Source organism: Erinaceus europaeus, chromosome 12 (assembly GCF_950295315.1).
Source record: "Erinaceus europaeus chromosome 12, mEriEur2.1, whole genome shotgun sequence".
NCBI classification, from domain to species: Eukaryota; Metazoa; Chordata; class Mammalia; order Eulipotyphla; family Erinaceidae; genus Erinaceus; species Erinaceus europaeus.
The window spans coordinates 15995342-16139520 of NC_080173.1; the positions used below are offsets into that span (position 1 = coordinate 15995342).

Sequence of the window (144179 nt, forward strand, 5' to 3'; positions counted from 1 at the left end):
TTGGAGTTTTTTTTAATGTATCTCTTACCAGTATCATCAGTGTTTTTTTTTTATGTTAAGATTTTGGTCTTCTATTTTTTTTTTTTTTTTGCCTCCTGTGTTATCACGGGGGCTTGATGCCTGCACAGCAAATCCACTTCTCTATTTTGTTGTTGTTGTTGTTATTGCTGTTGTTATTGTTGGATAGGACAGAGAGAAATCGAGAGAAGAGAGGAAGACAGAGAGGGGGAGAGAAAGACAGACACCTGTAGACACCTACAGCATCACTGCCTTTGAAGTGACCCCCCCCACGTGCGCAACTGGGGAGCTGGGGACTCGAACCAGGGTCCTTATGCTTCGTGCCATGTGCAATTAACCCAGCACACTATCACCGGGCCCCCTCTTCTTCTACTTTTAAGCATATCTATATTTTCCCTAAATGATGCTCTAATTGGGAATGAACAAACAGTCTAAGCAACCATCACCTTAAAGGTAGAGACAACCCAAGCGTTAACCATCTCATGCCTCTTCTAGAGAGTTTGAAATTTATGCCTTAGCACCCCTGCTTGAAAATTAAGGTTGGTTCATGTTATGAGATATGGCACATTGGTTAAAGCTTTTGATTTTCTAGCATGAGGTCCTGAGTTTAGTCCCTAGCAGCACAGGTACCAAAGTGATATCTGGTTCTCTTTCTCTCCTCCTCTCCCTCATTAATTAGTAAAATCTTTGAAAAAAAATAAATAATTAAAAAAGAAAATTAATGTTGGTTCAATTTACAGAATCAAAACTTCCTGGAGGGTTGGGAAGGCAGCATAATGGTTATGTAAGTGACTTCCATGTCTGAGGCTCTGAGGTCTCAGGTTTATGCCATAGCCAGTACTGCCATAAAGCAGAACTGAGCAATGCTCTAGAAAAAAAAAAATCTGGAAAATATGATAAGTAAATAGAAATAGAATCAATTAGTAAAAGAAACTGATTTTTAGAAAGTTTCATTTTGTTTACTTTTTGAGCGAGTTTCATATAAAGAGAGAAACCAGAGCATCACTCTGGTAGAAGCAACACAGGGCAGGGTGGGGCGGGGCAGGCGGTGATGCACACAGTTAAGCACACATGATACTGAGCACACATAGTACTAAGTGCAAGGATCCAGGTTTGAGCCCCTGGCTCCCCACCTGCAGGAGGGGGATGCTTCACAAGTGGTGGAGCAGGTCTACAAGTGTCTCTCTCTCTCTCTCTCTCTTTCTCTTTATCTCCCCCTCCCGTCTCAATGGCTCTGTCATCACCAATAAAATGCGAAAAATGGCCTCCAGGAGCGGTGGATTCATAGTGCCAGTTCCCAGCCCCAGCAATAACCTGGAGAAAAGAAAGAAAGAAAGAAAGAAAGAAAGAAAGAAAGAAAGAAAGAAAGAAAGAAAGAAAGAAAGAAAGAGAGAGAAAAGGGACAGCACCAGGGATTGAACTGGGAGCCTCAGGCATGCAAGTCCTCTACCAGTTGAACTGTTGCCCCAGCCACTAAAACTGATGTTTTTTTAGTGCAGAGTCTCTGTTTTTTATTATTATTATTTTTAATCCAGGTTAAAAAGGAGCAGAGGTAAAGAAATAAAAAATAAAAAAAAAAAGAAAGGAGGAAAAAAATAACAACAACAAAAAAAAGGAGCAGAGGTATCTCTGACACCCAGGGAACCGGTGTGACACTCAAAGCCAGGCCATATAACTTTCCTGTTAGTCAGACACAATTTCACAGAACAGCAACATCAGACAAAGGTCAGTCTGTGCCAGGACAAAGATGAAGTGGACAAAAACACAAGGTCATGGTGCAACTTACGAAATACAAACATCCACCTCTCTTGGCCAACACAAGTGACAGCTGCTTTATTGATTATCCTTTTAGTCTGCCTTCCATATTGAGGTTGATTTGAGATAGCAGAGATTTCTTATTAATTAATTTGCCAGGGCACTGCTCGGCTCTGGTTCATGGTGGTACTGGGGACTGAAGTGAGGGCCTCAGTATGAAAGTCTGTTAACTGCTCTGCTGTCTCCCAGGCCTCCTGGCTCTACCTTCTGACAGCACCTGAACTAGCCTGTGTCTACTTCTTGACACCTTCCATAGACTTCCCATTGGCAACCCAAATCCTAAGACTAGATTCTTTCATTTTATTTATTTATTTATTTATTTATTTATTTATTTATTTATTTATTTTTATTTTTGCCTCCAGTGTTACCTCAGGAGCTCACTGCCGGCACTATGAATACACTGCTCCTGGCAACCATCACCCCCCCCATTTTATTGCCTAGGACAGAGAGAATTTGAGGAGGGGGAAATAAGGAAGGAGAGAGAGACCTGCAGACCTGCAGACCTGCTTCACCACTTGGGTGGAGAGCCGGGGGCTCAAACCTGCATCCTTGTGTGGGTCCTTTCCCTTAATACTATGTGCACTTAAGCGGATATTCCACCACCCAGCGCCCCAGACTAGATTCTTTCTAAACACTCACAGTAGGTTTACTTCTCCTTGGCAATAAGTGATAAAGCCAATTTGTTCAATGGTCCTGATATTTGGAAAGATTTTTTTTTTGGTTCTGATATTCCTTTTATTTATTTGTTTTCTTTAATAGCAAAGTCATCTCCTTGTAGACAAAAACCAAAAAGCAGACAAGTACAAAAGAGACATTAGATCACATCTGATTTGATCTGATTTTCCCAGAGACAACTACTGTAAGGTTCCATATTTCTTTGGGCTGATGTGTGATTACTTTCATCTTGAAAATAGAAAATAGTACTAGTCTATTTAGGAAAACCACTGGTTTTGAATTACTATCATGGCAGCAGTGGCTACATTTTGTGTGTTAACTTGGCTAGGCTATGGTGCTCAGGCATTTGGTCAAAGTCTAGTCTAAATGCTACTGTGAAGGTGTTTTGTAGCTGTGATTCATATCTTCAATGAGTTGACTTTAAATAAAGGGGTCACTTGATAATTTGAGTGGATTTATTTAATCAGTTGAAAGATTTTTTTAATAAGAACTCAAGTTTCCCAGGGGTGGGGGAGGAATTCTCCTTCAAGATTGTCATGTAGAAATCTTGCCTCAGTTTCCAGTCTCCCCTACACAGTTCAGGCTTTGAACCTCTCTTCCTCCAACCCTTGCTTCTCCAGAATATTTTAGCCATCTTTTGATATATACAGATGCCAGGGATTATTAGCACCGATCTTATGCTGGTAGCTGCTTTAACCAGCTCCCTACTGAGAGACATTTGATTCCTAATACTAGCAGACTAAAAACATGCTTTGATGGAAAAAGAATTAGAATTTTTTAAATTGGGGGGGGGGAGAAAAATCTCCTGTAATGCTAAAAAATATTTAAATATATTGTGTCCAAAGATACAAAAATGTCAAAGCTACCCCACCGTGGATTAAAATGACCCATACTCATGACTAGTAGTTGTCTTTTCAACTAAATTGTCATTGAGAACAGATCACTATTACAACCAATGTGTTTTCAGCACATCACATAAAGTCAAGTAAACAAGGCTATGAGAGGACATTCTTATAATTAAATTTTTGCACACATCCTGAAAATCCTTTCTCAAATTAAACTCTCAGAAGTGAAGTTGCTGAGTCAAGTAGTATATGCACTTTAAAGCTTGAGATCTATAATTCTCCCTCATTGGAAAATTCTTCTAAATCGTGTGTTTATAAGGTAAAGTTCTTGCAAAGAGACTTCTTTTTTTAAAAAATATTTATTTATTTATTTATTCCCTTTTGTTGCCCTTGTTGTTTTATTGTTGTAATTGATGTCATTGTTGTTGGATAGAACAGAGAGAAATGGAGAGAGGAAGGGAAGACCAAGGGGAGAGAAAGATAGACACCTGCAGACCTGCTTCACTGCCTGTGAAGCGACACCCCTGCAGGTGGGGAGCCAGGGTCTGGAACCAGGATCCTTACACCAATGCTTGCGCTTTGTGCCACGTGCGCTTAACCCGCTGCACTAGCGTCCAACTCCCAGCAAAGAGACTTCTTACAGAATGGGAGAAGATCTTTACATGCCATACATCAGACAAGAGGCTAATAACCAAAATATATGAAGAGCCCACCAAACTCAGCCAAAAAAAAAAAAGATCCCATCCAAAAATGGGGAGAGGATGTGAACAGAATATTTACCAAAGAAGAGATCCAAAAGGCCAAGAGAAACACGTGAAAAGATGCTCCAAGTCATTGATTGTCAGAGAAATGCAAATAAAGACAACAGTGAAATGCCACTTCACTCCTGTGGGAATGTCATACATTAGAAAAGGTAGTAGCAACCAATTCTAGAGAGGTTGTGGGGACAAAGGAACCCTCCCGTACTGCTGGTAATGTAAATTGGTCCAATCTCTGGAGAGTAGTCAGGAGAACTATTAGAAGGCTAGAAGTAGGTCTACCTATCCTATGACTCTGAGTATATCTTTATTTTATTTTATTTATTTAAAAAAGGAGACATTAACAAAACCGTAGGATAAGAGGGGTACAACTCCACCCAGTTCCCACCACCAGATATCCATATCCCATCCCCTCCCCTGATAGCTTTCCCATTCTTTATCCCTCTGGGAGTATGGACCCAAGGTCATTGTGGGATGCAGAAGGTGGAAGGTCTGGCTTCTGGAATTGCTTCCCTGATGAACATGGGCGTTTACTGGTTGATCCATACTCCCAGCCTGTCTCTCTCTTTCCCTAGTAGGTTGGGGATCTGGGGAATCAGAGCTCCAGACACATTGGTGGGGTCATCTGTCTAGGGAAGTCTGGTCGGCATCCTGCTAGCATCTGGAACCTGGTGGCTGAAAAGAGAGTTAACATACAAAGCCAAACAAATTGTTGAGCAATCATGGACCTAAAGGCTGGAATAGTGCAGAGGAAATGTTGGGGGGTACTCACTGCAGACTATTGTGTACTTTTGCTTTCAGGTATATAGTTTGCCCTTATTTATGGATGCATGTGAACATATGCTCTATCTCATGGGACCTGATCTATATCTAGGTTTTGGGACTTTGTTAGGAAGTAAACCGCCTGGAATGGAATTAGAGAATACTATGAAAGGAAAGGTCTCACAACTCTGGGTTTATCTTAAGGAATCAAACACACCCATCCAGAAAGATCTGTATATACCTATATTCATAACAGCACAGTTTGTAATAGCCAAAGCCTAGAAGCAACCTAGGTGTCCAACAGCAGATGAGTGGCTGAGTAAGTTGTGGTCTACATACACAATGGAATACTACTCAGCTATTAAGAATGATGAATTCACCTTCCTTATCTCACCTTGGATAGAGCTTGAAGGAATCATGCTAAGTGAGATAAACCAGAAAGAGAAGGCTGAAAATGGGATCATCTCACTCATGGACAGAAGCTGAAAAATGAGAACAGAACAGGGAAACACAAAGCAGAACTTGAACTGGGTTTTGCTGTATTGCACCAGAGTAAAGGACTCTGGAGTGGGTTGGGGGGGGTTTAGGTCTTGGCACACAATGGTGGAGGAGGATCTAGGTTGGGGGTGGAGTGTGTTGCAGAAAACTGATAAAACTTTACACATGTACCAACAACTCTATTTACAGTAAACCACTGATAGCTCCAACAAAAAATATATTTTTAAAAAGATAAAGTGTTTGAGTACCTGGGACTTGCTAGACTGTGTTAGTCTTGGCTATGAAGACAAATCAGTTACATCTTTGGCTTCAAGGCTCATGGTCAAGGTTTACCCATTTTTAATGCCTAGCACAGAAACCTAACAGGAAGTAACAGTGAATGTTTATGATGTGACCAAATGGGTGAATGAATGAGCAGATGTGTGTTAGTTGGCATTAGCTATGTTGAGAACCCACAGTTGTGATTTTGCGTGCTTATTCTTTTTAAGAGATATTTTATTTATTACATATGAAGGAGAGAATTTCACATTAGGCAGAGGGAGAAGAGGGTGAGAAAGAGAAGAAGAGGGAGAGGAAGAAGAGGGGGAGCAAGAAGAGAGAGAGAGGAAGGAGAGGAAGAGGGAGTACACTACTCTGGTACCTGTGGGGCTGCCAACTGAGCCAGAGACCTCAGGCATGACAGTCTGATGCTCTCCCAGCCGAGACATTTCACCCAGCCACTTGTGTGCTTATCTTGTCTGAACTGACATTACTGTTGTCCATGTTCAGCTGGGGATTCAGCAGGGCTGATGATGGAGCTGGGCCTCCCCCAGGTATCTGACATCACGTCACCTAGTCAGTTGGTCTCTAAAGACATCAGCTGGAGGCTCCTCTCTGCTCCAGGAAGCTGAGGCTGCCAGTCCTCCAGGAGGGTCACCTGGGCTCAGTGGTGCAGAGAGAGCAAAAGTGTTCAAGTGTCACAGGAGGTGCACACGTCCCAGATCTCCATGTAGGTCAAACTGGGTCAAATCAAGTCAGGCTATAAGGAGTGGAGATATGGTGGCCTTGCCTTGGAGAAAAGGAGCAGTCTTGATTCTAAACTCCAAGTCCGTGCCCTATATGCTGGAATCAGAACCTGGGTCGGCAGTTTCTCATATTACATTTTGGGCCCTGAACTTTTCCACGAACATGTGTTGCTCTCTGCCTTTAAAGAAAACTCAGTGTGTGTCTGATTCCATCGGTCAGGAAACCCGTTTCGGGAGGTGGGGAGAGGTCTGAATGCCTGATCAGCACCTGTGCTCTGACCTTTTTCTTAACAAGCGCGGGGAATGCTAACTCCGTGGTGTGGTTGATTTGATTTCTACTCACGAACACAGATAAAGTTCAGTCGCTGTCTCGCTCCCTCACCACATAGCCTTCTCAGCTCCCTGGACATACTTTTCCCCCCCTCCACTTGCTCAGCACCTGGAAGGTGATTTAATGTGAAATCATTAAACATTCACCTCTGGGGAGCAGCAGGCGAGGCCACTCAGGGAGCAAGGGGTACCTCACACTCGAAAACCAAAACTTGAGAGCAGACTTTCACAGAATAACTGCCGCGAACGATCCCCCCACGACTGCGTCTAGCATGGGAAATCACTGCCTCCTTTTCAAACATACGTGGTGTGTTCAGAGCCAAGGACAACGGTCGGCGGAACTCTCTCTTGCATTCTTTCCTGGAGAGGGCACAGAGGTTAATTTGGGAAATAGTTCTCTAATGGGAGCCAGATTTGGGGGAAAGTGAGGGAACAAATGTAGAAGCCATGGTTCCAGTGTGGGTGAGAGGGACACACTTTGATGACACAGGGCTGTCTGGGTCAGTGCGGATAACAGGGTGATGGTCACAGGCACCACTCACTCTCCCTGTGGGGTTCCGGGCTCAGAAGTCTCTGCCAGAGCCTGCCGGTCTGGTCTGGTCTGGTCCGTCGCTTGATTCAGAGTTTTCTGACAGCCTCCTGTGGAAAAGCATTCCCTGCAGATGAGATTCAGCCAGGCTTAGCTTCTAATCCTTCCGTTTCCTGTTGCCCTCCACACACCACACACATTCCACAACCACCCTCCACATCTCCCCACCACACACTCATATATCCTTGGAGCCTGTATTTCTCACCAGGAGCCTTGGAAGCAGCCCCAGGGAAGGAAGGGCTCAGTGGTGTAGGGCTGGACTTGGAGCAAAAGCCCTTGCTGGTGAGCAGGGGTTTGGGGCTGAGGAGGGTGAGGGGGGTGGGCAAGAAGAGGAGGCCAGGGAGGGCCAGCTGGAGGTGGCAGCATTGAAGCCCCAGCCCCAGCTAGAAGGAGGAGGGAAGTGGTCTGGGAGGTGGCGCAGTGATAAAGCTTTGGACTCTCAAGCATGAGGTTCCAAGTTCCATCCCTGGCAGCACATGCCCCAGAGTGATGTCTGTTTTCTTGTCTCTCCTCCTGTATTTCTCATAAATAAATAAAATCTTTAAAAAAAAAAAAAAGAAGAAGAAGAATAAAAAGAAGAAAGAGGAGGGAACACTGGGCCAGTAAAAAAAATAAATAAATAAGCCACCTTGAGAAGTGAGAGGAGCTAGGCAGGAGAAATCCTCTCCAGGAAGAAGCCTGACTGTGTAGGGACAGTCAGGTCTGTGCCTCAGGGGTGAACATACAAGGTGCCTGCTGGAAGCTGGAGCTCCAGGCTGAGCTGAGGAGTAAAGGTCTCCTCCTGGAGGGTTCTGAGGGCCCTGGAGGCCTGGGGTAGAGGAGCCTCCAGGAGCAGCTGTGCATTTAGATCCCTGCATGAGGAGGTGAGAAGGAGGCAAGATCACCCAAAGGGGAAGAGGCCAGAGAAAGCCACCTGGGCCAGGATGGAGCTGGCAGGAGAAAGACTGGGGCAGAGGTGCAGACCATGCAAGGTGGGAAGGAGATGGAGAGCAGAAAGTGAGAGGGTTGTGAGAAGGGTTTTGGGTCCAAAGTGTGTCGGGTGTGGGCGGCCTAGAGCTGTCCAGCAGAGAGGGTGAGGTGGAGTCTCCATCCTGCACCAGCCTGGCACCAGCCAGGAACCACCACAGCCCAGGCAGGTGGCTTTCCTCAGGGCTCATGGGCTCCCTACTCTGTCCCCGCCCACCCCATTCAGGAAAGCCCATAAATACTGGACTGAAAGGAAAGGTCTCACGCTACACCAGGTTGGGAGGAAAAATGACAAAGAGCCAACTCAGAACAATAGGTTTACAAATCTAGATCTCAAGGGGGTACCTCCTGCCTCTGTCTCCTCTCCCCCCCCTTTTCTTTTCTGAAGACCGACAGCAACAGCAACTGCCCAGAGCCCAGGGTTTGATGTCTGCGGGAGCCAGGCACTGATCTCTGCCTTTGTTTCCTGACAGATGCTGGGACTGAAGGGTGAAGCGTTTGATGCTAAAATCACACATCCTGCCTGCGCCACTGACATGATGACACTTGTACAAACAATTCACTTGGTGTTTCAGAGGGAAGGGTTCCAGATTTTATTGAGGCCTCTGTTTTCTTTTTTCTAGTATTCTGTTTATTGATGGGCTAAAGATGGAGAGAACTTGAGAAGGGAGAGGAAGACAGAGAGGGAGATAGACCTGCAGCACTGCTCATGAAGCTCTCCCCCCCCCCCCCCCCGCAGGCAGGGACCAAGGACTTGACACCTAGATCTTTCTGCACAGTGACATGTGTGTCCGACCCCGGTTGGGCATGCCACCACCTGGCCCCAATGCCTCTGCTATCACATGTCGTCTGAAGCAAGGAGGGCTTTGATGAGAGTCTTTAAAGAAAAATCAACTTAAGGGCAAGAGACTCCATCACTTAACAATGGCCACCCCAACACCTGGGGCCCTACTCAGGGAATACTTGGATTCCCCCTCTAGATATGGTGGGCTTAGACCTCTAATAGATCCCTCTCTCCATCATCACTGGCCATTTCTTTTATTAAATTTTTATTTATAAAAAAGGAAAACTGAGGGGAGTCGGGCGGTAGTGCAGCAGGTTAAGCGCAGGTGGCACAAAGCACAAGGACCGGCATAAGGATCCCTGTTCGAGCCCCCGGCTCCCCACCTGCAGGGGAATTGCTTCTCAAGTGGTGAAGCAGGTCTGCAGGTGTCTATCTTTCTCTCCCCTTCTCTGTCTTCCCTGCCTCTCTCCATTTCTCTCTGTCCTATCCAATAACGAATGACATGATCAACAACAATAATAACCACAACAAGGCTATAATAACAAGGGCAACAAAAGGGAATAAATAATAAATAAATATTAGAAAAGAAAAAAAAAAGAAAAACTGACAAAACCATAGGATAAGAGGGGTACAATTCCATACAATTCCTGCCACTGTAACTCCATATCCCATTCCTTCCCCTGATAGCTTTTCCTATTCTTTAACCCTCTGGGAACATGGACGCAGGGTCGTTATGGGGTGCAGAAGGTGGAAGGTCAGGCTTCTGTAATTGCTTTCCTGTTGAATATGGGCATTGGCAGGTCGATCCATACTCCCAGCCTCTCTCTCTCTTTCCCTAGTGGGACAGGGCTCTAGGGAAGTGGAGCTCCAGGACACATTGGTGAGGTTGTCTGCCCAGGTAAGTTCAGTTGGTATCATGGTAGCATCTGGAACCTGGTGGCTGAAAAAAAGAATTAACATATAAAGCCAAACAAATTGTTGACTAATCATGAACCTAAAGGCTGGAATAGTACAGATGAAGATTTGGGGGTCTCTGTTCTGTAGATAGCTAGTAGGCCTATTTTAGTTATCTTCCAAAGGGCCCATGACTATACTAGTTTTTGCCTGAGCCTGACATCTGATATGCAGGTGGACCCAAGTTATTGTCTGGGGAGATGATGTCATGACTGTAAAAAGGACCAGAAAGCTTGATCAGGGAAGAGAGTAGCTCCCAAATATGGGAAAGGTATATAAATATTGTTGACAGTAGACCCCCCCTCGATTTTATCTGGGGCCCATATTCAGCTTAGGAGCCTATGTAGCCTCTGCATCCCTGTAGGTCTGAGCTCACATTCTGTAGTCATGAGTAGGAATGTTCGAAGCTGCCGGAATTTCAGGACCCATCTTCCTCAGGTGGTAGATAGACTATGTTATCCATCTTCCCTTCAGAGAATGGATAACATTCTCTACCATTGTTGATCCACATTGAGGGCAAGGTTCTATGGGGGCCCACAAAGGGGTCTGTTGTGTTGTTCACTGTTTACGTCTATCAGGAGCATCATCATAAATCCTCGTGTGGTTCTCTCCAGGACCTTGCCCTCACTATAAAGTAGCAATGGTAGAGACTGCCCCAGTTTCCTACCCTACCACTCGAAGAAAACTGACCCAGAATGAGTGCAGCCCTAGAATGTTCCCAACTGTGACCATGAGCTCAAACTGACAGGGGCTCAGAGGTTATGTAGGCTCCTGTGCTGAATAGGAATAGATATGGGCCCTGGGTCAGATTGATGAGGTAAACAGTTCATTGCATTTATATATTTTCTTCAAGTTTGAGAACTACTCTCTGCCTTAATTCAGCTTTCTAACCCTGTTCTCAACTCTGACACCATCTCCCCAGACAGTTCACTCTCATGTTAGTTATCAAGCTCTAGAAGAAATTACTAAAGTCATAGGCCCCATGGAACATAAACATAAAATAGACCTCCTTTCTTTTTTCCACTCTAATTCCTATTTTCATCTGTTCTATTTTTACTTTTTGGTACCTCTTTATTAATCATTTTGGTTTGCTTTGCATTTTATCGTCTTTCAACCACCAAGTTGCAGATGCTACTGTGATTCCATACTATGACTTCCCTGGGCAGACAGTCTCACCAATATGTCCCAGTATCTCACCCCTCCAGAGCCCTACCCTACTATGGAAAGACAGAAACAGTCTGGGGGTATGGGTCGACCTGCCATGTCCATGTTCAGTGGAGAAGCAATCACAGAAGCCAGACCTTCCACCTTATGTACCCCATAAGAATTTTGATCCATACTCCCAGAGAGGGAGAAATATTAGGGGAAGATGACCAGAGGTCTCTTAACTCCAACTCCATCAGGTTATCAGAGAGAGAAGAGGAAAAAAGAAATTTGGAAGTAGTAGTAGGTATAGGTGTGACCTAGAAAAGAAGAGAAGGCAGCCATAGGGGAAGAAAAAGGCATATAGATAGATACAGAAATAATATTCAGACTATAGCTCCAGCCTTGGGAGACCCAATACAGTTTCCAATGGAGGGTGTGGGGACACAGAGTTCTGGTGGTGGGAATGGTTTGGAATTATACCCCTGTTATTTCATGGTTTTTAAAATCAATATTAAATCACTATAAAATTGTAAAAACTAATTTTTAAAATCCACTAGTTGCTTTAGGACCTTTTGCTTCATTCACATATCCCTGTGTCTCGGCTGTGACCAAGAGCTGCAAGGATGGGTGCACTGAAGTTGCAACCGCTGTTGTAAATTCTCCTGTGCCTGGCTTTTGTTTGTTCGATTCCTGGGCTTGCTCTCATTCCCCTGTGGGAGCAGGGATTGTAGAGAGAACTGTGTGAGCATTATTTCCCAGCACCTGGCATGGACCTGGCCCCAGGTGACTGAAATTGGCTGCGTGACAGAACGGATGGCTGATGTCAGAGCAGATGCTGGGCCTTGTGGTGGCGGCCAACCGCAGGGCCCCTCTGGCTGCTGTGGTCCCTGTACTCACATCTCGGGAGCAGCCTCCATCTGTGAATGTGCCGCTGTAGAAATCCCCTAGGTCTGAGAAGTCCCACTGGACTCGAGTTCCCCAGTGGGGCGAAGCTCTCATTACTCCCAACCGTAGCTGGCTGGGAGTGTACTCTCGATAAGCCACTTCTCCTCTCACTTCCCCTCTGGTGTTTCCAGGGTCATCCCCTACATCAACAAATCACTTGTGCTTGAGTCTTATTCTCAAGATCTGCTTCAGGCATTGCCCACAGGGAGACACCTGGGTGATGGATGATGACAGTCCCACCGGGAGAAGGGGTGGGCTTCCCCTCCTAGTGCTTAATTTAGAAAGTATTTCAAAGCAAAGGGAGACAGAAAGAACACATACAACTTTTAAAAGATGCATTGTTTTTTAAAAAAAATTATCTTAAGCAATTTATTTATTTTCCTGAAAGAGAGAGAGGCCAGAGTTCTGCTCAGCTCTGGCATATGGTGGTGCCAGGGATTGAACCTGGGGCCTCTGAAGCCTCAGGCATGAGAGTCTGCTGTTCTATCACTGGCACTATCCCCCTGCATGAATATATACACTTTCAGCTAGTTTCATTATTGGATACAGTTTTCCCACAATTGCTTTGTCGCTTTGCTCTCTCTCTCAATATATGTTTTATAAATACTGTAGCATATAATTATTATGTTTTAACTTTATAATATTTATATTTTACTACCTATTTCATTCAGGAAAAATATATACTATATATATATATATATATATACACAAATATAGCAAGACTCTTTGCTGGGAAATATTTATAAGACAAACACATCTTCCTTCGGCAAAACTGATACATTTTATATAAATAAATATGCAAACTTATAAATATATTTACATGTTTTTCCTGAAAACAAGCTGCAGCCTTTGCAAAGTTTCCCTTATAAATCCTTTAGCATGTCTGCTGGAACCAGAGATAGCTCTGAAGTAACCAGAGCCCCATGATCACACCCCAAAAAACAGCCACACTGATACAATAATCTCATCTAGTCAGCAGTACACAGGTTCCCCCAACTGTCCCAATAATCTCCTTTACAGCTGTGGGACAATCTACAATCCACCATTACACTAGACAACTGCCTTCCCTCTCACCATCACCACCACCACCACCACTCACCTCCCCAACACACAGACACACACACACACACACACACACACACACCTGAACATAGTGCTCCTTGTTCACAAAAAAAGGACTTCTGAAATCAGCAAATGAAGTTGTTTTTTTAAAATGCCTTCATTAAATATATGTATATATATATATATATATATATATATATTTACTTTAGACAGACAGAAACAGAGAGAAGGAGGATATAGAGAGGTGGAGAGGGAGGGAGGGAGGGAGGGAGGGAGGGAGGGAGAGAAAGAGAGAGAGACTGACCAGCAGCATTACTTCACTGCTTATGGAGTTTCTGAGCTGCAGGTAGGGACCAGGGACTTGAACCATGGTCCTTGTGCACTGTATTGTGTGTGCTCAACCAGGTGCCCTACCCCCTGGGTCCCAAGCAGATAAAAGTATTTAGTCATGTACTTCTGACAGAGGGATGGATATCACTATCAGAATAGGGATCACTGTGAGTGAGGATACTTGACTCCTGGGAAAAACTGAGCCCCACCTGATGATGGTCCAGGCCCTTTCCCGAGGAGTCCAGCAACATGGAGGGGCAATCCACCCCCCCCACCCCGGGCAGCTGTGGCTTTGCCCCAAAGGTCCTGCCTTTGCTGGCCTCTTGCTTTGATTGGAAGGAAAACTATAACCAAAAAGCACTGTCTGGCAAGGCCAGTAGTAATGCCTGATCTTCAAGACTGGCTTCAGTACTGAAGAGGCCCAGTACATAATGAACATGGAGGATCTTTGTTCAGAAGTCATTAGAAATTTCAGGCAGTCAGGAACATAGCCACTGAGCTTGGCCCTGTGTGACTGTGCAGGACATACACACATTTGCAGGTATTTGTGGCTAGCCTGGGTCCAGTGAAGACCTTCTCAGCCTTGAAGGTTCATGTAGAAAGTGGTAAATATTGACCCAAGGCTTAAAGGTCTTGTGACACCCTTGAAAGAAGTGAAACTGGAAGACTTTACCTCAGTCCCAACTTATTAGCTGTGATTCCACCGCATGGTTTCCTCTGGATAAACAATAACATCTACAGTTCTTAGAAAAACATCTGCAGTTGACAGATATTCACTGTCACCTTGTCAGTACATGTTAGGCTTCAGCACTGTTTCCTGCTGCAGCTTTTCTTGGTGTTACACTCACCAGATCCATGCCCTCCTCTGAGCTGTGTCTTGCCCTCTTATTAGGACTGGTAACTTTACATCAGGCTCAACCTGACGCTGTTGACTGGCTACGGAAGAAGGGCAAACGCTAGAAGAAGACTTAAGACTGGTTGGATACGAGGTTGTTCTCTTCTTAGTCCTCAGAGCAAGCTGTAATCACCCCAGGGTGTCCCACTCCTCAGCTCCCCATTGTGTTAACTACAGCAGAAACCACATCGGCAGTATCAGGGGAGATGGGATTTTTATTCCCCTGTTGTTTCTAGTCTACTCTAATGCCAGACAGGGAGATTCCACAGTCGATGTCAATAATGACACACCACAGTTTAGTAAAAGAGAGACCCCTTGCTCCTCTCCAGCTGACACCCTCTCAGGGCTCTACAGGATGGATTTGCTACCATACGGAGCCAGGACCCTAGGATGGGGAGCAGAGAGTGTGACTGAGTTAGGATCCTTGGCAGAACTGGAAGTGGAGGTGAGTGGGTGGGGGATCCAAAATAAAGAGCAGCAGGGTCCCCAATGCCCATTTTTATGTGCCAAGAGATGAGTTGTTGGGGGGAAATAATGTCTTATTCTTTGCCTAGGCTTCCCATGTACACATCTACTGGTAAGACTTCCTCTCTGGTACAAGGCTACCTGGAAACTTTCTCCCAAATAACACAAAGACCTTTGGTGGCAGGCAAAATAAATGGCACACAGTGATGGGAGCCTGACAGCATGTCTGTGAAGGGTTGGGGGCCTAACACCTTGAAGCTGTGTGGTTAAAAAGCAACTTTGAGGAAGTTGGGCGGTAGCGCAGCGGGTTAAGTGCACGTGGCACGAAGCTCAAGGACCGACGTAAGGATCCCGGTTTGAGCCCCCAGCTCCCCAACTGCAAGGCAGTCACTTCACAGGTGATGAAGCAGGTCTGCAGGTGTCTGTCTTTCTCTCTCCCTCTCTGTCTTCCCCTCTTCTCTCCATTTCTCTCTGTCCTAGCCAACAATGATGACATCAGTAATAACTACAACAACAATGAAAACAAAGAACAAAAAGGGAATATATATAAAGCAACTTGGAGGGCTGGGGAGATAGTACTACAAGTCGCACAACAGACTGTCATACCTGGGGTGCCAGAAGTCCCAGACTCAAATCCTAGCACCACCAAATGAGCAGTGCTGGGGGAGAGGGGAGAGGAAGGAGAGGGAGAGATCGGGCACTTGTGAGCTCTTCCGATTACCCCCGTCCTCAGCAGGGAGAGATACAGAGCAGAGCTGTCATTGAAGTCTGGAAAACATAAACACTACCAGTGGGAGAAACTTCTGCTTAACCAGAAGCATTTTCTGCTCACTGAGTCTGACCCAAAAGCAGTCAGAAACAGTGTATGGAAGTGTGCTCCCCCTCCCCCCGGGGAATAATAACAATAGTCATCCTTTTGGCCATTATCTGAAAGATAAGGAACTAATGTTGGGAGGATAGGGAGAGAAAGGGGGACTCACTCTGGGTGGGAATGTAAGTTGGTGCAGCCATTATGGGAAACAATATGGAGACTCCTCAAAACATTAAAATCCATATGGGTTAGCTAACCCACGTTTGGTTGTTTACCTGAGGAATATACACTAATGCAAAGAGATATGCAATCCTATGTTTATTGCAGCATTATTTACAATAGCCAAAAAAAAAAAAAGATAAGAGATGGAAACAACTTAAGTAACCACTGACAGATAATACAGGAGACAACACACACACACACACACACTAAAATCTTGCCATTTGTAACAATATGGATGAACCTAGATAGTAGTTTGATCAGTGAAATTTGACAAAGACAAAACACCATATAATATCACTCATATTTGGTAGACAGAGAAACGGACAAAGCAAATGACACCAAAATAAAGTTGACTATAAAAACCACAGAGTGGTTATAACAGAAGAGGGAAAGGGTGGATTCCTCAAAGGGGTCAATTATATGGTGAATATTAGATCTGGATTTCTAGTGGGAGCTTCATGAAGTATATACAATGTTGATTTATGACCACGGACTCCTGAAACCTATACAGTATTATAAACCAATATTATTTAAAAATTGTGTAGTGGCTGTTCTTCAAGTTCTAGTCAGTTTGTTCTTCCTGTGTTATCATCACCCTTTAGAGCAATAATCAGGACTGACTGGTGCTATGAGCTGTGGTTTTTTGCAGAAATCTGTCACCGTTTCCTATTACAAGGAGAAGACTATGCCCTAAACCAACACTTCTCAGACTTTATCCTGTGGCTAACTCACTCAGGGATCTTATGAAAATGTAGGGCCAGGGAGATAGTGCCACTGAGAGGACATATCAGACTTTCATGCCTGAAGAAACCGATTTCCCAGGTTCAATCCCTGGCACCCTCATAAACCAAAGCTGAGCAGGCACTAGTCCCTCTCCAATAAATAAATGAATTCAATTACATGTAGACTCTGAGTCAGAGAGTGTGAAAGGCCAACCATACTGCATTTCAAGAGAGCTCACTTTCCCCTAGGAGATCCTTGGGAAGATCCTTCCTACCACCCTGGGCAATAAAACCAGAACCCTGGCAGTGCCCCCCCCCCCCCCCAGCCAGCTGAGGAGCCTTTTTATGAGAACAGATAGGGTTTTCCTGGAATTCAGGACTGTCTTCTTTTTTCTGACTGTATGTGTCCATTCAGAACTATCATAACATCAGGTGTATATGGCTGTATATTGAGGCTCAAGGTTATGTAACAGAATTGACAGCCACCATCTTGATTCTAGTTAGATTCTTCTAGTTCATCTTCACCACTTGGACCTTATGACGTTCAGTGAGTTCTCCTGCTTCTGCAATGATATGGCAGTGGAGAAGCACGATCCCTCTTGACTAGTCTAACCTGTGCCCCTCCCTAATCTCCCTCATGCTCCCTACCCCTCTCCATCCCCACCAGCAGAGATTGTAGACCTAAAGATAGCAGAGTGGAAGCATAGTTCAGAATTATCCACCCAGAAACTCTCTACCATAAAGAAAACAGTAGCTTCTGTGCCTTGGCACCACCTTCTTGGAGCCAGATTAGGATTTACCAAAGGAGGCAGCTCACTTCATCTGCTCAACCATCTTCCATTTCAAAGATGGGGAAAGATGTTCTCTCAGTCAACTCAGAGCTCAGGGCAACAGATGGGGGCATGGGGGGTGGGGGCTGGACCAAGGAGAAGAGTCTGTGCTCACTGACTGATGTTCTACTCAGAACCTCATACTTGAGAGTCTAATGCTTTATCCACTGTGTCATCTCTTGGGCCACTGACTGTTGTTCTTTCCAGGGCCCTTCCCCATCCACTCTGAGCCCCAGGGAAGCAAAGACTTGAAATCCCAGATCTTCAGGCAAGACTCTAGCTGTGGATTATCTGAGAGTGTTCTATTGCTTTTTGAGAAATGTTCTATTTCTTGGCCTGGGTGGTAGATAAAGGGGTGTTTGTTGTACTGTTACATTTTAAACTGTGGACATTTGTTTTTCATACTCACACATGTGTTATGTACAGCAAGTTTTGTATAACAGAACTTCAAAACAAGTCAAAAACAGAGGTGTTGGAATAGAGCCCTGGAGGGATCTCAGGGCTGGAAGAAAGGAACTTGTGCTTGACATAACAGCCACAAAAGAAGAAAAAAAAAACAGCTCCCAGGGTTTGGACATGAATAGTTAGTGCCAGACTCAGTACCAGAAAAATGAGTGTCAGATGGGGCCTGAGGAGCAGGTAGGGCCTGACATCTAGAAGAGTTTCTACAGCTGAGTCATGACCCCATGATCATCTGTGTTTCGCTGTTCATGTCCTGTGCTAGGGTAGATGAGTTAACTTACTGTCTTTCACTGGCTCCCCCGGACATCAGGGGAAACCACTAGTGATTTCTAAATTTTTACAATTTTTTTTAAAAAGCAGCTTCTACTACAATGTGTGCAGTATAATTTGAGTTTTATATACAAGACCCAGTAGTGGGGAACTGGTGACAAATTATTTCACATGTGAGCCCAACTGATAGGCAGCTCCACACCTCTTGCAAATGATGTTGGAGATTTCCAGTAGTTGATGTGGAGTTTGTGGTATAGTTAGCCTGGAAAAAAAAAATGAAAATAAGGGGTCAGAGTGGTGGTGCATCTGATTAAGCACACCCATTACCATATGCAAGGACCTGGGTTCAAGACCCCCCCCCAGTCCCCACCTGTAGGGGGACACTTCATGATCAGTGAAGCAGTTCTACAGGTGTCTCTTTCTCCCCCTCTATCTTCCCCTTTCCTTTCAATTTCTCTCTGTCCTATGAAATAAAATAGAGAAAAAAAAAAAAAAAAGAAAAGGAAAGGAAAAGGAAAAAAATGGCAACCAGGACTGGTGGATTCATACAGCTGGCACCATGTCCCAGTGATAACCCTGGTGACGATTTTTTTAAATTTTTTTTTAATATTTATTTATTCCCTTTTGTTGCCCTTGTTGTTTTATTGTTGTAGCTATTATTGTTGTTGTCGTTGTTGGATAGGACAGAGAGAAATGGAGAGAGGAGGGGAAGACAGAGAGGAGGAGAGAAAGATAGACACCTGGAGACCTGCTTCACCGCCTGTGAAGCGACTCCCCTGCAGGTGGGGAGCCGGGGTTCGAACTGGGATCCTTATGCCGGTCCTTGTGCTTTGCGCCACTTGCGCTTAACCCGCTGCGCTACAGCCCGACTCCCAATGATTTTTAAAAAGCAAAAAGAAAACAATATTTTTAGTCTTATTCCAGTTGACGATGTCTGGAGACAAGTTTGGTTATCACAAATATAAAGACCAGCAATGCTGCTACATATCCTACAATGCCCAGGGCAACTCCACAACAAAGAATTATCTCACCCGAAATGTCAGCAGCTACAGATCTATCTATATAGATGCTGAGACAGACACACACACACACACACACACACACACACACACACACACGAGAGAGAGAGAGAGAGAGAGGAAAAATATTTCAGAATGTCACACTATCTTTGGGTGTCTGGTAAATCTCTTTTCATATCTATTTTTTAACTTAAAAAAAGGAGCATGATAAAGTGTGGGGAAAGATAAAAGCAAATGATATAATTAGAATTGCCAAAGAAAGGATTCAGTTGAAGACAAACAACACAGAGGAGGAGGTTTGGGAGGAAGAGGGATTTTCCAGGGGTCCAAGCCGATGCTAGGCCAAGGATATTCTTTTGACTCTGAAGTTTGGGTAATAGCTCAGCTCACAAAAACCTGTGGGGAATGTGTCTAAAGCCCAGAGTCTCTGCCCCATGCTTTGTTGCAGTTATTAATGGTGGGGCTCTAACCCTCTCACCTGCTCCTCTCACTGCTCTGTTTGCTCTTTGCCCTTTTACGGGCCAATAACACTGAAGACTTGGAGGCAATGATCCAGCCACCTGGGTCATGGCTCCTTAAGGGAGATAAAGCAGGAGACAATAGCAGCCCAGCTTACAAGAGAAAGGCGCTAGCAGCTGCCTAGCAACTCTTGTGTAGGTCCCCTCTCAGGGTTGAGGAGCAGACATAAACCATCCCATAAAAAGAGGGCAAGAGGGGCTCAGACAATGGCTGCAACTCTGAGGGACTCCTGGCAAGTGTCCTGAATGCATGGGTGAAGAACCAGACAGCCTGACACAAAGGGCCACCTCCTGGGTCACCTCATAAACCCTGTGTGCGCCTATCAGGCCCAGACCATGGGTTCCCAGGGCTAAGTGCTGACCAAGTGCCCTCCCACCCGCCACAGTCCCATCCCTGCCCCCCCCCATCATTCCTATTCAGTGGTGGAACTTATAATAGATAATGGTTAGCTTCTTCACCCAGTGGGCCAGAGAAATCTCTCTCTCTCCAAGGTTTTCCAAACCAGGAGTAGTGAGACAGTGTTACAGATCTGTCTCTCTCTTTCTCTCTCTTGCTGCCTGGACCATCTCACCCTTTTCCCTAGCCCTAGCTCCTAGCACTGGCCTCTCTGCACACCTGGAGTGCTCCCCAGTCCTCATAGTAACCTCCCCCCCCCAAAAAAAAGAGATACATGACTGGGGGCTGGGCGGTGGCACATCAGGTTAAGCGCACATGGCGTTAAGCGCACAGACTGGCGCTTCAAGCCCCCAGTTCAAGCCCCCAGCTCCCCACTTGCAGGGGGTTCGCTTCACAAGCAGTGAAGTAGGTCTGCAGGTGTCTGTCTTTCTCTCCCCCTCTCTGTCTTCCCCTCCTTTCTCAATTTCTTTCTGTCCTATTCAACAATGACCGCAATAACAATGACAGTAATAACAACAATAAAAAACAAGGGCAACAAAAGGGAGAAAAAAATAGCCTCCAGGAGCAGTGGATTCATAGTGCAGGCACTGAGTCCCAGCAATAACCCTGGATTAAAAAAAAAAAAAAATCCATGACCACACACCTCTTGCCCTTGGAATCCTCAGGTCCTACACAGTGATTAGCTTAGTCTGTTTCCTACAGGCTCAGGGACTGTTCCGATGGGCTTGTTCTGTGTGACAGAGTGCCCCAAAGCTTAACTCAAAACAACCACAGCATATTCAGTTCTCAGTTTTGTGAAGTGCTCCCTTTAGTTCCCCTGATGTGGGCTGATTCTCATGGGCTCCTCCAGGGTCTGCTGGAGCTGCTAGCATGAATGGGGCCTCTCTCTCTAGAATTTTCTTTTTCACTCGACAGGTGAGCCCAGGCTTATTGGTTTGTTAGTGGAAACAGCAACAAGAGTAGAAGCAGTAAGACCTCTGGAAGCCAAGGCTCAGAACTGACACACTGTCACATCTGTCACTTCTATCGATCACAGGCTCTGACCCACTGGTAAGGAAATAAACTTGACTTCTTGGTGGGAGAAAGTGGTAAGGGACTGTGACCATTTCTACAGTCTGTCATGATGAAAATTGTAGGGGGAGACAAAGGCATTGTGGAGGCTGTGTCCCTGTGGAAAAGTCAGCAGAGGAGAATTTCCCCTCGGAAAGTTCCCCAGGAAGAGACCGCAGAGCCATACAACCTGTTCATAAGTGGCCTTGGGGTGGCTAATTACTCTCAGGCATAGTACATTAGCATATTTCTTTCTCTCTGAGCCAAAATGCCAGGCCCAGAGATCTCTATTTTAAATGGCACGACTGAGTCCTTGGCAAGAGAAAGTCAAGGATGCCAGCGGCTTGCTCTTCTCTTTCTTGGAAAGCTGGTGAGAACTGGCAGAGTGGCTGCTCTCAAGGGTGTGTAAGTGATAAAAGACATACATGCGGGCAGGGAGATAGCATAATGGTTATGGAGGTTTTCATGTCTGAGGCTCTGTGGTTCCATGTTCAAACCCCAGCACCACCGCAAGCCAGAGTTAAACAGTGCTCTGGTTAAAAACAATGACAACAATCAAATAAAGTAAAAATATTTTAAAATTGGGGGGAGGATGACAAGAAGGATGACAGAGGACCTAGTAGGGGTTGTATTGTTATATGGAAAACTGAAGACTGTTATGCATGTACAAACTATTGTATTTACTGTCAAATGTAAAACATTAATTCCCCAATAAAGAAATTAAAATATATATATATAAATAAAAGACAGACATAGTTTTAAGAAAGCTGGAGAAGCCTGAAATTTCCTTTACAATAAAACATTTTATTTGTTACCTGCAAATATGAGTGATAAAATCCTCACTTAAAAAAAATACTTTTATTTATTTTTATTGAGGGAGATACAGAGAAAAAGACACATAGAGAAAAAGAGAGACCAGAGCACTGCTCAGTTTTGACTTAAGGTGGTGCTGGGGATTGAACCTGGGACCATAGGAACCTCAGGCATAAAAGTCATTTGCATAATCATTATGCTATCTTCCCAACCAGCCTTACTCTAACTTAAAAAATAAAGGCTTATAGGTAGGCCTACAAAAACCAGCGGGGGGACATTTACATAGGGCAATATTAATAGCAGTTATTAACCTGTGTTGGGATTAAAGGTCATTTTGTTTCTATTAAAAAAAAAACCTGAATTATGTTATGTGTGTGTGTGAGATTTTAGATATCCATAATTTAGATATCCATTTGATTTAGATATCCATAATGAATTTTAATTACTTCTACATAAAAAGAAAAAAAAGGCACAAAGTTATTGAATTATGCTTGATGATACTTGCTGGAATTGGGAATTCCGTTAATTTTTTTTTCCTTGAAAAGTATCCTGGGGCACCACTTTGCACACTGAGGTCATGAATTCCTATTTTCCAAGTTTATAAAATAAAGTGTATTCATTAGTACAAGTTCCCTCTGTTCCTACCCAGTTCATCCTGTCACAGTTTAGATAGTAGGAGCTCGGAACTCTATAACGAGTGAGTTACCCAGAGACCATGTCACTGACTTCCTACACAAATGAGCCCCGAAAGCTGTGATGTAGAGTCTTGCTGTCAGCTCCTATTGAGCCTTCAGAGATAACAAGCCTGTAAGAACATCTCTGCCTCGTTTATATAGCCGTGAACATCATGGCTGTGCTGGGCTCATGGCCCTTTGCATGGTGATACCCCTCAGGAGATGCCCCTTGGACATGTGAGGGAGGCTGGGTGTCTGGGATACTCAGATTTACTTTCTGTGAAGAGAGGTCAGGCGAGGTCATTTATTCTGGTTTCTCTTTGCCTTTGTTGCCAGGATGCTTGGAATTGAATTATGCATTCTACTAAGGTCACTTCCTTTAACCAAGCTTTTTAAAAATGATCTTGTTTAGTAATACTACTCCCTATCTATCTGACTGCTGAGACAAAGCCCAAACAATAGTCTAGAAATTTGTTTCCTTGTGGAAATTAACCATCCTAGATTTATTTGTTTATATGGTGCCTAGGGAATGAACCAAAGGCCTCAAGCTATACTCAAGTAAGTGGTCTCCCTGGCCCAGTTTTTAAATTTTACATACTGGGGAAGGGGAACAGAGAAGGAGAGAGAGAAGAGAGAGAGGGAAAGACATTAAATCACTGTCCCATCATTTATGGAGTTCCCCTTTGCTACTGTGCATGGCTCACTGTCAGGAATTGAGCTCAGGGCCTCACACACTAAATGTTTGCCTAGCTGAGCTATCTCTTGGTCCCCATCCTTGGATTTTTGCCTTTCTAAATCTTTCTCATCTGTCCAACTCCTACCTCATGCTTGGATTGTTCAAATAGCTTAACTGGAATTATTTAATCTCACTTCACTCTATCATTCTATTCCCATCACACAACCAAAAAGAAAAAGAAAAGAAAAGAAAGCAAACCCCAACCCAATTAATTTTCTTTGTATTATCTTTGTTTATTTATTGGTCAGAGACAGCCAGAAATTGAGAGGGAAGGGGGTGATGGAGTGGGAGAGAAATTGAGAGACACCTCCTCTGCTTCACCACTCATAAAGCTTTACCTTGCAGGTGGGGACTGGGGGCTTGAACCCAGGTCCTTGCACATTGTAACATGTGCACTCAGTCAGGTGCACCACCACCTGGTCCCACAGGTGATCTTTCCAACAGACCGTTCTGGTCTTTTTCTTTCTTCTTTTTCTTTCTCTTCTCTTCTTCTTCTTCTTCTTCTTTTTTTTAATGTGGGGATTCGGGGGCTCTAACCAGGTTCCTTAAGCCAGTCTTTGTGCTTTGCGTGCGCCATGTGCACTTAACCCGCTGCACTACTGCCCGACCCCCTGGTGCTACTATTTTTTTTTTTTTTGCCTCCAGGGTTATCGCTGGGGCTCGGTGCCTGCACCAAGAACCCACTGCTCCTGGAGGCAATTTTTTTCCATTTTGTTGCCATTGTTGTTGCCCTTGTTGTCGTTACTGCTATTGTTGCCATTGATGATATTGTTGTTGGATAGGACAGCGAAAATTGAAAGAGGAGGGGAGACAGAGGGGGGAGAGAAAGATAGACACCTGCAGACCTGCCTCACTGTTTGTGAAGCGACCTGCCCCCCACAGGTGGGGAGCCCAGGGCTCGAACCGGGATCTTTACAGTGGTCCTTGCTCTTTGCACCATGTGCGTTTAACCTGTTGTGCTAAACCTGTTGAGCTACCCCCGTACCCCCCACCCCAGTCTGGTCTTTTTACAGATTTTTTCAGAAACTTTCAGGAAAGTTTCATGTCCTTCTTTCTCTTGCACATCTCTCCACTCACTCCAGCCACACACACAGAATCAATACATCACACCCTCTTATCCGGGGCGTCTGCACTTGCCAGTTTCCTGCCTTCGATGCTCTTCTTGCTTCTCCCAAAGCTCTTTGGCAAGGTGAGTGCTAGGAATCTTACTTCAGAGCTTCTTTCCTGAAGCTTATCCTAGTTCCTTCTTCCACCCCTGACTGCTTAGGCTTCCCTGTCCCACCCACCCCCACAGTTTCACTACCACAAGCACAACCGTGGACAGCTGACAAGCTGACAGGTGGTGGCCTCCTCTGTCCCCTGTCCTGGATCAGGAGTCCCCAGTGTTGTATGCTTTACATTGGGTTCTAGTTCTCCCCCGCCAAGAGAATTAGATCAGGCCTGCTAATTTCGTGGACCCGCTTGGCCCCGCCCCAAGGAAACCCGCCAGAGTTTGAGAGTTGCAGAGGAAGAGTTCCAGAGTTTCAGAGTTACAGAGTAAGAGAGAGTTCCACAGTTGAAGAGTTGCAGAGTTCCAGGGTTCCTGAGTTGCAGAGTAAGAGAGAGTGCTTGCGCCGCCGCAAGGAGACAGCAGGGTTCTGTTTGGTGATTAGTTTGTCTTAGTTTATGAATCGTTGTTCCTGAATAAAGAAATACAGCTTCCCTGCCCAGCCGTTGTCTCCGCGTCTCTGTTACCCGCCGTGAAGCTACCCGCCCGGCAAGAGCCGCCGAAATTTTAACAACACCCCGGTCCATCTTCCCTTGCATCCCATCGGCAGCAGTGCCTGGCCTACAGTAGATGCCCACTCTGCTGTTTGTTCAAAGGCTGAATAAACTCATTTCTGGCATAGAAGTTACTTCCTGCCACTGCTTCTCCCTCATCCTCACTATTTATCTAGTGCTTGACCCCGATTGCTGGACATTCTGTGTTTCTGTTATCATAAGCCAGTCTGTAATAGTCTCGAAGATGGCCACAGTGTTCCTTTCCTTGCAACAAATGCTGCTACCACTTCTCACAAGGGGCAGAGTGTATTCTCCCACCCTGGAATTTGTGCGTTCACCCACCCACTCAACAATAGGAAGCTGATTGCATGTGGCTGGCTTGGCATGAATCCCACAGCCTTGCAAGCCTGCAGCCCCTCTCCTGGAGTTGTGCTGCTGCTGCCCAGAGAACAAACTCAAGTTATCTGCTAGATGCCCAACCCCCTCCAGCCTTTCCTCCAGCAGGCTGCCCTCTGCCAGATCCACAAGGGAGGCCCTCACAGAACAATCAGCCCCAGGCGAGCCACCAGTGCTGCAGTCACCAGAGGTTGCCCTACTGAGCTCTGGCTACTTCAGCAGACACGCCTTCTCTATCAAATACAAGAATAAAGGCTCATTGTTTCAAACCGCACACTGGGTTTGGTGCAGTGGTTTCTTGCAGTACATCCAGATCATTCTTCTAGCAACTGGCCTTAGGTGGTAGCATCCCCACTCAGCCCAGAGGTTTAGTCCACAGGTGCACCTAGTCTTTTCTCCAGCAGTGTTGGCTATAGACACCTGCCCCCTCCCACCTGGTTTTTGTTTCCAACTTACTTTCTTGGGGGTGTGTGTGGGGGAGATAATGATTTATAAGACAGCTGTCGCCACCTGAGTACAATTCCTCATCTCCTCTTTGCAGCTGTCTGCATACCATTCCTACCATCAACAGAAGACTTCCTCCGCCACCATCATGCCCTGGTTCTCCAGCTCAGCTCCCCCTTTTGCCTTTAGAGTCCTTAGCTCTGCTGTAATAGATTACAGTGAGTCTAAATTTCACCCTGTATTTTCCCCTTTGTTTCTTAACTTATTTCACTTTAGCATGTGAGGTAAGTTCCAGTCAAGATGCAGCAAAGGAGATGACTTCTTCATGTCTTACAGCTGAGTAATATTCCACTGTGTTTACATGCCACTCATCTGTCACTGCACATGTGGGATGCTTCCAGGTTTAGTCTATTCTAGGTAGTGCTGCTATGGACAGAGGTGTGCAGAGATCTCTTTGGATAGGTGTTTTCATGTTCTTTGGATAGATCGAGAGAAGGTATATTTCTTGGACGTATAGCAGGTCCATTTCTATTGTTCCCAGGGCCCCAGTCTGTTTTTAAGGACAGAGCAGAGTAGAATGCACCAAGAGCTTTAGGTGACCAAAGCCCCCTTACATCTATTTCATATCCCTTTTACCTCGTCCAATCTTCCCCCTGTCAATTTTTTGTTTTTAATTGAATGCCTCTTCCATAGATGAGAATCTGCATTGTGCTTCCACTAGGACCTTTGAACTAGCCCAGTGGCAGCTCTGAGGTCTGCGTGGCCTGGTGTTAGTCACTGATTCTTCTGGAATCCCCAGTGAGATACTGACCCCCTGATTCTACCTATCTCTGGGGATTTGAAAGTTCATTCATTCATCCATTCATTCTGTGAGTGTTTCCTGAAAGCCTCCAGTGTGCTAAGCATCATTTTACAAAACCAAAGAGGGAAAGTTAGTCCTATGAGGCTAACATTCTTTCCCACGAAGTATCATCCTTACAGAGGGAGCCAGTCAGTGAAGAGTGAACAAAATGAAGAAGTGCATCCTGTGGTGTGACTGAAGGCAGGTACTACAGTAAAAAAAAAAAAAAAAAAAAAGTGTGGTGGCGTGTGGCAAAGTGATTAATGGGGAGGAGACTGTAGAGTGGATCCTGATTGCAATTTTAAACAGAATTGGGAGCTAAGCTGTACTGAGGAGATTTTGAGACTAGGCTAGAAGGTAACAGGAGTTAGCCTTGCAGATACCTAGAAGAACACTCTGGAGGTAGCCCTGGGGTGGGAAGGGCCTGATGTGTGAGAACCTAGAGTCCTGTTCAGCTTCCTGTGGCCCCAGGCAGTAGCCTTTACATGACTTTCCCTTTGTGGCAGGAATAGAACATGGAGCCAGGGCCACAGAAGAGGGGGCTGAACTGACAGTGTTGGAATCAGTGGGGGAGTGCTAGAGTCTCTGGCAATGTGTCCACGGAGAGGGAGGTCCTAAGGACGCTTTGAGTAATGGACTAACATGCCCTGAGCCCTGCCAGAGGCTCACTAGGGCCAGTGTGCCTGGCAGGGTTCCCCGGCATCTGGGAATCTGGCCAGCGAATTTGCACAAGTGTTGGGGCCTCTTGGAAAGGAAAGTAAGGCTGAGAAGTAAGGCTGAGGCTGAGAAGTAAGAATCACTACACGGCTGGCAGCAGCGTCTGCTGAGGCCAGCTCCCAGGTGAGAGAGCAAGGACCCTGAGGGAGAACTCACTTTGGGATAAGAGGGGCTATCAGCCACTCTTCTGTCAGGCATTAAGCCAACCTCCCCTGCTCCATTGCTGATACTATGGCCTATTTACATAATCATTATTTTGCCTGAAAGGTCCCCACCCATTGATCTATCTTCTTTCTACCTCGAGACCGGCCCTGCCTGCAGGGTAACATTAATCCTACCAGTTAAAACTATCACAACAGTTGCTAAGGAAGTTCTACCTTCCCCTGGTGCCTTTTTCTCCACCCCCTTTCTTAGCCATTTCCGTTTCTGACTTGCCATTTCTGGTTTTATCCTATAAAGCCACTTCTGTTTCTGGTTTCTCTCTCTTCTTCTCCCTTTTTTTTTTTTTCCGTGTCCTGACCTGGAGGAGGGCAGGCGTGCAGACAGGGAGGCGGACACTGGCCATTGCAGTTTGGTGCCACATGGCTTAACTCGCTGTGCTCACACCTGGCTCTGGAGCTCCTGCATGAATAAAGAATTGTATTACTATGCCGCCACAAGTTCCTGGTCTCTCTCCTGCAACACAAGACCAGCACTCTTCAACTTTCAGATTCAGTTCTGTAGACACAGAACCTCATCTGAGATTTCTATGGCCAAAATGACTGCACAGGGACTGTGACATCACCTCCTGAGAGTCAGGGAGGCTGTGTGCAACCCCCTGACTAGAAGTTCCACATGGTAGTAGCCAAACAAGCACCCCACTGGGCAGGACATGTTTGTATTTCTCTCCCTCCCTCCCTTCCTCCTTTCCTCCCTTCCTTCCTTCCTTCCTTTCCCTCCAGGGTTACTATTGGGGCTCAATGCCAGCACTATGAATCCACTGCTCCTGGTGGCCATTTTTTCCATTTTATTGGATAGGACAGAGAGTACTTGAGAGAGGAGGGGGAGAGAGAGAGAGGAGGAGAGAAAGACAAACACCTGCATACCTGCTTCACTGCTTGTGAAGCTACCTACCCCCCACACACACACATCACAGGTGGGGAGCCCCGGGCTTGAACCCGGATCCTTGCTCAAGTCCTTGCTATTTATACTATGTGCACTTATTCTGGCATGCCACCACCTGCCCCCAGCCACCTCTTTCTTTTTTCCTCCCTCTCTCACTTTACTCTCGCTCTCTCTCTCTCTCTCTTTTGCTACTAGGGACTTGGTGCCTACATAAGAGTCTACCATTCCTGGTGGCCGTTTTTTCCTTTTTTCTGTCTTCCTTTTATTTAACAGGCAGAAGAGAAATTGAGAGGGAAGATAGAGAGGGGGGGAGAGAGAGAAAGAGAGATACCTGCAGCATGCTTCATTACATGTGAAGCTTCCCCCCTGCAGGTGGGAACTGGGGGCTTGAGCCCGGGTCCCTGTGCATGGTAATGTGTGCACTAAACCAGGTGTACCACTGCCTGGCCCTAGGACAGATTTCCTAAATCACCCCCACTGGGTAAGCTCACCGCAAGCTGGGTTCTGTGTATACGGGGCAGGAAACTCCTTGACCTACTGCCCGAGCTCTGTATGGCCCCCTCTGGAAGGATGAGGACCTAAAGTTCTCAACAGTTGAGGGGGACAAGAATGGGGAAGGGTGGGTCAGATGCATGCTGCTAATTCGACCAGGGAGGTTGGAAACCAATACCATGGATGTTAACGAGCAGTTTGTTCCTAAGGCGCTGGAGCCAGGCAAGCCAATAAACAGAAGCCATTGTTGGTCACTCTTCCTACTACATTGCAGAGAGCATGTGGAGCGGCCATGCTGATCCCTCGCTCCACCCAGGCCCCTTTCCTACCTGTGTCCAGGTGTCAGCCTTTCTGTTTAGCCATAGCACTGACCCTAGGGGCACAGTAGATGATGTGAAGCTGGGAATTGGTTGCCAGTAAGTCGAGTGGTTTCAGCTGATGAGGAAGAAGCCGGCAGCTTTGCTGGCTTAGAGCTGTGTTCTCCAACCGGAGTGTCCCCTGAACTCCCAGGGGAGCTTGCAAATATAGTTGCTGACCTTCCTTGTTGGGGACTGAGTAACAGGAACATCACATGAGGGCCACCAGGTAAGCTTACACCCCTACAGAGATTCTGATGTAACTGTTTTAGGGCAGAGTCCAGGTATTAAAAGCTTACCCTCCCCTGGGGCTGGGGAGACAGCATAATGGTTATGCACAACGCTTTCATGCCTGAGGCTCTGATGCCCCTGGTTCAATCCCCAGCACTATCATGAGTTGAGATAAAGAGAAGTGTTCTTATCTTTCTCTTGCTCTCTTTTGCTCTTGCTCTCTCACACATTACTTTATATAATATGTATATATAATATAAACACACACACACACACACACACACACACACACACACACACACACACACCCCAGTGATTCTATTCTGCAGCCAGAGTCAGAAGCCACTGGTGTAAGCCTTGTGCTTTACTTTCTAGGACCTTAGGGAGGGGACAACAAATATTCCAAGCTAAAACACATTTTAAGGGGCCAGGTGGTGACACACCTGGTTAAGTGCTCACATTACAGTGCACAAGGACCCAGGTTCAAGCCCCTAGTCCCCACCTGCAGGGGGAAAGCTTCATGAGTGGTGAAGCAATGCTTGTAGGTGTCTTTCTGTCTCTTTCCCTCTCTATCTCCCTTCTCCCTCTCAATTTCTCTGTCTCTATCCAATAATAAATCAATAAATAGTTTAAACACACACACACACACACACTTTTTAGAGCAAAAGAGGCCACAGGTGGTAACTATACAGGCTCAGGAAGTACCAACTGCAGTGGTCAGGAAAATCCAGATGCAGAGTCAAGTTCATGGTGACCTGGTGGAGCTCCAGTCCTGCCCAAGGTCACAAAGGTGATTAAGTGGCAGAAGCAACTTGTGAGTTCTGAGTTCTCCTTTGACATCCTCACACCCTTAATGACTCAGTCGTGAGATAGGCATATGGATGCCTGGTCAACTCCATTCCAGGGAGACTGTGAATGTGAAGAGTGATCTTCCATATCGATAAGCTTTAAGAGGCTGAACAGCCTGAGAAGTGGGAAGCCTTTTTTAGATGATGATGATGATGATGATGATGAGTCCATAGTCACCAGAGCCATCCTGGCATCTGCCCGTCTCGAACTAGAGTGACCGCAGCTATGTGAATCATAAATAATACAGGGGGTTGCTGGCTAAAAGAACCTGGGCCCAGTGGAGAAGTGGGAAGATGAGCTCGAGAAAGGTATCTAGTGGGAGGAGTGGCATTCCCTGGATCCAGGCTGAGCAGAGCAGGCACTTAGGGAGAGAGAAGAGAAGGATCTCAGAGTGGCCCTTAAGCTAAATGGGAATCAATAATGTTGTCTCTAAAAAGAATGACTTTCCACCCATGTGATACATAAATAGAAGCACAGCTGGTCTAAACCGTGAGGCGATTGTACCAACCTCTCAGATCCGAGACTGCCGTCAGCTTGAAGAAGGATAAAAATGAGCAAGAATTCAAATTGGGGTGGGAGGGAGGATTGAGGGTAGGAACTGGGGAGCTGAGGATGGATGGAATCCCTCCCAGCCTACGCTGCTCTAAGTGGAAGCACTGAAGCCCAGCAGCGCCCAGTGAGTTTGCCATTAGCCTGTTGACTTGTAGAGCCCAGATTGGGCTCAGAATCTTGAGATAATCTTGGAAGTAGTGAAGCAGTGCGGCAGATGTCTCTTTTTCTCTCTCCCTTTATATCTTCCCCTTCCCTCCCTATTTCCTAATAAAGAAAGAAACAAACAAATAAAGCAGATTCTATGGAAGGTAAGTGTCACTGGACAACCAGTCCTGGTGACGCACATAGAGGTGACCACGGCAAGCAGCACTGAACGTGTAGTTCCTGTGTGTCACTTGCACTTCAGGAAAGAGATTTTCGAAAATGCAACCGTCTATTGTCTCAGGCTGAACAATTAGGTGACTTCTATGTAGTGCAGAGCCACTCACTCCAGGCAGAGAGAAGCCTGTGGTCTGAAGAGGGCATGGAGGTTTCTGAGGATGGAAAATCGACCTTGCCTGGGCAGCCGTGCAACAGGCCTTTGTGGGTGGAACTTTGCTCAGTTCTGTTCATGTTTCTGGTGCTTGTACAAATGTATTTCACAACTTGAAATGGGTTAAAACTAATTTGACCTTCTGAGATTTGGCAGGGAAGGAGGGGCACATTAGGATACATTCCTTTGATACCCCTCCACATAGTACGTGCTGAACAAAAAGGGAACAGGCAGCTGTCCCTGGTCATGGTGCTCCCCAGGGAGTCAGACCCCAGAAACTAGAGGCAGCAGGGCCTATGGGATGGGGAATATGCCATTGCTTGAGGAAGTGAGACGTTCATGGAGAATCACCTGCTACCCAGCCAGGAGGGGGCTGCAGAAAGGAGCTGTGCTCATGGTTTTCAGAGCCCTCACTTGTTCAGCCATCCCACACGTGTTTTATTGAGCCCCTGCCATGTGACAGTCACGGTGCTTTTGAAGACTCTTGGATAAGCTCAGTGGGGTCTGTCTTCTCGAGGTCTGCAAGTGACTGGGCATTTGAGTGGGCAGCTTCAACTTCTCTTGACAAATGAAGTCCAGGGTGCTGGCCTACAAGAGAGTTACCTCACCTAGCTTTGTTTTCCTTTTGAGGGGCGAGACTGTCAGAGAGGTCTCTGTGAGAGAGATGACACAGAAACTGAGCAGGAGAAGGGGGCCAGGCTGAGTTACAGTGTTCAAGGACACCAGTTCAAGCCCCCGGTCCCTATCTGCAGAATGGGGGGGAAGCTTCATGAGTGGTGAAACAGTGCTACAGGTCTCTCTCTCTTTAATTTCATTTATTGATTACTGAATAGAAACAGAGGAAAACTGAGAAGGGAGGGGAAGATAAAAGGAAGAGAGACACCTGCAGCCCTGCTTTACCACTCGTGAAGCTTTCCCTCTGCAGGTGGGGACCAAGGGCTTGAACCTGGGTCCTTATGCACTGTAGTGTGTGCGCTTAACCAGGTGTGCCACCACCTGGCCCTTCTGTCTCTCCCTTTTTTTTTTATTTTACAAAATTACATGTCAATAGGGGTTTAAATCCACACCATACCTACCACTAGAGTTCTGAATCTTCAGTCTCCTCACTGCAATCCTCCACAGTTCCCCAAGGTTGTAGACATGGGCCAACCGTCATCTCTACAACTATGTCCACACTTATACATAACTGTCCCCCTTTTTCTTCTTGATCCAATCCTCTCTTCCCCTCCAAGCCACTCACGACAACATAGCTACCTCCATATGTCCCTCTCCTTTTCCTTCTCTCTCTGGGTGCTGATGGAGCTGGAGTGCAGAGCCCTCTTATCTTCCTCCTATCACTTCTCCGCTGCTGAGAGTATGGGTCAGGGTTGTTTTGGGGTGCAGAAGGTAGGAGTTCTGGCTACTATAATTGCTTCTCCATTGGACATGGGCATTGGCAGGCCAATCTACACCCCAGCCTATTTCTATCATTCTCTAGTATCTTTCTCTGTTTCTATCTCTATACAAAATAATAAATAAATAAAGTCAAAAAATTAAAAAACAAATGAACAAACAGACAACCCCCCCCCCCAAGAAACTGAGCCCTAGAGTGAAACCATTCCAGCAGTTTTCAGACAGGAGACAAGCGCGTGCAACATCCAGAGGCGAGAACGTGAGTGACAGCTGTGAGCAACTGCAACAACTTGATCTGAGTGACTGGAAGGAGGAGAAAGGTCAGCCCAGGCCAGTTCACAGAGGATACCCTACAGCAGGGAGTCCGAGTGCTACAGGGAGGGCCACTGTGGACAGTCGACCTGAGTGAGCCAAGTGTCAGTCTCCCACTCTGGAACAAAGAATAGAACCTGTATATAAATGGTTCTCGGGAGTCAGAGTCGGGCAGTGGCGTAGTGGGTTTAAGCGCAGGTGGCGCAAAGCACAAGGATGCGCAAGGATCCCGGTTCCAGCCCCCAGCTCCCCACCTGCAGAGTATTGCTTCACAAGCGGTGAAGCAGGTCTGCAGGTGTCTTTCTGTCCCCCTTTTCTGTCTTTCCCTCCTTTCTCCATTTCTCTCTGTCTTATCCAACAACAATGACATCAATAACAACAGTAATAACTACAACAATAAAACAAGGGCAACAAAAGGGAATAAATTAATTAAAAATTTTTTTAAAGAAAAGAAATGGATCTCACCTTCTGCCAAATATCTTGTTTGGTCAGTAGACTAGGGAGGCCCATTTCTGTTACTCTGGAAGACAAAGTGTGGACTGGGGGTGGGGGACGAGGAGTGCATAAGCCTCTAAGAGGTGGGACTTTCAGAATTGCTGCCCTACAGTGCCGCTCCCCCCCCCCAAGCAAACAACAGCTGGGGCTGCCTCTGCCCCTCTTTAATCAGCTTTCCTTAATTCTCTGGACTGTGTTGGACTGAGAAAGCAAGACCTTTATTTACACTATTAAAACCTAAAACTCTAAATGTCTATTTGATTTTTGGCCAACTTAGAACTTTCTGGCTGATGAAATCTCATTTCCCAAGTGGATACAGTTATTGATTTGTACATTTATATATTTATTTATTTTGGTTGCTGCTGGAGCTTCACTACTCCAAACCAACTTTTTCAGATAGAGAGAGACAGAGGCACAGGGACACAAAGAGAGAAGAAAAGGCAGCATAGCCCTGGAGTTTCCTCCAGCGGAATGGAGCCTGGGTTCTAACCTGGATCATGTGTATAACAAAGCAGGTGCACTAGCCAGGTGAGCTATCTTGATGACCCACTTTTTTGTGTGTTTGTTTGTTTTTGGTTTAGTGGTTCTATGTATCTTACATCTTTGCTTAGGTGGTAGTACTGAGAACTGGAGTCACTAGGAAGATTTATTAAAATACAGTTTCCTAGTACCCACTCTGGCCCCCTAGAAATTTTGATTCCACAGATATAGCTGCCAACTTTTGCTTGGTTCTAATGCAACCACACATGCCTCCCCATAGTTCAGTGGGTCATAGGGGGGAGGGGTTGATAGTATAATGGCTATGCAAAGATACTCATGCCCGAGGCTCCAAAGTCCCAGGTTCAATTCCCTGCACCACTGTTGGTATGCTTCTAAAAACCCCTTCTGTTTCATTTGGTTTAAATCTCCCCTGCTTAACACTGCATTTTATTTACATAACCACTGCATTCTATTTACATAACCGCTGTTAACAAGCACCACCCTCCCTCCAGGGCATTGGTGGTTCAATGATAGAATTCTTGCCTGCTCTGCCCCCTCTCCTTGTCATACCCTGATTTTCACCAGTCACTTTTCTCTCCACCCTCTGCATCGCATCCTGTTCCCACCCTACTGGGCTAGTATATTTATAAGGACAAGATTGTTTGTAGTTTTAGTTTAGCTTAGCTCGGCTTAGATTGTGCTGTGTCCTGCATGAATAAAGAGATACTGCGTACAACCCAGCCATGAGTCCCGGGTCGTCTGTTATCCACCTGTGAAGCCAGCCCGGCAAAAACAGCACACCACCATAAGCTAGAGCCGAGAAGTGCTCTGGTAAAAAAACAAACAACAACAACAACAAAACCCAAATAAACAAGCTCAATGAGTCATGACAGTGACAACAAAATAAAGTTTATTTATCACTCACATTAGATGATGGCTCTAATGTGAGGGGGTGGGGATGCTATTTGACTTTTATCAGTTGGTTCTGTCACACTTCCTTCATCGGATGAATCAAAGTGAATGAAGAGCCCCCATGGAGCACGTTACCTCTCTTGTCTCAAAGACGTATGACTGTTTTAGAGGACGGAGGAGCAAATGACTGGGGACAGTGACAGAGTCTGCTACAAGCGGGGTAAGGGAGCAAGGCCTGTGCCGGTGGGTTTTGTAAAGGACCTTGGGGGCCGGGAGTTGGGTGGTAGTGCAGTGGGTTAAGCGCAGGTGGCGCAAAGCACAAGGACTGGCTTAAGGATCCCAGTTCGAGCCCCCAGCTCCCCACCTCCCCACCTGCAGGGGAGTCGATTCACAGGCGGTGAAGCAGGTCTGCAGGTGTCTGTCTTTCTCTCCCACTCTCTGTCTTCCCCTCCTCTCTCCATTTCTCTCTGTCCTATCCAACAACAACAATAATAACTACAACAATAAAATGACAAGGGCAACAAAAGGGAATAATAATAATAAAGTCCTGGGGGCCATATTTGAGGCCATATTTGAGTGTCAGGAACTGGGACAACATTCATTGGGTGGGCTCCTTGGTGTGCAGTGTTGAGCAGCTTCCCACTTCTCTCCCAGACACCTAACACTTGGCTTTTAAGATTCCCTTCCTCCTTTTACTAGGTTCCTCTTAGAACTCTTCCGGGTCAAAGTGTTCTCCACTTGAGTCCTTGGTTGTAGTTCCAGTTTTATTTTTCTGCTAAATAGCACAAATAAAATAGGTTTCAAATAACAACAACAACAACAATAATAATAAGGCATGGAAATAGACCTGTGTGAGTCGTGAGTCGGTGTGTTCAGCCTGCCTGAGTAGGCATTTGCATTTTAATCAGACTGCTGCCACAAAGCAGAACTCACTGAATGATGAGAATTGCAGAGACCCTAATAGTTTCAGTGGATGCTGATATCAGGGTGTGTACTACAGCCACCTCCCTTCTCTTTGAGGGGAGCTTATCTCTCTGCTCCCCTTTGTTTATCTATGACACATCCTTTTCCACCTGCTGTTATAACAGTCCGTTCATGTCTTTCTCCCTGGCTAGGCTTTGAAGTCTTTGAGGGCAGAATTTTTGGGTTCGAGGCTAGGGGTATGGATTGACCTGCCAACACCCATGTCCAGCAGAGAAGCAATTACGGAGTCAAACCTTCCACCTTTTGCACCCCATAAAGAATTTTGGTCCATATTCCCAGAGGGAAACTTCCGCTGGAGGGATGAGACACAGAACTCTGGTGGTGGGAACTGTGTGGAATTGTACCCCTGTTATCTTACAATCTTGTTAGTCATTATTAAATTACTAACACATTTTTTAAAGAAAAGAAGAAGAGGAAGCTTTGGGCTCTTCTTTCTCTCCCCTGCATGAAGAAAATATTTGATGAATGAATGCAAATTTGTTACTTGTGTGCTGTTGCAACCTACTCCTGGAGCTCTTTACATTTTGAAATCATTTTTTTCATTCTTTGTGCTCTTTTTTTTTTTTCTTTTGGTCCATTTCTTCCTGATTTCTTAGAATGAGACTTGCCAGTTTTGATAGCCACCAGTCCCATATGCTAACATAAGTAGTTGAAACGAGATCAGTCTGAACTGACAAGTATAATTATACTAGACAGACATAGTGGCTGAAGAGGTGGCTCAGCAGAAAAGCACGGAACTTTCTTTCATGAGGACAACATATGTTGTGCTCTGGTTGCCTTTTCTGAAAGATTTTATTTATTTGTTTTCATGAAAGAGACACATACAGAGAAAGATCAGAGCCCTGTTCAGCTCTGGCATATGGTGGTGCCAAGGATTTAATGTGGGACCTTTGGGGCCTCGAGCACGCAGTCTGGTGTTGGCACTGTCTTCCCAGCCCCAAATAAATCTTTTTACAAGTATAATAGTGAGCAGGTGGTGATGCACGTGGTTGGACAAACACAGTGTGCAAGGATCTAGGTTCAATTCCCTGGCACCCCCTTTGCAGAGGGAAGCTTCAAGAGTGGTGAAGCAGCATTGCAGATCTCTGTCTCTCTCTCTCTCTTCTTCCCTTCCTCTCCCCCTCCCTGTCTCCCCCCTTCTCTTTCAATTTCTGTTTCTATCCTAAATAAATAAATCTTTTATAAAAACAAATGGGAGAGGGACAGGTGCTGACACACCTGGTTGAGCACACATGTTACTATGCACAAAGACCCGGGTTCAAAGTCCCCAGTCCCAACCTGTGTGTGTGTGTGTGTGTGTGTGGGGGGGTGTAGTTTCATGAGTGGTGAAGCAGGGCTGCAGATGACTCTCTTCCATCCTTCTTTTAAAATTTGTTTTAATTATGTTTATTTACTGGATAGAGACAACCAGACATTGAGAGGGGTGGGGGAGATAGAGAGAGAAAGAGAGACAGAGAGACACCTGCAGCCCTGCTTCACCGCTCGTGGAGTTTGCCCCTTGCAGGTAGGGACTGGGGCCTCAATTTCTTTCTGTTCTGTAAACAATAAAAATTTTATGTATTTATTTTTATTGTAAACAATAAAAATAAATACATAAAATTTAAAAGGATAGTTCTTTAAAAAATAAAATAAATAAAATAGGACCAGCAAAATAGCTCACTTGGATAATGCATTACTTTGCCGTGTATGTAACTGACTCTTACCACATTGAAGGGAATTTCAGTGCTGTGGTCTCTTTCAGTGTGTGTGTGTGTGTGTGTGTGTGTGTGTGTGTATCTAAAAAAAAAAAACTAGATACAAAAGACACTGAATTCCAGCAATATTTTAGATCATATTAAAATTTGTATTTAGTACCTAATCATAAAATCCAGATTTATTTTCCTTATTTCCTTGTATCAGCTAAAGACTGAACACTGCTGCATTGTGGCTGCATTGTGGCTGCATTGTGTCTCTGCTGGCTGGTGTGTGCCTTAAAGAGTTCTCGCTGCTTCCCCATCACACCTGCAAGCCCTCTTCACTTTGCTGGAGAGGATTCACTTGAATATGAAAGCTGAGACTCCAAGGAGCAAAGAAACACCTGCCAGTAGCTTTCTCTTCTTGGCCTTCAGTTCCTCTGAACACTTTTTTTTTCTTTTTCTTTCTTTCTTCCCTGCTTCATTCTCTGGCAGGGAGAATGCCATCAAGCTACACATTCCAAGGACTCAGTTCTCCTTGAGGCCAAACATTTCTATCATCGTTGGGTCTGAGGCAAAGATTTTCTTTTCTTTTCTTTTCTTTTCTTTTCTTTTCTTTTCTTTTCTTTTCTTTTCTTTTCTTTTCTTTTCTTTCCTTTCCTTTCCTTTCCCTTCCCCTTCCTTCCTTCCTTCCTTCCTTCCTTCCTTCCTTCCTTCCTTCCTTTCCCTCTCTCTCTCTCTCTCTTTCTTTCTTTCTTTCTTTCTTTCTTTCTTTCTTTTTTCTGTCCTTGTTGGCTGAGCAGATCTTGTTCTTACGCCTGAAAACTCCTGTTTGGAGATGGCTTTGTAAGTGGGTTTGACAGGCATGAAGGAGTCAGGAGAGGAAGCAGTTTCAAGTCTGGTTTAGCCAGGAGTCAGGGGGCTCAGGGTGACTGGCCCAAAGCACAGGGACTTCCAGGACCAAAAAAAAAAAAAAAATGTTGTGTCCTGGTCTTTGGGTTGATCATGTGGATAAGGAATTTGTGAAGACTCACCAAACTGGGGAGCTGGACTAGTGGTGCACTCAGTTAAGTGCACATACTACGAAGCACGAGGACCCAAGCAAGGATCCGGGTTCAAGCCCGCAGCTCCCCACCTGCAGGGAAGGAGGACGTTTCACAAGTGGTGAAGCAGGTCCATGGGTGTCTTTCTTTCTCCCTCTCTATCGCCCCTCCCCTCTCAATTTTTCTCTGTTCTATCAAAAAAAAAAAAAAAAGAAAGAAAGAAAGAAAGAAAGAAAGAAAGAAAGAAAGAAAGAAAGAAAGAGGCGTGGTCCAGGAAGTGGCACAGTGGATAAGGCATTGATTGGACTCTCAAGCCTGAGATCTTGAATTCAATCCCTAGCAGCACATGTACCAGAGTGATATCTGGTTCTGTCTCTCTCCTATCATTTCTCATGAATAAATAAATAGAATCTTTTAAAAAAGAGGAAAAAAATAAAAGGCCTCCAGGAGCAGTGGCTTAGTAGTGCCAGCACCGAGCGCCAGCCATAACCTTAGAGGCAAAAAAAAGAAAAAGAAAAAGTCTCACCCAACTGTGTGCAATTACCATCTGTTCTTTTTTCTGTAGGCATGTTCATTCGTCATTAATGTTTTCATACAGGAACGGGGAAACAGCTCACCCGGTAGAGTGCACACTTTACCATGCTCAAGGACCTGGGTTTGAGCCCCCAGCACAGCATGGGAGCACTATGCACAGCACGAGGGAAAGCTCCATGATTCATGGAGCACTGCTGTGGTGTCTCTGTGTCTGAGGCGGAAGGAAGAGAACAGGGAAGAAGTCCACTGGGAGCAGTGGGATCATGTAGGTGCAAGACCCAGGCAGGCAAAAAAAAAAGAAAGAAAGAAACGGATTTTTTTTTTTTTAACATATAGTAAGATAATGCGAGGTGTTTTTTTTTTTTTTTTTTTAAAAAAAGAGTACCATAGGAAGACAGAATGAAAACCCTGTGATAATAAGGACAATCAATCTTTCATCATTTCTTTCTTATTTACTTATTTTTTCTTGCTATTAGGGTTATCTCTGGTGTTCGGTGCCTGCACTACAAACCCACTGCAGTTCAAGCACTCAGTCCCCACCTGCAGGGAGAAAGCATCACGAGTGGTGTAGCAGGGCTTCAAGTCTCTCTCCCCCTCTCTCCCTCCCTCCCTCTTTCCTCTTAATTTCTGGCTATCTCTATCCAATAAATAAATAAAGATTTAAAAAGATTTTTAAACAATCCACTGCTGCTCCTCCTCCCCCTTCCCCTCCCCTTCTCCCTTCCCCTCCCTATTCTCCCTTCCCCTCCCTATTCTCCCTTCCCCTCCCCTTCCCCTCCCTTCCCTTTTCTTTCTTTCTTTCTTTCTTTTTTTTTTTTTGCCTCCAGATTATTACTGAGGTTCAGTGTCTGCACCACAAGCCCACTGGCTCCTGACGGCCATCTTTTTTTCCATTGCTGTTGCTGCTATTATTGTCATTATTGCTGCTATTGCTGTTGTATAGAACAGAGAGAAATTGAGAGAGGAGGGGGAGAGAAAGCTAGACACCCGCAGACCTGATTCACTGTGTGAAGCTACCTCCTGCAGGTGGGGAGTCCAGGGCTCAAACCAGGATCCTTGCTCAAGTCCTTGCGCTTCACACAATGTGCGCTTAACCCGGTGTGCTAGTGCCTGCCCCCCCCCCCCATCTTTCTTTTGGGCATTGGTCAGTTTTGGCTTTTGGTGGTGCTGCGGATCAAACCTGGAATCTCAAAGCTTCACACATTACTACTATGCTACCTCTCAGGCCCTTAAGGCTTCCCCTCACTCAGGTCCCCAACAAGTTAACTCTACCTTGGACAATCAGCCACTGTCGGTCAGTGACCTCTTGGTCAGTCTTCACCAGTTCCCTTGTGGGTTTGTGGCTTCCCTCTATCCACAGATGGTAATTTGAGGCTCCTTAGTCTCATCAGACTATGGCCAGGGTGGTGGTGGGAAGCGCTTATCTAATACAACCTATGTCATCAGGGGACAGCTCTTTCCCCAGAGCAGAAAGGCCCATGCATCTTCCAAAGCTTCGTCTTGAGTCAGAGTATCTACTATCTAATCATGCCGCTGTGTGTCTCTGGGGAATTGAACAAGCATCCAGCCACTCAAACATCTGACACTAAATTTCTCTTCACCTGCATGTTTTCATCTCTACCCCCACCCCACCCCCACACACACCCTTCTATTCTCTCTTTTCAAGCAGTCTCCAATCATGTGGGCCAGGCTGCATTGCCTAGGAAACAGGTGTTTTCTTCTTCTTGGTGTTGTTGTTTTTGTCTAAGCCCCCAGAACCCATCAAAGGGCCCATCCCAGAACTAAGCCACTAGCCAGGAGAGGTGATCACACCCACTGTTGAGGTGCTTGGGAAAGGTGGCCTTCACCCAGGCCCACCAGTCTGTCAGGCAGCCCCTGGTAGAGTCCCAGCCCGGCCAGTCTCCCCACATTGGAAAGATGGAACATAATTCTCATTTACTGAGGTCACGGAGCCACCTCTGAATGAATAGGTCAGCCCTGGATTGGGCCACCAGGAAGGCAAATTGTTAAGTAAACATTCCTGGCAGCTCACAAAGTGGTGGCATAATGGATAAGGGACTGAACTCTCAAGCATGAGATTCTAAATTCAAACTCCCTCCAGTGTTACACGTGCCAGAATGATTCTCTGGCTCTTTCTCTCTCCCCCCTGTTTTAAACATTTATTTACTTATTTATTTATTCCCTTTGGTTTCCCTTGTTGTTTTATTATTGTAGTTATTGTTGTCGTCGTTGTTGGACAGGACAGAGAGAAATGGAAAGAGGAGGGGAAGACAGAGGGGGAGAGAAAGATAGAAACTGGCAGACCTGCTTCACCGCCTGTGAAGCGACTCCCCTGCAGGTGGGAAGCCGGGGGGGCTCGAACTGGGATTCTTACGCCGGTCCTTGCGCTTTCCGTCACCTGCGCGTGCGCTACCACCCGACTTCCCCTAGCATGTATTCTAAAATACTATTTATTCATTTACTTATTAGATGTAGACAGAGAGTAATCAAGAAGGAAGGGAGATTGAAAGAGAGTGACACCTGCAGCACTGCTTCACCACTCGGAAAACTTTCCTCCTGCAGGTCGTGGGGACCAATGGCTTAAACCTGGGCCCTTGCACATGGTAACACAAACCTATAATGGGTGTGTGCCACAGTCTAGCCCCTGTAATGAATGTTCTTTTTTTATTTATTTAAGAAAGGAGACATTAACAAAATCATAGGATGGGGGGGTACAACTCCACACAGTTCCTGCCACCCAATCTCCATATCCCATCCCCTCCCCAGTAGCTTTCCCATTCTCTATCCCTCTGGGAGCATGGACCCAGGGTTGTTGTGGGTTGTAACGAATGTTCTAATAAGCCCTCCAGATGATCCTGACCCTTGGTAGAGAAGAAACATTTTTTTACACTTTTTGTTTGCTTGTTTGCTAAAAATAGTCGCACAGCTGATGTTAACTGAGGCTGACAGAGTCAGGCTCTGCTCTGTGAAGCTCTTTTGAGGAGTGGTGCTTGGGCCAAGCTGCAGATTAACAGAATCAAAACCCTCCCAGCAGAGATCCTGTGAATAGCACCCCTTCCTTCCTTCCTTCCTTCCTTCCTTCCTTCCTTCCTTCCTTCCCTTCTCTCTTTCTTTCTTTCTTTCTTTCTTTCTTTCTTTCTTTCTTTCTTTCTTTCTTTCTTCTTTTCTTTCTTTCTTTAACACAACCATATCCTTCTCCTCCCCCAGAATACTGATTGACAGGGTGACTGACAAGCCTTTTCTGGCCCTGGCTGACACTTCTTTGTATGATTGTGGGGAAACTCCACTGCCCCCCCCCCCAATTTCTATACTTGTAAAATGGGGTGGAGGGCTGATGATTCCTGTCTTCTTGCCCCTCAAGACTTGGCTTTTTTATGTGCAATTCATGAAATTAAAAAATGTAAAATCTTGTTGCTACTAAAACTAGAAATGGGGGTGGGTGCTGGGTGGTGGTGTACCTGGTTAAGTGTACACATTACAGTGCACAAGGACCTGGGTTCAAGCCCCTGGTCCTCACTTGTAGAGGGAGACTGTCACAATGTTGAAGCAAGTCTGCAAGTCTTTCTCCCTCCCTATCTCCCTATCCCCTCTAAATTTCTCTCTGTCCTATTAGATTAAATAGCTTAAAATAAATAAATTAAATAAATCATTTTTTAAAAAAGTGGAAACCAGAAGACAAGACTAGGGAAATAGCATAGTGGTGATGCAGAAATACCTTGGTGACTTTCGGTGACTAAGACACCAAAGGCTCCAGGACCAGAAACCAGAGTTGAACAGTGAGTGCTCTGGTTTAAAAAAAAAAAAAAAGGAAACAAGAGGCGTTTGAATAGCAGCCCAGGTACATTGGGAAGGGAAGGGAGGGGTGAGAAGGGGAGGGGTGGGGAGGGGAAGGGAGGGGAGGGGAGGAGAGGGGAGGGGAGGGGAGGGGAGGAGAGGGGAGGGGAGGGGAGGGAAGGGGAGGGGAGGGGAAGGGAAAGGAGAAGAGGGGAGGGGAGGAGAGGGAAGGGGAGGGGAGGGGAAGGGAAAGGAGAAGAGGGGAGGGGAGGAGAGGAGAGGGAAGGGGAGGGGAGGGGAGGGGAAGGGAAGGGAAGGGAGGGGAGGGGAAGGGAGGGGAGGGAAGGGAAAAGTGAGAGGGACATTCTACTTCCAGCATCTCTGCCTCTGACTCTCTGTTTATCTTTTTATTTTTTTTAATTATCTTAATTTTTTATTGGATAGAGCCAGCCAGAAATTTAGAGGGAAGGGGGAGGCAGAGAGGGAGAGAGACAGAAAAGGAGACAGAGAGAGACACCACAGCACTGCTTCACCACTTGTGAAGCTTTCCCCCTGCAGGTGGGGACTGGGCACTTGAACCCAAGTCCTTGCACACTGTAACATGTGCGCTCAACCAGGTGTATCACCACCCAGCCCCTCAGATTATATCTTGATTTCTGCCTGCCCCATGTGCTCCACTACCCCCACCCCCCAACTCCCATCAAATTGAACCCACAGCTAAGTGTACGACAGGCCATCAGCAAGGACTCCTGGCAGAAGGGATGAACGTCTTCAAGCTGCTAGGCTATTTGTCACTCCCACCTCTGGGTCCAGCCTCTCTCCTCCTCATCTGGCCTCCAACTGTCCGTCATGTTGTGGCCCTTTTCCCCTCTACTCCCTACTTTTCACCCCTCACCAGTTCATCTCCCCTCTGTTCCCAGCTCTGTTCTTTCCTTATCTCTTTGCCTCCTTCCTACCCACTCTGCCTTGTCTGGAAGGCTAGCTTTCCATAACTGAAATGTTTCCTCAGTGGTTCTGCTAAACTATAATGCTTGCCTCCTAGGATAAAGGAATTCAGCTCCAGATGGGCTCAGACTCTCTCTCTCTCTCTCTCTCTCTCTCTCCCTCCCTGTCTCCCTGTCTCCCTCCCCAAGCCATAAGGAGAACTGTTAAGAGCACAGGTGGTGGGCATAAGTATTCAAGGTTAACATGAGATTTGACCTTATAAGAGTGATCTCACTTCTTACTACTTCTCACTTCCAACTGTGCTCTATGGACCACAAGTTTAGCATCAGTGCAGCACTTATGACCAGATGTTGATCTTAGGCCAGCCTATGGGATAAGAACTTGCTTGCCTATTGATTGATTGCCAGAGCACTTCTCAGTTCTGGTTTATGGTGGTGCAGGGGATTGAACCTGGAACCTCAGAGCCTCAGGCATGAGAGTCTCTTTGCATAGCCATCATACTACCTCCCCACCCCTACCTGATCTTTTCTTCTCTTCTGCTATACTCCCCTCCATCCCCCCCCCCACTACTATTCAACTCTGGTTTATGGTGGCTGCTAGGGAATGAACCTAAGACTTCAGGTTTTTTGCATACCTATTATGATGTCTCTCCCACCCAGGGCTTGTTTAACACAAGCTGCAAAAGAATCATTTGCCCAAGAAAGTCTTAGAAGTTCATTTTAGTCTCTCTGGGCCTCAGTTCCTCAGTTTTGCAAAAAAAAAAAGATAATTCTTATGAAATGAAGATAATTCCTCCCTTCTTGGGGCTGAGGGAGAGGACTGTGAAAATTACACAAAACAAACAAAAACCCATAAGCTCAAAGAGTCTTGGATATATGGTAGCTATTAGCTACTAAACTGTAACAGCTCTGTTTAGAGAGTGTTATTCTAGACAAAAATAGAAACACTTAGGATGCTGTGACCCTCAGGGGAAGGCTCTGCTGGGACTGGGTGGAGGGCTGGGACCCTGAGGGGAAGGCTTTGCTAGGTGGAGGGGGAAGGGGGTAAAGCAAGCCCTGAGGTCTCAGTTCTGTGGTGAGAGGGAAACCTCTCGCTGGTGTTGCTGAACAGATTGCAAACTCCTGAGTGCATGGCTGGGGGGAGAAGGTGCATGGCCACTCAGGCACTGTGTCTTCCTGGCTTGACGTTTCAGTCACTGAAAACATTATTTGCGTATCAAAAGTGGATACAAGAGGGTGTACAGATAACTTGGATCCATTTGTGGTGAGTTCTAGAACTGACAAAACTAAGAGGCTAGGAATCAAGAGTATCAGCTGCTGGTTGTTGAAGTGTGGGAGTATTCACAGGAAAGGAGCTTGAGGGAACTTTGCAGGGGAGATGGAATGTTCTAGACTTAGGGGGGTGTTACCAAATCCTAGTGTACAGTGTGATGAAGTAATCAAGCCTAATCTCTTTTTCCTTTCTTTTTCTTTCTTTCTTTTTTTTTTTTTTTTTGTTTCATTCTTTCTGGTGATCACCAATCTAGACAGCCTTTTTCAGAAAGAAAGATACAGATACAGGGTCAGGTGAGATAGCACAATAGTTGTGCAAAGAGGCTTCAAAGTCCCAGGTTCAATTCCCTACACCACTATAAACCAAAGCAGAGTGCAATGAGAGAGAGAAAAAGAGAGACAGAGACGCCACAGTGCCAAAGGTTCCCTCAGTATGGTGGAGGCTGGGCTCTAACCTGACACACAACAAAGCAGGCACACTATCCAAGTGAGCTATTTCACCAACCCTCTTGAATTCTTAATCCTTGATAATTCCATTTACTGGCCCCACTTAACTTATTTCTGACAGAAGCTGGGAAAGGAATGATAAGGAGGACGTGACCCCAGGTCTTCCTCTGTCCCAAGAATAGCCTTAGTAAGTCGATGCCCAGGGCCAGCACAGACTGCAAACCGGGTAAAAATTCCCCCAGACTCTGCCAAGGATCTTGGGGACAGAATTGCAACAGCACTGGACCCTGTACCTCAGTGAGGAGCCCGGGTAGCATCTGCTTGAACCGTCTCCTTTCATGGGCACCCACATGTCCCAGGCTTCTGTTTGTTCTGAAATGGTGATGTCACATCCCACACACTGGCTTAGTGGTGGGAAACCACCTCTTCTCAGTTTCCCTGTGAATGGGAAACATTCCCAAGGCACTGCTGTCTGCCTCTCGGGGGCACAGTTCTTTCATGCTTGCTTTCTGGGCTTCGAGTCTGGCCCCTGTCACTCCATAAATTTGACCTCAAGCTATCATCACCAGCCTGGCCTGTCTTCTGTGGCACCTTCTTCAGTTTCAGCACCTTGGCCTGGAAAGGAGTTTTGATTTCCTGTCCCCCTTCTCCCCATGTCCTGGGCTATCTCCAACTCCTCTTGCCTCCCAAACACCCCAGAGGTCATTTTTATTTTATTTTATTTTTTTATAAAAAGGAAACACTGACAAAAACCAAAAGATAAGAGGGGTACAACTCCACACAATTCCCACCACCAGAACTTCATATCCCGTCCCCTCCCCTGATAGCTTTCCTGTTCTTTAACCCTCTGGGAGTATGGACCCAGGGTCATTATGGGATGCAGAAGGTGGAAGGTCTGGCTTCTGTAATTCTGTAATTGCTTCCCCACGGAGGTCATTCTTAAACCCAACGCAGGTCATTCTCCCCAGAACCCTATCTTTCAACCACTTTCTCCAGAGCTTTCTTCAGTTTGTTATCTTGGCCCCACAAAACAATCTTTAAATCTCTATTTCCTTTCTCAGGAATAACTTCTTTCTGGGAGAATCTACAGTGGGCTGTGGTGTTCTCCCAAGAGAAACTCCACTTCTTCTACCCTGAGTGGGAAAAAAAAAAATCTCCAGAGAGTGGGTAGATCTTACAGGACACACACACACACACACAGACACACACACACACACATACATAGACACACACACATAGACAAACACACACACACACACACACATAGACACACACAAACACAGATACACACACACACACACACACAGATATCATTCAATTCCATGGCTAATGACACAGCTGCCACCAGAAAGCAGATCTCCTACCTTCCAGGCAAGCTCCTGTTCCTTTGATTGGGCCTGAAATCCAACCTCTCCCAGGGAACTCACTCTGCTTGGGACTCCACTACATGCTTCCGGCAAGCTACTTAAAGCCTCTGCAGCTTAGCATCTTGACAGTAATTGGGGACAATAATAGTTACCTACTTCATAGGGATACTTGGTGGCTCAATTAGTAAAAGCCTCTCCAGTGCTTGAGTCCCATCATTAGTTGTAATGGAGGATGTCTGCCAGTGTTGACCAACCTGTTGGATCTTGGAAAATGCTTCTTTCTTCTTGGAAAAAAAGAAGAACCTTAAGCACAGACTTCTAGGGATCTGAGAAGAGAGAAATCAAGCTCAGTGTTGCTAGGTGTTTCCAGGCCCTGCTGGCAGCCATGTCCAACGCTTGACGTCTCATCATCCAATCTGGTCCCCTACGCCTACACTGAACTTCTCTGTTCCAGACTCTTGGAAACAGAGTTGGCAGTCAGCTGAGGTAAAGAACAAACACCTCATCACAGACCCCTGCAAGTGTCAACCCAGCTTTGACCTAGCACGTTATGATTGGGCCCTCCTCAATCGCTATCGAACAGGCCATGGCTGGTGCGCCGCTATGTTCCATCGCTGGGGAGCCAGAGACGACCCGAACTGCCCCTGCGGCTACAGACAGTGACCCACATAGTCAACGACTGCCACCTCTTCAGATTCAAAGGAGGTCTCGAAACTTTACATCAGGCTCAACCTGACGCTGTTGACTGGCTACGGAAGAAGGGCAAATGCTAGAAGAAGAAGAAGGCCCTGCTGGGAGAAAAGTGTTGATCTTGACTAAGATATTTCTGCCCAAGGAGATGATTCCCGAGTTTATAGCCATACTCGTATCACAAGAAAGTTGCCTCACTTGGATTCATGGATGGCAGGTTGGGGCAAGGAGGTGACAGAGGAGGAGTTGCTTCCATTACTTAGAAATAAAGAGTTCTTGCCTTTACTGCAGTAGGTTTGGCTGGATAGCATAATGGTTATGCAAAAGACTTTCATGCCTGAGGCTCTGAAACTTCGGGTTTAATTCCCCACACCACCATAAGTCAAAGCTGAATAGTGCCCTGGTTTAAAAAAAAAAAAAAGGGAGGCTGGGTGGTGGCACACCTGGTTGAGTGCACAAGCTATACTGCTCAAGGATCCAGGTTCAAGTCCCTGGTCTCCACCTGCAGGAGGAAAGCTTTGTGAGTGGTAAAGCAGTGCTGTAAGTGTTTCTCTGTCTCTCACCTTCTCTCTCTCCCCCTTAACTCTCAATTTCTCTCTGTCTCTACCCAATAAATCAAATATATATATCCCATAAAGCTCATACCCAGTCTTTGTAGGTAGCTAGCTCTTAAGGTGCCGGAGAACCTGCATTTCTTAAAGTCTGTGTTGGCTTCTACAAGATAAGATACAGGTAGTTCTCATGTCACAGTGCAGAGAAAGCAATTAAGGAGTGAAGTCTCATCTCATGGCTTCTGCATGTACCTTCACTGTCATTCTCTCTCCCTCCCCCCACCTCCTTATTAAGGTAATTGCTGGGCTCAGTGCATTCACAGCTTCTTCCTTGTTCCCTGTGACCAATTCCCCCACCCCTTTCTTTTTCTGATAGAGAAACAGAGAGGGTGAGAGAAGAAGATAGAAATAGAGACACCTGCAACTCTGCTCTATTACCTATGAAGCCCTCGCCCTCTCTGCCCCACCCCTTGCCCTAAGGAGGGAACGGAGGCTTGAACTTGAGCCATCATGTGTGCTCGGCCAAATATGCCACCACTTGCTCCTCACTCTCATTCGCTAATGTGAAGCGCTATCTCATATGACATCAATCTCTAAAAAAGTTTTTAAAGTATATTTTATCAACCCAGCTGTAGTGATCAACAGTTCCTGGCCAATCTTATCTACCCTCATGGGATTCTTACCTTCCCTCTGGCTTATTACAAAAGACTTAGCTATGGCATAGAGCCATGCTTTATAGGTGAAGTTCTCATAGCAGAACCCATCATGTCCAATGGTCTCTCAATGTTCTTACCAGACATTGCTAGTTTGCTTTGCATGCTGTTTCACTGGAAGTTTACAAACTGTGGCATTCTAATGCTCTTCTCCTGTCTTTGTTGTATTAATTTTTTTTATTTGTTATTAATAGTATGTTGCGAGATTGTAATATTACAGTGTATAGTTCCACACCATACTTACCACCAAAGTTCTTTGCCCCTACCCTCCCACCTCCCCAAGATAACTGCCATGGTTCTCACAAGTCTTACAGTTTGCTTGTTTGTGTTTGTTTGTTTATATTCAGCAAGTTCATGTGAAGCAGATCTCTAGACTCCACATATGAGTGAAAACATCTGGTGGTTGTCTTTCATCTCTTTACTTAGTTCGCTAAGCATCAACACCTCCAGTTCCATCCATTTTGTTCCAAAGACACAATATTGTATATATATTTTTTATTTCAGAGTAGTGTTCCATGGAATATATATACCATAACTTTTTTTTTGTTTTGTTTTCCCTCAAGGGTTATTGCTGGGCTCGGTGCCTGCACCATGAATCCACCACTCCTGGAGGCCATTTTCCCCCCTTTTTGTTGCCCTTGTTGTTGTAGCCTCGTTGTGGCTATTATTATTGCCATTGTTGATGTTGTTCGTTGTTGGATAGGACAGAGAGAAATGGAGAGAGGAGGGGAAGACAGAAAGGGGGAGAGAAAGATAGACACCTGCAGACCTGCTTCACCGCCTGCGAAGCAACTCCCCTGCAGGTGGGGAGCCTGGGGCTCAAACCGGGATCCTTACGCCAGTCCTTGCACTTTGCGCCACATGCGCTTAACCCACTGCGCCACTGCCCGACCCCCATACCATAACTTCTTTAGCTAGCCATCTGTTAATGAGCATTTAGGCTGCTTCTATTCTTTGGCTATTGAGAATAATGCAGCTAAGAACAGAGGGGTGCATATATCCCTTCTTTTTTAATTTTTAAAAAATATTTATTCATTTATTTTCCCTTTTGTTGCCCTTATTGTTGTTTTACTGTTGGAGTTATTATTGTTGTTGTTACTGATGTCGTCGTTGTTGGATAGGACAGAGAGAAATGGAAAGAGGAGGAGAAGACAGAGAGGGGCAAAGAAAGATAGACACCTGCAGACCCACTTCACCACCCGTGAATGGACTCCCCTGCAGGTGGGGAACCAGGGGCTTGAACCAGGATCCTTACACCCCCAGTCCTTGCGTTTTGTGCTGCCACATGGGCTTAACCCCCTGTGCAACTGCCTGACTCCTGCATATGTCCCTTCTAATTAGTGTTTGAGTATCCATTGGGTAAATGCCTGAGAGTGGTATTGCTGAACCATAAGGTAATTGCATTTTTATATGTTTAAGGACTCTCCACACAGTCTTCCAAATGGGCTGCGTTCCCACCTGCAGTGAAGCAGAGTTCCCTTTTCTCCACAACCTCTCCAGGACCTGCCATTTTTTGGTTTGTTGATGGAAGCCATTCTCTCAGGTGTGAGATGGGATCTCAGTGTGGATTTACTTTGCATTAAATTAAATCCAGCATTTCTTCATGTGTCTATAAGGCACGTGTATCTCTTCTTTAGAAAACTGTCTGTTTAGTTCTTCAGCCTACTTTTTTTATTGGCTTCTTTTTGCTTCCTTTGTAGATCTGTGCTAATTTTGTATAGATGTTTGATATCAGTTTCTTGTTTGTTATGTGATGTGAAAATATCTTCTCTCATTTACTGGGTTGTAGTTTCCTTTGTGTAGTTTGCTTTCAATGTATGGAAGCTTTTTAGTTTCATGTAATTCCATTTATTTACTCTTGTTTTCATTTCCCAGACCCAGGAGGTTGAATCTCCAAATATGTCTTTGATGTGAAGGTCCTGCGAAATTTCATTGCAATTTTCTTCTATAAATTTTAGATTTTCTCTACTAATATCTAGGTCTTTAATCCATTTTGATTAGACCTTGGTGTATGGTGTGTGGTGTTGGTTTAGTTTCACTTTTCTACATGTGGCTGTCCAATTTTCCCAGCACCATTTGTTGAAGAGAACTTCTTTACCCCATTAAATGGTTTTGGCCCCTTTGTCAAATATTAGGTGGCTGTTGTTACAGCTTTGGTGAATTCCTTTTTCCTTAATGATCAAAGAAAAATCAAGATTTATGGCTCCCAAATTCCTTGCCTTCCTTCCTCCAAAGATCTGTTGTTTTGTAAATACCAAAATGGCACCCACTCCCACTGAGCATGGCTTCTTAAGTTTTGAGTCTTTCCCCCTCACTCCTGATCTGGTTTCCCTTTAACCACTGTGGCTAAGTGAGTTGTCAGTGAGGGGAGATTTTTATCTTGAGTCACCAGGCTGGCTTAATATTTTTGATATCAATATAGGGTCTTACTGCTGTTGTTTTAGCCTCTTTGGGTTAACAGTATCGTAACCTTAAAAAGTCATAGTTGGAAATTGGTGAGTTTTTTTTTTTCTTCTTTTTAACAGTTGTTGTTTTAACTTGGACCCAGAAGTGGTGCACCTCATCTGCTAATCTCCTAATTTGGCGCTAGCTGTCCCTGGTGCAGGCTTTTAGTCCTGGGAATCTCTTCCTCACCCTTTTTCTGCCCATAAGCCACAGGTGTCTATACTCCCTTGTGGCTTGGTGAGTTTCTAAAGAAATTCTGCTCATATTTTGTTGAATTTTCAGGTGATTTTCATGATTTTTTTTCTAATTGATCAGGGAAAGCTAAGTGAGTCTGCTGTTATTCCATAGCCATGCTTCCAGAAGTCCCTCTCTCACCTTTATTTAGTAACTGGGATACTTCTATAGTGAGAAGCTCCCCTATTCAGTCATTTATGGTTACTCCAAGGAGTAACTCCTACTGGACATTCAGAAAGAACTTTTCCTCGGCTTTTAAGAGAACGAACTGTCTTCTTCTTTTTTTTTTTTTAATTTGTTTATTGGGAAATTAATGTTTTACATTCAACAGTAAATACAATAGTTTGTACATGCATAACATTTCCCCGTTTTCCATATAACAATACAACCCCCCACTAGGTCCTCTGTCATCCTTCTTGGATCTGTATTCTCCCCACCCACCCACCCCAGAGTCTTTTACTTTGGAGCGATACACCAATTCCAGTTCAGGTTCTACTTGTGTTTTCTTTTCTGATCTTGTTTTTCAACTTCTGCCTGAGAGTGAGATCATCCCATACGAACTGTCTTCTTATGATACTCCAAAAATGACTGAGAGTTTTTTGTTTCGCTGTTTATGAATTCACAAGTTTTTACATATACAATCTAATTCACCCTTTTGTAAGAACTTCTCTGATGCTCAAATCATTCCTTGTTGACCAATAGTGGCTTTACCTTGACTCCTTAGTCCTGTTTGGCTGACCCCTCTGGCCTGATTGCTTGCTTCCTTTCTGATATGACTTGATGTTTAGACCTATCTTATACACCTTATTCTTGGAAGTAGCCATCTTCCCAGAAGCTTGGTTTCTCTTGATGATAAATGTAATTTAGAGATTATAATCTAGGAAGTTTAATCTGTTTTTCAGAAAGCATTTCTTTTACATTTGAAAATCAAGTACAAGTGCTGGAAAGGTAATTTTAATTCAAGGCCTACATGACAGTCTTGAATCAAAGATTCCAGAACAGTATCGCCCAAATCTGTACTGTAGCTAAGCCATCCAGTAACATCAGTGACGTGACCATTCAGAGTCTGAAGTGTAGTGGTCACTACAACTGAGTAACTGACATTTCAAATTAATTTGATTTAAAATCCAAATAAGGACAGGATGGCAAGACAGCTCACCTGGACAGGGTGCCTGCTTTGTCATGCTTGTGATACAGGATTGAGCCTGGCCCCACTGCACTGGGGGAAGCTTCGGTACTCAGGTCTCTTTTCCTCTCTCCATATCTGTCTCTATTTGAAACAGTTGTCAGACTAAAGAGATAGCACAATACCTAGGCAAAAAGACTTTCATGCCTGAGGCACCAAAGGTCCCAGGTTCAATCCACAGCAACACCATAAACTGGAACTGAGCAGTGTTCTTGTTAAAAAGAAAAAGTGGAGGGCTGGGCAGTAGGTTAAGTGCACATGGCGAGAAGCATGAAGACCAGCATAAGGATCCCAGTTCGAGCCCCCAGCTCCCCATCTGCAGGAGGGTCGCTTCACAAACAGTGAAGCAGGTCTGCAGGTGTCTATCTTTCTCTCCTCCTCTCTGTTTCCACTCCTCTCTCAATTTCTTTCTGTCCTATCCAACAACAACAGCAAAAGCAACAATAACAATAACAATGACAAGGGCAACAACAAGGTCAACAAAAATGGGGGGAAAAGGCCTCCAGGAGCAGTGGATTCATGGTGCTGGCACCAAGCTCCAGCAATAACCCTGGAGGCCAAAAAGAAAGAAAGAAAGAAAGAAAGAAAGAAAGAAAGAAAGAAAGAAAGAAAGAAAGAAGAAAAAGAAAAGAAAAAGTGTTGACTTGGAATATGAAAACCCTAGTGATGACCAAAAAAAAAAAAAAATAGATAATCACAAATGGCTAGTGAATATCTTACTGCATAGTTTAGGACACTCTAATGATTAAATTCTACAACCATGAACTTCCCCCCACCCCTACACACACACACACACACACACACACACACACACACACACCCCTAGGGCCTTATAGAAATCTTCTCTACTCCCTCTCTCCTGATAGAAAATGCTCTGGGATATCACATACTCACACCACAGAGTGATTGTAAAGGTCACTACCCAGGGAGTTTGCTTTTTAAAGCTGATCTCTGATTTGTAATGACAGGTCATTTTGGAGTGACTAATCATTAACTTGGTCAATTATTGCAATAACCTTCCAAAGTTAAAGGCACTCCTCCCCCACCCCTCCCCACGCCACCCCCTTACCAGACACGAAGGCTCTTAAAGGCCTGCAACCTGGGAAGGTTGACACACTGGGTTGTGACCTCGAGTCACCTTCCCCTGTTCATATCTCCTTCTGCTGTCTGGGCAGCTGGCTTAGAGGCTTAGTGGGAAGGGACTGGAAGTGAACGAACAGTACTTTCAGGCTGCTCTTGGTCTCAGTAAGGTCTCATTCCAAAATGCTGCTGGCAATTCATTTTCAGGGTTTGGCCAGCCTGAAGTAACCCATCTATTTCGAGGTTTCAAGACCAGGCAGCAGAGGAGGCTAAATAAGGTAAAGTGTCTGTCAAGAGTGGAGGCCTGGGGATAAAAAAATAATATATTTTAAAACTCATGTTCTGAATCATATTGTCTTTTCCACCCAAAAGTCTTTTAAAAGTGTGCTCCAAAAAGAAATTATTTCTTTTTTTAAAAAAAAGATAATTTTAAAAATTATTTTTATATACTTATTTATTTATTCCCTTTTGTTGTCCTTATTTTATTGTTGTAGTTATTATTGTCATTGTTATTGATGTCAGTGTTGTTGGATAGGACAGAAAGAAATGGAGAGAGGAGGGGAAGAAAGAGAGGGGGAGCGAAAGATAGACACCTGCAGACCTGCTTCACTGCCTGTGAAGCGACTCCCCTGCAGATGAGGAACCGGGGCCTCAAACTGGGATCCTTATGGGGTCCTTGCATTTTGCGCCATGTGCATTTAACCCACTGTGCTACTGCCCGACTTCCAAGAAATTATTTCTATCCTCACCTTAGAATGCAGATAGTAGGGGGCTTAAGTGGTGGCACACGGGGTTGAGTACATGTGCAAGAACTCGGGTTCAAGCTCCTGGTCCTAACTTGCAGGAGGGAAGTTTCATGAGTAGTGAAGCAGGTTCTGCAGGTGTCTCTTTCATTCTCTCCTTTTTTTTTTTGCCTCCAGGGTTATCACTGGGGCTCAGTGCCTGCACTACAAATCCACTGCTCCTGGAAGCTATTTTTTCCCCCTTTTGTTACCCTTGTTTTCTTTTTCAATCATTGTTGTTGTTACTATTATTGTTATTGCTGACATTGTTTTTGGATAGGACAGAGAGAAATCAAGAGTTGGAGGGGAAGACAGAGAGGGGGAGAGGAAGATAGACACCTGCAGACCTGCTTCACCATTCATCATTTGTGAATCGACTTTCCTGCAGGTGGGGAGCCGGGGGCTGGAACCGGGGATCCTCATGCCGGTCCTTGCGCTTTGCACTTTGCACCATGTGTGCTTAACCCGCTGCGCTGTGCCCAACCCTCTTTCTCTCTTCCTCTCTGTCGCAATTACTCTCTGTCCTATCAAAATAAATGGCTTAATAGGAGTTCTGGATTCATTGTGCAAGCGCCAAGCTTCAGTGATAACTCTGGTGGAAAAGAAGAGAAAAGAAACAAGAAGAAATGCAGACGGTATGACATGAAATCATCTTACACACACATGTGCACACAATATAATTACAACATAATATAGTATCTATATACTTTTTAATAATTTTTATTTATAAAAAGGAAACCCTGACAAAAACCATAGGATAAGAGGAGCACAACTCCACACAATTCCCACCACCAGAACTCCATATCCCATCCCCTCCCCTGATAGCTTTCCTATTCTCTATCCCTCTGAAAGCATGGACCCAGGGGCATTATGGGGTGCAAAAGGTGGAAGGTCTGGCTTCTGTAATTGCTTCCCTGCTGAACATGGGCATTGGCAGGTTGATCCATACTCCCAGCCTGCCTCTTTCTTTCCCTGGTGGGGTGGGGCTCTGGGGAAGCGGGGCTCCAGGACACATTGGTGGGGTCATCTGCCCACGATTTCCTCCGGTTGGCATCATGGTGCATCTGGAGCCTGATGGCTGAGTATCTATATACTTTTGATTTATGATCTATAACTACTTTGGAGAAGGCAGGTGTATTATACATAATGTTGGACAAACTAAAGATGTCTTAGTTAAAACTTTATATTCAAATTATAACTATGAAGATTTAAGGATTTTATCCATGGGAAGTTAGATTTTTAGTCATAATTGTAGCTGTCACTTACATGACATGTATTGTGTGCCAGGAACGAGGCCTTTCTATGTTTTTTGACACTTAATCATCACATCTCATATTATTGACAAAGAGGAAGAGGTTCTGAGAGATTAAGCAGTTTACCCAGATTCACAGAAATGGTGAACAACAGAACCAGCTTTTGGACTAAAACCACTGTCTGTAAGATATGCAAGTCCTAGGAAGTGGGCCAGGAGGTCGACTGGGCCTTGGGGAGGTTATTTTCCTGTACGCATAATGCTTCACTTTCCTGTCTGCTGACAGCTCTCCATCCTGAGCACTTTAGCTGCCTCCCAGAGGGAACACCAGTGGCCCTGACAGTGCTGTATTCATCTACTTTATAAAGCCAATTGATGGGGACCGGGTGGTGGCACACCTGGTTAAGTGCACATATTCTCATGCAAGAACCTAGGTTTAAGCTCCCGCTCCCCACCTCTCCCCACCTGCAGGGGGTCCACATTACAAGCGGTGAAGGAGTTCTGCAGGTGTCTATCTTTCTCTCCCTCTCTATCTCTCCGTCTACTCTCATTTTCTCTCTGTCCTATCTAATAAAAATTAGAAAGGAAAAAACGGCCTCCAGGAGCAGTAGATTCATAGTGCAGGCCCTATGCCCCAGTAATAACCCTGGTAGCAATAAAAAAATTTAAATAAAAAATAAATTGCTCTGCCCAGGCTCTCAACCTGGGTAGGCATGATGAGAGGAATAGCTTGTTCCTATATGCCACCGAACAACCTCAAGTTAAAGGATTTTGTTGCCAAGTAACCAGCTTGTTTGCTCAAAGTTTCAGCACCTTGTCTGGAGCCCAAAGATGATTCGAGGAAAACTAGAAACCCAGCTGCTGCTCCACTCCAGTCTGAACTTAGAGGCTCAAGGAAAGAACAAAGTCCATCAGAAGATTCACCTCTTACAGGATATCAAAAAGAGGTACTTGGTTGTTTTTGTGGTTGTTGTTGGTTTTGTTTGTAGAACAACCCGACTGTTGAAAGTAGCCTACAATCATTCCAGCCTAAGCTTTTTAATTTTTTTTTAACCTTTAAAACTTAAACAGAGAGTGGTCCGGGAGGTGGCACAGTGGATAAAGTGTTAGGACTCTCAAGCATGAGGTCCTGAGTTCGATCCCTGGCAGCATATGTACCAGAGTGATGTTTGGCTCTCTCTCTCTCTCTCCTATCCCTCTCATTAATAAATAAATAAAAAATATAAAAAAAAGAAAAAAAGGAAGAAATAACAAAACAACAACAACAACAACAAAAAACTTAAACAGAGGGGCCAGCATAATGGCTCACTTAGCAGGGGGCTGGCCTTGCCACATGTGTGACCCAGGTTTGAGTCCATGTCCCCAGTAGAGACTCCGGTGCTGTACAGACATCATCTCTCTGTGTCTTTCTCTGTAGGTTAAAACAGCAGCTAAGATAGGTGAAATCATTCATGTGCAAAGCTTCAGCAACATCAGAAGATAAAAAAGGAGAGAAAGAGAGAGGAGAGGAGAGGAGAGGAGAGGAGAGGAGAGGAGAGGAGAGGAGAGGAGAGGAGAGGAGAGGAGAGGAAAACAAAAGGAGGGTAGGGAAAGTTGTGTTTGTCAGTGTTACTTGGTGTCCAGAATGGACTATGTCATTGTAGGTACTCAGTAAATGGAATGAAAATGAATGAACAAATGAATCCAACTCTAATCTCAAAGACCTTGCGGAATCTCCTCCTTGCTTTCTCTGCACTCAGCCAGCTCAAGCTCTTTGTTTCTGAGCATCAAGAGGCACTGGACCCCAGCACTCCACATCTAAGGTAGAATCAACCAGACCAAAGGGTGTTGCCGTGCTGTGGCTTGTTATTGATTTCTGCTGCCCAGTGGAGAGCAGTGCAGAAATACGTGTGTGTTCATATCTGTGTGAACTGCCAGGGTGGAGAGCAAATAACCAGGGTGGGTCTCCCCTGGGGTGTGTCTGCCAGTTAGTTCTCAGGTCTGTCACCTCACCGCTCTGGTTGAGGGAACCCAGCACTCTGGAACAGCAATGTCCACTAGCCCTCCAGAGAGGGAAAGCGAAATGGGGTGGTGAGGGTGGCGGTGGGGGTGGGTAGGAGCTCCTATGGAAAAAATAAAAAAATAAAAAGGAATGCAGAAATTCAACAAGAAACAGAAGTTCCTTGGCAGGGCCTTGTTTTAGTTCCTCAAACCTAAAGTGAACATCAGTGGGGTGTCATAAAGCTCAAGTAGACCTGGAAGCCAGAAGCTTGGGTGTAATCCCTGCATTGCCACTGGCCTGAATCCATCATTTTTCTCCTTTGAGTTTCACTTGCCTTATTTCTAACTTGAATAATGTAGGTTAAAACTCTGCCTTTGCTCATCTAGGACTGTGCCTCTGTGTGTGTGGTGATGGTGTATTTGGAGGTCCTGTGGGTTGTGGAGAGCAGAAAGGGGCCTGCAGACAGATTCACTGCTTACAACCACATACCATTCTGCTTGGGATCTGGAACAATAATTAAGAAGTGCTAGGGGTTGTGGGTAGTGGTATACCTGGTTGAGTACACATGTTACCGTGTGCAAGGACCTGGGTTCAAGTCCTGGTCACCCCCTGCAGTGTGTGTGTGGGGGGAGAAGGGACCTTCATGAGAGGTAAAGAACTGCTATAGGTGTCTTTCTCTCTCCCTCTCTGTTTACTCCTTCCCTTTCATTTTCTCTCTGTCTCTACTCATTAAATAATAAATAAATAAACATTTTAAAATGTTATAATCTGTTTCATTGCTAAAAAAAAAAATCCTGTGGTTATTTTCTGGCCACACTGATTTAAATCCTCTAAGTTCCACGATGAAAAGAAATCAGCCTGCGTTGACAAGAAATCAAAAGCAGGGAGTCGGGCGGCAGTGCAGCAGGTTAAGCACAGGTGGCGCAAAATGCAAGGACCAGCGTAAGGATCCCGGTTTGAACCTCTGGCTCCCCACCTGCAGGGGAGTCGCTTCACAGGCAGTGAAGCAGGTCTGCAGGTGTCTGTCTTTCTCTCCCCCTCCGTCTTCCCCTCCTCTCTCCATTTCCCTCTGTCCTATCCAACAATGACGACATCAATAACTACAACAATAAAACAAGGACAACAGAAGGGAATAAATAAGTAAATATTTTTTAAAAATTAAAAAAAAAGAAAATTGAAGATCGCAAAAAAATTTAAAAAAAAGAAATCAAAAGCAATGGATATATTCTATACACACCCTAGTGCACCAGACTCCTCTCAGTATCAGTCTAGTAGTCTCTTTCCCTGTAGCCCATTTCTCAGGACTGCCCTGAGGACCCCGAGGAGCTGGCTCTAAGGCCATTCACAGCTTTTGCTCAAAAGGGATGAGTGAGCAGGAAGCTCTGGGAGCCTCTGACTAGGGTGGGTGCCAAGGCTGGAGGAGAACGGAGTGAGAAAGGTGCCCAAGGCAGAGACCAGGCTGCTTGCCTTAGGGCCTCGGAGTCTCTGAGCCGGGTGGAAATGAGGCTGGAATGTCCAGAGGAGAGTGAACCCGAGGTCTGGAGTTGACCTGGAGAGCTGGTCATGGGAGACTCAGGCAGGCTCAACCAACGTGAGCAGAGACTCTTCTGGAAGACTCAGAAACAAAGGTTCCCCAGCAGATGTGTGTGAGACATGCCCCCAGGCAGCCAGGAAAGGCCCCTCACACACTTCCAGAGGCCACTGGAATTCCATAGGTGGAGCTACCCCCCTAAAAAAAAACCTGAGAGTTGTTACACTTCTCCCCATATGCACATGCCATCATAGCAAGTGCCACTTATTGAGATATTCACGTAGAGACACACACACTTCTCGCGTAGGCAGTGTTGATAAGTACATGCTCTACATGGAACCCCTATGTACCCACCACCCAAGTGAGGATGCAGGCCATGTAAGCTCCCTGGAAGCTTCCTCCTGTTCCCTCTCAGTCATTACCCTTCCAGCCAAAAATGAACTGATTTTTTTTTTCAGTTTCATTAAAAAATTTTTATTATCTTTATTTATTTGATAGAGACAGACAGCAATCAAGAGGAAGGGAGAGACAGAGAGGAAGAGAGACTGAGAGACACCTGCAGCCCTGCTTCACCACTTGCAAAGATTTCTTCCTGCAGGTGGGGACTGGGGGTTTGAACCCGGGTCCTTGCATATTGTAATATGTATACACTCAACCAGGTGCACCATCACCAGTCCCCCCCCACGCCTTTTTTTTTCAGTCTCTCACTGAAAGTTGCTTTTGAATTATATGTAAGTAGAATCAAACACGTGCCATTTTTGCTGTTTTTTTTTTTCTTTTAATATTATCACTCTGGGTATTTTGCCCATGCTGTTGTATATGGCAGTTCCAAATAGGCCCTGCTACTGAAGAATCAGCATTACCTGGCTTTGCCAGAATGAGTTTACCCCATCTGCTTTTGATAGACATTTGGGCTATGCACAAAGCACTGTCTTGAGAATAAGAAGACAATGCGAGAAACCTCTTAAGATGAGAGACACAGTTCCCTACGGGAATTTGAACCTTAAAAAGACCCTTTTTAAGGCACAAGAAGGAAGATGACGTCCAGTAGTCAGGCTTACATTTTTCTGTCCCACTTGCTGAAACAGGGACTCCAGAGCTAAATGAGGTCAGTGAATGAAAGAGCATTTCAAGTCCTATTTTTCTCCTTAATACCTTCCAGTAGAGGAGTATACAATTTTTGTCATTCCTAATATGAAAAACTGGTGTGCACAGGCTGGCTGTAGGCTATTCAGGTGATAGGTAGCCCAGTTAGTTAAGCAGGGAAAAGCTGGATTTAAGAGACAGTATATCTACATCAAGCCCAGAAGGAGCTCTGGGGGCAAGTCTTCAGACACTGGAGAGAATCTAAGTGAAATCTTTAAGAGGGAAATAGTGCTGGACTCCTGAGACTCAGAGAGAATTTGAATCGAGAGCACAACAATTACCAGAGGAAACCCCAGCCTCATTCAGAAAGGTGCACTATTAGTCACTGTGCAGTGGCCAAGGGCTGTCCTGACTGTTCTGACTAATTTCCACTTGTTTATCTTCAGAGAAATGGAAGGCACCTAGCTGGGTCTTCAAAATAATCTCAACAATTGAGGACTGGAATGGAGAACCTTTTGCACTCTCTCTCTCTCTCTCCCTCCCTTCTCAGTTCCTCTCTGTCCTGTAAAAAAAAAAAGATATATATATATATATATATATATATATATAGAGAGAGAGAGAGAGAGAGAGAGAGAGAAGAAATAAAACCGTGGTGGCCTTGGCAAGACCAGACCAAATGATTTCTCGGGTCCTGTATAGCCCACAGATCTGCTGTTCCCCACCCCTGATTTAGGAGATGATAGTTGACTTAGGAGACGATCGATGGGCCCAGTGTGAGGATTGCTTTAGCTTTAAGAGAGGATGCTGGGGAAGCAATTACAGAAGCCAGGCCTTCCACCTTCTGCATCCTACAATGACCTTGGGTCCACACTCCCAGAGGGATAAAGAATAGGAAAGCTATCAGGGGAGGGGATGGGTTGCGGAGATCTGGTGGTGGGAATTGTGTGGAGTTGTACCCCTCTTATCCTATGGTTTTGTCAATGTTTCCTTTTTTTTAAAGCATGCTCCAGGGGGCGAGTGGTGGTGCACTGCTTAAGGGCACACATTACCATGCTCAAGGAGCCAGACAAGGGGGACTCTTCACAAGCAACGAAGCAAGTCTGCAGGTGTATATCTTTCTTTCTCTTTTTCTGTCTCTCCCTCGTCTCTTAATTTCTCTCGGCCCTGTCTAATAAAAAAAAAGGGGGGGGGGAAATAACGGCTGCCAGGAGTGGTGGATTTGTGGAGAGAGAGAAAGAGAGGTGCTACAACCCTTGAAATGAGTATGTTGGCATGGAGCAAGTGATGGTCTACTCTTGCAGGGGCTGTAGACCTGGCTCTCCCTGAAGGCTTCTGTGGATGTGACCGGACCTGCCTAGGGCCACAGAGGAGAACTGTGTATCATCACCTTTAAGATTTGAGTGAAAGTATCCACAAACACTTTCATTCTTTCTTTCCCCTTGCCGACGAGTAGAACTGCACTTCCCCACCCACTTCATGACAGGATTAGTCATGTGACTCACTTAGCCAAGGATGGGTGAACAGAGGGGACCTACGTACAGCGGAAACTTGATCTCATGCGATTTTTTTCCGAAGACATTCCCCACCTACTCTCAAACTTACACGTGTGGTTCCAGGTGGTAGCTGCTTTATCAGTCAGGTTTCCAGAAGGATCAAGGCCTCTGGCCAACCCTAGATGCAGATATTCATGAAAGAGAAATTAACGGAATGGTGGGAGACATAGCTAAACAGAGAATTGGACTTACATGCCTGTGTGTCCTGGTTCAATACCTGGCCCTGTATGCAACAAAGTGGGGCTCTGGCTTATACTCTCTCTTTCTCTCTGTGTGTCTAATGTGAAACTCTGTCCCTCTCCTATATAATAAATATAGTGAATCTAAAGGGAAGAAGGAGGAGGAGAAGGAAGAGGGGAAGGGGAGGAAGAAGAAGAGAAGGAGGAGGAGGAGGAGAAATCAGTTGCTGCTTCAAAGCACTAAGAGTTCAGGATTGTTTTGTTAGCACAGCCTAACCTGGCCTGACTAATCATTTTTTATATATATAGTAACTTAGTAATGGTTTACAAGATCATAAGATTACAGGGGTATAGTTTCACACCTCACCCACCACCACAGTCCTGTGTCCTTTCCCTTTCTCCCACAAGGATAACCACCATAGTTTTCAAGAAGTCTTAGTGACGGTTTGGCTTTTTTTTTATTTTATTGCCTCCAGGGTGATTACTGGGGCTCAGTACCAACACTACCGATCCACTGCTCCCAGTGGTAATTTTCCCCTTGTCTCGCCATTTTTAGCTTGGACATCCTCTATCCATTTCTTTCTCCCATTTCATATTTTAAAGTCTCATATTCCCATGGCTTGTGTTTCTGGGTCTGTCTCACTGCCTATCACTTTGTTCCCTGCTTCTTTCTTTGCAGTACTCCTCTCAGTATCTCTTGCAAGGCAGGTCTGGGTTTGTCTTTGGGTTTGTCTATATCTTACGTGGATTAGTCTATTTCCCTGACTCTCTGTTTGAGAACGGGATGCGTTCAAAGTATCCTTCATACCTTGTCACTCTGTTTTCAAGTTTTCCACTTTTCTAACAAGCAAATCTCTGATGCTACAGGTTTCTTTCAGAGTCCATGTTTCCATATTAAATTGAGAGCTTTGTGTTTTCTCAAATTTCCTGACAATGTATTCCTGAAACTCTTTCTCTGATGGCTCTCCCGGATTTATATGGTTTAGTTTCTGTCCTTCGTCTTGGTTTTGCAGAATCAGTGTTTTCCTAGTTTGACCCATCTCATTTGGTTTCTGTTGTTGCCACAGGTGGTGCTGGGTTCTGCTGGGAGTTGTAGAGGCAGGGGTGGAGCTTTGAAATGACTGGTGTTATGGTGCCCTTAAACAGACCTAGTCTGTGTGTGGGGGGCAAGGGGTGTCAAATCCTAGACCGCCTTCTTCTCTCAGCCTGGTTCCTGAAAGAAGGAACTCTGCTGTGAGGTCAAAATCAATTTTCTCGCTTGCAGGACAGTCTAGCCCTGATCACCAGGGTCTCTATGGCAGCTGAGACACCTTCGATGCCACAAGAGTGCCATGTTCTGTCCCTCAGATCCTCCGAACGCTTCTCTGGAGTTTGCTCAGGAGCTTGTGGCTTCTTAACAGCTCTTAACAGCAATCCAGAGTTTCTTTCTTTTCTTTCTTTCTTTTTTTTTTTTTTTAAGCCACTCAGTCTCTGAATAGTTTCACACGGACCCTTTAAATCTGCCACTAGAATTTAAAGTGATTGCAAATATGGTGCCAGGAAAGTGGTGTTTGGTGGTGGTGGGGGGGGTTGGTAGCGCAGCGGGTTAAGCGCAAGCGCAAGGACCGGCATAAGGATCCCGGTTCAAGCTCCCTGCTCGCCACCTGCAGGGGGGGCACTTCACAGGCGGTGAAGCAGGTCTGCTGGTGTCTGTCTCTCCCCGTCTCTGTCTCCCCTCCTCTCTCCATTTCTCTCTGTCCTATCCAACAACAACATCATCAGTGACAACAATAATAATAACCACAACAACGATACAACAATAAGGGCAACAAAAGGAAAAAAAAACAAAAGACTCCAGGAGCCGTGGATTTGTGGTGCAGGCACCAAGCCCCAGCAATAACCCTGAAGGCCAAAACAAACAAACAAACAAAAAATTCCATGGGTTGAATAGTTTCACAGGAAAAACAAACAAAAAAGAAAGAAAAGAAAGAGAAGTGGTCTTTGGTTCTGTTTGAGCCCTTCTCTCCCTCCTCTCTGTCTCCCATTGTCCATGCAAAATCACCAACCTTCAAATAATGATGCTTATTCTTTTTTTCTTTTTTTTTTTTATTTAAGAAAGGATTAATTAACAAAACCATAGGGTAGGAGGGGTACAACTCCACACAATTCCCACCGCCCAATCTCCATATCCCACCCCCTCCCCTGATAGCTTTCCCATTCTCTATCCCTCTGGGAGCATGGACCCAGGGTCATTGTGGGTTGCAGAAGGTAGAAGGTCTGGCTTCTGTAATTGCTTCCCCGCTGAACATGGGCGTTGACTGGTCGGTCCATACTCCCAGTCTGCCTCTCTCTTTCCCTAGTGGGGTGGGTCTCTGGGGAAGCAGAGCTCCAGGACACATTGGTGGAATGATGCTTATTCTTTACCAGAAATCCCAGCTGTTGGCTGATGAAATGAGTTATTTTGTTGTAATATTTGTTTCCTGAGGAAGAGCCATAGCTCTGCCCCCGAAGTCCATCAAACAACTGCTTATCAAGAGTTTCTTTTTCTTCTTTTCACCAGAGCACTGCTCAGCTGTGGTTTAGGGAGGTGCAAGGATTGAACCTGGGACTTTGGAGCCTCAGGCATGAGAGTCTCTTTCCATAACCATTATGCTATCTACCCCCTTGCATTAAGAGTTTTCTGAAATAGTTACTGGGCCTATGTGTCTGTCTATGGCCTAAATTTCTTATCCCCAAATCTAAACCGAGGACAAACACATCTACGGCCATACCACCCTGAACATGCCCGATCTTGTCTGATCTCAGAAGGACAAACACTTTGTCTCAGAATAATAGTAATAAAGATAATAATAAACAGCGACTGGGTTGTAGCACACTGGATTAAGCACATATGTTACAATGCACAAGGACAAGGGTTCAAGCCCCTAGCCCCCACCTACAGGAGAGAAGCTTCTCAAATGGTAAAACAGTGCTGCAGGTGTCTATTTCTTTACCTCGCTATTTCACTTTTCCTCATGATTTTTCTGTCTATATCCAATAAACAAACAAAACAAAATACACAATAAATCAGTCAAGAGCAAACACTAACTCCCAAACACTGATTTCACTTGAAGCAGTCCAGCATGCTTCAAGCACCTTCAGGAAAATATGAGTAAAATCTAAACAGGGCCAAGAAATTATCGTCATTGCTAACACTGATTGCTCTTTCTTTATATTCACTTGATGAATTTGCACAGCGCCAGTATGAGGCACATGCCTTTGTAGGGAAAGTCTCACTTTTACAGAGAAGGAAAGTAAAGCAGAGAAGAATGGAAAACCTTTCCCCATACCACAGCACGGCTAAGGTGATGCTTTTGAAACCCTAGTTTAAAACACAACATTACTGTGAGCTTCTAGATGTCACTGGGTGTTTTGTTAAGGATTTAAGAAATTTTGGAAATTCTGCATTGGCACATTAGAGATGATTGTTATTTATTTCAGGTGTGATTATGATTTTTTTTTTACCTTCTGGGTTATCGCCGGAGTTCAGTGATGGCACTGTGAATCCACTGTTCCTGGTACCCTATTTTTCCATTTTATTGGAAAGGGCAGAGAGAAATTGAGGGGAGGAGGAGATAGGGAAAAAGAAAGATAGACACCTACCCTGCAGCAGGTAGGGAGCTGGGGGCTCAAACCCAGATTCTTTTTTATTATTATTATTATTATTTTATTCATTCCCTTTTGATGCCCTTGGTTGTTTTATTGTTGTAGTTATTATTGTTGTTGATAATGATGTCGTCATTGTTGGATAGGACAGAGAGAAATGGAGAGAGGAGGGGAAGACAGAGGGGGAGAGAAAGACACCTGCAGACCTACTTCACCGCTTGTGAAGTGACTCCCCTGCAGGAGGGAGCCGGGGGCTTGAACCCGGATCTTTATAACTGTCCTTGCACTTTGCACCACCTGCATTTAACCTGCTGTGCTACCGCCGCACTCCCGAACCCAGATTCTTGAATGGATCTTTGCACTTAGTACTGTGTGCGCTTAACTGGGGGTGCCACCGCCCTGCCCCCTGATTATGATATTTAAAAAGAGTATTTTGTTTACTTATTTTGTATGAGAGAGAACCAGGACATTAATCTGGAATACTCAGTGCTAGGAAATGAACCAGGGGGCCTCAGGCATGCAGATTGTGTGATCCACTTTTAGATCCACCTCCTGTCCATGATAATGACATATTTTAAAATAGTTCTTTATTTCTTTATATGAGAGAAGGATGGAGAGAGAGAGAGGGAGGGAAGGAGAGAGAGAGAGGGAGGGAGAGGGAGAGAGAGAGAGAGAACAAGAGTATCACTCAGGCACATGGGACGCTGGGGGATTGAACTCAAGAACTCATGTTTGAAAGTCCAGTGCCTTATCCATTGTGGCACCTCCCAGGCTACTCTAAAGAAATCTTAACAGGCTGGGGAGATAGCATAATGGTTATACAAAAAGACTTTTATGCCTGAGGCTTTGAGGTCCCAGATTCAATCCCCAGCACCACCATAAGCCAGAGCTGGTTTCTCTCTTTGTACCTCTATTTCATTACACTAAATAAATACTTAAAAAAAAAATCTTAGCTAGGGTATTTTAATTTCAAATTCAAGATGGGCAAACCACAACCAGTGCCCCAATTATTTGTGTATAGCTTGTAAGCTACCAATTATTATTATTATTTTTACTAATGATTGGAAAAGCATGCTTTCCAAATAATTCAAATTTCTGTGCTGATAAATAAATCAGATTGCGACTTTGCCCACTGCTTCTTCCTGCTTGTGGCTGTCACACTACAAAGGCAGAGTTTAAGAATTGTGATGGAAACTGTGTGTTTGAGTGACAAGATCTGAAATACTTGCTATCTGGCCTTCTCCCAGAAAATGTTTGCTGGCTCTTCCCTTAGAAGGCTATTTATCCATGCATATCTTTGCTTTGGAAACAAAGAAAGACAAGTTTGCTTTAATTGAGAAAGTAATATAAGATGGTGTAGACAAAGTAGAATCCACCAAAGTATAAAAAAATGAAATGACGACCAGCCACTGGCACCTGTTTCTAGACTCTTCCCTCATATCTCTTATCTACCAGCTGTTGACAAATAAAACCTGTTCTGGTTTCAGATAAAATAGAGGACTGTCCTTTTGGTGCCTAATGAGACGAGAACAACAGGTAAACATCTGCTGTGACAGGGGGACAACGTGAAAGGGCTTGAATGACACTGCCTGGGGTCTTATGGGATTTCAGTCACACAAAAAACCCTTTGCATTGCATCTCCAAATGTGTGTGTAGTTAATACCAGTGAGAGAGCGTCACGGCAACAACCATTTACTGTAAAGACGGGAAGTGCTAAGTCAAGGCAGGAGTCCTGTCTGGCAATTTCTGAGAAATGGAGGGACTCTAAAAATGGGCATAAGTGGCAGAGGAAAAAATAATTCGACTGGTAGGGTGAAGGACTTGCATGCCAGAGACTCCAGGTTCGAGCCCTAGAGTTGCATGCACCAGAGCCATGCTCTGGCTTCTCTCTCCCTATCCCTCGTGTGATATACATGTTATCGCCTATGAAATGAATCAAAGAAGTCTTAGAAAACGGACTTAGCCATGCTGTAGCAGCAGAATTCATAGTTACCAAAAGGCAAACGTGGCCCAATGTAAATCTAAAACAACAGATGGTGTAAATAGATGGCGGAATACTATTTAGCCTAAAAGGGGAAGAAAAAAAAAACAAAAAAAAACCTTTGTCCCAGTGTGGATGAACCTTGAATACATTTTGCTGAATGGAACAGTTACAAAAGGACAAAACTGTGCATAAAGCGAAGAGAGTAGTTAAAATTAGAGGCAGAAAATAGGTTTGGTGGGATAGAGAAATGGGACGTTAACTGATGAAAGGGCACAGAGTTTAGGGCTGGAGAGGTAGGTCACATGATGCCTTATCACTTGTGCAGCCTAGATTTGAACCCTGGTACCACATGGCAGTGCCATAGCACCAGGGGAAAGTCTGATGCTATGATGCTTCACCCTTCCCCTCACTCTCTCTCTCTCTCCTCCAAAGAGGTGAAATGGCACGTGTGCAACTTCCTGCTCTGTAAGTAAATGAGTAAGTTAGTCAATAAATACCTAGTTTCAACTTGAGATAAGCAAAACCCTGGAGATGAGGGATGATGACGTTTGCACAGCAGTGGGAAAGTAGTCATGTTAGTGACCCCTACACTGAAAAATGTAAATGGTGCACTTCAGTGTCTTATAGATCTCCCCACTGTTTTCAAATCGGACTTACGTTGCAAGGAGATGGACTATAGTAACAATAAAGGTCTATCAGAAGCAATGAAGCTAAGGAGGATTTAATTTTTTTTTTTATCATCACTAGGGTTATTGCTGGGGTTCAGTGCCTCTATGATCCATCCACCTCTCCTGGTGCTTCTTTTTTTCTTTTTTATTAGATGGGACAGAAAAAATGAGATGGTGACATAGAAAGGAGAAAAAGACAGAGAGAGAGACCTTTGGACCTGCTTCACTACTCCTGAAATCTCCCCCCCCACCCCCACCCCCACCCCCCATAGCTGGGAACCGGGGGCTCAAACCCGAGGCCTGCGCATGGTCAAGCATGTGCTCACCTGGGTGTGCCACCATCCAACCCTGCAGAATTTAAAATTCAGCAGGAAAGAGCTCAAGAAACTGAAAAAAGCCTTGCGATTTCATGATTAATACTGCTTAATCAATTTAATTAGTTAATTAATTTATGTTAATGCTAGAGAAAGAAAATGCTCGTTTCTGGCTTATGGTGGTGCAAGGGATTGAACCTGGAACTGTGGAGCCTCAGGCATGAAGTCTTCTGCAGAACCACTAGGCTGATTAATAATGCTTAGAGATGATTCTTAATGAAGGGATCACAGGCATTTCTGGGCCGGTGTGAGTATTCACTCTCTCTATTTTGATGGTCCCTGAGCCACAGGTCTGTCTCCCCGGGAAAGCAAAGACTTAATTCTTCCGGTGCAGTGATTTCAGAATGCTGCCAAGAAAAAAGGTCTCAGGGAAAAGTCAGGGCTGTCATGAGCAGTATTCCCAGTGAGCTGACATTTCGTTGCATTTACACCCCCTGATGCCGGCTTGAGTCACCTGTTTCCAATCACCGAGCAGGACTGTGGCAATTGCTCACCTCATTTAAGGACTGAATGTTGGCTCAAGTTGTCCAGCAATTTTCAGCTCCCTGAGCTGGCAGGCGCAGTCATTCTCCTTCACGAGTGACTACGTAGTCAGGTGAATTAAGCAGAGAAGTTGTGAAGGCCATGGGTAAGTTAGCTGTGGGAAGCCTTGCAGCTGGGCTGAACTGTGTCTCATAACTGATGGCATCTCAGATGCCATTTTACTGCCTCAGGTGTAAACTGGGGTGGCCAGATCTGCCGGGACAGTAAGGAAGCTCAGTCACTGAACATTCCTGGCATGAAGCTGTGTGACCAGGGCTGAAGATTGTTTTGACTCCCTGGGCTCCTGGTTAAACCATGACAGGCAAGCATGCTACTTAAGGCCAATGTCCATTCTAATGGATCCAATTCATCATTCATTAGTTAACACTCAGCTGGGTCATTAGTTAAACATTTCTAAAATCACTCTGACCAAGAATCCCCTTCAGGGTCAGAGTAACGCCACACCAGTGTCAAGTGCTCCAACTTTGGTTTTTAAAAAAAATGGAGGGGATTGCCAAAACCTGGCAACCACCCAGATGTCCAGCATCAGATGAATGGCTAAAAAAAATGTGGTACATAGACATAATGGAATACTACTCAGCTGTTAAAAATGATAAGGTTATCTCCTTCGTGTCCTCTTGGATGACACTCGAGGACATCATGTAGAGTGAGATAAGCCCCCCTCCCAAAAAAAAGGATGAATATCAAATGATCTCACTTATTAGCAGGACTTAATAAAGTAGGCATGGGGGAGGGAGAGCACAAAGGGAAACATGGACTAGACATGGTGTATTGCACCAAAATAAAGGACTTTGGGGAGGGAGGGAGAGGGAGGAGAGGAGGAAAACTTTGGGAGCCTATTACATAATGAAATTGTACGCATATGTCAATGATTGCACTGCAAAGCATCAACCCCTTCAAACACTCAATCAGTGAAAAGTAAAAAGGGGTGGGGCCATTTTAATCAACTCCCCAACCCCTTCATTTCTGGGCTTTTGAAATATGATTGCATTTGGGACTGGGGAGATAGCATAATGGTTATGAAATATGTTTGCATTATATTTGTTGAAACTATCAAAAGGACAAGATGACAAGAAATGGATAACCAGGGCCACAAAAAAAAAATAATAAAACCACCCACTGACTCTCCTGCTTCTTGGCCATGTTAGCATATGTCATTTCTAACTGTCACGTGAAGAGTTAAGTCTGTCTCTTATTTTACTCAAGAGGGAAGTTAAGCCTTGGAGAAACCAAGTGACTAACCAAAGGTCATTCAGCAAACGAGCAGCTGACCCAGTATTTAAACACGGCACTGGAGTATTTCACCGGCTTTCTGGGAAACCCTGTGTTTAATAAGCTTCGCTGATGGGTGGCTCTGTACCACTTACCCTCAACACTTCCATTTCAGTCTTTTGCTAAAAGTACCCTGGTTTTCCTCTGGGCTGTCATCTTCTCCCCAATTCTCATTCCAGGTGATTGGGAGGGGTCATGTGACTTAAGCCTGGCTATCATGGCATAAAATTTTCCCAGCAACCATGACTCAACCATTCATCTACTCATGCATTCATTTATTCATTCTGTAAATATTTACTGAGAGGCATAGTCCCAAGAATCAAGACGGATGAGGGTGCAACTTGTCTGTGAGGATAACAGACCAGAAACAAGTAACATATGCTAGGGGGCCAGTTGGTAGTGCACCTGGTCGAATGCACATGTTACAATGCACAAGGACCTGGGTTTGAGCCCCGAGTCCCCACCTTCAGGGGCAAAGCTTTGTGAGTGGTGAAGCAGTGTTACAGGTCTCTCTCTGTGTATCACCACCTTCCCTCTCAATTTCTGGCTGTCTCTATTCAATAAATAAAGGTAATAAAAAAAGAATTTTAAAAATAAACTTATAAAGAAAGAACTTCAAAAAACAAGTAGCATATGCTTAGCATAATTTTGATTTTTAGTAGGTGTTAAAAAAACAAACTAACAAACAAACAGGGGGACTAAGGAGATAGCTCAACAAGTCAGAGCACAGGGTTGCATGTTTGAAGCCCTAGAAGTCATAGACTCAGTCCTCAGCACCACCATAAGCTAGAGCTGAGTGGTTCTCTAATCTCACATATAAACAAATCCTTAAAGGAAGAAAGAAAGGTAAGAAGAAAGGAAGGAAGGAAGGAAGGAAGGAAGGAAGGAAGGAAGGAAGGAAGGGGGGGAGAAAACAAAGTAATGGGATATAAGAATGACAAGATTCAAGGCATGGTCTTTTAGAAAGTGTGGACAAAATTAACGAGGCAGTGGCACTTGTATCAAGTCCTTTTCCATTTCTATCTCCTGTCCAGTTGCTGGCAGCCGCTTTGCCCATCACTGGAATCTGAGAATTAGGCCAGCTTGGAGCATGAGAGGAGAAAATAAAGTTAAATGGGACCCCATGGAGGTCTTTGTGCCCTTGAAGCATGTTCTACTTAAAATCAGACCCTCTCCCTAAACTTTTGTACAAGGGGAGAGCCTATAAATTCTCTGTTCTTTATGCAAGATGGTTTGATCATGTTTGTGTTACTTGCACCAGGAAGACTCCTACCTCATGCAGCTGGGTTTTGAGGCTCATCACTCCCTAGCATCTCAAATGTCTTTGTTACTAGCAAACGTCTTTGGGAGTAAATGTTACCTCACTAGGCAGATAGAGAGATGATGGCTAGCTAGATCGATAGAAAGGAGATGGAAGTTCACATTTGTCCATACCTGGAGAAAAGGACCCAGAAGATAAACACCCAACAGTTCAGACACTCTGGGATGAGAGGAAAGAGATTTCTGTCTTTTATTATCAGTTTCTTCTGTGTTTGTATTTAAAAAGAAACAAGAGGGGACTGGGCCTTAGTGCACTGGCTTAAACACAAGGACCCACACAAAGATCCCAGTACGAGCCCCCCCCAGCTCCCCTGCAGGGAGGTCACTTCACAAGGTGTCTCTCTGTCTCTCTCCTTCTATCTCCCCATCCTCTCTCAATTTGTCTCTGTTCTAGCCAATAAAAATGAAAAATGGCCTCCAGGAGAAGTGGATTAGTAGTGCTGGCACTGAGCCCCAGCAATAACCCTGGAGGCAATAATAATAATAAAAAAAAAGGTCTCAGGAGAGATGTTGCAGTGGTAGAACACAGGACTGTTGGGAATGGGGTCATGAGTTCGGTCCCCAGTACTGCGTATGCCAGTGTGAGATCCTTGTTCTCTCTCTTTCACACATGCTCATTAACAAATAAATTGAAAGCTAAAACAATAAATAAGCATGAATATCAGGAAAGGTGGACAGAGAGGCCTGTGGAATGGTATGTAGTGGGGGCTGGGATTCCCATACATGAACAGCAAGGCTTGGGTGGGTCATATTTCAAAATGGCTGCCAAGGAAATGGTTCAAAGAAGTCACCTCCTGGCTCTCTTTCCCATCTTTCTAATGTAAAGACAGCTGGAAAGTGATACATTATGGTTCACTCAAGGCCACATGAAGCCAGAGTTGTTTTTTATGTTTTTTTTTTTTTTTTTGCTTCCGGGGTTATTGCTGGGGCTGGTGCCTGCATTATAAATCCACTGTTCCTGGAGACCATTTTTCCCATTTTTGTTGCCCTTGTTATTATTATTATTGTTACTTTTTAATTTTTATTTGTAAAAAGGAAACACTGACAAAAGCCATAGGATAAGAGGGGTACAACTCCACACAATTCCTACCACCAAAACTCCACATCCCATCCCCTTCCCTGATAGCTTTCCTATTCTTTAACCCTCTGGGAGTATGGACCCAAAGCCATTATGGGATGCAGAAGGTGTCTGGCTTCTGTAATTGCTTCCCCACTGAACATGGATGTTGACAGGTCGATCAGTACTCCCAGCCTGCCTCTCTCTTTCCCTAGTGGGACAGGACTCTGGGGAAGCAGGGCTCTAGGACACATGGTGGGGTCGTCTGCCCAGGGAAGTCCAGTTGGCATCATGTTAGCATCTGGAACCTGGTGGCTGCTTATTGTTATTGTTGGTGTTGGTGTCATTGTTGCTGGATAGGTCAGAGAGAAATGAAGAGAGGAGGGGAAGACAGAGGGGGAGAGAAAGACACCTGCAGACCTGCTTCAGCGTTTGTGAAGCGACCCCCCCCACCCTTGCAGGTGGGGAGCTGGGGGCTCGAACCCAGATCCTTACATGGTCCCTGTGTTTTGTGTGCACTTAACCCACTGCTCTACAGCCCAGCCCCCTTTTGTTTTTAATCTGAACCCTCTGTTGATCCCTGACACTGCCCAGCTGTCTCAAGAGGTGAGGGAGCGATGTCTTTAGCTGGAATCCACTTACAGAGACACTGGAAGCCACAGTGATAGGACACAGAAAGTTTGTTGAAAATGCAGGATCCCTAAGGGCTTCTCTTTCGTGCCAAGAGATAGGTATCTCCCTTGAAGACCAGAAACTCAGCTAGCCCTGTTACAGTTTGAGTTTGATTAAATTAAAATATTCATGGGACTCACGATTAGACTCTCCCTGCGTCTGAATTTTGCTTGCACACGAAAGGGTTCTTTTCTAGAGGGCAACTCTAGTCATTGTTTGGGGAAATATCCTTTTGGGTATTTCCATTAGATTGTGAATTGTGTGTCCATCATGACCCTTGGTGGGGAGCTGGGTGATGGTGCACCTGGTAGAGCACACATGTTACAATGCACAAGAAGCCCAGTTCGAGCCCCCCATCCCCACCTGCAGGGGAAAAGCTTTTTGAGTGGCAAAGCAGTGCTGCAGTTATCTCTCTGTCTCGCTCCCCCTCTCTCTTCCTCTTCCTCTTGATTTCTGGCTGTTTCTATCTAATAAATAATGATAGTTAAAAAATAAAGTCAGAAGTCCGGCAGTAGCGCAGCAGGTTAAACGCGGGTGGTGCAAAGCGAAAGGACTGGTGTAAGGATCCCAGTTTGAGCCCCCTCCTCCCGGCTCCCCACCTGCAGGGGAGTCGCTTCACAGGTAGTGAAGCAGGTCTGCAGGTGTCTATCTTTCTCTCCCCGTCTCTGAATCCCCTCCTGTCTCCATTTCTCTCTTTCCTATCCAACAACGATGACATCAATAACAACAACAATAATAACCACAACAATAGAACAACAAGGACAACAAAAGAGATTAAATAAATATTTAAAAAATAAACTTAAAAAATACTCTAAATCAATACTGTTTCCTTTTTTTTTTTTTAAGAAGAATTCAAAGTCCCACATAAATTGTAGCTTTGCTGATGTTGAAAGCAAAGAACAAAATTTTAGGACACTATTATCAGAAAACTCTTGGTTCTATGATAATCAATCTTCATCATTGCTTCTTTCAACTTAAAACGATTACATCTATAATATGTGTATAATATGTATCAGACTTCATTTGGACCCAAATAATGGCTAATATCTTCTAAAATCATAGTGCTGGGAACGTTCTCCTTCTTTTTTTTTTTTTTTTTTTTTAACTGCCCAGAGAAGATGAGCAGCCAAACTGTGGGCATGCTGTATAATCACACATTCCAACTGTAAGGAATTTAAATTAATGAGACTTGAGGGAATTTTTCCAGCCAAGAAAGAACTAGCACCCTCCTCCTAAGGGACTGTGATGCTTATAATTTCACTTACAGGCATACAATACGATGGTCTCCAGAGAAGGAATTATGGTCAGACTTTCATTTGGATCAACAGATAAAATTAGAAAATCTCTTGAGAGAGATGTCATCCATTATTTACCAATGTACATAATTAAAGGAAAGAGTTATATACAGAAGAAAAGATGGTGGTGTTTGTACATAATTAAAGGAAAGAGTTATATACAGAAGAAAAGATGGTGGTGTTTGGAAAGCAGAAGCTTAAGTACAAGCAGAATTCCCTGGAGTCTCACCAGGTGTTTGCCCCAAACACATATTAAAAGTCTACAACCTGGGGAAAAAATAGCTTCAGGCATTCACATCAAAACTACCATCTATGCTTTCTCTGTGGATTGAGGCGAGAAAGAGAGGTGATTATTGAGGGATAAGCTTAACCTGATATGAAATATTGATTATGTTTTATTTATTTATTTACTTATTTTGCCACCAGGGTTACTGCTGGGACTTGGGTGCCTGCGCTATGAATCCACTGCTCTCTATGGCCATTTTTTCTTTTTTTTTTTCTTTTTCTTTTTATTTGACGGGACAGAGAGAAATTGAGAGGGGAGGGGAGATACAAAGGGGAGGAGAAAGAAAGACACCTACAGATCTGTTTCACTGCTCATGAAGTGTTCCCCCTGCAGGTAGAGAGTGGAAACCTGGGCCCTTGCACATGGTGATATGTGCACTTAACCAGGCATGCCACCGTTTGGCCCTCCCTGATGTTTCACTAATGAGCATAGTGGAAATTGGCTGGATTCTTTAGCCACTGATCAGGTACTATAATGCCTTTTCGATATTTGTAAAAAAACTTCTCATTCTATATGCCTAAATTAAAACCTGGCTTAGAGTTCACCAAAGAAACAGAATCAGTAGTGGTGATGATAGTGATGGTGGCGGTAGCATGTACTCACTCATGCACTTGGATACCCAGGAAGGAGTCAGTGCTGGAATAAAGGTCCAAAGGCTGGCAGAATGGCAGAAATCTCTCTGGCATATGTAGTGCCCAGGGATTGAACCTGGACCTTCTCACATGCCAGTCCTGTTCTCTACCACTGAAGCACCTCTTTGATGGCAAGAGTGGCAGAGCTCATTTCTGTTTCATGTTGGTCCACCTGTTGTTTTCTGTAGATCTCCCACTGATGGGAGGAACCCACCCACATTTTGGAGGATAATATGCTTGAACTGAACTCCACCGATTTACATGTCAGTCTCATCCAAAGGCAACCTCACAGAAACGTCCAGACAGATGATTTAACAAGAATCTGGGGGGTGAAGGGGAGGCAAGATGGTAGCTTGGAGACAACACCTCAGAGTGTGAGCTCCAAAGGGAAGCAGCTTTCAACCTGGGATTCTCAAGAAGGGCCACCAGGTTCCAGATGCTACTATGATGCCAGTTGGACTTCTCTGGGCAGATGACCCCACCAATATGTCCTGGAGCCCCATTTCCCCAGAGATCTGCCCCACTAGGGAAAAAGAGAGACAGGCTGGGAGAATGGCTTGATCTGCCAACATCCATATTCAGTGGGGAAGCAATTACAGAAGGCAGACTTTCCTTTCCACCTTCTGCACCCTATAATGTCCCTGGCTCCATGCTTCCAGAGGGATAAAGAATAGGAAAGCTATCAGAGGAGGGGATGGGATATGGAGTTCTGGTGGTGGGAACTGTATGGGAGGTGGCCAAGTGGATAAAGCACTGGACTCTTGAGCATGAAGTTCTGAGTTCAGTCCCCTGCAGCATATATATACCAGAGTGATTTTTGGTTCTTTCTTTCCTCCTATGTTTCTCATGAACAAATAAATAATATATTAAAAATAAAAGAGACAGGAGGCCAGGCCCATTCTGGAGGTGGGGGTACGGAGCAGCAGCAGCAGCTGTGTTTCTCTCCTCTCTTCTCCTGGGTCAGCTAGGGATATTAAAGAAGACCACCTGGGACTGCAACAAGACAGGGATAGAATGACTTCAGGAACCCACCAAATCACCAGTGAGTGCAAACACGTGTGGCTCCTGGACAGAGAGGAGCCTAGGGAGAGATTAAGTGGCTGATAACAGTCTGGCAGTTTACCTGTTGAGACACCACCTCCAGTCTGTTTCACCAACAAAAAGACAGCTGAAGGGAGGAGAGGACTCTCCTAAGACTCACCAAATTCAACTGATTCTCCATTGCTACTGCCCTCAGAATCTGAAGCAGTAGCAGGGAGGCCCTGTGCTGATACCAGGGGATAGAAAACTAACCAGGAAACTCAGGAAAAGAACTATACCTCGGTGGCCTAGCAGTGGGGCTGTGAGAGTCTCTCTGCATAACCACTGGATTATCTCTGCCCCACCCTGCTTTATCTCTTGGTCAGGAGTCAGTGATTAAGCTAAGAAGCCTACTTGTAGTTTAAAAGCCATCAGGCTCCCATAGCCTACAGGGAAGAAAAAGAACAAAAGAGGCTCTTAAACCACTGAGCTCCAACTCAGGGATTAAAATAATATTGAAACTGTCAATTTCCACAACTGTGAACACTTTAATTACCTTACGTAGACACAAGTCAATCCAAGCAAGAATGATCAGTAATTTGAAAAGTACTGAGAGAGGGACCTCTTAACATACTATATAAAATGGTTAAACCAACAAGAAGAAATATTGGAGAAATGAACCAGGACAACAGTCCAGCTAAAAGCCCCCCCAAAGGTTGAAGCACAAAATAATGAGGTCAACATCTAAACACTAGTTAAGGAAATAATCACAGGAATGAGTAAAGAGTGTGAAAGAATTGTCATCAGAAATGCAGAAACAACCAATGAGACTCTTGAAGAAAACACTAATTATATCAAGGTTATTAGAGAGCTGAAAGCTGAAATAGCTGAGCTAAAATCAGCAAGCTGAACAAGCTAAAACAGTATCAGAGCAGGGCAACAAAATAGATGCACTCCAGAAAACAGTAGAGGGGGAGAGAGAATAGAATCAATAAGGCTGAAGACAGAATTAGTGAGATCAAGGATGAATTAGAGACAACTAAAAAAGAAGTAAGAGATCTCAAAAAGAGATTAAGAGATACTGAAAACAATAGCAGAGACCTATGGGATGACTTCAAAAGAAATAATATATGCATTATTGGCTTACCAGAGGAAGAAAGAGAGGGAGGGGAAGAAAGCATTCTTCAGGACATAATAGCTGAGAACTTTTCTAGTCTAGACAATATCAAAGACATAAAGGATCAAGAAGCCCAGAGGGTCCCAAACAGAATTAACCCAAACTTAAAGACACCAAGACACATCATACTTAGAATGGAAAGGAATAAGGATTAAAAAAAGGATCCTGAAGGCTGCAAGAGAAAAACAGTTACCTATAGAGGAAAACCCATAAGATTAGCAGCAGACTTCTCCACACAAACACTACAGGCCAGAAGAGAATGGCAAGATATCTCTCGAGTGCTCAATGAGAAAGGCTTTCAACCAAGACTACTGTACCCTGCTAGACTGTCATTCAGACTAGATGGAGGCATATAAACCTTCTCAGACAAGCAACAGTTGAATCAACTATCATCAAGCCTGCCCTGAAAGAAGTTCTGAAAGGACTCCTATAAACAGAACACCATAAATAGGCCATATATCAGAACACTCAAAAACCTACAAGAATGGCATTAAAATATCTTCAGTCTTTGATATCAATAAATGTCAATGGCCTGAATTCACCTACTAAAAGGCACAAAGTAGGAAGATAGATCAGAGGACATAACCCAATAATATGCTGTCTACAGGAAACCCACCTAACTCAACAAGACAAACACAGAATCAAAGTGAAAGAATGGGAAACTACCATACAAGCCAATGGCCCACAGAAAAGGGCAGGAACAGCTATTCTCATATCTGACATGATAGACTTTAAAAATCAATAAAATTTTAAAAGATAGGGATGGACACTACTTAATGCTCAGAGGATCAGTCAATCAAGAGGACTTAACAATTATTAACATCTATGCACCCAATGAGAATCCATCTAAATACATCAAACATCAACTGAAAGAGCTACAGCAATATATTAACAGCAACATAGCCATAGTAGGGGACTTCAACACCCCACTCTCTCAACTTGACAGATCATCCAGGCAGAAAATCAGCAAAGATATAAGGGAGCTAAATGAAGAGATAGATAAACTAGAACTATTGGACATTTTCAGAGTCATTCATCCCAAGAAACTGGAATACATATGCATTTTACTCAAGTCCACATGGATCATTCTCAAGGATAGACAACAAAGACAACATCAGCAAATTCAAGAGCATTGAAATTATCCCAAGCATCTTCTCCGACCATAGTGGAATTAAACTAACACTTAACAATCAATGAAAGATTAGTAATAGTCCCAAAATGTGGAAGCTCAACAGTACACTCCTTAACAACTACTGGGTCAAAGAGAAAATCAAGGAAGAAATCAAAATGTTTCGAGACTTCAGTGAAAATGAAGACACAAGCTATCAAAATATTTGGGACACAGCTAAGGCAGTACTGAGAGGGAAGTTCATAGCCATACAAGCACACATTAGGAAATAAGAGAAAGTACAAATAAACAACCTGATGATTGCACATCCTAAAGACCTAGAAGAAGAAGAACAAAGGAACCCTAAAGCAACCAGAAGAACAGAAATAACTACAGTTAGGGCAGAAATAAATAACGTTGAAAATAAGAAAACCATACAAAAAAATCAACGAAAGTAAATGTTGCTTCTTCAAAAGAGTGAACAAAATCAGCAAACCTTTAGCAAGACTCACAAAACAAAAAAGGGAGAAGACTCAAATAAATCAGACCATAATGGAAAGAGACACCGTAGAAATTCAGCATATCATGCGAGACTACTATGAACAACTATACGCCACCAAGCTAGAAAACCTGGAAGAAATGGACAATTTCCTAGATACCTATGAACTTCCAAAATTAAGTAAAGAGGAACTAGATAACATGAACAGGCCATCACAGTTAATGAAATTGAAACAGTAATCAAAAACCTTCCAAAAATAAAAGTCCTGGACCAGATGGTTTTACAAATGAATTCTACAAAACCTTCAAAGAAGAACTAATACCTCTACTTTTAAAAGTCTTCCAAAAGATTGAAGACACTGGAATACTCCCTCCCTGCTTCTATGAAGCCAACATCACTTTGATACCAAAAGCAGACAGTGACACAACCAAAAAAGAAAACTACAGACCCATATCTCTGATGAACACAGATGCTAAAATATTGAACATAATTCTAGCCAACCAGATACAGCAGTATATTAAAAAAGATTGTTCACCCAACAAAATAGATCCCTTTGTGGGCCCCCATAGGACCTTGCCCTCAACTTGGATCAACAATGGTAGAGAATATTCCATCCTCCGAAGGGAGGATGGACAACATACTCTATGCTATACCTGAGAAAGATGGGTCAATATTGGGGCAGCTTGGAATGTTCCTACTCATGACCACAGAATATGAGCTCAGATCTAGAGGGATGCAGAGGTCACACAGGCTCCTAAACTAATTATGGGCCCCAGATCACATCAACCCACAGAAGGGGGAGACCCTGTCAGCTCTGCAGCCCATCTCGTCCCTACAAGTTGTTGGCATTGTGCTGTCTTCTGTTCCAGTGTGGAATCTTTTATTCCAATTTGAAAAACACCAAGAAAGGAGCCTTAAATTTTTTTATTGGAAGGAATGAATGGTTTACAGTAACTACAGTTGTTGCTACATGTTTACAATGTCTCAGTTTTCTGAAAAAACTCTCTCACTTCCAGCCTAGCTCCTCCTCCACCATCATGCACCAGGACCTGGTTTAAGTCAGGACCTGAAAACCCCCACCCACCCCCGTCGTCCTCCAGAGTTCTTTACTTTGGTGCAATACGCCAGACTCAGTTCGAGTTCTACTTTGTATTTCCCTTTCTGTTCTTATTTCTCAGCTTCTATCCATTAGTGGCATCATCCCATATTCATTCTTCTCTTTCTGGCTTACCTCACAAGTTGAGGTGAATAAGGTGGAATACTGAGTAGTATTCCAATGTGTATGCCTTTTGAGGTAACAGGTATATAGTTCTGGTCATCCCAAAAGGCTCCAAGGAGCCAGGACAACACCCTTTACACTTTAGGGTCCCCTCAGGCCTGCAGATGATTGAGGTCACTTAATGAACTCACACTTCTGACACATCCTCAGTGTTCAGAAAATGTTATTCATTGAGATCCACTCGGAGAACCTTGATTGGTTTGCAGTGGGCAGAGAACAGCCCTGACCCCATGCTGGTCCCAACTTGGCCACTTTCCCTCTGCTGGTAATCACCATCTGGGGGACTGGGTGCTGGTGTAGGCAGTTAAGTACACATAGTATGAAGTACCAGGACCTGAGCAAGGATCTGGGTTTAAACCCCCAGTACCCCACCTGCAGGGGGGGATGCTTCATGAGTGGTGAAGCAGGACTACAGGTGTCTTTCTCTCTTCCTATCTTCCCGTCCTCTCTGAATTTCTCTCTATCCTATCCAGTTTAAATATATATAATGTCTTCCAGAAGCAGTGGATTTGTAGTGCTGGCACTGAGCCCCAATACTAACTCTGGAGAGGAAAAGAAAAGAAAAAGAAGAAGAAAGAAAGAAAGGGAGGAAAGAAAGAAAGAAAGAAAGAAAGGGAGGAAAGAAAGAAAGAAAGGGAGGAGAGAAAGAAAGAAAGAAAGAAAGAAAGAAAGAAAGAAAGAAAGAAAGAAAGAAAGAAAGAAGGGAAGAAAGAGAGAAAGAAAAAGAAATCTCTTCTGAGGCATCCCGAGCAGAGCCTGCTCTTTCTCTCACCCCTAAGATATTTACCTTTTATTGTGGTGACACTGATGTATAACATTACACAGGTTCCAAGTATGCAGTATTATGATTTGACATCCACATTTATTACACTATATTCACCATCAAAGGACTGGTTTCTGTCCATCACCACACAACAGACTCTTTACCTGATTTGGCCACCTCCTTCCTTATCCTTTTGGTGACCCAGATCCAAGTCTTCAGTGTGAAATGGGAATGGCTGTCACGTCTCCCCAGTGCTGTGCTGGGGACCGTGGCAGACACCCTGTGTCCACAGCTGTCTAGCTGTTGGGGAAGGTGGAAAGACATGATGGCTACTTCCAACTTCTGCTTGGCATAGCAGGTGGTAATGCCCCAGCAGGGTGTGGCCTCCAACTCAAGGTGATAGGAACAGCATGTCAATGGATGTCCCTGTACCTAGTCCTTGGGGCAGACAGATTTAGGAATTGTCATCTTCTCTGGAGCTCTGGGGAGTGTCATATTCATACCAGTGACCAGGATACCCTCACTCCATACCACCAATCTCTGTCCTGTCTCATTCTCCCTGCTTTCTCTCTGTTGCCTCTGGAGGTCAACTCCCAAAGAAACTTGTAGACCTGAATCCTTTTCCTTTCTTCTTTCCTTCCTTTCTTCCTTTCTTTCTTTCTTTCCTTCTTTCTTTCTTTCTTTCTTTCTTTCTTTCTTTCTTTCTTTCTTTCTTCCTTCCTTCCTTCCTTCCTTTCTTTCTTTCTTTCTTTCTTTCTTTCTTTCCTTCTTTTATTTGTAAAAAGGAAACATTGACTAAACTATAGGATAAGAGAGGTACAACTCCACATAATTGCCATCACCAGAACTCCATATCCCGTCCCCTCCCCTGATAGCTTTCTTATTCTTTAACCCTCTGGAAGTATGGACCCAAGGTTATTGTGGGGTGCAGAAGGTGGAAGGTCTGGCTTCTGTAATTGCTTTCCCACTGAACATGGGCTTTGACAGGTTGATCCATACTCCCAGCCTGCCTCTCTCTTTCCCTAGTGGGGAAGGGCTCTGGGGAAGCAGAGCTCCAGGACATATTGGTGGGGTTGTCTGTCCAGGGAAGTCTGGTCGGCATCCTGCTAGCATTTGGAACCTGGTGGCTGAAAAGAGAGTTAACATACAAAGCCAAACAAATTGTTGAACACCGAATCCTTTTCTTAGGCTCTGTTTTGCAGGAAGCCAATCCAAACAGGGGCAGAGAAGACATCAGGGGATAGCTGGCTATGAGTTGTGCTTAGTAGCTGATAACTCTATATCACTGAGGTGGGGAATCCTATCTGCTTCACCTTTTGGCATCTAATATGTTTTGTGTCTTTTGTCTTTTTCAAATCACTTTTTCATTTGTTATTAGTAGTGATTTACATGATTGTAAGATTACAGGGTATAACTCACACCACACCACCCTCACTCTCCCAACAACAATCATCATCGTTCTCATAAAGTCTTAGAGACAGTTTGCTTCTGATTTTGCTCTTTTGTTTTTTTGTTGTTGTTTTAATTTTATTAATGATTTAATCATGAATAATAAGATTGTAAGATAACAAGGGTACAATTCCATATAATTCCCTGCACCAGAGTTCTGTGTCCTAACCTTTCCCTTGATAACTTCCCTATTCATTATCCCTCTGGGGGTTTGGGCCAATATTCTATATGGGCAGCAGAAAGTAGGAGGTCTGACTTCTGTAATTGCTTCTCTGCTTGACATAGATGTTGGCAGGTGGATCCATACCCCCTGTCCTGTTTCTATCTTTCCCTAGTGGGGAAAGTGAGGTTCCGGGACACATTGGTGAGGTCTTCTGCCCAGGGAAGTCAGGATGGCATCTTGGTAGCATCTGCAAATTGGTGGCTGAAAGGCAGTAAGATATAAAGCAGAACAGATTGTTTAATAATCAGGAATCTAAAGGTAAGAATAGAGAAGGTGAAACTAAGGGTCTTCATGTGGGAAGAAGCTAGGAAGTCTATTTTAACTATGTTCCAAGGGGCCCATGACTTCAGTAATTTTTGCCTGAGCCTGACAGCTAACATGCAAGTAGGCTAAAAGTATTGTTTGAGAAGATGGTGTCAGAGCTGAGAATAGGACTAGAACGATGGATTAGGGCAGAGAGTAGCTCCCAAATGAAGAAAGTATATAAATGCCATTAACTGAAACTCCATCTATCTGATCTAGGGCCCATATCTATTCATAGTTTGTTGTTTGGCTTTTGCAAGTTCATGTGTATCAGTTCTCTAGATTCCACATGTGAGTGAAATCATCCAGTAGTTACCTTTCATCTCTTCACTTACTTTGCTAAGCATAATCACCTCCAGGTCCACCCACATTGCCCCAAAGGACACTATCAATTTTTCTTTTTTTTATTATTTAATATGGAATTTTTTTCCACAAGCATATATATGCAAGTGCTCACTCAGATACACACACACCTACATGAACACACACTTACACCAATACTCTGAGACAGAGCACACAGGGCACTTGGGGTCATAATCTCTCACCCCTGGGTAGAGCATGAGAATCATGTTTCACATCCACTCAGAGCTGCAGACATCATCTGGTTAATAAGAGTCTTCAAATCATCATGTTCATCTAACTGCAGATAAACAATGACCAAATCCACTAAATGCGTAGCTTTACCCTCTCCTCTTCTAGAGTGGGAGCAGCCCTGTTCTGTGGGCACTCTTTCTTCCTTGGCTACCAATTTACCATTTTCCATCAGCAAGGACTGGTTCAGTGATGGCTTTGTTGACAAAGACAAGAGGCCCCAGCTGGGACTGGGGGCACATAGCATAGTGAGACGGGGACACGTAACATAGTGAAATGAAAAGATCAAGATAAGTAATGCTGTGGGCTGTTTGGCAACTGTGTGTGTGTGTGTGTGTGTGTGTGTGTGTGTGTGTGTGTGTGTGTGTGTGTGTGTGTGTGAGAGAGAGAGAGAGAGAGTGTGTTGGGCAGGGTGTAATGAGGGGTATACACAGCTCAACAGCTGTGTTAAGAGCAGGCAGGCTTGTCCTCTGCTTCTGACAGCTCCAGTGATGGTTACAAGTTCTACATCTTCAGCATAATTATGGAAGAGTCTCTGCTTATTATACTCAAGCACTTCCCCCACCACCACCCCATAATCATCTATTCTGGGGAACGTCTTTATTAAAAACCCACCATTCATCATCTCATTCCTCCGTGTCCAGCCATCTGGGGCACTTTGTGGGGCTTTAACCATCATCTGTTGGACTCAGTCCCTCCCTTACTCTGCTCTAGATCCCTCGTTGTCCTGTTGGTCTCTCCTCGAAAGCAAGGCCTGAAGCAGTACTAGTGGCAGTACCTGCTGTGTGACAGCCCTGTCCTTTATCCGTGCTCCCCTGCCATACCTGGTTGAGCCGGCTTTAAAGTATAGGAAGAAAGAAAAGGAAAGAGAGAGAGGAGAGGAGAGGAGAGGAGAGGAGAGGAGAGGAGAGGAGAGGAGAGGAGAGGAGAGGAGAGGAAAGGAGGGGGAGGAGAAGGGAGGGGAAGGGGGAGGGGAAGGAAGGGAAGGAAAGGAAAGGAAGGGAAGGGAAGGGAAGGGAAGGGAAGGGAAGGGAAGGGAAGGGAAGGGAAGGGAAGGGAAGGGAAGGGAAGGGAAGGGAAGGGAAGGGAAGAGGCCCTGGAGGTGGCACAGTGCATAAAGAGCACTGGACTCTAAAGCATAAGTTCCTGAATTTGATCCCTGGCAGTACATGTACTAGAGTGATGTCTGGTCCCCTCCCATCTCTTTCATTAATTGATACTACATCAAGGGAAAAAGAAAGAAAGGAAAGAAGGAAGGAAGAAAGGAAGGAAGGAGGGAGGGAGGAAGGAAAAAAAGAGAAAGGTTTTGTGACTACAGTGATGAAGTTGGTTAAAGGGAAACTGGGTCTCAGAGGCAGAAAAACCTGGGATAGTTTCTTGCTATTTTCTTTGTCTAAGTTAAGTTGCTTAACTTCTCTGGGTTTTTATAAACTTGGAAAACTACATTATGCAGTCTTTTTTCTTCCTCTTCTGCTTCTCCTCCTCCTCCTTCTCCTCCCCCTCCTCCTTCTCCTCCTCCTCCTCCTTCTCCTTCTTCTTCCCAGAAAAATTTAGTCTTCTAGTAGCAGCCTCTTTAATATGCTTCCGGTGGAAGGGATAATCATATAAATACCTGTTACCTGCCCCCACCCCTTATTCTCAGTGGTCAGCTCGAGGCTGACCAAGGAAGCCTGAGCAGGTGAAATGGACACCGTCCTTTCTGAAGACAGTAGATATGGAAGCTTTGCTGAGCTGCCAGTGAAAGCTGAGAGTTCCCGTAGCCTGCCAGCCCCCTCTAGCTCCCTCTGTTCATTCTCCTGATGTAGGGCAGAAATCCAGCCCATACACAATGAGCATTCTTTTGTATTCTCTTTTGTAACTACTCTTACTTTTTTATCTTGGCCTTGTTATTTTAGGACAAGAGGGGCTTTTAAAGGCCACTGAACTAACCTTTATTGTCTTTTTGATGAATAAAATGGGGTCAAAGGAAGTAGACCTTTCTCTAAGCTGTCTCTCCAGTATCTGAATTAGCTCTGGTACCCCAAGACTCTGCAGCCCAAGTTCAGAGCAGTTTGCTCCCTGGCTAATCACTGACTGCGTATCATTGTCAAGTCACTGATTGTCCTGGCCTAGCCTCACTGCTCCCAGATTTACCCACCCTCCCTTCCTTTCTTCCTTCCTTCCTTCCTTCCTTCTCCTTTTGTTGTCACCAGGGCATGACCACCAGGAAGCTGACTTTTTCATATATAAAAAAAAAAAAGGAAGGGAAGCTGTTTTGGGACCAGGTGGTTAAGTACATGTGTTAAATGCATGTGTTCCCTGTGCACGGGCCTGGGTTCAAGCCCCCAGTAGCCACCTTCAGAAAGAAGGCTTCACGGCCAATGAAACACTGTTGTGGTTGTTTCTCTGTCTCTCTTTCTCCATCCTCTTTCCTTGACAACTTCTCTCTGTCCTGTCAAATAAAATAAGTTTTAAAGGAAGTCAGGCAGTAGCGCAGCAGGTTAAGCGCAGGTGGCACAAAGCGCAAGGACCGGCGTAAGGATCTTGGTTCAAGCCCCTGGCTCCCCAACAGCAGGGGAGTCGCTTCACAAGCGGTGAAGCAGGTGTGCAAGTATCTATCTTTCTCTCCCCCTCTCTCTGTCTTCCCCTCCTCTCTCCATTTCTCTCTGTCCTATCCAACAACAATAACATCAATAAAAACAACAATAATAACTACAACAGTAAAACAACAAGAACAACAAAAGGGAATAAATAAATAAATAAATAAATATTAGAAAAAAGTTTAATATATATATATATATGTGTTTTTTTTGGCTAAGACAGAGAGAAGTTGAGAGAGGAGAGGAAGACAGACAGACACCAGCTGACCTGCTTCGCCGCCTGTGAAGCTACTCCTCTGCAGGTGGGGAGCCAGGGCTCGAACTGGGGTCCTTACCCCGGTCCTCGTGCTTTGTGCCACATGCATTTAACCGGCTGCACTACCACCCGGCCCCCTTAAAAATATTTTTAAGAGTGGTCTGGGAGGTGGTGCAGTGGATAAAGCATTGGACTCTTGGGCTTGAGGTCCTGAGTTTAATCCCCAGCAGCACATGTACCAGAGTGGAGTCTGGTTCCTTCTCTCCCTCCTTTCTCATAAATAAATAAAATATTAAAAAAATATATATTTTTAAGAGGCTAGTCGGGGTGCACCTCATTGAGCCTACATGCTACAATGTGCAAGGATCTGGGTTCAAGTCCCCAGTCCCCACCTGCAGGGAGGAATCTTCATGAGAAGTGAGGTAGAGCAGGGCTGCAGATGTCTCTCTTTCTTTCTCTCTCCCTAACTCCCCCTTCCCTATATCCAACAAATAAGTACATAAATCAATTTTTTAAAAATATTTTAAATAATTAAAAATATATTAAAATAAAAGAGGGGGTCTGGGTGGCAGCACACCCAGTAGAGTACACATGCTACAAGATGTAAGGACCCAGGTTCAAGCCCCTGGTCCCCACCTGCAGGGGGAACCTTCATCAGCAGTAGAACAGTGCTGTAGGTTTCTCTCTCTCCCTCCTTCCCTCTCAGTTTCTGTCTCTATAAAGGAAAAAAAGTAAGTGTTTAGAGCAGACCAAAGAGCTCACTTGGACAATGTGCTGCTTTGTCATGTCTATGACCCAGGTTCAAGGCTGACCTGACAGTTCCACACAATCCCACCACCAGAGTTCTGTACTCCATTAGCTCTACAGGAAGCTTCCCTATTCTTTATCCCTCTGAGAGTATGGACCCAGGGTCACTATGGGGCTTCTGTTATTGCTTCTCCACTGGACATGGGCATTGGGAGGTTGATCCATTACTTCCAGCTTGTTTCTTTCTCTTTTTTAAATGTTTATTTATAAAAAGGACACACTGACAAAAACAATAGGATAAGAGGGGTACAACTCCACACAGTTTCCACCACCAGAACTCCATATCTCATCCCCTCCCCTGATAGCTTTCCTATTCTTTTTTTTTTTGATATTTATTTATTCTCTTTTTCTGCCCTTGTTGTAGTTATGCTTGATGTCATTGTTGTTGGATAAGACAGAAAGAAATGGAGAGAGGAGGGGAAGACAGAGAGAGGGAGAGAAAGATAGACACCTGCAGACCTGCTTCACCACTTGTGAAGCGACCTCCCTGCTGGTGGGGAGCCAGGGGCTCGAACCGGGATCTTTATGCTGGTCCTTGTGCTTTGTGCCACCTGCGCTTAGCCCGCTGTACTAATGCCCGACTCCTTTCCTATTCTTTAAAAATTTTTTTAAAATATTTATTTCCTTTTGTTGCCCTTGTTTTATTGTTGTAGTTATTATTGTTGTTATTGGTGTTATTTTTGTTGGATAGGACAGAGAGAAATGGAGAGAGGAGGGGAAGACAGAGAGGGGAAGAGAAAGATAGACACCTGAAGACCTGCTTCACCACCTGTGAAGAGACCTCCCTGCTGGTGGGGAGCCGGGGGCTCGAACCGGGATCCTTAATGCTGGTCCTTGCGCTTTGCGCCACGTGTGCATAACCCGCTGCGCTAGCACCCGACTCCCAGCTTTCCTATTCTTTATCCCTTTGGGTGTATAGATCCAGGGTCATTATGGGGTGCAGAAGGTGGAAGGTCTGGCTTCTGTAACTGCTTTTCCGCTGAACATGGGCATTGGCAGGTCGATCCATACTCCCAGCCTCTCTCTCTTTTTCCCTAGTGAGGTGGGGGTCTGGGGAAGCGAGCTCTAGGACACACTGGTGGGGTCATCTGCCTAGGGAAGTCTGTTGGCATCATGTTAGCACCTGGATCCTGGTGGCTGAAAAAAAAGAGTTAACATATAGAGCCAAACAAATTGTTGACTAATCATGAACTTAAATGCTGGAATAGTGCAGATGAAGAGTTGGGGGAATGAACCATATTCTTAAGACTCTGATAATCTATTTGGCCTCCCGCGAGAAGTAGGGAGTTTAATACAGTGACAGAGGGCACAGTTTTATAAGTCCAGGGGACCCATGCTTAATTGCATTTCCACCCTTTACTAGCTTTTGTGAATTTGTATCATTCGTGCTACTCTCCTTAGTCTGTATTTCCTCATCCATAAGATAGTGCTAATATCACCTTCTCTGTGAAGCTGTTTTGGGGAAAACAGAAATAAAAATCATGTTTAATGCAATACCTGCCAACCACAAGCACTCAGTTAAAGTCATTATCATTATTATTATTTATGGCATTAGGGTCTGCCTTTGCCCCAAAGAGTTCACAAACTGGTTGTCACGTGACTGCTCATCTTCTAGCCCATCCTGAAATCTCCATCATCTAAAGCTTGACTTCATTAAGCAACAGTGTGGGGATAATTGTTCCCAAATGGCCCTGGTTAAAGCGCACATGTTCCTCTGGATTCTTACATGGGCAGGATTTGTTTAATGAGGTGACTAGTTGAATCCAATCCTGCCTGATGAGGTTGGGGGTGTAATATGAGACAAGCTATAGTCACTGTTGGAAAACATCTTTCTTCCTTATGTACGAAAGTCAGTTTTCAGAAGGCCAGAGGCTCCGCAGACTAGACTTCTGCAAAGACACCAATGTGCAAAGCCTTAAGTGTCTTTGGTAGAAACACTCGGCGGGGGGCGGGGGCAGGGAAGGTGGAAGGGTGTTGAGGCCACCTAGGTCAGATTCAACTTTCTCATTTGGCAGATGAAAAAAATCAACACTCAAGGACATGAGATCATCTGGGCCACAGTCCACGAGTGACAAAGCCAGGACAAGAGTCCAGATCCTGGTTGTACCACTAACCAGTCATGTTTAGGGTGGTGGTTTAAACTATCTCTGCAAATACATCCACAGATTCTTTTTTTTAACATCTTATTTATTTTAATGAAAAAGAGAGACGGAGAGAAAAATGCACAGAAAGGCCAGAGTACTGCTTGACTCTGGCTTATAGTAGTGCTGGGAATAGAAACTGGGACCTTTGGTGCCTCAAGAATGGAAGACATTTGTAGAACCACTAGCTGTCTTCCTAGTCCCTTTGTACCTTCTTGACACTCCTTTCAAAAGGCAAAGTGTGGTCCCCTTCCCCTTCAGTATGGGCTATACTAGCAACTGACTGTTGGTGAATAGAAGGAAGTGACACCATGTGGCTTCCCGGTTGGGTCATTAAAGAACACAATTTTTCCTGGCTTTCTTTTCCTTATCCTGTTGCCACATTCCAAAGATACTCAAGAGACCTTTGGGGGAGGTCTATGGAGAGAGGTTGAGGCTTCTCAGCAAATGAAGCCTCTCTCAACCAGTCCTAACTTGCCAGCTACGTTGGAGCTGATTTTTCAGCCCCACCTTCTGATGACAGCACCTCTAGCAGACACCTTGACTTCTGCTTCATGAGAGGGCAAGAACTGCGCAACTAAGCTGCCCTGAGGTTCCGAACTCACAGACATCATGGAAGGTCATGCTTACTATTGTCTTAAGTTACTTAATAAGGAGATCATTTGTCGGACTAGCTTCGAGAGCAGAGACAGACAACCAGGGACTCAAGGCTGGGTTGTACGCAGTATCTCTTTATTCATGCAGAACGCAGCGCAATCTAAACCAAGCTAAGCTAAACTAAAACTAATATACTTGCCAAGTAGGGTGTAAACAGGATGTGATGTAGAGAGGGTGGAGAGAAAAGTGACTGGTGAAAATCAGGGTGTGACAAGGAGAGGGGGCAGAGCAGGCAAGAATTCTACCACTGAACCACCAATGCGCTGGAGGGAGGGTGGTGCTTGTTAACAGAGGTTATGTAAATAGAATACAATGGTTATGTAAATAGAATACAGTGTTAAGCAGGGGAGATTAAACCAAATGAAACAGAAGGGGTTTTTAGAAGCAGAATTAGAAGCGTACCAACAATCATTATTTTCCTCTCTCTTTTCTTTGCCTCTCTTTTTGGTAGAGACAGAGAAAAACTGAGAGGAATGGGGAGGAGGATAGAAAGACACCTGCAGCACTGTTCCACCACTTTTGAAGCATCCCCACTGCAGGTGAGGGTTGAGGCGTGGGGTGGTGGGAGGTGGATAGGGCTTGAACCTGGGTCCTTGCATATGGTAAAATGTGTGCTCTACCTACCAAGTATGCTACTGCCTGGCTCTTTGGGAATCACTCTAGGCAGAAATAGATGCTTAATACACTAAGCCAACTAAAGTTTAATTCAATGCTAGTATTTACTCCAGACAGTTTTGAATTGGGAGGGAAAAAATCCTATTTGGGGGCTCGGGCAGTAGCGCAGAGGGTTAAGTGCACATGGTGCGAAGCACAAGGACCAGCGTTAAGGATGCTGGTTCAAGCCCTTGGCTCCCCACCTGCAGGATGGTCGCCTCACAAGTGGTGAAGCAGGTTTGCAGGTGTCTGTCCTTCTCTCCCTCTCTCTGTCTTCCCCTCCTCTCTCCATTTCTCTCTGTCCTAGCCAACAATAATGACATCAATAACAACAATAATAATAACCACAACAACACTAAAACAGCAAGGATGGAAAATAAATAATTTTTTTTAAAAAAAAAGAAAGAAATCTCTTGCCCCCTCCATTAAACATTTGAGTATCTAAAATTCCTGTTATAAATTTAAATATTTGAGGGGATCAGGTGGTGACACACCTGGTTAAGCACTCGCATTACAATGCAAAGGACCCAGGTTTAAGCCCCTGGTTCCCACCTGCAGGGGAAAAGCTTCATGAGTAGTGAAGCAGAGCTGCAGGTGGGTCTGAAAAAAATAAATTAATTAAATAAATCCAGTTTTGCTAGTGAAAAAAATCACTGCCTGAGCTGACAAAAAAGCACTGTTGAACAGTGTTCGGCTTTGCTAGCTTTGAGCCCTGCACTCACTGCACTGAAGAGAACTTTGCTGCTGTGGTGTCTCTCTCGTTCCCTCTCTGTCTCTCTCTCTCTCTACCTCTCTGTTTCACTCATTCTATCTGACAAAGTCAGTCTGAGGCATTGAAGCTGTGGAGAGAGACCTTGAGTACTGCTTCACAACTTAGGAAGTTTCCTACTCTTCAGATGGGGACTGGGGGGCTTGAACTCTGGCCCTTGCGCACTGTAACATGTGTGCTTTACTGGGTATGCCACCGCCAAGCCATGATACAACCAATTGTTAAGGTTTATTTTATTTGTTGACGTGAGAAAGAGAGAGGAGAGCGAGCCAGTGCACTGCTGTGGCACAGGTGATACTGACAGTTGAACTCAAGACCTCATGCTTTCAAGTCCAATAACAACACTCTAGCCACTGCACCACTTCCCGGGCTGCTGGACAGCCTTTAACCCTTTAACCCTCTTGCTTATTTTTGTTGCTCATCCTGTCTTAAAGACTTGGGTCCCTGTGGTTCAGGAGGTGGCGCAGTGGATAAGGCATTGGAGTCTCAAGCAGGAGGTCCTAAGTTCAATCCCCGGCAGCACATGTACCAGAGTGATGTCTGGTTTTTTCTCTCTCTCCTATCATTTCTCATGAATCAATAAATAAAATCTTTTAAAAAATAATAATACTTGGGTCCCCTAAGACAGAATCCAATGTCTGCCTCCACAACCTACCTCTTCATAGCTCTGCTGTGATGTGGAATAAAGTCCCTCAAACAATATAGCTCCATGGAAAACAGAGGTTCTGGGCTCCCTAAATCAAGGATCAGAAGATGAAAACCAGCTCAGGACAAGTGGACTAAACAGGGTCAAAGGCAGGGCTTAGGAAGCAGCCTCTTCCCTCTTTACTATAATGGGTCAAGGATGATGATGAAAGATGGACAGCCTTTACCCTAGTGCCACGGAGGCCAAAGGAGAGCCTGGTGATGGAGAGCATACTGTCCACCTGGAGGGCCAGAGGCCCACCCTCCCACCAGTGAGGAGGCAGCAGGCTGGAGGCCCCACCTCTGGGAGTCCACACCCCATGAGCTGTCTGACAGGATACATGGAGTTAGACACAAAGCTGACTGTTTGGGATCTGACCTCAGTGAACATGGAGCAATCCAGTGTTGTCAGATCTGATTTTTCAAAGAAAGAGAGAAAGAGATCTGGATTAAAATATGCAAACCCTTGACCTTTAAACATTAGTGAATGATTTGTTTGTTTGTTTTGGATAGAGACAGATAAAGGGACACACACACACACACACACACACACACACACACACACACACACACACACAAGAGAGAGAATCACAACACCAAAAGCTTCCTTCAGTGCAATGGAGGTCAGGCTTGAACCTTGGTCATGCACATAGCAAAGCAGTACATTATCAGAGTGAGCTATTTAACTGTTTTGTTTGTCTGTTTGTTTGTTTAGTATATGAGCCAGAGACAAGAGGGGATAGTGGTAATCACGTGAACATCTGTTCTAAACTAGAGAGGAAAATATAGACCGGATTTTGTTTGTTTGCTCAACTAATACAAAAAAAAATTTGTTTAAAGAAAAAGGGAAAGAGAAATAAAAGAAAGAATAGGAAGAGTGATGGAGTGATGGGGGGGGGTCAGGCAGTAGTGCAGCGGGTTAAACGCACATGGTGTAAAACTCAAGGATCCTGGTTCGAGCCCCCGGCTCCCCACCTGCAGGGGGGTCACCTCACACGTGGTGAAGTAGGTCTGCAGGTGTCTTTCCCCCTCTGTCTTCCCCTCCTCTCTTACTTTCTCTCTGTCCTATCCAACAACAATAACAACAACAACAACAACAGCAATAATAACCACAACAAGGGCAACAAAAGGGAAAAAATGGCCTCCAGGAACAATGGATTTGTGGTGCAGGCACTGAGCCCCAGCTACAACCCTGGAGGCAAAAAAAAAAAAAAAAAAGGAAGGAAGGAAGGAAGGAAGAAAGAAAGAAAGAAAGAAAGAGAAAGAAAGAAAGAAAGAAAGAACAAAAGAAAGAAAGAAAGAAAGAAAGAAAGAAAGAAAGAAAGAAAGAAAGAAAGAAAGAAAGAAAGGGATGGAGGGAGAGACTGAGAAATGGAGGGAAAGCAGATGGGAAGCAGGGAGGAGAAAGTTGTCCACTTTACCACTGAGTCTCATGTAGGAACTAATGTTCCTCTGAGCAGAGAAAAGGGAAGAGGGTTCTCAGTAACTGAACTGTCCCAGGGGCCAGAGCTCCAACAGGCAGTCCCTTCAATCTCCTAATGCCACCAAGGGCCAATCCAGCTAATCAACTTTTGTTTTTTCTTTTTATCACCTCAGAGCCCTCTCTGTCTTTATTCAGCTGTAATCTTTCTTAATTAGATAATTGAAATAATCATCCAATTAAGTTGGTTCACATGGCCCCCTTACTCGAGGACTTGCTGAATCCAGCTGGCTTCTCATTTCCGCTGACTCTGTTCCTTGCCTCATGCAGGGTCTGAAACAGGTTTCAAGCTGTTCTCTTTCCTCTTGTTCAGTTTGCCGTCTCAGTTCATAGGAGCTACAACTACATTTCAGCTCTGGCTAATGTCAAAATAGACTCCATAGGCAGCTAAAAGCCAAAACTGAGAACTGGCATCAACGCAGCGGTAACCAAGAGCCTTAGAGCACAGGGATTTGAAATCCTGCTCTGCCATTTCCCGGGTGGCACCCTTGAACATGCTCACTGACCTTCCAGAGCTGTGGTTTCTGCGAAATGGGAATGCAAACTTCACGGGGGAGGTTGTTGTGTGGTGGAACGCAGATGACATAAGCGAGGTCGTCAACCCTATGCCTGGCACATAGTACTCAGTACATAGTACTCAGTACATAGTACTCAGTACATGTGTGCGTTTTCTTTTCTTTTTAGGGTCTTATTTATTCATGAAGAAGATATGAGAGAGAGAGAGAGAGAGAACCAGACATCATTCTGGTACATGTGCTGTCAGGGACCGAACCCAGGACCTCACGCTTGAGAGTCCAATGCTTTAAACACTGCACCACCTCCTGGACCACTGTGTGTGTATTATCTTAACCTGGGGAACTGTGTGTTTTTAATATCTCAGAGAACTGGCATCATTTGCTTTGGAAATTGAGAAAAGAAAAGGGGAAGAAAAACATATGCACACACCTGCATACATACATATAAAAATAAATTAAGTAAATGGTTCTAGGGAACATCTGGCTGTTTTCTGCTTCTATCTAGTGTTTCTAGGCTAAACCAGACATCTTGGTGGAATCGTCCTTCAAGTTAACTCTAAAGCCACCTAGAAGCTGTAAGGGAACAATAGGCTTTCCTTAAATTGTTTAAGGAAATTTAAATAATACTGGCTATGCCTTAAATGGCATTTTAAGTTTTTTTTAATATTTATTTATTTTCCCTTGTTTTTTTTATTGTTGTAGTTATTATTGTTATTTGATGTTGTCATTGTTAGATAGGACAGAGAGAAATGGAGAGAGGAGGGGCAGACAGAGAGGGGGAGAGAAAGACACCTGCAGACCTGCTTCACCACCTGTGAAGCGATTCCCTTACAGGTGGGGAGCCAGGGCTCGAACTGGGATCCTTACGACGGTCCTTGCGCTTTGTGCCACGTGCGCTTAACCCGCTGAGCTACCACCTGACTCCCCTGAAATGACATTTTAAGGCAGTGTTTTCTACACTTGTCATCCAGAATGAAAGATTAATGTAACAAGGCCTGTGTCTGCATCGCAGTAGCTTAAAAGAATTACTAAGGAATAAGAATTCCACAGGACCAGCAAAATAGCTCACTTGGGTAGTGTGTTATTTTGTCATGTGCATGACCCAGGTCTGAGCCAGCCCCCATTGCATTGAAGGAAGCTTTGGTGCTGTGGTCTCTGTCTTTCTCTCTCTCTTTGTCTCTTTGTCTCTCCCTGTCTCTATCTAAAATAATAATAATTGGGAGGCTGGGCAATACCACACCCTTCTGAGCACATGTTACAATGTACAAGGACCTGGGTTTAAGCCCCCAGTTTCTACCTGTAGGGAACAAGCTTCACTAGTGGTGATGCAGTGCTGAAGGTATCTCTCTTTCTCTTTCCCTATCTCCCCTCCCACTCTCAAATTCTCTCTACCCTATGGGATGAATAAATAAACTTTAAAGTAACCTAACAAAATTATAATGATAATAACACAATAAAGGCTGGGCATTGACGAACTGTTCTCTGAAAGAGCAATGAGGACCAGCAAAATAGCCCAACTGCTAGCTTAGCAACAGGGTGCTGCTTTGCTGTGGGGTGGGGGGGACTCAGGTTTGGGTCCGACTCCCACCATAATTAAGGAAGCTGGTGCTGTGGTGTGTGTGTGTGTGTGTGTGTGTGTGTCTGGGGGGGGGGAAGTCAACTAGTTTAAAACACTATTACTTAAATACACTTTAAGATAAGGATTAAGATACACACAGCCTGGGAGGTGAGGCAGTGGACAAGACACTGGACTCTCAAGCATGACACCTTTTTGGGACAGGGCTATGCCCTGACTCAAAGCCTCAGCTTAGCTTTGGCTCAAGGCTCATGTTCTACACCTGATGTAAATGGTGTTATGCATTCAACGCATTGATTGATGGGTGGATGTAATGCTGACACCTGATGAAACAATGTGCATGTCTAAACTGATTGCATCAGCTGATGGTATAAAAGCTGTCTGGAGACAAATGGATGGACAGAGACGGAGATGGACAGATGACGAAAGAGAGGTCAGCCTGGGAGCATGGGAGCCTGATGGCCTAGGCCTGGTGGCCCTGGGGGACTTGGTGTCTACTCCCTCCCTTGACAATAAAGAGAACAATAAATGATCAAAATGGTGGTGGGTGTGTGTGTAATAAGCCTGGCAGCCTCAGACTCTCTCTCTCTCTCCCCCCCCCCCCCCCCCCGGCTCCATGTGCTTCCACTTCAGCCGGTGATGCCTGACCCTTGGCCTGACAGACCCCAAGTTGGATCTTCGCATTGCATGTGCAGGAGGATGTTCTGATTCTTCTTCCCTTTTCCTTATGTAAACAAACAAAGAAATATATTTAAAGGATCAAAGCACAGAGCACATTACCTAAGGGTGGAGAAAAATCTAGGGAAGGGATAGCATTCCTAGAAGCAAGGAGTAAAAGAAAGACCAGTTGTGACTCCAAATCCCGAAGGCAGAAGTCTTTATCTTAAGCTGCTTAAAAGGCTGACTTGGGAGCAGCCCGGCACCAGGAAGCAGCGCAGGGCCCCAGCTCTACCTCATCTGCCCCTTATCCTTCAGCAGCCCCACAGATGCCCCCCAAACCCGTTCTCTTCCATTTCATAAGAGTCAGATATCAGACAAGATTGATAGCAACTCTGGGCAGAATGTGTTTCTAATACTTTTTCATCTTTTAAACATTACACATGCAGTACATTATCTTTTTTTTCAAATGAGAGGGAAAAAAAACACCCATAAGTAAAGAGAAAAAAATGAATTTTCAAAGATTGTCTCTTAATAGTGTATCCCCCCCAAAAAAGTATACCTTGAAAAATCAGTAATCTTTAATATCTACGTAAGGCAACAATGTGATTTGTGTAAAATGCACTTCCAACGCTAGCAAAACCCAAAATATGTCTTAGCAATCAGCCATGGATGGATAAGAGCTTGCAAACCCCCATTTCTTTACAAATGCCCAGTAGACCACTACTTTCGGGTTTGGGGTGGCTAGACTTTGGCCAGAGGACTGTTTGGGGGGGAGGTGAGTCTAGCAGGAGGTCAGCTCAAGTCCCAGACAGCTGCTGGGTCACCGATTGCCTGAGTGCAGACTTCCTGTTTCTGCTTTCATGCCTGAATGCATGCTTGGTGGGAGCAACTTCGGATGAGTCTCCCAATTCTAGGAATTCATGATTATGTTGGGCCAGCTGATGTAATAACAGAATACTATAGAAATCACAATGTATGGCTTCAAAAGCTAAGTCTAATATTGCTGTGGCTTCTTTCTGGCACTGAGTGCTCTGGGTGAGGCAATCATCATGGGAGGACATCAAGAAGCTCCATGGGTGTGTCCGCATGGCAAGAACCTGCTGCCAGCTGGTGTATCTGTGAGCCACTGTGGATACAGACCTTCCAGACCCAGTCGGGCCTTCGGATGACAGCAGCCCCCAGGTATCCTTGACTACGATGCCATCAGATACCCTGAGTCAGAGCCACTCACTGAGTCACTGTCCCACTGGGCTGTGGAACCCACTGAAACCACGTGAAATAACAGGAATGTTTGTCTTGGACTGCTAAATTTTCTGGTTATTTGTTATGTGACAATAGGTAATGAACACATTCATTCTTTTGTCTTGACAGCTTAACCCTTTCTTCTCCAAATTCACTTTCTTTCTTTCTCCCTTCCTTCCTTCCTTCCTTCCTCTTTCTCTCTCCCCCCTTCCCTCCCTCTCTCTTTCTTTTCTTTCTTTCTTTCTTTCTTTCTTTCTTTCTTTCTTTCTTTCTTTCTTTCTAGTTTTGTTAGTAACTTAATATTGATTTACGAAATAATAAGATAACGGGTATAATTCCACACCGTTCCCACCACCAGAGTTCTGTATCCCCATTCCCTCCATTGGAAGCTACAGTAGTTCTCCCAAGGTTGTGGATGTGGGTTGACTATTATTTCTACAACTGTCTGTCTGTATTTACATATATTTGCCCTTTTTTTCCCCCTATGGTCCTGTCTTCTCTTCCTTTCTTTTTTTTTTTTTTTTTGATTTTTTTTTCTTTTAGATTTATTTATCCCCTTTTGTTGCCCTTGTTGTTTTATTATTGTAACTGATGTCATTGTTGTTGGCTAGGACAGAGAGAAATGGAGAGAGGAGGGGAAGAGAGAGAGGGGGAGAGAAAGATAGACACCTGCAGACCTGCTTCACCACTTGTGAAGTGACTCCCCTGTTGGTGGGGAGCCGGGGCTCGTTCTGGGATCCTTATGCCAATCCTTGCGCTTTGCACCACATGAGCTTAACCCGTGGCGCTACCGCCCGACTCTCCTCTTCCTTTCTAAGTCACGTCCATACTTATTACAACCTCTGAATGTCCTCCCTCTTTTCCTCTTCTCTATATAGTAAATTTACTCTCTTTCAAGGCTCGGTTCAAAGCCCTCTGTGTGACTTCTTGGCCAGGATTTTCTCCTTCCTCTAAGCTGGCCTCTTGTGGCTGTCCTTATTTAGCATTAACCAGAGTTAGAAAAAAGAGCAGCTTGGCTACACCTGACATCTGTTTTGTCTTCTTTAGTAGGTGACCATATAGTTTATCATCTCTTTTGTGAAGCTCTAGGAGTAAAGGGAATGCTAGAAATAATGATCATGGCAGGGGGGGAGGGTGTCAGAATCTGAAAAATGTAAAGTAAAGAAAAAGAAAGAATGAGTGATCGGGGAGGTGGCACAGTGGATAAGGCATTGGTCCTGAGTTCAATCCCTGGCAGCACAAGTACCAGAGTGATGTCTGGTTCTTTCTCTCCTACTTTCTTATTAATAAATAAAATATTTAAAATAAATAATAATGATCCTAAAAAAATCAGCAAAATTTGGGACAGCTCTGGGACATACTACATTTAGTTACCTTCTCTGTAAGAGGAGCTGGTGCCTCCCTCAAATTTTAGTTAAGAAGGAAACTACTGAGCCAGCCTGCAGTTTTACCTGCCCAATATTTGAATGAGCAAAGAAATGTAGCTTCTTTATTTTTCTACAAGAGATCTTTCACTGTGTCTATCTCCACCCAGCAGAGAGCAAAGGGAGCAAAGATGATTTTATGCCAACCTGGTAATTTAACGTCTCTGCGATGGTTCTGTCATTACACGGCTGAGCAGAGAGAAGAGCAGCCAGTTCTGAGGCTCCTCTCCTCATCCCCATCACAGCTACTCCTCCCCCACCCCAAGCCCCCTTCTTCCATGGAACTTGAAGGTGCGGAAGAGCTAGGAAGAGAAGGGAAACCAGGATCCTTTTGGGTCTCCTTTAAGGAATGATTAGTGTGACTAGGACTGGGACTAGGGACTAGGAGATGTTGAAACACTAGTGGTTCACCTGGTGTTTTGTTTTGTTTTGTTTTGTTTTGTTTTGTTTTGTTTTGTTTTGTTTGTAGCATGTTCTGGAAATATAGCTGTGTGTGTCTTGTTGGGCCTTGTACATATGCAATTTCACCACTTCTAGGCTATCTTTTCCTTCCCTTTCTTTTTTTTCCACCAGGCTCTCTTGCATGCACAATTTCACTGCTCTGGGCCTGTTTTTCAGATAGAGACACACAGAGAGGGGGAGGTATCACAGCACCAAAGCTGCCCTCTCTGTGTGATAACCAGGACTTGAACTTGGGCTGTGTGGATGGCAAGGCAGACACTTTACTGGGAGAGCTATCTTCTAGTCCACATTTAACAGGTCCTATAAAGGGTGCCCATGGAGGGGAGGAAATCTAACAGTGCCCTGCTAACCAAACCCTGAGCCCATGGGGTTGACTGTGTCTGAAGAATGAGGCTGTTTTCACTAGCACATGGGCATTCTGTGGAACGGTACAGACCCTGGCCAGCACACGGCACTGAAGGCTCATGTTCTTTGTTTTGTAGTCTCTGCCTGAGATAACTTATTGAGTCCAGTCACAGGTCAGAGCTGGTTCCAAGCATTTGTGGCACTTCTCGGGCCCCTGCTAGGCCTATGGGGGAATGTGGGGCACTCTACATGCCCTGCAAGACATATTCCTCCGCCTCTTCTGCCCATACGCTTCCTCTACCACCTGCACATACAGCTGTAAGCCAAGACTGGTCCACAGGGCTGGTGGACTTCCTCACTCTGTGCTCTGTGATGTGACCCACCTGTTCTGGTGCTCTCACACTACCCTGTCATTTTCTAGATAATTCTAAATCTCCTCTCTGTAGAGATATTTGAGCTTGTCAAGGTCCCCCTCCTCAAGGTAGCATATGCAGCTTTGGGTATTTCTGGGAATGACACCATTCGATGATCTAAGGATAATCCTTCCCCACCTCCTTTATATAGCAGCACCGATAGAAAATATGTGGATAATGGGGCCAGGTGGTGATGCAAGTACCCGGGTTCAAGCCCCTGGTCCCCACCTGCAGGGAGATAGCTTCACGAGCAGTGAAGCAGAGCTACAGGTGTCTCTCTCTCTTTCTCTCTCCCTTTCTGTCTCCCCCTTCCTCTCAATTTCTGGCTATCTCCATCCATTAAATAAATAAAGATAATAATAAAAATATTTTAAAAATATTTTAAATATTTATTTATTCCCTTTTGTTGCCCTTGTTGTTTTATTATTGCAGTTATTATTGTTGTTGTCATTGTTGGATAGGACAGAGAGAAATGGAGAGAGGAGGGGAAGACAGAGAGGGGGAGAGAAAGATAGACACCTGCAGACCTGCTTCCCCTGCAGGTAGGGAGCCGGAGGCTCGAACTGGAATCCTTACGCCAGTCCTTGCGCTTTGTGCCACCTGTGCTTAACCCACTGCGCTACTGCCTGACTCCCCTAAAAAGTATTTTTTAAGAAAGAAAAGATGTGGCTGACCAACTGGCTAGACTGAAAGGGGCTGGAACCCTGAAGTCTGCTCTAGAGGTTCCCAGCTACCCAGAAGCTGCCAGGTCATGCAGATCACAGGGACTACATCCCTTAGGGATGGGGAGGTCCATTAGTTGGAAAGCCTTTCTTGGAGCACTCTGCCTGACTTTGCTGGAGGGGACTATTGATAGCTAGCGCAGATACATCTGCCCTCCTTAAAGACTTGCTTTCAAGGCCCTTGTCCCTCAGTAGAGGTCAAGAACTTCAGTTTGGAGACTAATACTGATCAATGGCCTCTTTATTCTCTAATCTTTCTCCTTCCCTCGGGCAGTCACCCTCTTGGCTTAGCCACAGAGCTCAGAAGCAGCAGGAAAAAAGTCTAGTTTCAAGTGGGAAAGTAAGATACACAGGCACAGCACTGGTGAGTTAGGCTTCCTCTTGCAATAGAGGGAAACCACAGCATAGCAGCCCACTTTGGCTAAAGTACCTTCTAAAAGAACAGATCCCTGTCCCCTCGCAGGCTGTCATTTTGCTGAGTGTGATCTGGGAACTAGCCAAGTGGTTCTGGGCATGGAAGGGGGGGGGAGTATTGAGTTTCCTTTCCTGTCACCCCCAAGGCTCTTCCTTGACCCTTCCCAGTCAAAGTTCATCACCACAGATTAATTTTTTGCCTATTCTTATGCTTCAGATAAATCAGCTACTATTGCAAGTACACCTTTGTGCTGTAGCCAAGTCCCTTCACTTACTATTTTTTTTTTAATTTTTTTTTCTTCACTTACTATTATTACAACTCTGATAACTATGCTGCAGTGGGTAACAGCAGTGTGTTTATTTATTTATTTATTTTCTTCTTCTCATGCAATATTATTGTCTTGCCCTTTTTTCCTTCATTGGGATCCTTTCCATTTCATTTATCACACACACACACACACACACACACACACACACACACACACGCAAACTATGAGCACTTTTGTTCAAGACTTGTGGATAATACTCATTTCTCTTATTACATGGGCTTTAAAAAAATTGTTGAAGTGGCTGGGGAGGTGAACAGCAGATATATGCACTCATGAGGTCTGAGGTCCATGGAACCACATATGGAGTAGATCAGTGCTCTGGTCTTTCTCATTGTTTATTTATTTTTTCTGAATAGTTTTTAAATTATTTTTCTTTCTGTAGAAACAGAGAAACTGAGAAGGAAAGGGAGACAGAGGGAGAGAGATAAACCTGTTAACACTGCTTCACCCCCTTTTTTCTTTTCTTTTTAATTAGTGATTGGATAATGACTAACAAAATTGTGAAGTAACAAAGGTATAATTCCCACTACCAGAGTTCCATGTCCCATCCCCTTCATTGGAAGCTTCCCTGTTCTTTATCCCTCTGGGAGTATGGACCAGCCATCTTTATGGGGTGCAGAAGATGGCAGGTCTGGCTTCTGTAATTGTTTCTTCACTGCAGATAGGCATTGACAGGTCGATCCATACCCCCAGCCTGTTTCCATTTCTCCCTGGTGGGGCAGGGCTCTAGAGAGGTGAGGTTCCAGGACATATTGGTGAGGTGATGTGCCCAGGGAAGTCAAAATGGTATCATAGTAGCATCTGTAACATGGTGGCTGAAAGGCAGTAAGCTATAAAGCAGGATAAAATGTTTAATAAACAAGAACACAAAGATAGGAATAGAGAAGATGAAATTAGAAGTCTTTGTGTGGGAAGAAGCCAGAAAGTCTACTTTAGGTATGCTTCATGAAGTCAATAACTTTAGTAATTGTTACGTAAGCTTAATAGCTACCATGTAGGTAGACTATAAATATTGTCTGGAAAGATGGTGTCAGAGTTGAGACTAGGGCTAGAAAGCTGAATTAGAGCAGAGAGTGGCTCCCAAACTTGAAGAAAATCTATAAATACAATGAACTGTTTACCCTACCCATTAGACCTAGGGCCCATGTATATTTTATATTTAGCACAGGAGTATGTAACCTCTGAGTCGCTGTCAGTCTGAGCTTGCAGTCCATGGTCACAGCTGGGAACATTCTAGATGCACTCAGTCTTCCTTGAGTGGCAGAGTAGGATGACTCAGCCTCCCTTTGGAGAGTGGGGCAGTCCCTATCATTGCGATGCTGTAATGAGGGCATGGTCCTGGAGAGGCCCACAAGAGGGTTCGTGATGATGCTCCTGATGGAAGTGACCAATGATTAGAGGTCTAGGCCCATCATATATATGTGGGGATCCAAGGATTCCATGACTAGAGCCCCAGATGGGGGGGGGGGGAGGTGGTATTGACCAAAAAGGCTATCGCTGAGTGAGCCAGTCTCTTGCCCTTATGCAGCTTCTATAGTCCTTTCTTTATCTGACTTTCTCCCAGTTGTTAAAGCATTGAGTGTCATTTGTTGTATCCAAACCGGTATTGGGTTTGCTTTTCTCTGTAGATAGAAGTATCAAAAATAAAACACAGAAGTAATGACATTTGTAAGTGGCTTTTGAAATCACAGAATGTCAAAGATGTAAATCATACTTTTTTTTAAGTACACAAGAGATTATACCAACATAAATTCACTAGGAACCGCAGCAAAAACTACCATCGTGTGGATTCACTAAGCCCAAACTAAAATTGGGGCTTTACTGTTTGTGGAAGCACTGAGTCCCTTAGAGTGACAGGTAATCCCTCTGGGCTTTGCTCACTTCTGGCTGATGGAAAGGAGGAACTGTTCTGTGGGTTTTGAGGTCTGAGGAAGACAGAAGATGAGGAAGAGTCAGGGAAGGTGCAGTTCCTTCAGACAAATATGAGACACTGGAGCAGTTAGAGGCTATGTTGTAGGCCAGTACTAGACTGCTGTGGACCTTGAAGAATTGGCAGGGGCACCCTCACAGCACTCTTCTCCCACTGCCAACTTGGGCTCCTTGGACCCTGCCTGGTGCACTCTTGCTGGAAGGGTTCCTGCTGGTTTCAGATCACCCAGGTCAGGCTCCGTGCCAGTAGCAGACTCAGGTGTGTGACTGGGCTTCTGATTCCTTTCCAGGCACCTTGTGTCCTGTCCCCACCTTTGACTGCCTGTGCTGGAGGACCAGGGGCACAAGCCTTGAGTCCCATGTGGTCTCTGAGATGAGGCCAGTCTTTTAACCTCAGAAGAGGAGAGCCCCTCCCACAGTCAGCCACGCCCCACTGACCGCAACCCGCCCACTTGCGGTCCCGCCCCCAGGCCCAAGCCCCACCCCCTTGTTGCCACCACGCGGGTGACCGGTGACCGCAGCCACCCGCCTGGACATTCCTCTTCACAGCTGCTATCGGCCAACTGGCCGCCTCCAAGTTCCTGTGATATGACTCATAGGACATTGCTGAGGTAGATCCAGTGCCTGTTTTCATAGGATTGTTGCAAAGACCAAGAGGATGAGCGTGTTCACAAATGAACTAGTAGAACCTTCAACCTTCAGCACTCAGAATCTTACATTGACAGGTTCTTCCTGTCTTGTGCAATTATGCGGCTCCCAGGCCCTCCTCCTCCTTCTTCTGCTTCGTTCTGCTGTCTTTGAGTAGCAGACATACCAGCCACGAGCCCCCCACCCCCACCCCTGTACTGTTTCCTGCCTCAATGTTGTGTCTGGGAGGGTGCTCCAGGTCCTAGTGGCACTTTAAATGAATCTGTGACTCACAATAAAACTAAACTTCCCACTCTGTCTGTCCCTGAAATCCACCAGATCACACAGTGCCTGAGCCAGCTCAACCCTGCCCCTTGAAAGTCCTTAGTTTTGTTTTGTTTGTCTTACCAGAGCATGGCTTAACTCTGGCTTTTGGTGGTGTCACGGATTGATTTGGGGGGCTCAGCGCCTCTGGCATGAAAGTCAAGCCGGAGGTATTCTTTTGCATGGCTGGCCCCATTCTCCTAGAACCTAGGTGGGAAACGTTTTTCCTGCCTGGGGGCATTTGGATATTTATAACATCATTCACATAAACAATTACCAGCTTCAACATTAGCAATTAATGTTGCTATTTAAAAAAACAAACAAACAAAAACAAAAACTCGTAAAGTTCTCGTTGCTTCGGCAGGGTCTCACAGCCAGGCTCTTGAACACCAGCCCTCCAGGGTCACAGATCGGCTCCTTATTCCTGGTTGACAAGTACATTAGCATATGAATATTTTTAGTCCTCTCTTACCCCGCCAAAGACAACTTCCTAGTTGACAGCTCATCGTCTTCATTTTACCGAAAAGGAGGGATTGTAAAGAGATTTAATCTGTATAATAAAGAAATGGAGAGAGGAGGGGGAGAGAAGAAAATGAATCTTGGATGATCCTCAGACTAACTATGCATGAGAAACCCCTGGGGGACAACCTGGGGGTGGTGTGAAAATGCAGGAAGGTTTAGTAGCTTTGAGGTGACATCTGAGAGTCTGCATTTCTAACAATCTTCCTGGTGAGGCAGATACTCAAGGGTGCCAAGATCACATTTTGCAAAACAAGGGTAGAAAGGGCTGTATATTGGAGAAGCATGTGAAGAAGAAGACGAGATCAGTTCTATAGAACAGCTTCAGCAGAGAGAGAGCAGGACACAAGAGAAGGGGCGTTACAGTCTCTAAGTCCGCTGTCATCGGTTCTTAAAAAATGCAAGAACGTTCATTGTCAGCTGCGCAGCCTCTAGGCCATCTTCTGCTCTGAGAGCTGCAATGCCATCTGATGCAAGGTTAGCCAGGGGCTGCTCCTCCCCAGTCTCATGTGAGGCCAGTGGGGGCTCCTGCTCTGGAATCTGAATCACAGACTCAGCTGTGGAGAACAGTAGAAGTATTCTCATTCCAGCCACAGCAACTGGATGAGAGTTTTGAGCATTTTTCTGCTGACAAGAACCTTCTGGAGAGGCTGGGCGCCTGCTGGCTCCGAGTCTGAGTGTACGGTCTTCCCTTTGCTTTCCAACATCCTTCCAAGAAATTCTCTAGCTTGCCCAGGTCAGCCAGAGTCCCTTTCTGATGTTTGCAAACTATTTAGCAGATACACTATTTAACCAATACAACTGTTTGAGCTATTATTTTGAAATAACGTTTCATTTCCTGACCCCCCCCGCCCCCACCGTGTGTGTGTGTGTGTGTGTGTGTGTGTGTGTGTGTGTGTGTGTATAAACCACTTCACTTGGGCTCTACCCCGGCTTTATACAAATTATCTTTAGAGTCAGTTTCTAGCACTATGCTTGCGAGAAACAGTAGGTACTCACTGAATGGCATAAAAAGAATGAACAAATACTTTGCAGCATATGTGCTGATCCCTGGCAACTATCAACTGCCCACTTTAGATGGCTATCACATACTAAAATTGCAAAACACTATGCAAGCTTGCAGCAGCACTAGTTAATACCCTCCTGACACAGCCCTTAGATTTCCTTTCTTGCATCTAAATACATATCTTCAGAAGGAGAATGAAAGAGAAGGAGACACAGAGAGGAAGGGAGGGAGAGAGAGAGAGAGAGAAAGACAGCACTGATATACCTTTCATGAAGTTTTCCCTGTGCAGTTGCTCTCATGTGGTGGCTGGCAGTTTGAACCCAGATACTCACACATGGTAAAGTATGTTGTTTCCTGGCCATGTTTTCATGCATTAAAAAAAAAAAAATTGGGGGAAGTTGGGCGGTAACGCAGTGGGTTAAGCGCAGGTGGCGCAAAGCGCAAGGACCGGCGTAAGGATCCCGGTTTGAGCCCCCTGCTCCCCACCTGCAGGGGGGTTGCTTCACAGGTGGTGAAGCAGGTCTGCAGGTGTCTGTCTTTCTCTTTCCTTCTCTGTCTTCCCCTCCTCTCTCCATTTCTCTCGGTCCAATCCAACAACAATAAAACAAGGGCAACAAAAGGGAATAAATAAATATTTAAAATTTATTTATTTATTTATTTATGTATTTTCGACAGATGCAGAAATGGAGAAGGGAGAGGCACAGGGATACCTACAGCTCTGTTTTACCACTGGTGAAACTTCCCCTGCAGGTGGGGCTCAGGGGTTTGAACCTGGGTCTTTGCGCACTGGAATGTGTGCACTCAACCACTTGCCCCCTTTATATATATATATTTTTAAGCAGTGTCATAGAAGATTAGAGTGGTCTTTACTCCAGGAGGAATATATTGTGGTTCCGTTAAAATATCCCCGTGGAGGGAGGTGACATTTTCGGTGAATGGTGAGGTGTGTTGACAACTATTTTGGGATGATGTGAAGTTCTACCTCTGTGACAAAAGCTTTGAAAATTAATATTTCCTCAACAAAGTGGTAACATAAAAGAAAATAAAGTTATTTCCAGTTAAACGTGAAGCACACCAGCATTTTTCAATGTGTTCTTTATAGTTATGGCCATGACTGTTCAAACAAGACAAACTCTATATACACTATAAAGGTGAATAGCACAGCATCTCAACTGTGTTATGATCTAGTTGCCCTTGGGCATGTTCCCTAAGTTCATGGGACCTCAGTTTCTTCACCTGTAAAATGGGGGCAATAGTAACATCTTCCTCATAGCATTATTGGGAGGATTAAGCAAGTCAATGCATATAAATACTTAGTAAAGTGCCTAGAACATTGTCAGTACTCCATAAGTAGACACTATGATTAAAACTTCTTTTCCAGGCTGGGTAGTGGTGCGTCAGTTGAGGTGAACATGTTACAATGTGTAAGGACCCTGGTTCAAGTCATGGGTCTTGAACCTGCAGGAGGTATGAGGGGGTTGCTTCACCAGCTCAGTGGTGAAGCAGTGCTGCAGGTGTCTCTCTCCCTCCCTCCTTCTTCCCTTCACTCTCAACTTCTGTCTCAACTAAATTAAACTGATTTTCTGTGGACTGGTGGTGGTGTGGTGTATAATGTGTCAGGCTCATAAGCATGAGGTCCTGAGTTTATTCACCAGTATCACATCTGCCAGAATGATGCTCTGGTTCTCTTTCTCCCTTTCTCATGAATAAAGAACTATTTTTTAAAAATCAACTTTTGGGGCTGGGTGCTGGTGCATCTGGTTGAGTGTACATGTTACCGTGCCAAAGGACCCAAGAACCCCCAGTCCCCACCTACAGGGGGAAAGCTTCATAATAGGTGAAGCAGGGCTGCAGGTGTCTCTCTGTTTCTCTTCCTCTCTATCTTTCCCTTTCCTCTTTCTCTCTCTCTCTCTATCCAATTAATTAAAATAAATAATCTAATAAAAAGATGGATAAAAGAAACAATTTTCCAATAAAGTTAAAAGATCTACTGTCGGGGCCAGGCAATGGCGCACCTGGTTAAGTGCACACACTACAGTGCGCAAAGACCCAGGTTCAAGCCCCTGGTCCCCACCTGCAGGGGGAAAGCTTCACGAGTGGTGAAGCAGGGCTACAGATGTCTGTCTCTCTCCCTATCTTCCCCTCAACTCTAAATTTCTCTCTCTGTCTCTATCTAAATAAAATTAAAAATATATAAAAAAGATTTTGTAAAGTGCAAAGACCAGCATAAGGATTGGGGTTCCAGCCCCCGGCTCCCCACCAACAGGGGAGTCACTTCACAGGCGGTAAAGCAGGTCTGCAGGTGTCTATCTTTCTCTCCCCCTCTTTGTCTTCCCCTCCTCTCTCCATTTCTCTCTGTCCTAGCCAACAACAACAACATCAATAACAACAGCAACAATAAAAACAAAAAGGGCAACAAAAGGGAAAGTAAATAAATATAATAAAAAATAAAAAATAAAATAAAAAAAAGATCTACTCTCCTTTCCCCGTGTATACTCTTAAGTAGAGTTTTTAATCTTTTTTTTTTTTTTTAAATATTTACTTTATTTATTCCCTTTTGTTGCCCTTGTTGTTTTATTGTTGTAGTTATTATTGTTGTTGGATAGGACAGAGAGAAATGGAGAGAGGAGGGGAAGACAGAGAGGGGGAGAGAAAGACAGACACCTGCAGACCTGCTTCACCACCTGTGAAGCGACTCCCCTGCAGGTGGGGAGCCGGGGTTCGAACCGGGATCCTTATGCCGGTCCTTGTGCTTTGCGCCACGTGCGCTTAACCCACTGCGCTACAGCCCGACTCCCGAGTTTTTAATTTCTAATAGGCATTTTAAACAAGATAAAAATCAACATACATATGGGAGAAAAATGGACATAAAACATACTAATATTTTCAATGTTTGCTTATGTTACACATAATTGTCTATCATATGTGGAATATAAAATATCTTTTATTTGGGAGTTGGGTGGTAGCGCAGGTGGTGCAAAGTGCAGGGACCAACATAAGGATCCCAGTTCAAGCCCCCAGCTCCCTAATTTCAGGGGAATCACTTCACAGGTGGTGAAGCAGGTTTGCAGGTGTCTGTCTCTCCCCCACCCCCGTCTTCCTCTCCTCTCTCCATTTCTCTCTGTTCTATCCAACAATGACATCAATAACAACAATAATAACTACAACAATAAAAACAAGGGCAACAAAGAGGAAAATAAATAAATAAATATTTTTAAAATATCTTTTATTTATATATAACTTTTATCTTCTTTCAGCTTTCTGTGCTCTCCAGATTCCTTGGCAATAAGCATGTATGTCACTTACATTTCTCCTGAATGTATATTACTTTCATGATCAGAAGAGAGGGTCCTGACAAATGCCATCTTGAAAAGAGAAGGAAAATAGGAGAAATGCATTATTATTTTGTAGAGAGTATGACAAAACATAATCCCAGTCAGATGGAAAAATAGATATTTTCTGGTCAAAAGCTTATTAGAAGAGAAATGATATCAATTTGGGTTCACATCAGCTCAGATGACAAATCAAATTACTGATCACTCCTGCCTGGATTGACTTGTATCTAATTAAGGTAATTAAAGGATTCACAGTTGTGGAAATTGACAGTTGTTTCAATAGTATTTTAATCCCTGAGTTGGAGCACAGTGGTTTAAAAGCCTCTTGTTCTTTTTCTTCCCTGTAGGCTATGGGAGCCTGAGGGCTTTTAAACTATAAGTAGGCTTCTTAGTTTAATACCTCACTCCTAACCAAGAGATAAAGCAGGGTGGAGGAGAGATAATACAGTGCTTATTTAAAGAGACTCTCACAGTCCCACTGCTAGGCCACTGAGGTATAGATCTTTTCCTGAGTTTCCTGGTTAGTTTTCTGTCTCTGAGGGCAGTAGCAATGGGGACTCACAGTTGTATTTGGTGAGTCTTAGGGGAGTCCTCTCCTCCCTTCAGTCTTTTTGTTGGTAAAACAGACTGGAGGTGATGTCTCAACTGTTAACCTGCTGGACTGTTACCAGCCACTTAATCTCTCTCTAGGCTCCTCTCTGTCCACGAGCCACATGTGTTTGCACTCACCAATAATTTGGTGGGTTCCTGAAGTCATTCTAGTCCTGTCTTGTTGCGGTCCCAGGTGGTCTCCTTTGGTATTCCTAGTTCATCCGGGAGAGGAGAAGAGAGGAGAGAAACACAGCTTCTGCTGCTCCATAGCCCTGCCTCCCTCAGATGACAAATCATAGCTCAAGATGAAAGCACATTCTGAGGGGCTAACCCACGCTGGGATTTTGCCATGGGTGAATCATCACACTAGAAATGACCTCAGGAGGGCCTGTGATCCTGCCCTTTCCCTCATCTTGGGAAGGTCAGCCCTGAGACTTTCCAGGATGGGACACATGAGTGATGTGCTTATTTCTAAGCCCTCTAGGAACTGACACTACATATGTTTCCTTACTCCTAAGCTTTGGATAGGCTCAATTAGTTTCTGCAGATGTCTGCAAGCAGTGGTTTCCAACTTGGTTCTTGGCCTGTGACTTGTTCTCTCTTACTCACTCCAGTCCATGCACAAAACCTAATTCTTTTGGAAGTCAGTTTTGTCATCCATGAAGCGGTGTGTAGGGGACAGGGAAGATCAGAGGAGATGATGCTTTTCTGGGATTCAAACAGAGCTGCCTCTTTGGCCTCAGAGCCCATGTGTTTCACCATGTCTACACCACTCTGGTGGGAAAGTGACACACAGAGGCAACGTGTCTGCAAACAGGTGGCAGGAAATTGGAGTTGGGTTGACAAGCCTGTGACAAGGAACTCAGTGGCAGGGGTGCTGGGAATTGGAGGAAAGAAGACATAAAAAAGGAGCAGTTCAGGATAGCAGGGGCTACAGTAATAAAAAAAAAAAAGACTTCGGGGGAGGCTTGACATGGGTTTAAGACAGGCAAAGGTTTACTACACGTTGGTTATTTAGATACAGCAAGACAGGCAAAGGGGCAGTATCGGCTAATCATGCCCATAGAGGTGTGAGGTTTTTTTATAAGAAAAATTTTAATCATTTTTTAAAATATTCATTTATTCCCTTTTGTTGCTCTTGTAGTTATTGTTTTGTTGATATTGATGTCGTCATTGTTGGATAAAACAGAGAGAAATGGAGAGAGGAGGGGAAGACAGAGAGGGGGAGAGAAACCTGCACCTGCAGACCTGCTTCACCGCCTGTGAAGCGACCCCCCTGCAGGTGGGGAGCCAGAGGCTTGAACTGGAATCAATCCTTAAGCCGGTCTTGCGCTTGGTGCCGCTTGCGCTTAACCCACCGAGCTACCACCTGACTCCCAAGGTGTGTTTTTAAGCTAGTTTTTCCAGAGCTGAGCTCCAAGTGTACAAGGTGCTGGGGGACGCAGCCTGGCCTTGGTGGTCTTTGGGAGGGAGCAGGCACCAAACGCACACAGGAAGAGAGTGGCCTGAGGAAGAGACCTGACTTCTGGCAATCTGGCGCTTAAATAAGTTAGGATGCACCCACAGTCCCTTTGTAGGTTTGTGTAAGTTCATTCTATGCTCATAGGCGGATGTCAGCCATATGCTAATTACATTCATCAGCCTCAACCAAATGCTAATTATGTCCAAAATCTGTGCTGTGTCACAAGTGGCCAGCAAAGATACACTCAGACTAGCACCTAGAGCAGCCAAAGAAACTGAAGGACCAAATAGCTACAGACTCTATTTAGTCAACCTGTTGTCCATGACTGTAGCATCCCTCCCATCAACCACAGACTTCTAGGGACTGGTCTTGTGCTCCAGGCACCTGGGACATGAAAGAAGTGAGGTGGGTGGTCCAATAGTAAAAAGAAGGGAAGAAGGAAAGGCAATCTTAAGAGCAGATGGTGATGCATTATGACCAGAGTTGCAGTCTCCATTTATCAGAGCAGATAGATCTTTTTGGAAAGATGTTCTTTGTTTTGTTTTGAGACTCATCAAAGGTCAAAATGGAGGCTAAAACCATGTTCCTTATTTATTTAAGGGGCTGATGGCTATTGAATTCTGAAGAACTTGGGGCTCTAAGGGAAAGATATCCAGATGGTGCATATTAGCATGACCAGTATGAGTATCAGTGGTGAGTATCACAATCAGTATTGAAACTAGCATTGGTAGCCATATGTTTTACTCTTCCCTCAAGTCCCAGGCTAGCTCATACTCCCATTCTTCTAGGATCAAATCAATGAACTACCACAAACACCTTGTTTTTCTGCTTCTTGATGAGAGTGGCATATGGTATCAAATTAAAAGCCCTCCCAAGGTCAGAGAAATAGACATATTACATTCCACTGCCCTGTCCACATGCCAGGACATTTTTTTTTTTAATTCTTTATTGAGGGATTAACGGTTAACAGTTGACAGCAAAACACAATAGTTTGTACATGCATAACATTTCCCAGTTTTCCACATGACAATTCAACCCCCGGTAGGTCCTCCCTTAATGCCAGGGCATTTTTATCATGAAAGGGAATTAAATTGATTTTGAATGAATTGCCCTTCTCTAAGCCATGTGGGTCCCTACCCTTCCTCGAGGGCTGCCAACTGAAGGGTTATCTATTGCTGCACAACAGGTCTCCCCACAGTTTAATAGCTGAAAGTGATGACAAACTTCTCACATGACATCTATGAGCCAGGAAACGGGGAGTGGCTTAGTTGGATGTTTGTGGGTTGGGGGTTGCTGGAGAGACTGCTGTCAGATGTCACCCAGGGGTGCATCATCTAAAGGTTTGGGACTGGGGACTGGCTCCTAAGACACTCTGGGGCCAGCTGGGGTCTGCAGTTGGCATGTGACCTCACTTGTTCCAAGGGCTTCTCCAAAAGGACACTTGAATGTCCTCATGACATGGCAGTTAGCTTCCCCACCCCCGCCTCCTCCCTGAAGTGGGCCATGCAAGTGAGTGTGAGGCAGAGTCATGATGTCTCCAAGTCATACACTACAGTTTCTGCAGTGTCTCACTGACCACACTCCTCTGTCCTACTTACTGGGGGAGGGGACCCTCCGAGGAATGAGCTTCAGTAGATAAGGTCACTGAGTGCCCTCCGAGGCCACCCTCCTCACCTAGGCACCAGCTGAAACTGCCCATAGCACAGTTCCAGATCCTTTGGTTCTTTTTATATTTTATTTATTTATTTATTTATTTATTTTCCCTTTTGTTGCCCTTGTTTTTTATTGTTGTACTTGTTGTTGTAGTTATTGTTATTGTTGTTACTGAGGTCATCATTGTTAGATAGAACAGAGAGAAATAGAGAGGAGGGGAAGACAGAAGGGGAGAGAAAGACACCTGCACACCTGCTTTACTGCCTGTGAAGTGACTCCCCCCCGCAGATGGGGAGCCAGGGACTCAAACCGGGATCCTTACGGGGTCCTTATGCTTTGTGCAATGTGTGCTTAGCCCGCTGCGCTACCACCCGACTCCCTAGTTCTTTTCTTTCTATGAGTGTGAAATAGGCCAATTTTAGTTACACGAATGACTATAATTGTAGTCCCACATCACATTTGGTGCATCAATTAATCTTCTGAGAACTGCTGTGCTATAGATGAGAAAGTAAAGGGTTTAAGAAATCAAGTAATTTGTTCAATATCCCGAAGGTAGAAAGTTCTGGTTGGGAGGGTGGGAAGTGAACTTGGGCGTGTTGAATATAGTATCTGTGTCTAAGAATACAGTGGTGCAATAGATGAAGCTTTGGATTCTCAAGCACGGGATCCCTAATTTTATCCCCAGTATCACATGTGCCAGAGTGATGCTCTGGTTCTTTCTCTCTCATGCTCTCAGAAATCTCTCTCTCTCTCTCTCTCTTTCCCACCTTCCCTGCCCCTCAACCTTTTCCTCTCCCTCCCTATACCTATTCCATTCCCTCCCTCCTTCGCTCTCAACCTCCCTCTCTCCCTCTCCCTCCCTATTTCCTATTCCTATTCCTCTCTCTCTTAAAGTAATATAATAGCCTGAAAGATGGTACAGCAAGTAAAATATTTTACCTGAATTCTACCCCTGACATTATGTATGCCAGAGCAATACTCTGGTTCTTTCTCCCTCACTCTCTCTTCTTAAATGTATTTTTAAGGAGTACTTATATCTTTCTCCTCTGGGAATATTTTCCTTAGACATCTAAAAAGCAGTGAGTTGGTTAGTTCTGCACATTACCAATAGAATAGCCTGTCTTTCTTTCTCTCTCTCTTTCTTTCTAACCAAAGCACTGCTCAGCTCTAGATTATAGTTGTGCAGGGGACTAAACCTGAGACTTTGAAGCCTCAGGCATGAGAGTCTCTTTGCATAACCATTATACTATCTACTTCCTGCCCTCTGAATGACATTTCTTTTATTTTATTTATAAAAAGGAAACACAAACAAAACCATAGGATAAGAGGGGTACAACTCCACACACTTCCCACCACCAGAACTCCATATCCCATCCTCTCCCCTGATAGCTTTCCTATTCTTTATCCCTCTGGGAGTATGGACCCAAGGTCATTGTGGGATGCAGAAGGTAGAAGGTCTGGCTTCTATAATTGCTTTCCCACTGAACATGGGCATTGACAGGTAGATCCATACTCCCAGCCTGCCTCTCTCTTTCCTTAGTGGGGTAGGGCTCCAGGGAAGCAGGGCTCCAGGACACATTGGTGGGGTCGTCTTTCCAGGGAAGTCTCATTGGCATCATGCTAGCATCTGGAACCTGGTGGTTGAAAAGAGAGTTAACATGCAAAGCCAAACAAATTGTTGACTAATCATGAACCTAAAGACTGGAATAGTGCAGATGAAGAGTTGGGTGTCTCGGTTTTGTAGATAGCTAGTAGGCATATTTTAGTTCTATTCCAAAGGGCCTGTGTCTATACTAGTTTGTTTGTTTGTTTTTCCCTGAGCCTGAAATCTGATATGCAGGTGGATCCAGGTTATTGTCTGGGGAGATGATGTCATGGCTGGAAAAAGGACCAGAAAGCAGGCATTGGCACAGAGACATTTTCCCTGGCAATTAGGAGAAGCAGGAATGGAACTCTGGCAGGGAGGCAAAGCAGTACATGTAGGAGTTCTGGGAGCACAAGAGACCCGAGACCTGAGAGGAGAATGTCTGTGTCCCAGGAGCTAACTTTGCTTGTATCTAGACACACAAGCCCATTCTGTAGAAATCCAGGTTAGGGGCTGATGCTGAAATCCTAGGAAGACCAAAGTTTCAGATGCTACGCCAAGGATAAGACCATATAAAGGAGGTTGAATGTGTCTCCTGTGCACTCTCTTGCCAATCTCCTGCTGAGCTCTTTCCCTCCCTCTTGGTATCCTTCTGGTCAAAGAGGTTCTTAGTGTTTTAAGCTCTCCTACCATGGCAGCTTCTTTCCCTCCAAAACTCACCCACACCCGGGGTAACCTTCTAAATCTAACTGCTTTCACAAGCAGATCCCTGGGAAAGAGTTACCGGGTCCCAGTTTGTAACACTCAATGACTTATATTTAACTAGGTGCTTTGTGAAGACATCGCCTACATTTTCTGGACCATAGGAATAGAAAACGTATCCACAATGACTATTTGTCTTCTCTGATCTAGTTCAATTCCCCAACCTCATCATATGGAAGAGAAATCCAAGGTTTTGAGGAGATAAAGGGACAAAGTCTCTCAATGTGGTAGAACCTAAGAGTTAGGATGGGGGTTGGTCATAGAACCTCAGACTTCTCTTTCTGACTTCTTGTTGTCAATTCTAGATTTGCTCCACCTAAAATGTCAAATGTCATCTACAGGACCAGCAAGATAGCTCACCTGGATAGTATGCCTGCTTTGTCGTGCACTCTTCCCAGGTTCAAACTTAGCCCCGCTGTACTGCTGTAAGGTCTTTCCCTCTCTGTGTCTCTGTCTGAAAATGTCAGTCTGGAGTGGTGAAGCCCAGTGATGACAAGAAAAAAAAAAAGTCATCTGCAGCCCCAAATTGTTGTTGTTGTCATCATCTGACAGTTTGTTTAAAAGCTCAAATCTCATGAAAATAAATAAAACAGAAAGCAGGAAAAAAAAAAAAAACCTCAGCATCTCAAATTCAATTACAGTTTTAAGGAAAAAAAAGGCATTTTAGCAAGACCCCAGTTGATTTATATGCACTCTAGAATTTGAGAAGCTCTGGTCATTACAACTACAGTTTGGTCCTCAGAAGGACCAGTTTGTCTTTTGTGTGGGGATCTTCACACTCCAAGGCTGTAACATCCACTCACTTATGTAGCAATAGTGTACTTCTACTGATGGCCGATTTTGTCCTTTCTCATTATTATGTAAGCCCCAAGACTGCAGATCTCTGCAGCTGAATTTAGCCCAATCTCCACATATAAAGTTCAAGAAGTCCTGGTGTCATTACACACAGTGCAGTTTTTTTGGTAGAAGAGATTTCTGCTGTTTTCCTACTATTTTCTCCTGTTGCCTTATTTAAATACCTAAAAAGAAAAACCCCATGAATGAAATCCTTTTCAGAGTGGGCAGGAGCACATAGCACTTTCAGCTTCTCACAGAAAAGGTATGATAGACACTTAATAACCAGCCATACCTGAGTGGCGAAATGTATGTGAAAACAGTAAGTCATGAAACGGTGCACCAATGCTACTTATTGTAATTCTTAGGTTGTCAGATCACACAGCAAACTCATTCAGGGTGAAATTGTTTCTCAGGACAATACGAAACGTAAAGCTTTCTAATTAGATCTGATTTTATTACTTAAGGAGCTGGAGTCATGACTATCAACCCCGGCTGTGCATCAGAATAACTTGAGGGTTATCTTTACTTAAGCAAACATGAACCTGGGTTCTGGTCATAGATTCTATTTCTTGAGGTCAGAGCAGTCAGGGAAAGTCATTCTCCTCACTAAGACTATGATTACCAAAGGCACATTTTCAACAGTATGAAGGGATATTTTTTAAGCACTCCCAGATGATCCTATAACACAGTGGAATTGGAGAACCAATGAGTGGAAACCAACTGGAAAGTGGTTGTTTTCCAGGTTTATGAGAAATATATGTGAGTTGGCGTTGTATCCATACTTACAATAGGACTGAGGTTCTAATTTCAAAATCTGAAGGAGAATCAAATCACCAGGAATTGTTGCCCAAACTGAAATATGCATAGTGATTGATTCCAAATAATATTAATAATTTTTTTTTCTAAGCTAATGGGCCTGAGACATCAGTGCTAAGGTAAAAGATGACTAGGGAGTGATACAGTTGTCTCAAGACTGACACATACCAGGCACTAGTTCTCCCCTTTTTTTTTTTTAAATAATTTATTTCTTTATTGGGGAATTAATGTTTTACATTCAACAGTAGAGACAATAGTTTGTACATGCATAACATTCCCCAGTTTCCCTATAATTTTTTTTAATGATTCATACTTTCAAATGTTCAGATCAGGAGCTGGGAGATAGCTCATCCTGCCCTGCTTGGTGCTATCTGTTTGAACCCCAACACCAGGTAGAAGCCTCATGGATGGTGCTGGAGAGACCCGTGTGTGGTGAGTGGTGGTGTGGTATATCTCCTCGCTCTGTCTCTCTGAAATAAAGAAAGAAAAACAGAAAAGTAAAATCTGCCTTCGTATAGAATGATTTTTTTAAACAATTTAACATCACCCAGACAATAATTAGGATCCACCTGCATATCAGGTTTCAGGCTCAGGGAAAACAAACAGACAGACAAACAAACTAGTATAGACACAGGCCCTTTGGAAAAGAACTAAAATATGCCTACTAGCTATGTACAAAACGGAGACACCCCCCTCCCCAACTCTTCATTTGCACTATTCCAGCCTTTAGGTTCATGATTGGTCAACAATTTGTTTGGCTTTATATGTTAACTCTCTTTTCAGCCACCAGGTTCTGGATGCTACCATGATGCCAACCAGACTTCCCTGGACAGACAACCCCGCCAGTGTGTCCTGGAGCTCTGCTTCCCCAGAGCCCCACCCCACTAGGGAAAGAGAGAGGCAGGCTGGGAGTATGGATCTACCTGTCAACGCCCATGTTCAGTGGGAAAGCAATTATAGAAGCCAGACCTTCCACCTTCTGCATCCCACAATGACCTTGGGTCCATACTCCCAGAGGGTTAAAGAATAGGAAAGCTATCAGGGGAGGGGATGGGATACAGAGTTCTGGTGGTGTGGAGTTGTACCTCTCTTATCCTATGATTTAGTCAGTGTTTCCTTTTTATAAATAAAAAATAAAAATAAATAAAAAAATTTAACATCAGTCTGCTAAATTACAGTACAAACTGAAAATTTTCATAGACTGGCCTGAAATCTTGATAGTTCACATAAACTTGTATTTTTATTTATTTATTTATTTATTTATTTATTCCCTTTTGTTGCCCTTGTTTTATTGTTGTAGTGTAAACTTGTATTCTAATTCTCCACCAAATTAACCACCAAATTCTCAGATTCCACATGATCAGACTGTGGTAACACAGCTATGAAAGGATTTAGAAGACCTAAGATCTTGGCAGTGTTCTTACCTGGAGTTGTCTGATACTACAGGCCAGTTTCCTATCTTGAAAAATGAGGATGTTGGACCAGTGGGATCAAAACCAGAAGCCAGGGAGGTATCTCAGTGGTCGAGACCACTTGGGGACCAAGCAGTGGTGCACCTGGTTAAGCACTCACATTACAGCATGCAAGGACCTGGGTTCAAGCCCCTGGTCCCCACCTGCAGAGGAGAAAGCTTCATTAGTGGTTGAAGCAGGGCTTCAGGTGTCTGTCTGTCTTCTTCCCTCTCCGTCTCCACCTCTTCTCTCAATTTCTATCTGTCTCTATCCAATAATAAATAAAAATTATAAGAGAGAGAGAACCATGCTTGTATAGTTCCCCAGAACCCCAAGCGTTTGGAGTAGTGCTTTGACCTTTCTCACCCTCCTCTTTCTTGAAATAAATAAATAAATAAATAAATAAATAAATAAATAAATAAATGCAAGCCTCATGGATGGTACTGTGAGCTACATGTTTGGGGTGTGGTGGTGTGGTGTATCTCCTTGCTCTTTATCTCTCTAAAATAAAGAATGAAAACAGAAAAGTGAAATCTATCTTCATATAAAGTGATTTTTTTTCCCTCCAGGGTTATTGCTGGGGCTCAGTGCCTGCGCTATGAATCCACTGCTCCTAGAGGCTATTTTTCCCATTTTGTTGCCCTTGTTGTTATTATCATTATTGTTGCCATTGCTGCTGCTGTTGTTGTTGGGAGAGAAAAATCAAGAGAGGAAGGGAAGACAGAGAGGGGAAGAAAAAGATAGACACCTGCAGATCTGTTTCACCACTTGTGAAGCGACCCCCCTGCAGGTGGGGAACTGGGGGCTCAAACTGGGATCCTTGCTCTGTTCCTTGTACATTTAATTCACTGCGCTATCGTCTGGCACACATAAAATCATTTTTAAAGCAATTTAACATCAGTCTGCTAAATTACAGTAGAAGCTACAAAAATTTACATGAGGACCGAGTGACCTGAATCCTGATAGTTAATTTAAAAATATATAAATTTTATTTATTTATTGGATATATAGAAAGAAATGGAGAGGGAAGGAGGAGAGGAAGGAGAGAGAGAGACAGATACCTGCAGACGTGCTTTGCCATTTGTCAAGTGTCCTCTGCAAGTGAGGAGGAAGGGCTTGAACTGGGATCCTTGTGGGGATCTTTGACACTTTGTACTATGTGCACTTAACTGAGTGTGCTACCATCCTGCCCCCTAAATGAAATAAATCTTAAACAGAAAAAAAAAAAAAAAAGAAAGAAAGAAAGAAGAAGAAAAAAGGAATTTCCCTAACACAGTTGTTTTTCTGGATCTTCCTCTGATTCTAAATTAGGACATCTGGATTAGGCCTAGACACGTGTTTTTTACAGTAGTCAGAGGCATCCAGACTGCTTCTGCTGCTCTGAAACTTCATTTGCAAATGAAGTTTCTCAAATGCTAGTGGTGAGAATCTCTTGGGTTCGTCAAAGGGTGAATAGATAAGTAAATTGCAGGATATGAGTGTAAGAGATTATTCAGTCAAAGAAGTGAAGTCTATTCTACACCTTAAATGAACCTTGAAACATTATGCTAAGTGAAAGATGCCAGACACAAAGGTCACACTTTCTATGATTCCATTTATGCTAAATGTCCACAATAGGCAAATTTAGAGACAGAAAATGTATTAGTGGTTGTCAGAGGCTTTGGAGAGAGAATGGTAGGTGACTGCTAATGGGTGGGAATTTTTCTGTTTGTTTTATTTTGTTTTTTTACCAGAGCACTGCTCAGCTCTGGTTTATGGTGGTGCAGGGGATTGAACCTGGGACTTTGGAGCCTAAAGCATGAGAATCTCTTTGCATAACCACTATGCTATCTCCCCCACTGAATTGTTAAAAATACCCAATTGTTTACTTTAAAAGGGTGAACTTTGTGATAAATAAATTACATCTTAAAGAATCCCCTGCACAGTTATCTATAAAAGCAGATTCCCAGGTTTCACTCAGAGCCGACTTAGAACATCCAAGAAAGAAATGAACTTCCCTTTCTGTTCTTTCTTGGATGTTCTTCTTTCTTGGAAGAACAGAAAGGGAAACTAAAATCAGGATCTGACTAAATCTAGAATAGGGCACCTAAGTAAAAACCCTGTGGTGAGAGGGAGGGTGGACATTCTGCTTCCCGGGGTGGCGGGGGATGGGTGGGAGGGGACACAGTCTTTTGGTGGTAGGAATGGTGTCTATGTAAAAAGAAAAAAAAAGAAAAAGAAATGAACTTCATTCAGAGGACCTAGTGGGGGTTGTATTGTTGTATGGGAAACTGGGGAATGTTATGCATGTACAAACCATTGTACTTACTGTTGAATGTAAAACATTAATTCCCCAATAAAAAAATAAATTTTAAAACATTTTTAAAAAAGAAAAAAAAAATGAACTTCACAAATGGTGTTACTGCTTCTTTTTCTTCTTCCTCTTCTTCCTTCTCCTCCTCCCTCCTCCACTTCCCCTTCCCATGCCTCTTCTTCCCCTTCTTCTTCTCCTTCTCCTTCTCCTTCTCCTTCTCCTTCTCCTTCTCCTTCTCCTCCTCCTCCTTCTCCTTCTTCTTTTCTCTGTATTCTCCTTTTCTCCTTCTTCTTCTGCTTATTTATTTACATCATAAGACAGAGAGAAATTGGGAAGAAGGGAGAAAAGGGACACACACACACACACACACACACACCCTTTCAGCTCTGCATCACTGCTCATGAAGTGTCCTCCCTACAAGTTGGAACTGGGGGGCTTCCCAAGTGATTCTTGCCAAAAGGAAGTTTAGGGTAAGCTCCTCTCTTCACTGAGAGCCTACGCCATTCTTCTGCATGGCCCTTGAGACTCTGTGCTGGTGGATATGCTAGGATGGCATCATGACCTCTGCCTCTTAATCTTCTGCTCCCTGTGAGTATGGACAGGCTTAGTGACTCAATTCTAATTAACTGAATACAATACAAATGATGAGATGTCACTCCCAAGATTAGAGAGTTGTTTTTTTTTTTAATACTTTGTTTATCTGATAGAGGCAGACATTGAGAGGTATGGGGGAGAAAAGAGGAGAGAGACAGACACACCTGCAGCACACCTTCATGGCTTACAAGCTCTCCCCTTGCAGGTGGGGTGTGGGGGCTTGAACCCATTGTAACGTGCACTCAATCAGGTGTGCAACCATCATTCAGTCTCCCAAGATGAGAGTTTTAAAAGGCTGTATCTTCTACCCAAAGAAAATATTCATGACCTATAAGCATATGAAAAGATGCTCAGTATCACTAAGCATTAGAAAAATGGAAATCAAAAGTACAGTAAAGGCTGGGTGGTGGTGTACCTGGTTGAGTGCATGTAACCATGCACAAGGACCCTGGTTTAAGTCCCTAGTCCTCACCTTCAGCTGGCAGGGGTTGGGGGTGGGGTGATGGCTAGCTTCATGAGAAGTGAAACAATGCTGCAGCACTATCTGTCTATCTATTATTTTTAGTATTTATTTATTATTATTGTTTTTGTAACCAGAGCACTGCTCAGCTCTGGCTTATGGTGGTGTGGGGGATTAAACCTGGGACTTCGGAGCCTCAGGCATGAGAGTCTCTTTGCATAACCACTATGCTATCTACCCCTACTCTCTATCTCTAGCTTCCTCTCCATCTTGCCTTCCCCCTCTTAATTTCTCTCTATCTCTATAAAAAATATGTAGATAAAATATTTTAAAAAGAACAGTGAGCTCTCACCTCATGTTTATTAGGATGACCACTAAAACAAGCACACACACACACACACACACACACACACACACACGCACCAGCCAGCTAGCCACTAGTGAGAGGATGAAGGCAGACTAGTTTTGAAGCCATGTGTGCTTTTGATGGGAACAGAATATACTGCAGCTGCTATGGAAAACAGATCGAGGTCCTCAGAAATTAAAGTAGAACTGCTGTGTGATTTAGCGATTCTACTTGCTGGTATGTACCTAGAAAAATGAAAGAAGGATCTCTAAAGAGACCTTTGCATCCCCATATTAATAACAGCATTTTCCATAATCCTGTCACAGGCACAATATAGATGAACCTGAGAACACTATATGTAGTGAAAAATCCAGTCACAAACAAGACAAGCTCCATATGGTTCCACTTACATGAAGTTTATAGAGTGATCAACTTCACAGGGACAGAAATGAGGGTGGTGTCTCAGTGATGGCTGAGGGACGAGGGGAAATAGGAAGGTCTTCTTGAGTGTTGATTCACCTAAAATAGACTTCCTAGTTTCTTCCCACACCAAGTTCCCTATTTCATCTGCTCTATTCCTACCTTTGAGTTCCTGCTTAGTAAACACTTTGTCCTGCTTTATATTTTACCACTTTTCAACCACCAAGTTGCAGATGCTACTACAGTTTCAACCTGCACTCTCTGGGCAGATGATCTCATCAGTGTGTCCTAGAACCCTACCTCTTCAGAGCCCTACCCCACTAGGGAAAGATAGAAATAGGCTGGGGGTATGTATCAATCTGCCAATGCCCATGTCCACTAGGGAAGCAATTACAGAAGCCAGACCTTCCACCTTCTGTACCCTATAAAGAATTCTGGTCCATACTCCCAGAGAGATAAAGAATAGGGAAGCTTCCAATGAAGAGGAGGGGATACGAAACTGGTGGTGGGAACTGTGTGGAATTATACCCCTGTTATCTTACACTTTTGTTAATCATTATTAAATCACTAATACATTTTTAAAAAAATATGTGTTGATTTTATAAGATGAAAAAGTTCTGCAAGTGGTCCAGGAGGTGGCACAGTGGATGAAGTGTGGGACTCTCAAGCATGAAGTCCGAAGTTCAATCCCTGGCAGCACATGTACCAGAGTGATATCTGGTTCTCTCTCTCTCTCTCTCTCTCTCTTCTCTGCCTATCATTCTTCATGAATAAATAAATACAATCTCAGGGCTTGGCGGTGGCACACCTGGTTGAGTGCACACATTACAACAGTGCACAAGGACCCAGGTTCAAGCCCCTAGTCCAATGCAAGAGGAGAGCTTCACAAGTGGTGAAGCAGTATTGCAGGTGTCTCTCTGTCTTTCTCCCTCTCTAGCACCCCTTTCTTTCTCAATTTCTGGCTTTCTCTATCCAATAAATAAATATAAACATAAATAAATAAATAAAATCTTTTTTAAAAAAGTTCTGAAGTAGGTCTGGGCAGTTGTATACCTGATGGAGTGCACATGTTACTATCCACAAGGATCCAGGTTCAAGCTCACTGTCCCAATCTGCAGGAGAAAAGCATCACTAGTGGTAAAGCAGCGCTGCACACCTCTGTCTTTCTCTCTCTCTCTCCCTCCCTCTCTCCTTCTCTATCTTCCCCTTCCCTCACGGTTTCTGTCTGTTTCTATACAATAAATACAATTTTTTTTAAAGATTTTTTAAATACTTATTTATTTATTCCCTTTTGTTGCCCTTGTTGTTTTATTGTTGTAGTTATTATTGTTGTTATTATTGATGTCATCCATTGTTGGATAGAACAGAGAGAAATAGAAAGAGGAGGGAGTCGGGCGGTAGCTGCAGAGGTTTAAGTGCACGTGGCACAAGGACTGGCATAAGGAAAGAGGAGGGAAAGACAAAGAGTTGGAAAGATAGACACCTGCAGACCTGCTTCACCGATTGTGAAGCGACCCCCCCCCCCCCCGCGGGTGGGGAGCGGGGGCTCAAACCAGGATCCTTACGCCGGTCCTTACGCTTTGAGCCACTCGCGCTTAACACTGCGCTACCGCCTGACTCCTACAATAAATACAATTTTTTAATGTTCTGGAGTTCTGAGGCACAGTAGTGAGAGTAAACCGAATGCTACTGAACTACACACTTCAACATAGTTAAGCTCATTAAAAAAAAAAAAAAATCGTGGCTTTCAGGTTCTCTACCTTTTCATTAGTAACTGGTGACTCACTCTGGCTTGTGTTCAATAGCCAACTGCCACGTGGGGCAGCCGCCCAGGCAGCCGATGGAGATAACCATGTGGTATGGAGGAGAGGCCTGCCAACAGCTAACAACCACAAGGATAAACTTGGAGGTGGATCCTCTGAGGCCTGCCAGCATGTAAATAAGCTTGGAAGTGGATCTTTACCACCCCTCTCCAAGTCAGTGAAACCCCCTCCAGATGACATTGCTGCCCTAGAAAACAGCTTGCCTGCGACCTTGTGAGCCAGCCGCCTTAAGGTAGAGGGCCTCAGCTGAGCTGCATCTGATTTCTGACACTCAGAGGCTGTGGGATAACAAAGGGCTGTTTTTTAAGCTGCTAAACTTGGGGGTGATTTGTTATACGGTGATTAGTAATGGGTACCCCACCAAATGCATTTTGCTCAGTTTGATTGCAATGCAGATCTAAGCAACCAAGGCTCCAGTGGCAATCCTACTTTTTGGGAATTAAAGTATTTGTGGAGACTGGGTGGTGATGCACCCAGCAGAACACACACATTTCCATGTAGAAGAACCAGGGTTCAGGGGGTTGGGTGGTAGCGCAGCAGGTTAAGAGCAAATGGTGCAAAACACAAGGACCAGCATTAAGGATGCTGGTTCAAGCCCCCGGCTCCCCACTTGCAGGGGTGGGATCACTTCACAAATGGTGAAACAGGTCTGCAAGTGTCTATCTTGATTTCTTTCTTTCCTATCCAACAACAACAGTAATAACAACAATGATAAGCAACAAGGGCAACAAGAGCCTCCAGGAGCAGTGGATTCATAGTGCAGGCACCAAGCCCCAGAAATAACCCTGGAGGTAAAAAAAAAACAAAAACAATGGGGTTCAGGTTCCCAGTTCCCCATATGTGAGAGGGGAGAATTCACAAGAGATCTAACAGTACCCAGATGCCTCTCTTCTTTTCTCTCTCTCTTTATTACGCTTTCTATTTATTTACTTTTAATTATCTTTATTTGATAGAGTCAGATATCAAGAGGGAAAGGGAGAGAGACAGAGAGACACCTGCAGAACGGCTTCACCACTCATGAAGTTTCCCTCTGTAGGTTGGGAATAGGGGCTCTACTTGGGTCCTTGCACATTGTAACATGGGCACTTAACCAGGTGTGCCACCCAGCCCCTCTCTCTTCTTTTCTCTGTCTCCCTCTATATTTCTCTGGGTCTCAATGAAAGGAAGGAAGAAAGACAGACAGAAAGAAAGGAAGACAGAAAGAAAAAGAAAGAAAGAGGGGGGCAGTCAGTAGTGCAGTGGGTTAATCGCAGGTGACAAAGCTCAAGGACAGGTATAAAGAACCTGGTTCGAGCCCCTGGCTCCCCGCCTACAGAGGGGTCGCCTCACAAGCGGTGAAGCAGGTCTGCAGGTGTCTGTCTTTCTCTCCACCTCTTTGTCTTCCCCTCCCCTCTCGATTTCTTTCTGTCATGTCCAACAACAACAGCAATGGCAACAATAACAACAATTCAGAGTACAGGCACTGAGCCCCAACGATAGCCCTGGAGGAAAAAAAAAAAAAGAGGGGGAGACAGAGAGAAAAGGAGAAGAACAAAAAAGCCACCAGGAGTGGTGGAATCATTATGTAGGCACTAAGCCCCTAGGGGGAAAAAAGTTTTTACAAATTGTAATAACACCCCACCCCAAAAATGTCTACATCCTAGTCCTTTGAACTTATGGTATGTCACGGGGTAAAAAGAACCCTTGAGGATGTAACTATGTAATGAAAGTTACAAACTTCAAAATAGATTATCCTGGGGAATCCAGGGGGATCCAATGTAGTCCCATGAATCTGATAGGCAGAGAGCTTGGGAGGGTTGGGTGAGGGCAAAGAGATTCCTAGAAGTAGAAGTTGGAGAGATCTGAAGTATCTAAAGGATGGGACCATTGCTGGAGTGGAAACCATGTACAGCCTGAGCAAGTAACAACTCCTGTCCGACAGCCAGCAAAGAAACAGGGATGCCAGTCCTACATCTACACAGAGCTGACTTCAACCCCACACCTGAGCAAAGCTGGAAAATCATTTGTCCCTGAAGGCTTCAGGCAAGAACTCTGTCCCACTGAGTCTTTGGCTTTGGTCTGAGAAACCCAGTAGAGAGAAACCAATCAGGTCCATCAGAATTTCTAATGTATAGAGTTATGGGACAATAAATTTGTGTTATTTTCAGTCACTAAGTTTGGGATAATTTGATATGGCAGCGGTGGAGAATGAACAGATTTATATGCATATGCTATTTATTGGTTTTCAGTCCTTTCCTGCCTGGTATCATAGCTATGCAGATGTTTCATGATGCCATTTATCATTTTCCACTTATCCTGCTGAAGCAATCATTCACTATCTTAGTGCCTGGCTATATTGCAGGCTGGAGTGTTCCTTGTATTGTTTTTCAAGGCACTCTGGGAAAGACAGTCTTTCTTTGGGAGACTGGTGTCTGGTTGGGAATAAGACTGAGCATCTGCTGGTTGTTCTGAAGCTGCTAATCAATACTTAACCATTAGGACGACAATCCATGCATCACTGAACTTTGACCTTTGTGTCCCAGAGCAGTCCCACGATGCCAATTGAAGTGTGAGCAATGTGCATACCCCTTTAATGCAATACCCCTTTCATAGACTGCTCTGGATTACATTGTAGAGGCTTTCATGATGGCAAAATAATGTTGCTAATGTACTCACACGCCCAGCATATTCAGAAAGCATGCTTGGATGAAAGCAACTGTATCTGTGCTTTTTCCGAAGATCTGTTGGGTGGGTGGGCACTATTTGGATTGTTGACCAACTCTGGAGGTCTGTTATACAACTGGGTTCTGTTTGCATAAAGTAACCTTCCAGTCAGCATGCAAGTAAGTACAGACCTTTCAGGATAAAACCTGAAAGCAAGCAGTTGGTCTCCCTTTTATCTACAGTGTTTAGAATGTTTATTTCCCAGAAGCACGTCTTATTATTATTAGGGAACTCTCCATAATAGTCTACTATCACATAATAACAGGGGGCTCTGTCTGAGAAGAGGGTGATAGCACTCCTGTTTTCCTGGATCTGTTCAAATGGGAACAATTGCCAAAGAGTTGTTTTTGGATAAAAACCAAATGGTTAATCTAATCAGGCTTCCAAGAGGCCATTATTTTGATTAAAGGGGTCATATTTGAATGCCTTTTGGCAGTCTCATAGGAGGGGTTGGCTCCACTGATAAAGCACAGGACCTGCATGCCTGAGGCTCCTGGTTCAAAGTTTTCCTGCCAAGGTATGCACGCAATGGTGCTTTGGCTTCTCTTTCTCTCTCATCTTCTCTTGTGTGGATCTCTATTCCATTTGAACTAAATCAAATAAATCTGAAAAATATCCAACTGGAGCGTGCCATATGTTCAGCCCTTGTGTTGAACCAGTTGCTTTGCTCAAGTAAAAAGAAGTTCATCAGGGGCTGGGTGATGGTACACCTGGTTAAGCGCATGTTGAGGTAGCGTGTTCTGCCCGAGAACATACTCTACTGGCTTGGAGAGAACTCGACTGGAGCCAGCCTGGGCTGCTACTCACTCAGCGACAGATGACTCATGAACCAAGCTCATGCTGGGGCAATGCAATATCTTTATTGATCAGAGAGCCAAGGCTTTTAAAGGGCAGACTTGGAAGTGGGAAGTCGGAAACAGAAATAGCTAGGAAAGGGGTGGAGAAAAGCAAAATGGGGCTGGAAAAGTAGAAACTTCCTTAGCAACTGTTTCTAGGGTTTTAACTGGTAGGATTAATATTACCCTGCAGGCAGGGAGGGTCTCCAGGGTAGAAAGAAGGAGTGGAATGGGTGGGGATCTTTCAGGCAAAACAATGATTATGTAGATAAGCCATAGTATCAGGAATGCAGGGTGCTTTGTGAGGCACCTCACAATTTCCCGACATCGATATTACACACATAATACTCAAAGCATGAATCCAGATTCGAACTCCCAATCCCCACCTGCTGAGGCAATGCTTCATGAACAGCAAAGCAGTTCTGTGGGTATCTATCTTTTTCTCTTCCTCTCTATCTCTCCCTCCTCTCTCGATTTATCTGTCCTATTTTATAAAATGGAAAAAATACCTGCCAGGAGCAATAGATTTGTAGTGATGGCATCAAGCCACACAGTGACACTCCAGTGACAACCCTGGAGGCACACACACACAGAGAGAGAGAGAGAGAGAGAAAGAGAGGGAGAGAGAGAGAGAGAGAGAGAGAGTGAGAGAGAGAGAGAGAGGTCTATCAGAGTCCAGTCCCCATAATATTGAAGGGAGTTTTGGCGTGTGCTCTCTCTCTTTCTGCTTCTGTATCTAAAGAGAGAAAGAGGTTTCTCAGAAAAGAAGAGTACGGGGTTGGGCGGTGGCATTGAGCGCACGTGGCACAAAGTGCAGGGATTGGCTTAAGGATCCCGGTTTGGGCCCGGCTCCCCACCTGCAGGGGAGTCACTTCACAGGCGGTGAAGCAGGTCTGCAGGTGTCTGTCTTTCTCTCCCCTTCTCTGTCTTCCCCTCCTCTTTCCATTTCTCTCTGTCCTATCCAACAGCGAACAACATCAACAATGGTAATAATGATAACCACAACAAGGCTACAACAACAAGGGCAACAAAAAAGGGGGAAAAAATGGCCTCCAGGAGCAGTGTACTCATGGTGCAGGCACCGGGCCCAGCAATAACCCTGGAGGGAAAAAAAAAAAAAAAAAAGAAAAGTACAACTCATTGAAGGAAAGGTAACTGAGCCTCGTTGGAACTGAAAAATCATTATGAATCACAATAACAAAATGTCTTTCATGTCTCTCTGAAGCTGCCTGTTTTCTTACCATCACTTGTCTTTGGAATGCAATTTACCAGTTGACATGCCCAAAGCTGAGAGTCCCATAAACTGTGATTTTACATAACTTTTAGATCTGTATCCACCATCATAAGGAACTTCATCCTGAGTCTAAATTCTAATCCACTCAATTTAAAATTCCCAGGAGGACTGAAATTAAAAATTCCTGAGAACTGTCTGTTTTGCCATGCACTTGACCACTGGCACTAAAAGGAGTTTAAATGCTGTGGTTTCTCTCCCTCTGTCTCTCTCTCTAAAAAAATAATTGCCTGGAGTGGTGAAAAAAAGAAAGGAGGAGGGGGAGGGGCACAGAATTCCCAGGAGACTGCTAAGGAGCTGCTACAGAACAGAATTTGTGTTCCTGAGGTCCCAGGTTTGAACTTTAGTACCATAGAAGCCAATGTTAAGCAGTGTTCTGATCTCCCTTAGGAAAACAAACACAATGCCTAGCAGAGAATGTGATTAGTTCACTGTGGTCAGGTGACTAACTCTGGTCCAATCAGTTGTATTTAGGAAGAATCAAAGGTCTTAAGACATGGAAGGCAGCCCCTCCAAGTCTGGATAGGCTGGGAGGAAATGACAGATACTTCAAGAATGTTATCTGATTTGACAGTAGCTAATGCTTCCTTGCTCCCTTTTCAAATCCATCTGCAAACTCTTTAAGGCATAGGAAACTTTCAAGAGCTTTATCTTTTCCACCATGCTGAGCTCAGTCCTTTATGTAAAGAGTTTATATAGAGCTGCTCAATTAAATAAAAAGATAGTTGGTCATTCCCACCTCCGCTCTCACACTTCTTTTTTTTTTTTTAATTTTTAACAAGTATTTATTAGATAAAGAGAGAACTCAAGAAGGAAGAAGGAGACAGACAGATAGATGGATATATAGATAGATAATAGATAGATAAATAGATAGATAGGGATACTTTCAACACTGCGTCACAACAAAGCTTTTCCCCTGCAGGTGGGTCCTTCCACATGGCAACATGTGTTCTCGACCAGGTACACCACCACCCAGCCTTTACACATACTTCTAATAGTGTTATTATTATTATTACTATTTATTTTCTTATATGTGATAGGACAGAGAGAAATTGACAAGAGAGGAGGATTTGGAGAGAGAGAGAGAGAAACCTGCAGCACTGCTTCACTTCTTATGAAGCCTGCCCCCTGCAAGTGAGGACTAAGCCCTTGAACCCAGGTCCTTGTGCACAGTACAATGTGCGCTCAGCCAAGTAAGTACATGACCCCCAGTTCATACCATGACCAGAACTCATGTGAGTGTTGAGACATGAAAAGGGCTGGCAGATGGGCTCTTCCAGCACTACTTAAGTTAATAATAGCTATTAGATATTACCCATTTTCCACGGACAGAACATTATGCTAAGTGCTTTATACATTATTATTCAATTTACCCACTCCTGTATGGAAAGGGAAGCTCAGAGAAATTAAGTAATTTGCCCAAGGTCACACAGCTCCAAAGTGCTGTGGCTAGTTGCAAACCTAAAGCCATAGTCCACCCCTCTGAAGCACTGTGCTTTCTTTCCTCCTTTGTTGGGAGTTGTGAATGAGCTTGAGGGATGAGGCTAAGAGGAGAGGTGTTGACTGGGTCAATGCCAATTTTGTGAACTCCACAAAATTGCTCCTTGCTAACGCTTTTTGAAAGCTTTTTGAACATGGCCTTGGGCCTTTCATGGTTCTGAGGTTTCCCTACCACTCCTCTTAATTGAGTCTTGCTAAGCTGAGCTTCAGACTTCAGAAATTCTATAGAAATCAAAAGAGAGTTATTATAATTTCTCTCCTTCCCCTTCACCCTGGGTGAGAAGGTACCCCCTACCCCTGGACCCAGCTTTCTACTTCTGTACCCCCTGCCCCTGGACCCAGCTTTCTACTTCTAACTCTGAAAATTTTCTGGGCATCCAAGACATGGCTTGGGTCAGGGCTGACAATATTTTTGCTTTGTTTTGTTTACGGTGAACACTAAATCTAGATTCTTCTCCACTTCTGGAGCCATGTGCTGGCAGGCACCAAGCTGTCTTGCCTAGAGGAAGAGGCGTCATATTCAACTTTTCAATTTCACATCCAGGGACTCGGCTGGGAATGACCTGGATGAGTAGAGTAGTATTTCAAACCCCCTGTTTAAGATTCGTTCTCTCACCCTCCATCCTTCCTTCTCTCCCTCCCTCCCCCTTCCCTCTTTCCAAATTGAATATATTTCTTTCATAAGATAGGGAAAAAAGGGCCAGAGCAGCACTCTAACATATATGGTGCTGGGGACTGAACTCAGGACCTTATGCTTCTGACTTTCAAACCCAGAGCTCAACCACTGTGCCACCTTCACTCTCACGTACAATGCCATTTTAGAACAATGCCTCTAATCTCAGTGTCAACCAAGAGGATCCAGAGCCTGCAGGTCATTATCAAGGGAGAGTTGATATTGGTGCCTGGAATAGGGTTTCCACATGTTGGTAGGAAGGTGGACTCTTTCTCCTTGCCATGTCCCAGATGGTCGCTCACTTCTCTATTCACAGTCCCCAATGCCAGCCACAGGGGACAGTTTGAACAGTCTTAGAAATGGTCAGGAAATAAACTGAGACTCTGAATACCAACTTGAAGCAGGTCAAAAGTAGTACCCAAGGAAAACTGGTTTACTTTTTAGCTTCTGTTTCTGAGGAAGCTATCGATAAAAGTTCTTCCGCCCAACCCCTAGGACACTGCAGGTATATTTATAGCTTTCTTATTTTTGTTTCTAGGTACTGTGAAAAAAAAATGCCTTTCCAGCAACTGGGGGTGGTAATAGTCAGTGGTCAGAGCACAGGCTAGCATGTGTGGGGCCCTGAGTTAAACCCCTGCCACCACACATTCTGACGTGGATGGGTGTTCGGTTATCTGTCTGTATGTCCACTCATCCACCCATCTATCCATCCACCCGTCATCCATCTACCTGTCTGTCTGATTATCTATCTATCTATCTATCTATCTGCCCATCCATTCATCTGTCTATCTATCTATCCATCTATCTTATGCTGTTCAAATCCTTAAAATGTCTTTCCAATATGATGCCATGATTTTAATTATGTATGTGTGCTCATCCTGAAATAAACACACTTTGGAATATATTTGGAACAGAACGAGGATTTTAAAGTATCAGAAAAAAAAAAAAAAGGTTCAAGACACTCTTCATCATGCTCCTAGCCCAGGTCCGTCCAGTTCCCAGAGAAGCATGTGGCTGTTAGTGCTTATTACTGGGCAGTAAAGCACAGTCTGGAGGGTGGGCCTGAATGGACTCAGATCTCATCTCTGACATGCATGAATTGTATAGCCTGAGGCAAGCTGCATAAACACTCTAAGGCCTGGTTTTTCTTATTTGTACAAGAGAGATAATAAAGGTTTCTTCTTCACAACCTGATTGTGAGGTTCAGTGAAACGTGTAAATAAATGCCAGATCTTGTGGCTGGGTGAAAGTGCAGTGGATAAAGTGTAGAACTCTCAAGTATGAGGTCTTGGGTTTGAACCCCAGCATCCCTTGTACCAGAGTAATGCTCTGGTGCTCCATCTCTCTCTCTCTCTCTCTCTCTCTCTCTCTCTCTCTTTCCCTCTTTCTCATTAATAAATCTTTTTTAAAAAATGCTGTTCCCTCCACTCCCCCCCCCCACACACACATACATCTCAAGATGTGAATCTAAATTCCAGTTGAAAACTTGCTTGATACCCAAGACAATTACTGTCATCTTTATGCTGGAGGTTTTCTGTTTCCACAATGGAAATATCCTCAGAACCTGATCTTCATATTTAACCTCTTGCCAGTGGCTCTGTTCTTCCCAGGAAGGAGTTCTGGCCACAGTGATGTGCATTTAACCCAGAAGCATGCTTAACCACCTTGCTGTCCAGGTCCCAGAGGGGCCACATGAGACCAAGGAGCTTGTTAGCAAGGGTGCAAAGCTGGAAGAAGGAGCCTGTTTGCTGGATGTACTATAGATGCAAAGGGGGGCAGGGGTGAAAACAGGACCCCAGTAAAGCCAGAATGCTCTCTGCAGCAAATTGGTCATTCTCATGTACAATTACTTCTACCTCCCAAATAAAACAAAACTTCTCAGTGACTTCTTTAAACCCAAGCAGATGGTAGTGTACAGCCAATGTATGCTCTGACTCTGGGATAATGCCTCTGCTAGGTGGGGTGGGGGTGGCAGTGATGGTGGTTGGGAGCTTGGACAAGCTTGAACTTGATTTGTTTTGTTTTTTCTTTTTTAAAGATTTCTTTTTTTATTTCTTTATTGGGAGATTAATGTTTTTGTTTTGTTTTCTTTTACTGGACTACTGAACACCTCTGGCAAATGGTGGTGCAGGGGATTGAACCTGGGACCTTGGAGACTCAGGCAAGACCTTCTTTTACATAACCATTATGCTATCTCCCCCAACTTTCAATAAATACTCTTCATTGCCTGTGTCATCACTGTAATGAGTACTTTTACCGTGATATTTTTCTCTTTTAAAAATTTTTATTTATTTATAATATTTATTTATTTATCCCCTTTTGTTGCCCTTGCTGTTTTGTTGTTGATGTCGTCGTTGTTGGATAGGACAGAGAGATGTTTTTCAATGTATGCTGAGAGATGTACAAAGCAACCCACCTTCTACCCAAAGTCAGTACTTGATCAGTGGTGGATGCTACTATATTCCTGCTGTGAATGTCAATTCCCAAAGCTAATTGTTCTTTTTCTGAGCTCTCCCAGGATTTTTCTTTCTGTTAGGTCTGTGATGTGTCCCACTCATGGCTGTCCTCACCCTGTGAAATGAGAGTTTCCTTTCACAGACACTGCAGTTGGATGCCCCAACTGCTTGTTCCCCTTCCTCCTTGTTACTAGAACATCAGTTCTGTTCAGGCCCTCATTCACCTCACCCCAGGAAGGATATGATTAGTGCAAGTCCCACCTACCTTTAATTGATTGAGTTTTGGGCAATGAAGTATAAAGGAATATTTCCTAATAAAAGGAGAAGAGAGTGTGTATTCTTCTTTGGGTCTTCCTTTCTGTATTAAAGCCTATCTTGGAGGATGTGATGCTTGGAGCTGTAGCTGCCACTTTGTGATCATGCGGTTAAATGCACGAGGACAGAAGTGGACAGCAGAGCAGGAGAAAGAGAGTCCAGATTCATGACATTGCTATATTGACAAATTAACACTGGGGCTGTTTCCCTGCAAAATTGTTTTTCCCTCAGTGATATACAATAACTGTTCTTATGATTTGGTCTATTGTTGGTCTGTCTTCTGCTCCTTAATTGATATATTTCTTTTCTGTTTGCCAAGCCTGGAATATGACTCCTGTTCAAATTCTGCTGAGCTATAAAGACATTCAGTCCCCATTTTCTTTATCTACATTTGAGTCATTAGTATCTTTAAATAAATTCCACAATTGCCACTAGAATGAAACTGCTCTGGAAAAGGTCAGCAGTGACCTCTTGACTGACATGTGCAATGGTTTCAGCTAATGTTACATCTTTCTCAAACGCTGATCCACTGGGCAGCTTGACCACTTACTTGACTTTTGTTTTCATGTGTATTGAAAAGAGAAAGAGAGGGAGTCGGGCTGTAGCGCAGCGGGTTAAGCGCAGGTGGCGCAAAGCACAAGGACCGGCATAAGGATCCCGGTTCGAACCCCGGCTCCCCACCTGCAGGGGAGTCGCTTCACAGGCGGTGAAGCAGGTCTGCAGGTGTCTGTCTTTCTCTCCTCCTCTCTGTCTTCCCCATCTCTCTCCATTTCTCTCTGTCCTATCCAACAATGACAACAACAATAATAACTACAACAATAAAACAACAAGGGTAACAAAAGGGAATAAATAAATAAAATAAATATTAAAAAAAAAGAAAAGAGAGAGAAAGAGAAAACTAGAGCATCACTCTGGCATATGTGATGGCTGAAACAGAAGTTGTAGCTTCATGCCTACAAGTCTAGCACTCTACCTGCCTGACAGCCTCTCAGGATATACAATTTCTTTTTTTTTAATTTCTTTATTGGGGAATTAATGCTTTACATTTGACAGTAAATACAATAGTTTGTACATGCATAACATTTCTTAGTTTTCCGTATAACAATACAACCCCCACTAGGTCCTCTGTCAGGATATACAATTTCTGATTCATTTACTTCCTCTCTTTTTTTTTTTGTTCAGACAGAGAGAAATTGAGAGAGAAGCGGAAGTGAAAGAGAGACACGTGCAACACAGTTTCACCACTCATGGAGCTTCTTCCTGCAGGTAGGGACGAGGTTGGTGGCCCCTTCCTCTTTAGTCCCTCTTCTTTTTGCCCCTGAACTATGTCTGAACCTAGATAATTTACCCATGCCCCTTCTTCTACTCCTTCTTCTTCTTCTTCTTCTTCTTCTTCTTCTTCTTCTTCTTCTTCTTCTTCTTCTTCTTCTTCTTCTTCTTCTTCTTCTTCTTCTTCTTCTTCTCCTTCTTCTCCTTCTTCTCCTTCTTCTCCTTCTTCTCCTTCTCCTCCTCCTCCTCCTCCTCCTCCTCCTCCTCCTCCTCCTCCTCCTCCTCCTCCTCCTCCTCCTCCTCCTCCTCTTCCTCCTCCTCCTCCTCCTTGCCTCCAGGGTTATTTCTGGCGCTCGGTGCCTGCACTGCAAATCCACTGCTCCTGGTGGCTATTTTTCCCATTTTGTTGCCCTTGTTATAGTTGTTATTGTTGTCATAGCTGTTGTTGTTGTTGGATAGGACAGAGAGAAATCGAGAGAGGAGGTGAAGACAGAAAGATGCCTGCAGACCTGCTTCACTGCTTGCAAAGTGACCCCCCTGCAGGTAGGGAGCTGGGGGCTCGAACTGGGATCCTTATGCAGGCCCTTTCGCTTTATGCCATATGTGCTTAACCTGCTGTGCTACCACCCAGCCCCCACCCCCCACCCCACTCCCATGCCCTTCTTGTCTCTCATTGGCTATTTTCTCCCAATGCCTTCTACTAAGACTTGGGTCAGCTCCCATGGTCCTGAGTCATCAAGACCTCCACCATCAGCACCAGGATCACCTTTCCTTCTGTGAAAGCATGTGTCCACCTTGACACCCCATAGGACCATGAGGACCATATTCCTACACCATAGAATGGCCCCTGCAAATGGCTTCTCTTGTGTAACCCACTTCACCATCCACATGAGCCTGCAGCTAGAAACCTCAGAGCCACTCCAAGCAACCCCTGATCTCCTGACAACCAATTAATCAGCACATACAAATATCTCTATTCTCAGGAGTCTGTGGCAGCTTCCTCATGTTCACTGTCATAGCCTCCATTCATCATCCATGTGTTGCAAGAGCTTCTTGAGTGTCTCCAGCCTCTCCCTGCTCCAGTCCTCAGCATTGCTTCCGGAGTGCATTGCTAAAATACAGACTGAGACACAGTGCTGGGCTGAAAAATGTCCAAGAGGGCAGATGACTGTGGAGATGGTAGGTTAGGAAATGAGATTAACCAGCATGCTCTCCCCCTCTTCCCATAACATGACACAGAGATGTCCTTTAGTCACTCTGAGTGCTGAGACCTGACTTTGTGTCTCTCTGTCACCATCTCCCTTCCACCTTCCTGCATCCTCAGCTTGGTCCCCAGCCCTGCTCTCTCCCTTCCTTCACTTTTTCCTGTGCTGTCCCTAGTCCTGGGCAGATCCTCCAGCTCTTAAACCAAAGAACTCTTCTTTCCCAAAGCACTTCCTCCACCTCGAACCAGTGTAGCCCTGGTGCTGTACTTAGGGCAGGATGAGTCTTTGCTTGCGGGGACTGTCCTGGCTATTGCAGTGTGTCTAGAAGTATCCTGAGCTTCACCTGCTAGAAGCTCGTAGCACTCTCCTGCCCCAGCTGGGACAAACAATGATGTATTCAGACATTGCTAAATGTAGCACCCCCTCACCTCTGCCAGCCCAGAAAGGCAATAGAATCACCCCTGCTTGAACAGCACTGAACTAGACCAAAGACCCTCTTAATTATCCTGTAGCTTCTCACTCTTCCCTGATCAAAACTCTCAAAACACATCTTTGAACTCACTCATTGGATTGTCTCTCCTGGTACCTAGCTCCAAGCAGGCCTCTCCCAGGGCCAGTACCCTGAAAGCATGTGGTCTCACTATAGGAGTCATTTTGCCTGCCATCTGCCTGGTGCCCAGGCTGTTGATGACTCATGGCAAAGTTTACAGAATAGCTGAAGGAATGAAAGTTTCATACTCTTTGTCCTCTGTGAAATTTTTATTTAGTGTCCTAGTTGAGGTTTCAGTTGAGGTTTTTTTTTTTCTCTTGACTCCATTTATTTTCCCATATAGTCCAATCTTCTGAGTACACTGAATAATAATCATAATCAATGTATTAGTGGCCCCAGGGAGGTGGCACAATGGAGAAAGCACTGAACAGGTAGGCTGGTGAAACAGTTCACTTGGAGAGTACATTGCTTTGCATTGTACATGACTCTGGTTCAAGCCCTGCCTCTGCTGCATTGAAGGAAGCTTTGGCACTGTGGGGTCTTTCATTTTCTGTCTCTGTCAACAAAAACAAAGCAAAACAAAACAATAACTTTGCAGTCTGAGTGGTGGTGCAGTGGATAAAGTTGTTAGACTCTCAAATGTAAGGTCTTGAGTTTAATAACTAGCAATGCACATATCTGAATGATGCTCTGGTTCTCTTTCTCTCACTCCTTCTATCTTTCATACTAATAAATAAATAAAATCATTTTTAATAATAAATAAAGCTGCCAGGGGGTAGCACACCAGGTTAAGTGCACATAGTGTGGAGCACAAGGACAAATGCAAGGATCCCAGTTCAAGCCCCAGCTCCCCACCTACAGGGGAGTCATTTCACAGGCAGTGAAGCAGGTCTGCAGGTGTCTATCTTTCTCTCCCCCTCTCTGTCTTCCCCTTCTCTTTCAATTTCTCTCTGTCCCATCCAACAACAGCAGCAGCAGCAGCAGCAACAGCAACAACAATTGGGGGGGGGGGAGCAGGGAGAAGCCACCAGGAGCAGTGGATTTATAGTGCTGGCACCTAGCCCCAGCAGTAACCCTGGAGGCAAAAATTAATCAATTAAATTAAAAATAAATAAATAAAGCATCAAACTTGCAAGCATGAGACCTAGACTTTGATCCCCTGAATCCCACGTACAGGGTGATGCTCTAGTTCTCTGTCATTAATAAATAAATACATCTTTAAAAAAAAATCAATGTGTTAGAAAATGGAAATCAAGTCATATTCTATTTTTAGATATCTTTCTAGAAATAGAAAAGTGCCCAGAAATCTCACAATCTACCTTTTCCTTATCTAGGACATCTGCTGAGTCCCTGGTAGCTTTCAGTCACATCTCTACCCATCCCTGCACAAAACTGTCCATTCATCTTCCAGAGCTGGGGTGCTGCAGAAGACTTTCTTCCTTGAGGTTCTGAGGTCCTGGTTTTAATCCCTAGCACCACTACAAGCCCGAGCTGAGCCGTGCTCACTCTGATCTATCTTTATCTCTGTATTTTCATTTTCATTAAAAATAAATAATTTAAAAAATATATTTTAAATAGGGCTGGGGAGACAGCCTTATTGTCAGGCAAAATACTTTCTTTTTTTATATAAATTAATATTTATTTATTTATTTATTCCCTTTTGTCACCCTAGTTGTTGTATTGTTGTCATCGTTGTTGGATGTTGTTGGATAGGACAGAGAGAAATGGAGAGAGGAAGGGAAGACAGAGAGGGGGAGAGAAAGATAGACACCTGCAGACCTACTTTACCGCCTGTGAAACGACTCCCCTGTAGGTGGGGATCCGGGGCTCAAACCGGGATCCTCACGCCTGTCCTTGCGCATCGTGCCACGTATGTTTAAACCACTGCGCTACCACCCAACTCCTAAAATACTTTCATATCAGAGGTTCTGAAGTCCCAGGTTCAAGCCCCAGCACCACCATAAGCTAGAGCACAGCAGTACTCTGATCTTTTCTATGTCTTTCTCTCTCAAGGAACTAAATAAAATCTTACACAAAGAAGAAGATTCATGTCTGAGAGATGCAGAGAACTCAGAACCCATAGCCTCTTCCCCCTACATCTCTCTGACTGCCGCCAGCCCCAGCCCTGAATTCTGAGAGCTCCCGGTAGGATATGACACCCACTCATGAGTCATCCTTCTAGGGGTGGGAAAGACCACCTCTGCAGTATCCCACCATCTGATAACTTGAAATGCGAGAGGCTACAACATGCTCCATGGTGGGGAGCTGTGATATTAGTAATGTAAGCACACATTGAAATGGTTGTCAGCAAGTTGGGAGAGGAGTTCAGTGCTCAGAGAACAGCTGGGCAGCTTTGTGTGCATAAGAGATAGTTCATGCATATCCTTTAGTCACAAAGATCTGTTGAGAGAAGATGCTGAGGTTAATACTTATATTTGGCATCCAATCCTCTCCATAACTGACAGGGTAGAGGCATGGTGTTTGGCTTCAAGTCGGTCGTTTAAGCAGTCAGGCCAGGTGTAGACAAACACACTGAACCCTTGACCTCTTGTGTGCTACAATCCAGATGTTCAGCAGAGGTACTGAACCTGGGTCACTGACAATGAGATTGTCCGGTGCTCTTTTCCCATCTTCCACGGGGAGCCCTGGACAGTAGACCTGGCCCTGAGCCCACTTTCTTCACTGGAGTCAAGAAACAGTAGCAGCTGTGGTTGTTACTAGGGCTGAGGCACCATCCACTGGGGAAGTGAGATAACCAGCAGAGAGGGAGGTGGGGAGCAGGAAGGAGGTCAAAAAATGGACCAGGCTCCACTGCTCCCCATGTTTCCAGTCTGTGGGGTGCTAGGGGGGATGTTAGGTCTTTACTGACAGCCCTGATAAACATTATCCATGTGACAAAATTGATTTCAAGAGCATATGCTGGCTTATTTGGTTGTTGCTGTTGTTGTTGTTGTTTTTACCAGAGCACTGCTCAACTCTGGCTTATGGTGACTGAACCTGGGACTTTGAGATTGAACCTGGGACTTTGGAGCCTCAGGCATGACAATCTCTTGGCATAACCACTATGCTATCTACCCCCACTGTTGTAGCGCTTTCCTCATCATACATGTTGCCTCGGGTTTGAACTTTTTGAGTTTAATGCAAAGTACATATGTTGTTTGGGTTTTGTTTGTTTGTTTGTTTTTGCAGTTTCAGAAGCCATATAGTAATAAGACAGCTATGTAAACACAAACCCTTCAGAAGGATGGAACATATTTCTAGTGAAAGGAAACATCCACCTTCATTTCTTCCACAGAAAAGTAGGATGTGATGAAAAGGAACCACAGACAGTGGCATCTAGCTGTCTCTGGCTCTCCAAGTGAGGGTGTCTGAGGCTTGACTTAGAAGGGGCCACTTTCAAAGCAAAGCAGGGCCTGGTAGGGGTGAAGAGGAAGCTGAGGCTAGCAGCCAGCATTGAGGATTCTAGTCTTGACTGCTGACCCTCCCTCCCAGCTCCCCCCCGCCCATCCACCACCCAGCACTCCACTCAAAGTGGCCCTGTCAAGGGTGCCCCTGACCTTCTAATTGCTAAACCCAAAGGGCGATTTTTTTCAGTCCACTTCTGACCCCACATCTCTTTAGCAGATGACATAATTGCCCACTTTTTCCTCCTTGGAACACTCTGGCCTCACGCCTCTGATGACACCATCCCAGCCTAGTGATTGGCTGGCTCCCCCATCGCTCCTTCGCAAGGCTCCTCTCCAACAGTGTCTTGGAAGTGGTTGCTGTGGGCAGATGGGCTGCGAAGGGTTTGTGTGCCTTTTTCTTATCCATTTTTCATGGAGCTAGGACTTACCGGTCCCATTTGACAGGCAAAGAAACTAAGGCTCTGAACGATGAGGAAATCTTCCCCCAAGCTCATACCGCAGGGTCTGGTCTCCCATGTAGGCTGGTTTGACTCTAGGGCCTTGTTTTCAAATGATCACGCCGTATCTCATCTCCAGACTGTCCCTGAGGTAGAGTATTTCCTAGGGCTCTCTCCGGCCCCTTTTTCTCCTCTTTTGATTAGTTCTTTTAATTTTATTTATTTACTATTGGATAGAGACAGAGAAATTGAGAGGAGAGGGGAAGATAGAGAAAGACAGAGAGATACCTGCAGCCCTGCTCCACCACTTGGGAAGCTTTCTCCCTGCGAGTGGGAACCAGGGGCTTGAACCTGGGTCCTTGCGCACTGTAATTAATGTGTGCACTCAACCAAGTGTGCCACCACCTGGCCCCCACCCCCTTTTTCTTCTCTCTGCCCCTGTCCCTGTAGGTGCTTGTCCATAGCCTTGCTTTTAGTTAGTAACCCGATGAGATGTCCAAGCCAAAACCTGCCCTCTGGTCTCTGTTTCCAAGATGCATGTGCCACAGATGCCACCATTCCATACCTGGCACTGACCAGAGCCTGTTACTGTGGGCTGGGCATGTGAACAGTTCTGTAAGTAAAACGTAATGAAGATTGCTGGGGGGTGACTAGAAATCATTGTTTTCCTTTTAAAAAATACACACAGCAGGGGAGCGGAGCCAAGATGGCAACTTGGAGACAACACTCAGTGTGAGCTTCGAAAAGAAGCAGCTTTCAACCTGGGATTCTCTGGAGAGGCCACCAGGTTCCAGATGCTAACATGATGCCAAACAGACTTCCCTGGGCAGATGACTCCACCTATGTGTCCTAAAGCCCCACCTCCCCAGAGCTCCACCCCACTAGGGAAAGAGAGAGACAGGCTGGGAGTATGGATCGACCTGTCAATGCCCTTGTTCATTGGGGAAGCAATTACAGAAGCCAGACCTCCCACCTTCTGCATCCCCTAATGACCCTGGGTCCAGAGGGTTAAAGAATAGGAAAGCTATCAGGGGAGGGGATGGGATACAGAGTTCTGGTGGTGGGAATTGTGTGGAGTTGTGCCCCTCTTAGCCTATGGGTTTTGTCAGTATTTCCTTTTTATAAATACTTTAAAAACACGCACACACACACACAGCAATGGCCTGGGAAGTGGCAGAATAGATGAGGTGTTTGACTCTCAAGCGTGAGGTCCTGAGTTCAGTCCCTGATAGCACATGTACCAGAGTGGTGCTCTGGTTTTCTCATACATAAACCAAGAAACACCTGGTAGAGCATACACAGTATGCAAGGACCCAGGCTCAAGCCCTCGGTCCCCACCTGCAGGGGAGAAGCTTCATGAGCAATAAAGCAGTGCTGCAGGTGTCTCTACTTCTACCACCCCTTCCCCTCTCAATTTCTCTGTCTCTATCCAATAAATAAATAAAACAAACAAACAAATAAATATTTTAAAAAACATTGAGAAGTGCAAACAAAGGACAGTTCCCTCATCCGTCTAGGTGTTGTATTTTGTAAAGTTGGAGTGATGACAACTGTCTGCAGTCAGGAGGGTTACTTAGGCCAAAGCCAGCAAGAGAAGGGTGGAGTCTTGGTGTTTAATAAAGGGCTGATTGTATCTGGTCTAGGGCTGAGGCTTCTAACTAAGCTAATAATGCATTTCCTCATTGTTTGTTGTTGTGACTGGTGGTCAGAGTACCCTGAACGACACATCAAATACGACCTCTACTCGACTCAACTCTACATTTCCTCGAAGCAGCTTCCTTCCTGTGACTCTCCCTAGTACTGTCACCGTGACCCATTCAGTTCATCAAGTCAGAAGCCTGGACACCATCCTCGACTCCTCCTTCTGCCTCACCTCCAAAGTCTAATCATGAATCATGTCAAGGAGATTCAACTGTTGAATGTCTCTCATTCTTTCTCCCCACCTCATGTGCTTCTCTTCCTCC

General features: G+C 44.6%; 2 long non-coding RNA genes across 2 annotated transcripts; one reads left to right on the forward strand and one right to left on the reverse strand.

The window, feature by feature from the left end:
* Nucleotides 1-18264: 18264 nt before the first annotated feature.
* Nucleotides 18265-54289, reverse strand: LOC132541704 (uncharacterized). The gene is made up of 3 exons (XR_009552800.1): nt 54158-54289; nt 47426-47595; nt 18265-18420 (listed from the first exon to the last, which is right to left on the reverse strand). It is a non-coding gene; the product is annotated as an uncharacterized LOC132541704 (long non-coding RNA).
* LOC132541705 (uncharacterized) lies at nt 54219-67699 on the forward strand. Its single transcript, XR_009552801.1, has 3 exons — nt 54219-54446; nt 57007-57149; nt 67644-67699. It is a non-coding gene; the product is annotated as an uncharacterized LOC132541705 (long non-coding RNA).
* Nucleotides 67700-144179: the final 76480 nt, after the last annotated feature.